We start from the raw sequence: 130,462 nt of genomic DNA on the forward strand, positions 1-130,462 counted from the left end.
CCATGTCAAAAGTTCTCTGCTTGGGCTTCCCTGGTGGCGCAGTGGTTGAGAGTCTGCCTGCCGATGCGGGGGACGCAGGTTCGTGCCCCGGTCCGGGAAGATCCCACGTGCCGCGGAGCGGCTGGGCCCGTGAGCCATGGCCACTGAGCCTGCGCGTCTGGAGCCTGTGCTCCGCAACGGGAGGGGCCACAGGAGTGAGAGGCCTGCGTACCGCCAAAAAAAAAAATTTTTTTTTAAAGTTCTCTTCTTTGACCCAGAGAGCCCCAACCGATAGCTTACTTTCAATTCTTAACATTATAATTGATGGAAGAAAATTAAGTAGTTTCATTGTTCCCCGCCCCCCCCCCCCCCGCAGGCTCAGCAGCCACGGCTCACGGGCCCAGCCGCTCCGCGGCACGTGGGATCTTCCCGGACCGCGGCACGAGCCCGCGTCCCCTGCATCGGCAGGCGGACTCTCAACCACCGCACCACCAGGGAATCCAGTAGTTTCAGATATTATGAAGCAAAGCTTTCTAAAAGCGTGACACTCAGCAGGGTGTCACGCTTTTAGAAAATGGCTCCCGTCACTGTCCAAGTCGGCCTGGTCACTGGCCACACCTGCCTTCCATGCTTTGGGGCTCATGACCTCCTCACCTGGTGTTACCTAGTGTTTAGCCTCACTCAGCACAGGCCGGGTGGTGCCGTGGTGCAAAGGCAAACAAGCCCCGAGTCTCAGGGGCTCCGTGTGACTAGTGTCCATTGTGGGTCATCTATGGCCCTGCCCCCAGTGATGACAGAGGCAGAGGTTGGAGTGACGTAGCCACAAGTCCAGGAACACTGGGGGCTACTAGAAGCCGGACAGGGCAAGGGCAAATTCTCCCCTAGAGGCTTGGGACAGAGCACAGTCCTATGACACCATGATTTCTGACCTTTGCCCTCCAGAGCTCTGAGAGAATCCTTTTCTGTTGTTTCAAGTTCGTGGTACTTTGTTACAGCAACCCTAAGAAACTGATACAAGTTATATCTTCACTCCCGGACCCAGGCTGACCCAGCAGCTCCTACCCAGACCACTGGAGGTTTTCCTGGAAGCAAAAGAAAGCAAGGCACAAAGTATGAGCTCGTTCTCAAAGCTTCCGCACAAAGGTGACCCAGTCACTCTGCTGACATTTCATTGGTTGGAGCGGATCACCTGGACACCCCTGAGTTCAAAAAGCAGGGGGATCTGATCCTCCGTCGCAGAGGTTGGCAAACTGCTTCTGTAAAGGGCCCCGTAGTAAATATTTTAGACTGTGGGCTGCATGATCTCTGTTACGGCCCCTAAGAGAGCCTTGAAATGTGTCCCTTATAGTTGAGAGATGCAAAGGACAGACACCCAGCCCAGCGTGAAGAAGCTTGCGTGAATAGGGACGGGGTCTGCACCCCCAGAGACAACACAGCAGGGAAATGGGCTTCGGCTGTGCAGATGGCAGGGCCAGGAGAGGGCTTAGGAGATGAAAGGACAGCCCACGGGCCCAGTTTTTCAGTGCGAGCAAGGAGGTGAGATGTTCTTTGTGGACCAGAGAGAGAATCAGCCAGGGGCCACGCGGGGACCTGTCCAACGGGGCCGTCTGATGGAATTAGGGGCGGTGCCCAGCAGGGTGCTGCAGGGACTCCTGGTGGCTGTGCAGGCGGAGGAAGGAGTCTCGTGGGGCCATTCAGAATTTGACGAGCACACCTGGGGTCACAGGTACCCCCAAAGACAGGCAGGGAACGTTTAAGGAATCCACAGAAGCCAGGAGAGGAAACTTTTCTTCACAGCCAGGTCCTGGAGTGTTATTATAAACTGGCAAAGCTCACTTACCATCCTGCCTGCCTGCAGGAGCCTCCGTGAACCCCGCAAGGCGGCCAACGGTTTGAGGCGACTGGATTTCTGCTTTTGAGCTGCATTTGTTCTGCACACACCCTCCCTCAAAGAGATGGGAACCCGGTTAAGGCAATATGAAGTGGGAATATTGGAGTCAAACTCAAGATAGTGCGAGAGCAGGAGAAAAATAAAACCCCATTGTCTTTGAAATTTCAGGAGGGCTTTAGGTTAATTGCGGTGCCAGGGGATCTGCAAAGCACGCTCCTCCACCGTGGCCAGGGCAACTTCCCCAACACTCCTTAATTAATAGATGTCCTTTTCTGCTGTGGTTTCTGGGTCTCTCATCAGCCAATTGAACTCTTCTCCTGAAAACAAAGACCCATTTGGAGGTGCTGGACTTCCGGTAATTTCTTTCTTCCATCTCTTTGTCTGGAGAAGAGTGCACTGAATGGCCGGTCCGATTAATTCGATTTCTCGGTGACAAAAGCCCGGTGGGGGGGGCGGTTGCTATAGTGACTGGGGGTGGGCCACTCTATGAATTTGCAGAGGAACTGTGAGGAAGTCGCTGACCCTCAGCAGCAAGTCTGAGCTTGAGATGACCATTGTCTCCTGAGTTCCTCTCCATCATCTCCAGGTGCGGGAGAAATGGAGCCACAGAGTTAGCGTGAGCCCAGGATAAGAAAATTGCCGGAGACCTCTGGGGGCCCTGGATGGTGATGTTTCTGCTCCCACTTCTTTCCTAATATGTTTACATGATGCATCCCTGTCCAGCCCTCCTGGGAGGTGGTGCACAAGTGTAGGCTGTGCATTTGAACAAATAAACATCCACCACCCCAAAGAACAAATTGGGAGAAACAGCTTCTCAAGGCAAGGGCTGGGAGGAGCGTGGGAGGGGAGGGATTTCCTGGTATCGTGAGCTGGTTTCACAGTCAGGCAGAACTTGTGCTGAGTTTCCTTTTATCTGAGGATGAGGCAAAGCAAAAAGGGAAACTGCTGAGGAAGGCTGGGAAGGACGCCACCTCTTCTGGTCCTGATGCAGGGCTGTGGTCATCGTACCCAGATGGCCTTCACCTCTCCAGCCCTCCCCGTCCTAGGTCCTGGAGCTCGGGGCTCAGCCTTCCTGCAGGACTGGGGGTGCACGGGCATGCCCTCCACCCACAGAGCCCCCAAAATTTGGAAGGCAGCTCACCACTATCCCAGCAACACTGCGCTCAACGTTTGAATCAGATTTCACTCCCAATTCAGGAAAGGCCTGCGAGCCAGTCACAGGGTGTCCTCAGCAGAATAATGGCTCACAGAGTCGTCCGTATCCTAATCCAGGGAGCCTGTGAATATATTACCTTACATGGTGTGGAATAATAACATATGTATTTCGTTTTGTCCCAGGTCCTAGGCACAGAGCTCCTAAGACCCTTGGAATTTCCTGAGTGTCAGGAGTGCCCTCTGTCATTCATAAGGAGCCCTCCCTTGTGTAAAACTGAAATACAGCTGATTTACAATGTTTCAGGTGTACAGCAGATTCAGATATATATATATATATATATATATATATATATATTCTTTTTCAGATTCTTTTCCATTATAGGTTATTACAAGATCTTGAATATAGTTCCCTGTGCTATACAGTAGGTCCTTGCTGTTCATCTACTTTCTGTTTAGTAGTATGGATCTGTTAACCCCAAATTCCTCATTTATCCCTCCCCCCCCATAAGAAGCACTTTTTGATCTCACCTGAGCTTATGCTGATGAGATGACTTAGGGTGCCCCGTCCAAGATGGCCTCTGGATGGGGCTGGTCTCCAGAAAGACCAAGTGATTGGAGAGTTGGAACTTTTAGCCCTACCCGCTGGCGTCCAGGGAAGGAGAGCGCCTGGAGATTCCGCTCAGTGAAAACTCTTGAAGAAGATTTGTTGAGCTTCCGGTTGGTGAGGTTGGTTCATCCCACAGGGACAGAAGCTCCTGCTCTCAGGTCACTTCTGGACCTGGCCCTGTGGGGACTTCCTCATCTGGCCGTTCATCTGTATCCTTTATAATCAACTGGTAAACGTCAATAAATGTTTCCCTGAGCTTTGTGAGCCATTCTAGCAAATGATCAAACCTGAGGAGGTGGTGGTGAGAGTCCTGACTTATAACCAGTAGGTCAGAAGTACCGGTGACAATCTGAGTGGTGTGGGGAGTCCGGTGGGACTGAGCCCTTAACCCGTGGGGTCGGAGGCTATAGGTCCAGATAGATAGCGTCAGACCTGAGTTGAGTCATAGGACAGCCAGCTGGTGTCTGCTGAGAACTGGAGGATTTCTTGATGTGGAAAACACCTCCCCGCTCCACACACACACACATCTGGTATCAGAAGCATTGAGAGAGAAGAGAAAAAAAAGTTTTCCCTTCACATGACAAAAAAGACTTTGCAGATGTGATTGAAGGCCTTGAGATGGGGAGATTATTGTGGATTATGCAGGTGGGCCTAACCTAATCGCCGGGCTCTTTTCTTTCTTTCTTTTTTTTTTTTTTTAATTTATTTATTTTATTTATTTATTTTTGGCTGTGTGAGGTCTTCGTTGCTGCGCGCGGGCTTTCTCTAGTTACGGAGAGCAGGGGCTACTCTTCGTTGCAGTGCGCAGGCTTCTCATTGCGGTGGCTTCTCTTGTTGCAGAGCACGGGCTCTAGGCGTGCGGGCTTCAGTAGTTGTGGCTCGCAGGCTCAGTAGTTGTGGCTCACGGGCTCTAGAGAGCAGGCTCAGTAGTTGTGGCGCACGGGCTTAGTTGCTCCGCGGCACGTGGGATCTTCCCAGAGCAGGGCTCGAACCCGTGTCCCCTGCACTGGCAGGCGGATTCTTAACCACTGAGCCACCAGGGAAGTCCCACACAGGGCTCTTAAAATGAGGAAGAGGGAGGCTGAAATTGGAAGCAGAGAGAAAGACTTGACTGGCCATCGCTGGCTTTGGCGGTGGAGGAGGGGGTGCCGCGAGCCAAGGGATGCGAGTGGCCTCTAGAAGCTGGAAAAGGGAAAGACACAGACTGCCCCCCACCCCAGAGCCTCCAGAAGGAACTCCGCCCCGCTGACACCTGATCGAGTCCAGTAGACCCATGTTGGACTTCTAACCCATAGAACCGTCAGAGTATAAACACCGGCTGTGTTAACCCACTCAGTCTGTGGTCATTTATTACAGTGACAGCAGGAAACTCAGACACAGGGCACACTTCTGGAGGCTCTTGAGGATCTCAGCTAAAGCTCCAGTCCCTTCAGAGAAAGAGAAGTAAGACAAGGAAAGAACCGAGCCACAGTTTGCAGGAGAGCAGATGGGCACCTGATCTCCGAGTTCCAGCCTCCAGAACCATGAGAAATGCATGTCTGTTGTTGATAATCCCCTCAGTCTATGGGAATTGGTTACAGCAGCCTGAGCTAAGAGACAGCATCAGCCCACAGGAGTGGGAGGGGGGCCACTCTCAGGGTGAAGGCGGATGAAAGGAAAGAAGGTTCCCGGGAGGAGGGTTTGCCCTCCATCCTGTGCAAAGAACCCCAGACACGCAGAGGCTGCCCGAGAGCACACAGCAGGTGGGACTCCCTCTGAGCGGACTGTCTGGGTCCCCAAAACGCGTGTCACACGGTGTACACGGGTGTGTGTTCCCGGTGAGCAGGGAATGTGTTCACACACGTAGGCCGGGGTGGGTGCAGGGGCTGGAGCAAACACCCACCCGTATCCACTGGGCAGAAGCCAGCCCGAGCTGGGAGAGAAGTCACTGCTCAGAGGGCAGCCGGGGAAGCCAGACCCCCTTCAGAGGGTGATTCTCTACCTGGGTCGGGGAGGGAACAGCCCTTCTGCATGTAAACTTGGACGTGTGCTCACAGCCAAGCGGTCGGAAAAGGTTTTTCTCTTGAACAGCTCATGTTAAAGAAGCACCAGGCAGGCTTTCGTAAACAGCCAAGACCTTCCGGAGGAGGCAGGGAAGGAGGGCCCGTCCTGCAGTGACCGGGTAACTAAGGGAGAGTCAGAGCCCTCAGGGGCAGTAGTACCTTGGGTCCCAGACGGGCAGGACTGATTTGTTCCCTGCTGGGGCGGCTGTAAAGAGAAGGCAAGTCCATCTCGGGAAGGCAGAGAACAGGCAGGAAAAATAAACTAAAGAACTTCTATATTTTCTGAGCCAAAAATTATGCCTGGATTCCCCCCCTTCACCTCGAGAACGCATTTCAATAAAAAAGATGACGACGGGGCTTCCCTGGTGGCGCAGTGGTTGAGAGTCCGCCTGCCGATGCAGGGGACGCGGGTTCGTGCCCCGGTCCGGGAAGATCCCACGTGCCGCGGAGCGGCTGGGCCCGTGAGCCGTGGCCGCTGAACCTGCGCGTCCGGAGTCTGTGCTCCGCAACGGGAGAGGCCACAACAGTGAGGCCCGCATACCACCAAAAAAAAAAAAAAAAAAGATGACGACGGCCAGTTTTATTCCCTGTGGGCAGCCCTCGTCCGGCCCTCCCCAGCCCGGAGCTTCAGCTATTCCTGGCTCCCATGCATGTCATTCCTTCCAATAACCCCGTGACTCCAGTTAACCACAGTGCGTCTGGAGCACCGGCAGAACAGCCATAAACGTTAAGTCACGTTCTGTTATACATTGAACAGCTCTCTTTTATGGAAAACAATAAAATCTCGTGAGCAGAAATAGAAAATCCTGCAAAAATATGTAGCCGTTAATATAGTGAAATTGCAAGGGTTTTTGGAAACCGGGGAAGAATGACGTCTGTCATCTTGGGGGCCCTGCCCCAGGGTGCTGTCTCACGGGTAAGATGCAAACATCTTCTGCCGTCACCCCCACTCACCACAAATCATCTTGGGAGTCCAGCTCCACTTCACCAGGCCGGTAGGTGGGGTTCCTGAAACCTGGGAGTGAGTCAGGATTTCGTGAGTTGAATTCTATTTCCAGTGCTCCAGGTGTGCTTGGGAAACTTTGAAAGGGAAAGTTTAGGCACAGTAAAAAAAAAAAAAAAATTATTGTAAGGCACATCAGTCCTATCTATTCTATCCTTTCTTGGTAAAACTGATTTTTGACTTCCGTGTTTAGATCTGCGAAGAGTGTCTGTGAGGGAAAGGACTGGGGTGGCTACAGGAGCTTCTCTGTAATGGTCCAGCTGAATATTCTAGGGCAACAGGCGGTTCTCAGGGCATGGACGTAGTGAGAACTTGGCTCTTATAGCACTTCCGCGAAGAAGGAGCTGCAAGGACTTTGAGCCCTAAAGCCACAGGTCAAGGGAACCAGTTGGCTACTCTGTGGAAGTGGCCTTTTGCCTGTGACCCCAGGTGACGACCCCATGTGATGGTTTAGCAGAGCCCTGGCACTCCCTTGGTCATTCCCTCATCTCTATTCTCAGTGTCAGGGCTATTACAGATGAAGCTGCCGTGACTATTTCTGTGCAAGTCTTTCTTGAGTAAACACATTTTCATTGGGGAATTGAGTGACGGGTCACATGGTAGGAGTACATGTCATTTTTTAAGAAACGAATCAGGTGTTTTCCGAAGTGTTTGTCCCATTTTTCATCCCCACCAGCAGCATCTGAGCGTTCTGGTTCCTTCACATCCTCTCCAACAGTTATTTTGAAAGGCAGGCGGTGCTATCTCACGATGGTTTTAATTTACTTGCATTTCCCTGGTGGCTAATGACGGTGAGCGTCTCTTCATGTGCTTCTTTGCCGTCTGCGTATCTTCTTCAGTGACGCGTGTGTTCAAATCTTTTGTCCATTAAAAAAAATTGGGTTCTTCGCCTTATTATCTCATGGCAACAGTGCTTTATACATTTTGTCTTGGGAGTGGGTGGGACACGGTGGCTGGCTCTTCATCTTTTCACACCAATCCATCAACTTTGTGTCCTAAGTCCTTCAAAGCTGACTTTGGAAATTCAAAATCCCAGGTCCTTTCCAATCAGAAGCAGACTCACCTCTGCTTTTCTGCTCTATCCTGCTGCCTTCCCTCCATCTCGATGGCCTGGTGAGGGTGGCAGTGCCTCTTCCCAGGGTCAGCTGGACGGCTCATTTCCAAGCAATTTTGTCTTTGCCCCACCCAGGGTCTGTGCCTGCTTCCCGAGAGCCGCTAACTACCCCACGACGTGCTCTATGAGCAGGACCTCCCCGCGTGTCCAGTTGATAACAGGAGAGGTTTCAACACCGGAAACCTTTAATGTTCAAGCTTAGGAAATCTGGGCTGTGAAATTTGGGGCTGGGGTGGGGTGGGGGACCTGCTGACCCACTCTTGGACCCTATGATTCATCTGGAATCCTGTAATTCTTGCCTTTGCACAAAACAAGCACCTTTCTGGGTCCCATGTCAGCCCAGAAGTGGGCAAGTAGGACCCTGTTTATGGGCACCTGGATACCCCCTTCCAAGATGGAGCTGCATTGTTACTTCAGAGCAAACCCGTGCTTCTCCCAATTGCCAGTACACAGAGCTACTGTTTCTTTTTTCCATAACATCTGCCAGCACTATTTATTATGCATGTGCTGTGTCTATGGGAGCCTGTCTGGTTCCCCCACGAGGATGTCAGCGCCTCCAGGGCGGGGATCCTTGTCATACCTGTCCATTCCCACATCTCCAGAAGAGGGCCTGGCGAAGAGAAGCTGCAGAGTGACTGTGGGTTGAGTGAGGATGATCCCAGGAGGCTGAACTCCTTGGGGTCGGCCTCGGGGCCTCTCCCTCCTGGTGCCCAGCCTCCCCGACAGGGAGGGGTCTCTAAGGGGTGGGAGGCTGCTGTACCTCCCCATCCTGAACAGGGTGAGAGGCTGAAATTACACCAAGCTGCCTCCCCGCCCCCCATCACTGCCTCTCTGCCTAGCACGACCCCCCAGTTCCCTTACTTTGCCAGCAAATGGTACACGATGCCCTCCAGTACTTCCCTAGTCAGCCCGGGAGACACTGGTGTGGTCTAAAGCTGTTTCTATGGCAACAGGATCAGAGATTTGATGCTGCAGGACTTGGTACAAGGGGGCTGCCCCCTGCCCTCCTGGTGAGGGAATGTATGAATTGGGGGTGGGTGGCGCCCTTGGGGTGGGACCACATCGTGAGGTAGAAATCACTGAGGCATCGATGCACCTAGATTCTTCTTCCAAATGTGTCGCCTGCTTAACTTCCCCGACCCTCGGTGCCCCAACCCTAGAACTGCCACTGGGTCAGCAGATGTGAGGTGCCCAGCATGGGCCTTGCACGTAGCAGGAGTCAGTAGATGTCACCAAGAGCCCTGGCAGGGCATCAGGGAGGGCATGTCTGGGCAGGCCGTGGGTGGCACCACTCAGGGTCAGGGGCTCAGAACCAGGGCAAAGGACGCTGGTTATGGACAGTTCACCCGGACTCTTTCCGTATCCCGTCCCAATCCCCCAGCTTGTAGGGCCCTCACTCAACGACCTTTCTTGTCCCAATCTCACCCTTGGCAGCCCCATCCCCCAGAGATATCTTATGCTCTTTATACGCCCATCATGACAAAACTGCCCGGGGCTGCGTTCCTCTAGGGCCTGCTTTCAGCTGGAGAAAATGCACACGGGGATTAGTCAAGGCACCCAGGTCCTTGCCAGGGTGTTGCGTAGATGACCTCTTGCCTTTCCCAGGGGACAGCAGGCTGGAATCTGTGTAGCATGTGTTTTCACCCCAGCTCTGAGGAATGGCTCTAAGGTCAGGGAGTCCAGGCTCGCAAAGGGCCAAGGGGCAGACTCTGCACAAGGTGGGGACAGAGCCTGGGAGTAAGTCAGCCAGGACATTATTATAAATGCGAATGCCACTAGTCTCGTAGGGCTATCTTTTAATCCCTCCCAAGTGGCATGATTCGCCATAGAAAACATTAGTACCCAGAAAGGCCCGAAGAAACCGCCAGATCTGAGTTCACAGACTCATACAGCTACAGAGCCAGTCAGGCGACGGAAATGGTCAGGGAACACCGTAGGGCATGGTGCGACCTGTGGAAAACTGGAGAGCACGTGACTCCTCTAGAGGGAGGCCGCCGCCCAGTTCACGAGGGGTGTCACCACATGGGTGCCTCCTAGCTGGGTGACCTCAGGCAAGATACTTAACCTCTCTGAACCACTGTGTCTGCGTCTGTAAAATGGGGCAGATGAGAGAAGCTGCTGTGTCTCAGAGGATCCCGTGAGGCAACGGGTACAAATGGACTGTCCCGCGTCGATACATGGCAGCTGTTTCTGTGACCGCCCCTGCTGGCCTGTCCAATCCTCACTCCTCCCTCTGGGCCTCTTCTGTGTTTTGCTTGCTTGATAAGTATTCATTGAGCACCTGTGTGGTGGGTGCCGGAGCTGCCCCGATCCCTGCTCCGCGAGGAAGGACTGGGGGCCTGAGTCACCGACACTCAGCCCTCGGCCAGCAGCTCCTTTGGGGGACTGCCTCGGCCGAAGACAGCAGCCTTGCTTGGATGACACCCCCTTCTCAGGGTGACCCGTGTCAAAGGACTAATCAACGCAGGGGTTTAAAGTCCGGGCCTCTCCTCCCACCTTGGGATGGCTCTGGGGGTCACCCATCTTCGCAGATCCCTGTGGGGTCAGCCGGGGCTTCTCTTGAGACTACATCACATCCCAGCTTTCCCCCCGGCCCCATCTGCTTCCTTCCCTTCCCTTCCGCAGGCGTGATTCCAAGAGCATCCGGATCAACCTTGTGATGCTAACCTCTGACTCAAGGTCTGCCGCCTGGAGAATCCAGCCTGGGGTGTCAGAAGGGTCCCAAACACCCACGTGGAGCTGGATTTTGGAGCTGGGTCACCTACCGTCTGGTTGGCAACGAGGACCCCGGCAGTGGTCAGGGGAGCATAGATCTTCACACAGGTAGCAAACATTGTGAAAGGTTTCCCCATGGTGACCTGGCATTTTGGGGGAGGAGAAGGCACCAGCTGGCGTGGTATATCTGGCATTCGATAAATACGGAGGAAACACTTATCAAATGAGGACCGCGATGCTTTGGGAAAAGATAATGTAAAGCTGAGAGTGATTAATGGGCAATTAAAGGTCAAGTGTGAAAGATGGAGGGCCTTCCTGGGAAAAACGTAAGAGGCTCTCATGTCTTGGGGTGAGACCCCAGTTTGGGCCCCAGACCTGACCCCAAGAGAAGCAGAACGCCATAGAAGGCTAAACGCCTCATCCAGGAAGATCTGCCACGCCAAGGTCAGAGTCCTGGTTGGGAAGAAGGGGACCCTGATACGCGGGATAGGAACTTATGGGTTGACAGTCCCCAGATCTTGAATCTCAAACATTGCTCCGGCTCTCAACTTTCCATTATCTGCAGAGAGGCCCATGAGTACATGTAGCGCCCTCCTGCCTGATGGCCACCTGGAGGTCTCTCCCTTGCAAAACAACGCGCATCCTTTTCAGAAACGGCTCCCTTCTCCCCCGCTGGCGGCCAGGGCAAGTTGGCAACATAGCTCAGCTGGGGACACTCTGGGCCTGATGGAAGAGGCAGAAGGCCACACCGCAGAGGAGCTTGGGAAGCAGCCGGCTGGTTCCTGCAGAAGGCAGACGAGTCCGCACGGAACCGGTGTCAGACGTGCTTGACCAAGTAGGTGGCTGCCCCGGGGCCGGCCGGGGGAGCGCTCTTCTGGTCCGGGACCCCCGGAGGTGATGCGAACACCCTGTTAGACAGCCCCCAGCAGCATAGGAAGGTGACGGCCCACACCAAGAGAGGTAGGTGTAGAAATGCCTGAATTCCATGGCGTCCAAAGGCCAGAGAAGTGGGTGGGTTCAAGGAGAGCTACCAGATGAGCAGGCACCACGGGAAGTCCCAGAGGACACACCATTTACCAAAGCGTGTGGAATGTGCCGGGGAGAGGGCGCCAGCATCGCCGGAAGGTGCACCGGTGCCTCCCCTGTAAGCCCAGGCTGATGGTGGGAGGTACGGTTGCCCACAGGGCAGAGCGGAGAGCAGTGGGAGGAAGAGGACCCCACCCCACTCTCTACCTCCTCCCCTCCCCGAACAACAGAGGCCACGTGTCAACGCCTAACCATCAGCATCCCAAGGGATGCAGTTATCACGATGAACAGCAGGATTGGAAGCCGCCATATTGGTACCACCCCATGGGGCCTCCATGGCCATATCCATGGAATTACAAATGCATATACCCTTGGACCCAAAAGTCTACTGGGAATGTATCCCACAGCTGTCCCATGTTAAGAAAACTAATCCTAAACTGGTGGCTGCTTGTCCTTTCAGTGTCCTGTGAGGGGATCGTCTACCAGAGCCACACGACGATCATCAAATTTTATAGACATTTGCACCTTGGTTTGCCCTACTTTTTGCTATGGGTTAAGGTATTTTACAATATGCTGAAGGGCAGATGTCAGCTTGTAGAAAACTGTTAGCTATGCAACTGGTGCTTGTCCAATAACAATTCCAATGAATTTTGTCTGGAAGAGATGCAAATAATTTCTATCCTGTAGAAGTACTAATCCCAAAGGTTGCAGTTTTACTGCTCTGGAGTTTATACATTAACCAGTTTTCTATGTAACACAGCTGTCTTATTCCAGATTTCTTTCAGTGCCTATATGTATCCAGCCTCTTGAATTCTCTTTGCACCAATTTTGCCATCCTGCTGGTTCCTCCCTTAATGAGTTCAAGGTCTTTGACACACAGTCGCTTTAGAGTGGTGCAAGAATCATGCTTTTCACTTCTTGGAAATAAAACTTTGACCCCTAGCACATATACAAATAAAAGCATTTGTGGCATTGTTTCTTGGAAGAGAAAAGTATTGGAAACTAATGTCAATCAGTAAGGAACAGGTTAAATTAATTATGGTGCATAGACACAAAGGCATATTGTACAGCTCGTACAAAGGATGAGGCAACTGTGGATGTATTTGTATGGAAGAATCTCTGAGGTTTAACGTTAAATTTAAAAATAGCAAGGTAGGGGCTTCCCTGGTGGCGCAGTGGTTAAGAATCCTCCTGCCAGTGCAGGGGACACGGGTTCGAGCCCTGGTCCGGGAAGATCCCACATGCCGCGGAACAACTAAGCCCGTGCGCCACAACTACTGAGCCTGCGCTCTAGAACCTGCGAGCCACAAGTACTGAGCCCGTGCACCACAGCTACTGAAACCTGTGTGCCCAGAGCCTGTGCTCCACAAAGAGAAGCCACCACAATGAGAAGCCCGCGCACTGCAATGAAGAGTAGCCCAACGCAGGCAGAGGACACGGGAAGGGGGGTTCTGTCCTGCGAAGGCCTCGTAAGGTCCTGCTTGGTTACTCTAGGAGTGGGATGCTGGGTTTGCTTAACTTTGTAAGGAACTGCCAGATATTTTCCAGCGCTGCTGTCCCATTCTGCATCCTAACAACAGTGAACAAAAGTTCCTGTTGCCCTGTATCCTCGCCCAAACTGGGTATTGTCAGGTTTTTTTCCCCCCTAAGCTTTAGCCATTCTAATAGGTGTGTAATGGTATCTAGTTGTGGCTTTAATTTGAATTTCTGTGAAGACTTATGATGTTGAACATCTTTTCATGTACTTATTGGCCATCTGCCTCTCTTCTTCGGTGAAGTGTCTGTTCAGATGTTTTGCCCGTTTTTTATTGGCCAATTGTGTTTTCATATTGTTATGAGAGTTCTTCACATATATTCTGGATACAAGTTCTTTATCAGCTATGTGCTTCACAAATGTTTTCTCCAAGTCTGTGTCATGACTTTTTTTTTTTTTTTTTTTTTTTTTTTTGCGGTATGCGGGCCTCTCACTGTTGTGGCCTCTCTCGTCACGGAGCACAGGCTCCAGACACGCAGGCCCAGCGGCCATGGCTCACGGACCCAGCCGCTCTGCGGCATGTGGGATCTTCCCGGACTGGGGAACGAACCCGTGTCTCCTGCATCGGCAGGCGGACTCTCAACCACTGCGCCACCAGGGAAGCCCTGTGTCATGACTTTTTAAAAACCTTATTGGCTTCCTGCTGTAAGCATGAGGATTTAGCTCACTTCTTTCTCTTCCCCTCTCTGCCTCTCAAAGGTTGAAAGTTGTTGTTGTTATTTTGTTCTCTTCAGTACCTTTTAACTCTAACATATGAACCTCTATTTCATGTTGCCATCAACTTTTGACAGTATCTCCTGACTCCGACTTTGTAACAAGGATATATGCACGCCCATCCTTTTCCCTAACAGTCTTTTTCACTCCTTCTGACAACTACGTTTGAATCTTTGCGTCGTCAAAGTTCTTAACATCTATAATCTGTCTCTGAACTACAACCAAGTCTTGTCGCCTTTATCCATAGTTTGACTTTAATCATATGTCTATCATACTGTAAATTCTATGGATACCCCTTCCCCCAGCAAACCTTGCTCTTAGAATCTTTATTCCTCTTGCTCCACTCTTGACTGGTTAGTCTCGAGGCCTGGGGTGAATAACCATCCTGGTTTCCCAACACATAAATAAGCCTATTAGTGCTAAAAAAGAAAACATCCTGGCAACCCGGAATGAGTTGGTCACTCGATCCTGAAACTTCCGTTGACTCCTAGGTTGAATCCAGCTCTCTGGATACTATGTCATCCTCTTTCTTTGTTTATTTCCTGACTTCTCTGATATCCTCCAGCAATTTTTAGAGAAAGGGTGTGTTAAAGATAAACTGTGTCCTTCCATGTCTGAAATGTCTTTAATTCTTCCCTGAGGTTTATTGATGGATAGTTTAGCTAGATATAGAATTCTAGGTTGGAAACAATTTTTCCTTGTAACTTGGAAGGAATGTTTCATTTTCTTCAAGCATCCAGTTTTACTGATAGGTAGTGTGGCGCTAGCCTGACTCTCCTTTCTTTATTGAGCCTGCTTCTCTTTTCTCCTATATTTCCCATCTCTGTTTCCTTTAGTTCACTTGTTTTTTTGGTGTGTCTATTGGACTTTTAATCTTGGCAAGCATGTTTTTAAAATTAAGAGCTCTTTAGTTGTTCTGATTTTATTCCCCCGACCAAACTGAGTTCTTGTTTTATAGCTGGAACATCATCTCTTATCTCTGAATATATCCAGCAGAGGTTTTTTAAATTTATTTTTTAAATTTTTATCAGAGTATAGTTGATTTACAATGTTGTGTTAGTTTTTGCTGTACAGAAAAGTGAATCGGTTATACATATACATATATCCACTCTTTTTTAGATTCTTTCCCCATATAGGTCATTACAGAGTATTGAGTAGAGTTCCCTGTGCTCAGCAGAGGTTTTAAATGCTATCTTCTGTTCATGACTCATCTCTGCTTCCTCAGGGCCAGTGTTTCTGTTGTTTTCCTGAATCTTCTCCTTCACACTAGTGACCTTCCTCAAATGCCTGGTGACCCTTTGTGGCTCATTCACGTATAAGAGACAAGGACTGGGTGACAGGCTGGTGTTTCCTCTGCCATTGTGTCACTAGGCCTCTCCATCCTCTCTGGAGTGAGAATTCTATATAAGCCTGGTAAGGGCAGGCCTTATTTCAGAGAGAGCTACCCCAGTTCCCCAACCACCTTCCATTGCCGGTGAGGTAGGGCTTTACAGTATCCTCCTGGGTACCACAATCCTACTTGGTGGCCTTGCAGCTCAGTGGCCTTAGCTTTCCCTAACAGTTGTTTCAACCTCTTTGGCAAGGGAACCTGCTGGAGTTTGGTTGGGTGAGAAGCATAGGGACTGGGAGGGGTGAGCTGCCCCTGGTGCCGTTGTCTTATAAACGGACCCCCAATCCCTCCCCTGTCCTCAGCAACCCCTCTTTGTGCTTGGGTTCTGCAGTGTCTCTTGACCTGAGTGCAGAGCCTCAGGACTGGATCAGTCCTCCCTCACCTGCATGGCCTTGCCCTCTCTCTGCAGCTCTGTCACAGCCTATTCTGGGCTGAAGCATGCTCCCCCTATGTAGCCCCACAATACCCTCTTACCACTGTCTCTTCCAGGGGTCAGTGAGCCCCCCACCCAGGGCTATCTTTGCTGTTGTGGCCGTTCCTTTCCTGCTTGTGCACTTGCCTTTCATCGGGGACTTGGAAGATGCTCATGTGCACAGAGCTCAAAATGGAAGCCTCACCCCAAGATTGAAGTGGGGCTCAGTAGGAAATAGAAGTTCTCACAACACAAATGAAATTGGACATTGATCCGCACTTGTAACACACCAGGCACAGCGCTTCACGTGCTTCTCTCATTTATTTCTTGTTATTATTCTTTCCCCGTTTTACAGTTTAAAACCGAGACAGAGGGCTTCCCTGGTGGCACAGTGGTTGAGAGTCCGCCTGCCAATGCAGGAGACACGGGTTCGTGCCCTGGTCCGGGAAGATCCCACATGCCGCGGAGCGGCTGGGCCCGTGAGCCGTGGCCGCTGAGCCTGCGCGTCCGGAGCCTGTGCTCAGCAACGGGAGAGGCCACAACAGTGAGAGGCCCGCGAACCTCAAAAAAAACAAAAACAAAAAACCGAGACAGAGAAATTAACTCACTCCAAATTGGAAGGAACCAGAATTCCAGCCCCAGCGCATTTGCCACGAAGGTCCAGATGGCTCTGCAGCCTCCCTGTGGCCTCACTGGACCATCGTCCATGGGCAAGACAGCTCCAGCCTTCAGGAATCAGCAAAGTCCACGCCAAGCACTGGGGGAGACGTTCCCGCACACCCAGGCCCTCGCATCCGGTATCCTCACCCACACTTGTGTCCCAGGAACACTGCCAACACCAGCTTTCTGCAGGGCCCTTGCTGCCCCTTGCGGCTTCTTTCTCTCTTCCAGGTTATTAATGCACCTCGATTAGAGCCCCAGCTGGGGCCACCTCCTGTTCTGACGGCAGCCATACGAGGAAGGAGATGAGATGCCTGATAGGGCGGGGATACCTGAGCCTAAGGCAGAGCTGTTCCCCATCATCCCCCACCTGGTCTGCAGGTAACACCACCTGAGGAGTTTCAGAGTAATAGCTACCGTCTACTGAAGGCCTCCCACAGTCACCTGCATTAGGTACATTACCTCTAATTTTCCACTAACCCTTTCAGGCAGGGATGACCACCCCATTCTTCTGATGAGGAAGCTGAGGCTCAGAGGTTAAGAAACTTGGCGAAGGGCAGCAGCTGGTAAGTGGCCTAGACGTTAACCTACGTCTGAAAGTTACTCACGGCCGTGTGCCCCGTACACGGTGACAGGATTCCCACCTCTGCCACAGCCTGGAGTGGCCCAAAGGAGCAGCCAAGCCCCAAAGGCTGTGACCCCAAGCGGCCCCTGGCCTGGGTGTTCCCAAGGCCGCTGGGTTGGGAATTTTGGAGGCTGAATCCTGGGCGCGCCCCTCCCCATGGTCCTGGAGAAACAGCCACTTTGCCGTGGGTCAAGATTCTGGATCAGGCCTCCCTCACCTGCGTGGCCTTGCTGGCCACCCGACCCCGCTCCGCTTGCTGCCCGCAACCTTCAAGCTTTGCAGAACTTGATTCTGCCTTTCCGCGCCTGTGCAGAGCAGGAGGTGGCAGCCCTTTACAGAAGGTGGAAAAAACCCAAGGAAGCGGCGGTGAAGGGGGTGTGATGGGAAGGAAAGGAAAGGAGAATCGGAAGTGAAACCTAACTTTTAAAGGGGAACTGTCCCCCAAATTGGTAGCTGGAGAGAAAGCTTTTGAGAGGCATCTGGTTCAGTCCCCGCCCCCTCCACTTTCCCAGCAGTAGGTACCAGGGCCCGCGGTGGGGGGCTGGTGTCTTGGCTCAGAGTAGGCACCGGAGGGGCTGGCGGGAATGGAGGGGGCCTGGGGGCAGCAGCCTTCTGGGCGGGGCGGGCTCACACTGAGCCCCCTGGCAGGTGGGGTAGCAGGACAGAAAGGAGCTCCTACTTCGTGCCTGGCGCCCGCATGCTGAGTTCTTTAAATTACACCCCACCCCACCCCCCGCCCCGCCAGCCTCAGGACAAGGTCTCACAGATGAGGAGGGAGAGGCCCTCGCCCTGACCCCTCTCCTCCTTCCCCATCCGGGAGGCAGAGAAGGAAAGGGTGAGGGAGCTGCCGGCCGCTGGGGTCCCCGGCGTCCCCAGGCATAGCCCATTAACCCCAAAGGTGTGTGAGACAGGATACACGGTAAGAGGTTTGGGGTGTTTGCCCGTGTCAGGGTCTTTTTCGGCATAAATGAATCACTACACACAGTGCCCAGTATATAGTAAGTGCTATACAAGTTTTTGTAAAAAATAGTGTGGAAATATTGATGCATAAGTGAAGGCCAACCAAATGAGAATAGGCAAAGACCATTTATTCAAGCTTGCGTAGCCCCCATCACTTTTCTTTCAGCAGAAACTCAAAGGCAGGCAAGGGAGTGGGAAGGCTTTCTAGGGGTGCAAAGAGGAGACCTCAGGTGTGCGCCGATTGGTGGCTGCAGCCTGGGCAAGCTGGTGGGGGTCTGCTAGCAGCAGGGCATCCCATTGGTTAGGGCTGCGTATTTGGCACTCGCCGGTTGGCCCTACGTTGGAAGTGGGGACAAAAATTAGGGATGCCGCTAGTTATGAATCAAGTCCTAGCTGTTTGGGGCCAGTTGTTACAGGGCTAGCTGTTAGGCTTCCAGGCTGTCTGCTAGAGATAGTGGTCTGAATTCCTCCAAGTCTGACTTACAGCCAGCAGGCCGGCTTCCTGGACTGGTTACTGTAGATAATGGGTTTGTTTCCTGGGCTGGTTGCTGCAGGTTGTGGGTCAGCGTTCTATTTTTATATACAGTCTGGCTGTTACCCATTTGTATATTGAGTCTCTCAATAACCCCAGTGCCTGACACCTTGGACCCGCCATCACTGGCAATTACCATCAGCTGATAACTCACTGATTACACAACATAGCCAGTTCTGACTGGTTTCAGCAGAATCAGGAGTTTATTGCCTCGTCCTGAGCTCAGAACATACAGGGAGAGCCAGGCCAGGGAGGACAGGAACCAGAGCGGCTCCAGCCCCATGCCTGATGCAACCCGTCTCTGCCCTGCGTCACTCTTGGAGATGAGGTCCTGGGGGAGGATGGGGTCCTGTTGATCTGCCTTGGGGCATGTGCCACCAAGGGAGAGAGGTGACTATTCCCTCAAGGAAAACCAGGGTGCTGATGCCATAAAAACGAGGCTTGGGGGACTTCCCTTGTGGCGCAGCGGTTAAGAATCCGCCTGCCAGTTCAGGGGATGTGAGTTCGAGCCCTGGTCCGGGAAGATCCCACATGCCGTGGAGCAACTAAGCCCGTGCGCCACAACTACTGAGCCTGCGCTCTAGAGCCCGCGAGCCACGTCTACCGAAGCCCGCGCGCCTACAGCCCGCGCTCCTCAACAAGAGAAGCCACCGCAATGAGAAGCCCGCGCACCGCCACGAAGAGTAGCCCCCGCTCGCCACAACTAGAGAAAGTCCACGTGCAGCAATGAAGACCCAACGCAGCCAAAAATTACTTAATTAATTAATTTAAAAAACAAAACAAGGCTTGGTTACCGGATCACCAGAAAAACACCAGCATCCAATCAACGACCCCAGGACATGGGTGCCATGGAAACATCCACGTTTCCAGCTGGGGACACTGAGGCACACAGAAGGTCAGTCTTTTGTGGGATTCAAACTCAGGGTGTGCTCTCTTCAAGGCCCAGGCCCTTCCCTCTGTGTCCCTTTGCCTTGGTGTGTGGTGAGCTTGGTGTCCCCTGACCCTCAGGTCCACCTGAGCTCCCACCTGCCCTGCCCAGCACCGTGCACGGATCCCTCTCCCTCCTCTGAACTTGGGTCCTTCTCTGCATCAACACCCTTTGGTCCGTTCACATCACTAATTGCTGTGTGTGTGGCCTCCTTCCCCAGCGGGGGACAAGATCCTGGAGGTCACCTGTCTGTAAACACAGAAAAGACTTTAAAAGGAGATCTTGAAATCCAAGGGTCTCTGCGAGAGGAACCATCAGAGCAAAGGAGACTGAGCCAGCTATCTGGAGTTGTTCATTTCCGTACTGTTGAGTTTTAAGGATTTTTTTTTTTTTTTTTTTTTTTTTTTGCGGTACGCGGGCCTCTCACTGTCGTGGCCTCTCCCGTTGCAGAGCACAGGCCCCGGACGCGCAGGCTCAGCGGCCACGGCTCACGGGCCCAGCCGCTCCGCGGCACGTGGGATCCTCCCGGACCGGGGCACGAACCCGCGTCCCCTGCATCGGCAGGCGGACTCTCCACCACTGCGCCACCAGGGAAGCCCCTTAAGGATTTTTTGGTATATTTTGGATAACAGTCCTTTATCAGATGTGTCTTTCGCAAATATTTTCTCCCAGTCTGTGGCTAGTCTTCTCATTCTCTTGAGAAAGATAACACTTGGCTAACTCCAGTTAAATCTTACTCCAAATCCTGCTACTGAGAGAGGCAAGAAGTTTGGAGTCAGTCATGTTTTCTGCCCCCACCCCAACCCTCTCAAAGGTCATACAAGAATGGGGGAGCCCCCATCTTTATCCCTGCATGGTCCCCGTGGAGATGCTCCCCGTCCAAGATGCTGGCGGTCCGTTCAAAGGTGGGCAGCTCCACCCCTGGGGCAAACTTGGGTTTGGGGACTCCTTTGCCAGGGCTCCTGAGGCCAGAGCTCTTGGGATCTGTCTACATCTGTGCACCATCCCTCCTGAAGACCTATCTCCTGATCAGGAGCCTCACGGGCGTGGGACACAGGTTTCCCCACCCTCAGAATCATCCACCCTCAAAGCTCTGACCTTCTTCCTTCCTGGGGAGGCCCCCTCCCAGCCAGTGCCCCCATTCTGAAAGCCCCGGAACTGTCTGCCCCCAGTAATTCAGTCATCTGGACTCAAAGCCCACCCTATCTTGTTCTTCTGGGGTGGACAAGAAAAAAGAGCTCTCTGAAGTCGGAGTCTTTTACAGGAAGGACAAATTAGACATGCCACATGGGAAATTATCCTGCCTCAAGTGGTCACCGGGAGCCCAGAATGGTGCCTTTGTTCAAAGGGGGGGTTTTCTGAGTTCTGGAATTCTGCCAGGAGTTACTGCCTCCGGGAAGCCTTTCCTTTCCCCACCTCCCAGCCACCCCTTGCCGGCTGAGCCACACCCACCCCCCTCCCCCCCTGCCTCCTGTGTTGCCATAACACCGTGGCTGCGACTCTGATCCCGCAGTGGTGGGATGGGGAAATCACCGGTCCGCCTTCCTGATGGGCTGTGAGGTCCCTGAGGGCAGAGCTGTCTTATTTGTCTCCGCAGCATCTGGCACCGACGGAGCCAACACATTCCCCATACCCGCCCCCAAATGAAGGTGCAAACTCCAAGTCTTGGGTCGGTGCAGGAGGCCCCCCACCCTCGGGAAGCTCCTAGGCTGATGGGGTTGGGGATACGTTCTTTCCCCAGGAGAAGGGGAAGGACACGATCATCATCCAGAGTCAGCGGTGACTCATGGCCTCCTGGAGAGGGTTTTCCCAAGGGGGTCTCAACAGGAAAAGAATAAGGCTGATGGGGCCAGGGAAGCCAAGAGAGGACCCGGCTGGAGCGAGATGGAAAGCTGAGTGGGAGGCAATCCCCAGAGGAAGATACCTCCCAGGTTCCACCCATCCTTGTTCAAGGCTGGGATGCCTGGGCTCTTAGGGTGGGGTCCCCCACCTGGCTCATCATCACAAGCCCTGGCAAGTTAGGGTTCTATTGCTATATTTTTCACTGCCATCTAAATATCTCTCCATTTGGGGGTTCAACCACAGTACCTTGAGGGTCTAGCCCAGGGCCAGGCACAGAACTGGAGTTTAGGACTCTCTGTAAAGAGCAAGGAGTCTGATCACCACTCTCCCCGTCCCTGTCTTTGCTCCACCCACACTAGCCTCTTTTTTCCACCTTGCACCTGCCTCAGGGCCTTTGCACAGGCTGTTCCCTCTGCCTGGGATGCTCTTCCTTTTGACTCACTTCCTCCAGCTTCCTGGCCAAATGCCATCTCAGCAAGTGTCTTCTTAAAACCAATAGCCACCTTCCCATCTTCCATACTCCCTCTCCTTCTTGCTGTAATTTTCTCATTTTTGTTTATTGTCTATCTTCCACCAGCTGCCATATATGCTCGATAAGAACAGGCGTCTTTTGTGCACAGATCTCCTGAACAGTACTTAACACATAGTAGGTTCTCAATAAACACTGGCTGACTGAATGAGTGAATCACAGTTGCTGGCTAGGGAAGGAGCACAGGGTGTTGGGTCTAAAAAGAGAAAGTCTTAACTTTGGGCTCAGCTGGCACAGAGGCCATGTGGTCCAGGCTTGGCACACAGGCTGTGTCTTGCCCTTTCGTGGAGGGCGGCCACCTGCTTCTAGGCCATCTGCTTCCCTCCCCACTGGTGGCCACAGCTGCACCAGCCCTCATAGAATTGAGGGCACACCCTGATCTTTGGGGCCCCACTCCCCAGGGCCCTTCCCATGCTTTCTGGCTGCACCTTTATCCCCACAACCAGGCCCCTCACTCCCGCCTTCTCGGGCCCCATCTGCAAAGTTGGGATCACAGAGAGGTGTGGTGGCACTCGTGCTGGGCAACAGAGCCAAGCTTTCCGCTGCAAATCAAAGTTTAAAAGATGCCACTTTTAATTATGTTTGAGTTCAACGTACCCTGAGGCTTTTGCGGTAAACGGCTCTCAATAAACAGTTTCTTTGTTCATTATTTTCTTGAGCAGTGGCAAGGGGGAGGCGGGACCCTGCTCAGCCCACAGCCACATGTCAGCCGTCAAACCCTCGGATGAGTGGGGCTCTGAGCAGCTGCCCTGTCGGCTCCATCAGGCTCGCCTGGGCCCAGGATGGGCAAGGGAGCAGCCTGAATAGCGCCAGAGCCGGAGCTGGGAACTGCAAACTTTGGGAGGAAAGAAGGCAGGGGAGAGGGAGAGGGCTGTACTGGCAAAATCACCCCTTCCACCCGGGGGGGGCCTCGCCTCTGGAGATCCCCTCCACGGGGTAGTGAGGACTTCTGTCTTCAGCAGAGCAGGAAAGAGAAGAGAATCACCACTTACTGAACAATGATGGAGGCACCTTACACGTGGGATAAACCTACTTTCTGAAAACAGAATGCACGCAAGACCTTCAAAGCCCTGGTCTGTAGCACATGCCAATTTCCGAGGTGTAAACACTCCCACCACAGCCAGTTTCAAGATACCAATAAGTTAACAGTTGGCTTGTACAATTCCTGAAAATTTAACAACCATTTCTGCACATTAGTGGGAGCCACAGCCCCAGCACCACAGTGTGTGTGATGCTATTCAAACCTTCCCTGCAAGAAGGTGGCATGGTTAGTTAACTTCATGTGTCAGCTTGATTAGGCCATGTGTACCCAGATATTTGGTCAAACATTAACCTGGGTGTGTCTTTGAGGGTGTTTTGATTGAGATTAACTTTTTTTATTTTTTAAGAGCATTTTTTATTTTTTTGCTGTACGCAGGCCTCTCACTGCTGTGGCCCCTCCCATCGCGGAGCACAGGCTCCGGACGTGCAGGCTCAGCGGCCACGGCTCACAGTCCCAGCCGCTCCGTGGCATGTGGGATCCTCCCGGACCGGGGCACGAACCCGTGTCCCCTGCATTGGCAGGCAGACTCGCAACCACTGCACCAGCAGGGAAGCCCGAGATTAACTTTTGAGTGAGTAGACTGAATAAAACAGATTGCTCTCCCCAGTGTGGATGGGCCTTGTCTGATCAGTTGAGGACCAGAATAGGACAAAAAGACTGATGCTTCCCTGAGTCAGGCCTGACTGTCTTGAGCTGGGAAATTGATTTTTTTTTCCTGCCTTTGGACTCAAACTGAAACACTGGTTCTTCTGGGTCTTCAGCCTCTGGTTTTTGGACTGGAACATACTCTATTGGCTCACCAGATTCTTAGGCTTTGGACTCAGACTAGAATTACACTATTAGCCCTCCTGGGTCTTCAGCTAGCCAGATGAAGATGGTGAGAGCTGCCAGCCTCCATTTTACAGATAGATAGATGATGATAGATAGATAGATAGATAGATAGATAGATAGATAGATAGATAGATAATCTCCTGTTGGTTCTGTTTCTCTGGAGAACCCTAATACAGGGGTAGTTGCTGTAGTCACCAGAATAATGCCCCCCACCTACCCAAAGATGTCCATGTTCTAATCCCCAGAACCTGTGAATATGTTATGTTACATCATGTGTTGATTAGTTCTATGTGTCAACTTCACGGGGACACAGTGCCCAGATGCGGTCAAACATTGTTTTTGGATGAGCTTACCATTTAAATAGGTGGGCTTTGAGTAAAGCAGATTGCCCTCCCTAACGTGGGTGGGCCTTATCCAATCAGTCGAAGGCCTGAATGGAACAAAAGACCGAGCTCCCCTAAGAGAAAATTCTGCCTTCAGACCTGAACTGCAGCATCAGCTCTTCCCTGGGTCTCCAGCCAGATGGTCCACTCTTCAGCTTTTGTACTATCCCAGCTCCATAATCACATGAGCCAATTTCTTAAAATAAATCTCTTCCTATATATGTACATATCCTGTCTATACACATACATACACATCTGTTTCTCTGGAGAACCCTGACTAATACACATGGCAAGGGAGAGAACAGGGGAGAATTAAGGTTGCAGATGGAATTAAGGTTGTTAATCAGCTGCCTTTGAAATAGGGAGATTGTCCTGGATAATCCACAAGGGCACTGTGGGATCACGAGAGAGGGCGGGAGGGTCAGTGTCCAAGTGATGAGACGTGACAGACCTGGCCAGCCATGTAACGGGGCCACAAAGCAAGGAACGTGGGCAGCCTCTAGAAGGAGGAAAAGGCAAGGACACAGATTCTTCCCCAGAGCCTCTAGAAGGAACACCGCTTTGCTGACACCTTGATTTTAGCTATGAGACCCATCTCGGACTTTGACCTCCAGAACTGTAAACTAATAAACTTGTATTGTTTTATGCCACTAAGTCTGTGGTCATCTGTTACAGCAGCCATAGGAAACTAATACCAATACGTATTGTCCGCAGTTAACTAGATGAGCCTAAAACTCAGAGAAGCAGGCGGCCCAGGTTGCCATAGTGATGAGCGTCAATGGGGTTTGAGCCTGGGGCTGCCTGATTCCAAGGGCCAAGTTCTTTGTTCTGTCTCAGGAGAAAAGGCACTCTTTAAATGTAAACGCCCTCAGGAAGGCTACCAATTTAGTCCTGTTTCAGCCTAGGTGACTGGAAAGTTTTCTTTACCAAACACCAGAAAATAAGCCACCTCAAAGAGCAACGTCCAGGTGAAGGCACAGCTGAGCTTGCTGGAGGAGGGAACCCGCCCCCTCCGCGGGGTAGGTGTGGCCCAAACGAAGCTGGAGTTGAAAACTACCAGGTGATCAGTGTATGAGCCTGGCCTTTAAGCCTATGAGGCTGAGAGGCGTTTCCAAACCCTGCACCAAGGGGCTTGGATGTCAACCTCTTCCTGGAGGCGGGAGACGGGGCCCGGGGCCCGGGGATTGAGGTGGAGGAAAGCAACCTCTTAAGGACCACAGCTTCAGTGAAAGGGTTGAGCAGAAAATACCTGTCCCAGTGCAGGGAGATGAGGAGGCTGTTCTTTTTTCGCGGAAGAGGCGAAATATGAGGAGATGCTGGCTGAGCACATTCCAGAATGGATGAAAACCAGGCATCATCAGATTCAGGAAGGCCGGTGAGTCCCATTACCCCAGGCCCTAGATGCCGGTGCCCAAAACACAGGCACTAGACAGGAGACTTTGTATCCTCTGGGTCAAACGCTGCAACAAGCACTCGTGCTGGGCCAATGTTTGCTGGGTGAACGAGTGATGGGAAAGGAGGATGCCAGCTTTAGACAAGGCTGAGAATTCACAATCTCTACCCACCCCTCCATCCCCACCTTCTTAGGACCCCAGGATGGGGTGGACAGAGAGGGGTTCTGGGGGACCGAGGGGGGGGGCTAGGGAAAGGGTATCAAGCATCCAGGGGTATCTCACATGGGTCCAAGGCACCCTCACATGACCTAGCCCCCAGCCTGAAACTCCAAAAGCCAAATGCCCAACCCTACCCAAGCCCTGGGGATCCCCGCTGGAGAAGACGCCCCCGAAAGGGTCTTGATAGGAAGAGGTGGCCGATGGTCAAGCCTGGGAAGCCAGGGACAGAGGAGGAGGCTGAGAGTTGAATTGGAAGAACAAAGAGTCTCTATTCCATTCGTTTCACACCCAACTCAGGGGACTCAGCTGCACCGTTTCTCCAGAATCACAAGTCTCTTGAGCCCAGTATTCAAATATATGCAGAAGTCGAGGCTGGGCTATATTTAGCAGAGTCAGGGGGAGATGATCTAAGGCTGCATTGAGCAGAGCCAACCTGGGAATTCAGGCTGGAGGGACCGCCCCCCTCCCGCTGGAAGTGCCCGGATGCTGCTCCCAGGTGCCCGTATTTGGGGGTTTTGGCGGGGAGGAGGGCGGGCGTGATCCACAGCCTGCCTATATCCCTGGGCACGAGCGTTGTTTTTCGTCTGGGGGCTTTTATTGAGCCAGCACCACGCTTTTATGAGAAAAGGTGGACTGGGCTGTGTGCTGGGGCCGGCAGCCTGGCCAGGGGGCCATTGGGCTCGTGACTGAGGACGTTCAGTGTGGTTACCTCTCTCCTGCTACTATCTTTAAAAGCAGCAGAAATCTGACCCCGTCTGTATTCGTTTCCTATGGCTGCTGTAATCAGTTATCACAAACCGCATGGCTTTAACAACAGAAATGTATTCTTTCATAGCTCTGGAGGTTAGAAGTCTGAGATCAAGGTGTTGGCAGGGCTGCATTCGCTCTGAAGCCTCGAGGGAAGAATCTTCCCTCGCCTCTGTCAGCTTCTGGTGTTGCAGGCAGTCCTTGGCGTTCCTTGGTTTGTAGCTACGTCGCTCTAATCTCTGCTCCGTCTCCAAATCGCCTTCTCCCCTGTGTATGTATGTGTCCAAATTTCCCTCTGTTTTAAGGACTCAGGGCCCATCCTAATCCAGTTCGACCTCGTCTTAACTACGCCTATGAAGACTCTTTCCAAATAAGTCACATGCACAGGCACTGGGGTTGGGACTTCAACACAGCTTGGTGGGGGGGGGGGGGAAGCGGTGCTCAATTCAATCACGACACCTTCCATCTCGTTCTACCCAAGGACAGCCATCCCCCACCCCCAGCAGCTGTGGCTGGAAGAAGGCCCTCCAGGTTGGGGGTTCAGAATATCCGGTGCAGCAGCAGGCTGGGAGCAGCATTTCCCGCAAGCCTCACTGGTCTCACCTGCCAGGAAGGGGCAGTCAGCCCCTCTTACCTGGAAGCACCTGGAGGCGGCCCTGAGCCCTCACAGCCCACTTACTCAGCGCCCGCCCCACCCCGCACATCGCAACCCGGCTTGTGCCTGCCTGACCTCTGACCTCGTTTCATCGTCACCCCCATTGTGTGCTGGGATCATTTTCCTCGTTTCACACAGGAGGGAAAAAAGGGCAAAATAAGGTGAGCCCCACGGCGGCAGGTCGGGTGCCCGGATGCCAGCCCGGGCCTGACTCAGCTCTTGTAAGAGCTGGAACAGGCGCTTCCGCACCTGTCTTCCCTTCCGAGCTGGGGGCAGGGCTGCACAAGCAGAGGCCGTGGGGAGTAGGGGGAGCCTCTCCCTAGCACCATCCTGAAAAGATCCCCCCCCCCCCAGTAAAGGAAATGTTGCGACCACTTTAAAGGTGACTAGGATAAGCTACGGGAGGAAGCAGCGTGACCCCCGTGGGCCACCGGGACTTCCCAGTGGTTAAGACTGTGCTCCCAATGCAGGGGGCGCGGGTGGCCCTTTTCTCTTGAAACCTCACCCCTGCCCTGCGCTCACTCCCCCAGACATGGCAGGAGGAACGCATGGGGTTTCGGGGGACTTCGAGTCAGCTAAAGGGAGGGGCTGCAGCTGCGGTGCCAGGACATGGAGGAGGCAGATCTGCCAGGCCCAGGCCCCAGTGAAGAGGGTCCTTGGTGACCGGGAGAAGAAACTGGAGCTGGGAATGCCTTTCCGCGCTCTGCAGAGACTAGAGGAGACCCTGCCCCCTCGGCAGGCCTCCCCCGTCCCTGGCTCTGGGCAGGCAAGCTGCTCAACAGCCTCCCTGCACCCTCTCTTCTGCCCTTTATCTCAGGATTCTGTCTTGGAACCTGTGTGTGCCCTGGGCTCCAGGCCCAGGCCGGACCCAGCCCCTTCCCTCTTCGTTCCCAGGCTTGGCGGCCTCGCGAGCCCTGGCCTGTAGGGAGGAGCTGCTTTGGGCCTGAGGGCTGCAGGTGGGGACCGGGGGCGGCTAAGCCTTCAAAGGAGGCCTCCTCCGGCGCCCTCGACCGGATCACAGTCTATGAGACCAAAGCTGGGCGGTGAGGGAGCAGGGAGGAGCCACCCAGGCACGACGGGAAACGCTGGTTCACGCTCGACGCACAGTAGAAACACTGGAGTGGTTTTTTTTTTTTTTTTTTTTTAATTCTGATGCCTGGACCCGGCCCAGAGATTTCAGTTTAATTAGCCTGGGTGCAGCCTTGGACTTGGGGATGGTTAACGCTCCCCAGGTGTGGCGAGCATTGCCCTCTGAGGAAGGCGCCACTAAGACCCTCATAAGCCTCAGGGCCCGATTATACTCTCCTTGGTCTGCATCCTGGACTTCATGGTATGAACGTACAAAAGGAGATGGCCTTTGGCCAAATCGCTCCAGGGACCTGCTCAGTTACTGGGAGTCCCTGGTTGTTCCCTAAAGCTAGGAAAAGCAACCCTGGAGGGGAAATTGGTGCCTTTGAGAGAGAAGCCGAGAAGCCAGTCAACCAGCTGATGCCGATAAGGCGTGACTAAGCAAATTCCCTGCTTTAGGGGTATATAGATGGCTATGCTTTGTTATTAAACTTGCCTTGCAACCATCAGTTGCTTGTGCCCTTCTGATCCCATACCTTGGTGCGTTCAGTTCCCTACCCCCTCTCGTCGATCGTTGCTACACTTTGAGGACCCGCCGCGGCTGGCGACACCCAGGTAACTGCAAAGGCTAGGGCGGGGCCTCATCACACCTGCTTCCTCACCTGCAAGTGGAGAGAATGGGGGCGCCTCGCAAGGTGGTGATGAGGCCGGTCCATACCTATTTCAGCAGTGGTAGGGGGTGAAGCAGGGGGTGGCCAGCTTCGGTTTTAGGGAGGAAGGGCCTCCTGGCACCAGCATCTGGTCTTGTATCCGGGCTGCAGTTTCTTCCCAGGGCCTGACTTCTTTCTCTTGCCTGCCCCTCCAGCTTCACCTTCCTCCCCACCCCACCCCACCCCACCCCACCCATCCACCGCATTAACGTTTTAAGAGAATTCAAATGTAGTCTCCTATACAAAGCCTCAAAACTCAACAATAAGAAAGTAAACAACTCGATTAAAAATGGGCAAAAGACCTGAACACACACCTCACAAAGAAGATATACAGCTGTCCAGTGAGCATATGAAAAGAGGCTCCACATCCTATGTCATCAGGGAATTGCAAACTAAAATTCTATTAAAAATAAGTAAAATAGCTACTGGTACCCACTTGATCTAGACCAGTGGTGCGCAACATGCGGGCCTTGGGCCTGCAGCAGCAGCGCTGCCTTGGTAAGAACTCCAATTCCCAGCGCCACCCCTGAATCAGTGGTGGCCGACTGACTGACTCAGAAACTCTGGGGGTGAGAGCAGCAGCCTGGATTTTAATAAGCTCAGACTCAGGTGATTCTGATGCCCGCCAAAGTTTGAGAAACGCTGGCCTAGAACAGGGTTTCTCCCCCTCGGCACTGCCGATGCTTTGGGCGGGATCGTGCGTGTTGGTGCCCGCCGGCCTGTGCGCTGCGGGAGGCTGACCCACATCCCTGGCCGCTCCCCTGCCCCTACCAGGACAGTCAAACATCTCCAGATAGCGCCAGTTGTCCTCTGGGGAGCTAAGTGCCCCCGTTGAGAACCCCTGGCTAGGGGAGCATCTCAAACACAGGATTATGTAAAACCATGAACATATCCTGTGGCTTGGGCACCATGCTGGGCTGTCCCTCTGTTGGGTCATTTGATCCTCACTTTATAGCAAATCCCATCTCACTGCTTATAAGCTGCGTGACCTTGGGCAAGTTACTTAAACTTTGTGCCTCAGTTTTCTCAACTGTAAAATGGGGATAGAATAGTACCTACCTGGTAGGATGGCTAAGTACATAAAATGACAAATCGTGGTGTATCAGACTCTCAGCATGGTGTCTGAAGTAGAGTAAATGCTTAGGAAATACGTCTTTTTTAAAAATTGAAGTATAGTTGATTTACAATATTGTATTAGTTTCGGGTGTGCAGAAAAGTGATTCAGTTATATATACGTATACATATTTTTCAGATTCTTTTCCATTATAGGTTACTACAGATATTAAATATAATTCTCTGTGCTACACAGTAAATCCTTATTGCTTATCTATTTTATGTGTAGTAGTATGTATCTGTTAATCCCATACTCCTAATTTTCCCTCCTCCACCTTTCCCCTTGGTAACCGTAAGTTCGTTTTCTACATCTGTGAGTCTGTTTCTGTTTTGTAAATAAATTCATTTGTTATTTTTTAGATTCCACATATAAGTGATATAATATTTGTCTTTCTTTGTCTGACTTACTTCACTTAGTATGATAATTTCTACGTCCATCCATGTTGCTCCAAATGGCAAGGTATTATTCCAATATACATCTTCTTAAGCCAATTGTCTGTTGACGGGTACTTGGGTTGTTTCCATGTCTTGGCTATTGTAAATAATGCTGCTATGAACATTGTGGTGCGGGTATCATTTCGAATTAGAGTTTTCATCTTTTCTGGATGTATGCCCAGAGGGGGATTGCTGGATCATACGGAAACTCTATTTTTACTTTTTTAAAGGAATCTCCGTACTGCTTTCCACAGTGGCTGCACCAATTTACATTCTCACCAGCAGTGTAGGAGGGTTCCCTTTTCTCCACACCCTCTCCAGCATTTATTATTTGTAGACTTTTTGATAATGGCCATTCTGACTGGTATGAGCTGGTACCTCATTGTAGTTTTAATTTACATTTCTCTAATAATTGGTAATGTTGAGCATCTTTTCATGTGCCTGTTGGCCATCTGTATGTCTTCTTTGCAGAAATGTCTATGTAGGTCTACTACCCATTTTTTGACTGGGTTGTTTCTTTGATATAGAGTTGTATGAGCTGTTTGTATACTTTGGAAATTAACCCCCTGTCGGATGCACTGTTTGCAAATTTTTTCTCCCAGTCCATAGGTTTTTTTCATTTTGTTTATGGTCTCCTTTGCTGTGCAAAATCTTTTAAGTTTGATTAGGTCCCATTTGTTTATTTTTGCTTTTATTTATTTTGCCTTGGGAAACTGATCTAAGAAATATTGCTACGATTTATGTCAGAACGTTTTGCTATGTTCTCTTCTAGGACTTTTATGGTATCATGTATTATATTTAGGTCAAACCATGAGGGAGTCTTCTAACTTCATTGATTTACGTGAGGTTGTCAGCTTTCCCAACACCATTTGCCGAAGAGACTGTCTTTTCTCCATTGTATAGTTTTTCCTCCTTTGTAGAAGATTAATTGACTGTAGGTGTGTGAGTATTTCTGTTCCATTGATCCGTATGTCTGTTTTTATGCCAATACCATGCTGTTTGATTACTGTAGCTTTGTAGTATTGTCTGAAATCCAGGAGGGTTATGTCTCCAGCTTTGTTCTTCTTCCTCAGGATTGCTCTGACAGTTTTGGGTCCTTTGTGGTTCTGTACAAATTTTAGGATTATTTGTTCTAGTTCTTTGAAAAATGTCATGAGTGATTTGATAGGGATCGCATTAAATCTGTAGATTGCTTTGGGTAGTAAGGCCATTTTAACAATATTAATGCTTCCAATCCAAGAGCATGGGATGACATTCCATTTCTTTGAATCATCTTCAATTTCCTTTATCAATGTTTTATAGTTCTCAGCATATAGATCTTTCACCTCCTTGGTTAGGTTTATTCCTCGGTACTTTTTTTTTGGTATGTGATTTTATTTTATTTATTTATTATTATTTTTTTGTGTGTGTGGTACACGGGCCTCTCACTGCTATGGCCTCTCCCGCTGCGGAGCACAGGCTCCAGACGCCCAGGCCCAGCGGCCATGGCCCATGGGCCCAGCCACTCAGCGGCACATGAGATCCTCCCAGACCGGGGCACGAACCCACGTCTCCTGCATCGGCAGGCGGACTCTCAACTACTGCGCCACCAGGGAAGCCCTGTATGTGATTTTAAATGGGATTTTTTTTTTTTTTTAAGTTTCTCATATTTCATTTTTAGTGTAAAGAAATGCAACTGGGACTTCCCTGGTGGTCCAGTGGTAAAGAATCCGCCTTCCAATGCAGGGGATGTGGGTTCAATCCCTAGTCAGGAAACTAAGATCCCACATGCTGCGGGGCAACTAAGGCTGCAGGCCACAACTACTGGGCTCATGTGCCTCAACTAGAGAGCCCACATGCTGCAAACTACAGAGCCCATGCGCTCTGGAGCCAGCACGCCACGACTACAGAGCCCATGTGCCCTGGAGCCTGCATGCCACAACTAGAGAGAAGCCCACACGCCACAACTAGAGAGAAGCCCACATGTCGCAGTGATGAGCCCACGCACTGCAACGAAAGATCCTGCATGCCACAACGAAGATCCCTCGTGCTGCAACTAACAGTGCAGCCAAAATATAAAATAAATAAATTAATTTTTAAAAATAGTCTGCCTTCCAATGCAGTGGATGTGGATTCGATCCCTGGTCAGGGAACTAATATCCCACATGCCACAGGGCAACTAATCCCATGTGCCACAACTACTGAGCTCGCACGCCTCAACTAGAGAGCCCACGTGCCACAAACTACAGAGCCTATGTGCTCTGGAGCCTGCACCACGACTAGAGAAGAGAAAACCTGCACATCACAACTAGAGAGAAGCCTGTGCGCCACAGCAAAGAGTCTGTGTGCTGCAATGAGTGCCGCAATGAAGGTCCCACATGCCGCAACAAAGACCCAATGCAGCCAAATAAATAAATAAATGTTTAAGAAAAAAGAAATGCAACAGATTTCTACATATTAATCTTGTATCCTGCTACCTTGCTGAATTCATTTATTAGGTCTAATAGTTTTTGTGTAGAGTCTTTAGGGTTTTCGATATAGAGTATATCATACCATCTGCATATAATGACAATTTTACCTCTTCCCTTCCAATATGGATATGTTTTATTTCTTTTTCTTGTCTGACTGCTGTGGCTAGGACTTTGGATATTATGTTGAATAAAAGTGGTGAGTGTGGGCATCCTTGTCTTGTTCCAGAATTTAGTGGGAAGGCTTTCAGCTTTTCACTGTTGAGTATTATGTTGGCTGTGGGTTTGTCATTAATGGCTTTTATTATGTTGAGATATGTTCCCTCTATACCCACTTTGATAAGAGTTTTTATCATGAATGGATGTTGAATTTTATCAAATGCTTCTTCTGTCTCTATTGAGATAATGTGGTTTGTGTATTTTGTTGATGTGGCATATCACATTGATTTGCATATGTTGAATCATGCTGGTAACTCTGGAATGAATCCAACTTGATCATGGTGTATGATCCTTTTTATATACTGTTGGATTGGTTTGCTAATATTTTGCTGAGTTTTGTTTGCATCTATATTCATCGAAGGTATTGGCCTATAATCATAGTGCTGTGGTTAGAAAAGATGCTTGAAATAATTTCTATCCTCTTAAATTTGTTGAGGCTTTTTTTTTTTTCGTGGTACTCGGGCCTCTCACTGTTGTGGCCTCTCCCGTTGCGGAGCACAGGTTCTGAACGCGCAGGCTCAGTGGCCGTGGCTCACGGGCCCAGCCGCTCCGTGGCATGTGGGATCTTCCCGGACCGGGGCACAAACCTGTGCCCCCCGCATCGGCAGGTGGACTCTCAACCACTGCGCCACCAGGGAAGCCTGAGGCTTATTTTTTATCCTACTTTGTGGTCTGTCCTAGAGAATGTTCCATGTGCACTTGAAAAAAATGTGTATTTTTAAAAATATATAGTGTCCTGTAGATATCAGTTAAGTCTAACTGTTGTATTGTGTCATTTAGGACCTCTGTTGCCTTACTGATTCTCTGTCTGGAAAATCTGTCCATTAATGTCAGTGGGGTATTAAGGTCTCCTAATATTGTTGTATTCCTGTAAATTTCTCCCTTTATGTCTGTTAGTATTTGTTTCATATATTTAGGTGCTCCTATATTGGGTGACTATGTTAACAAGTGCAATATCCTCTTCTTGTATTGATCCCTTTATCGTTAAATACTGTCCTTCTTTGTCTTTCTTTATGGACTTTGTTTTAAATTCTATTTTATCTGATATGATTATCGTTATCCCTGTTTTCTTGTCATTTCCATTTGCATGAAATATCTTTCCATCCCCTCACTTTCTACGTGTGTCTTTCACCCTAAAGTGAATCTCTTGTAGGCAGCATATTGTAGGTTCTTGGTTTTTTATTCAATCTGCCACTCCATATCTTTTGATCAGAGCATTTAGTCCATTGATATTTAAAGTAATTATTGATAAGTATGTATTTGTTGCCATTTTAAACCTTGTTTTCCAGTTGATTTTGCAGTTCTTGTTTTCTTCTTTTGTTTTTCCTTTAGTGTTCTGATGGTTTTCTTTTGTATTGTGCTTGAGTTCCTGTCTTTCTGGTTTTTTGTCATTCTATTATATGCTTTTGATCTGTGGTTACCCTGGTTTTCAAGTATGTTAACCCATAACTATATATGCTTGCTGTAGACTTATAGTCGTATAAGTTCAAATACATTCTACAAGATCTACATTTTTTACTCCTCTCCCCCACATTTTGTGATTTTGATGTCCTATTTTACATCCACATGTTTATCCTTTGCTGTTAATTATAGTTATAATCACTTTTACAAAAATATTTTTTTTTCTTTCTTTTTTTTTTTTTTCATGGTACGCAGGCCTCTCACTGCCGTGGCCTCTCCCGCTGCGGAGCACAGGCTCCGGACGCGCAGGCTCAGCGGCCATGGCTCATGGGCCCAGCCGCTCCGCGGCATGTGGGATCTTCCCGGACCGGGGCACGAACCCGTGTCCCCTGCATCGGCAGGCGGACTCTCAACCACTGCGCCACCAGGGAAGCCCTTGATTATTTTTTAATCTATGTACTGGCTTATTTAAGTGATCTTCAGTCCTTTGATGTATTTGCCTCTCCTATTGTGTTTTTCCCTTTCCTATTGATTCTTCTTTTCTATTTAGAGAAGGTCTTTCAATATTTCTTTTAGGTTAGGTTTAGTATTGCTGTATTCTTTTAGTTTTTGCTTGTCTGAGAAATTCTTAGTGTTTCCTTCTATTCTAAATGATAATCTTGCTGGGTAGAGTATCCTACGTTGCAGGTTTTTCCTTGTCAGTACTTTGAATATATTATCCCTGCTGGCCTGCAAAGTTTCTGTAGAGACATCAGCTGATAGCCTTATGAGGGTTCGTTTGTAACTGACACTTTTTCTCTTGCTGCCTTTAGAATCCTATCTTTAACTTTTACCATTTTAATTACGACATGTCTTGGTGTGGGTCTGTTTGGGCTCATCTGTTTGGGACCCTCTGTGCTTCCTGTACCTGGATAACTGTTTCCTTCTCTAGGTTTGGGAAGTTTTCAGCCATAAGTTCTTCAAATACATTTTAAATCCCCTTTTCGGGCTTCCCTGGTGGCGCAGTGGTTGAGAGTCCGCCTGCCGATGCAGGGGACGCGGGTTCGTGCCCCGGTCCGGGAGGATCCCACATGCCGCGGAGCGGCTGGGCCCGTGAGCCATGGCCGCTGAGGCTGCACATCCAGAGCCTGTGCTCCGCAACGGGAGAGGCCACAGCAGTGAGAGGCCCGCGTACCGCAAAAAAAAAATAAATAAATAAATCCCCTTTTCTTCTCCTTCTGGAGCCCCTATTATGTGTAGGTTGGCACATTTTATATTATTCCGTAGATCTCGTATATTGCCTTCATTTTTTAAAAATTTGTCTTTCCGTCTGCTGTTCTGCTTGGGTGATTTCCATTATTCTATCTTCCAGATCACTTATTTGTTCTTCTGCATTATTTAGTCTGCTATTCATTGCCTTTAGCTCAGTTTTTATCTCGGCAATTGAGTTGTCTAATTTTGACTGGTTCCTCCTTATAGTTTCTAGTCCCTGGTTACAGTGATCTATATTTCTATCAATAATCTTTCTTCATTCCTTTAACATTTTTATTACCTCCTTTTTGAATTTGGGGTCTGGTCAACTGAAGAGGTCTGTTTCATGGTTTGTTTTGTCAGGGGATTGATTTCTCTCGTTCTTTTCATTGGGAGTAGCTCCTCCACTTTTTCATTGTACTTAAATTCTCTGTCTCTGACTTTAGGAGAAACAGTTTTCTACTGTGGTCTCGAAGGGCTGCTTTTCCGTGGGAGTGACCCAGTGTAGACTGTGTGAGTCCAGTGTTTGTGGTGTGAGGGCCGTTTCTGGTCCGGATGTCTACCTCATCTTTCCTCAGGGTGTGCTGGATGTTGTCCCTTTGATAGGGGGTGTGTTTGGTGTTGTGGTGACCAGACACTGCCCTGGGTGTTGGGTGGGTCCTCCTCTTTGCTCTGTGGTTGTCACAGCTATGTTGGGGGCAGGGTCTGCTCCCCAGCTGTTGGAGTAGAAGCTCCCAGATCCGGCTCTAAGCTGCAGTGTGAGGTTAGGTGGGACTGGAGCACTCCCACTGGGAAAAGAACCCTTGGGTATTCCTCCCCAGGGGTTGCCCGCGGGGGGACACATGCAATTCTGTGATGCTGCCCGCCACCTAGTGTGCCTACCAACAAAGTCGGCTGCTGCTGGACCTGCCCCTGCTGAGGGAGTGCTGATCATAGGCTCAGACGTCAGCCCTGCCCCCGCAGCGTATGCACTCAACAGAGCCCATGGCCACCGTAGCCACCACGCCTCACCTGAGCACGCTGACAGCAGGGATCTTACATGGCAGAGTCGCGCCCCATCTTGCACGTGTTAACAATGGTGCCCAGACCATATTCCAGGCCCTTTGGGCAGTTTCCACACAGCTAAATCAAGTCTGCTCCCTGGGTCTGTCCCCTGAAGCCCCAGCCACTATGCATACTGGCAGGAGCATGTTTGGGGCTGAGAAGTGTGGGGACGTGGCAGCTGTCGGTGCTGGTCTCTCTCTACCCTGCCTGGCAGCAAGTCAGCACCCACACACACCTCCCGAGCAAAGTCCAGGCCACTCCAGCTCCCTGTCTGCCCCAGCGGGCCTCCCAAATGGCGAAGGGGGATCCCAAGACGAGGGAACCTTTCCTCTTTCAGAGCTCCCTCCCAGGGGCCCAGTTTCCATCCTGCTTTTTTTTCTTCTATCCTACCTGGTTACAAAGAGATCTTTCTTACAGCTTTGGTTGTGAAAGATCTTCTGCCAGTTTTCAGTTGGCTTTCTGGGAGAACTGTTCCACTTATAGATGAATTTTTGATGTTTGTGGGGGGGGAGGTGAGCTCTGTGTCCTTCTACTCCATCTTTTTTTTAAAAAATTTTGGCTGCATTGGGTCTTTCTCTCATTGTGGTGAGCGGGGGCTACTCTTCGTTGTGGCGTGCAGGCTTTTCATTGCAGTGACTTCTCTTGCGGAGCACGGGCTCTAGGCGCACGGGCTTCAGCGGTTGTGGCACGCAGGCTCAGTAGTCGTGGCTCGCGGGCTCTAGAGCACAAGCTCAGTAGTTGTGGCTCACGGGCTTAGTTGCTCTGCGGCATGTGGGAACTTCCCGGACCAGGGCTCGAACCCGTGTCCCCTGCATTAGCAGGTGGATTCTTAACCACTGCGCCACCGGGGAAGTCCCTCCTCTGCGATCTTGATCTCCCTCCCCTAGTTAGTCTTCTCATCACCACCTGGCTCAGGCTCTCATCAAATGCATTTATGTTCTCTGACCTCACGGCAACCACAGCCAGCAGAGGCCCCAGGTGAACAGAACTGGATCCAGCCCTGCTGGTCAAGCAGGGTCCCTGGACTCACAGTGCCGGAGTGGCGGGAGGGGCCGTGGACTTCTGGGGCCCGCAGGGACTTCCTTTAGGCAGCCTGACACAGCACCAACGTCCTAGATGGAGTGACAATGTGGAGGAGGGGCCCGGGGGCCCCAGATATTCACCCCCCGACCCACAGGGTGTTCACACCCCCTCACTCCTCCAGGCCTGGGCATCCCAGGAAAAGACGAGAAATGGCACAGCTCCTCCTCTGCACCTCACATCCCAATAAAATATTTATTATTTCAAGAAATCTTTTAAAAAAAAAAAAGAGAGAGAGAGAGAAAAGAGTATCTCTATTGCTTTCCCCCGACAGGTCAGGTCCCTGGTGACTGTTGAGTTTCTGTGGCCACAGGAGCTGCCCAGGCCGAGAGGGCTCTCTGATGGGAGGTATCCACCTTCAGGCCCCGCCCTCTAGACTCAGGGCCCTGCGGCTGCCTCCCTGGAAGGGAGGAGGGGCAGGCCTAGGTGGGTGGGGCGGCTTGCCTGGAAGGGAGTGGGATTAAAAACGGGGGTGGGGTGGCAGTGTTTCTGACAGCCTGATCTGTTTCCTCAGGCAGCACTCAGGGCGAAGGGGAAGGCATGCCACACGGATGGACGGCTGGATCCAGAGGCGGTTTGAGGCTGGAGGAAGCTGGAGGTTAGGGACACGGACGCAGCATTGATGGGGCAGGGGTGGCTACGTGGGGGGAGCAGGCCTGGGCATCCAGGAACTGGGCCACGTGTGCCATGGGGCTGAAGCTTCATCCCAAGCCTACAAAAGAGGCTTAGGAGGTGGGGGGGCAGGGTAGATTCTAGAGCCTGTTCTCAGAGGCTGGGGTGGGGACTGAGGCTTTGGAAACAAATCCACGGTCTGGAATCGCAGTCATGCTGGGATAGGTTTCAGGAAGTGCCCAAGGTGAAGAAAGTTGGAATAAGCAAGAGGGAAACAATTCAACGCAGGGTCTACGTGGTCCCTGCGACACTAACTGTGGCGCCCAAGTGCGGAAAGGAGGGGGAATTGGGGAAAACAGGAGGGGTGGGGCTAAGGAGGAGGCCTGAACAGGGTCCCCGAGCCTGGCCTTTCCCCAGTCCCCGGCCCTTTCTGTCCACACCCCAAACAATTCCACAGGGACAAGGCTGACCCCTCACGCTCCACTCCCCACGCTGTGGGCCCTCCAGTGGGCCACTGGGCAAGCGTCACCTGCTTCCTCTCTCGTACGCCCAGAGGCCCCATCCTTGGGCCCAAGAGGGACAAAGGCCCTTACTCCATCTGGTCCAGGTCTGGGCTTGCCCAAAGCAAGGGGCCTCCGCCCACCTGCTCCTGGGCCAGTGGGACCCTCTAACCAACCCCCAGCTGCTTGGCCACAACGCGTGAGAGCAAGGAGCCTGCCTAGGGCGGGCGCCAGGCACTCGGCAGACTTGCCTCCCTCCCCAGACCTGCACGCCTATCGGCTCGGCCAAGAGAGGAGGCTCCAGCCTGGGGGTGTAGGGGGGGCGGGGGTAGGGCGGGTCGCTGGAGCTCAGAATCTGCTGCTGCTTTCTCCTGCGGCGGGGAGGGCCGGCGGGGTGGGCGCCCTCACAGACAGTCCTGGCACAAGGCCACCTGGCCCTTGCGGAAGTCTCGGCAGGGGCAGAGCCGGCGGTACTTGGTGCTGGAGCCGGCGCAGCTGAAGAGCAGAGGCTCCTTCTGCAGGAAGCACTCCTGGCCCGGCTGGGCAAAGGCCGGGTACAGGTGGTTCATCTCCGACTCGGTGCCATCACAGGGCACCCGCAGCCTGGGTGGGCACCAACGGAGGTGTTCACTCAGCGTGCGGGCCGGGGGCTGCCCCAGCCTGGCACTGCCCCCTCCGTCTCCCCGGCCCGTCCCATTCCAGACCCAGGGAGGTGTCTCTGGGAGGCGCCAGGACAAACGCTGGGCTGCAGCTCCTTCTCCCCGCCGCTGAGAGAGGAGAGTGGGCAGGGGGGCGGGGGCCCCAGGCTCACCCATCAGGAGGGACCCGGGGCAGCGTCTGTGGCCTGGCCCTAGAAGATGCCCAGACAGGCTGGGCAGGGGGCTGAGGGAGGGATGAGGAGGTCAGGGACTGGGCAGCGAGCTTCCCCTGGTGGTTTGGGGCAGAGGCTTTGCCAAGAGTGGGCAGCTGTGCTGTGGATACCTGCCCGGAAGGTCCCTTTCTGGATCCTTCCTGAGTCACTGGAAAGCACTGCACGCCCCCACTGCTGGCAGGGCCGGGGGCAAGGCGGCCACGGGAGCCAAGGAGCTACAGCTGAGGTCAGCCGGGCCGGGGCTCACTCACGTCTGGAAGGCGTCCTGGCTGTTGAGGAAGGGGAAGAAGGAGGGCTCGCAGATCAGCCCGTGGTCCAGGCAGGCGTCCGTGCAGGCCCTCCCAGCGGCGGCCAGCCAGGCCCGGAGGGAGTGCGCTGGGGGCCAGGCCCCGGGGGCCAAGCTGGCGTTGCGGGCCCACTTGAGGTGAGTGGCGTTGGGGGCCAGGAAGAAGGGGCTCTCCGGGGCTCGGGCCCCTGGGGGGGCAGGGCCTGGGGCCGCGCAGAAGTCCTGCCCAGAGGAAAGCAGTGTCAAGAGGGAAAACGGGATACCTCCCTCCCAACTCATCCCGTGGGTAGGGGTTGCAAGGGGAGGGTCTTCCGTATTCCCCACTCACTCGTTACTAAACTTCTAAACAACTGTGTAATAAAAATGAAAAATGAATCTTTGCATTTCTGTGCTGTGATATGGGGGTTGGGACTCGAGCTGGGGGCCCAGAGCAGGGGCGCCCCAGGCCTGGGCTCTGAGCAGTACTGCTTGGCCCCGCCCATCTCCAACCCCGCAGGAAAGGAAACAGACTGGAGAAGGGCCTGGAGGTTAAAGCACGCTGCACGCTGGGCAGTGGTGGGTCCTCAGACACGAGCCAGCTCGGCCCCTGGAGACAGAGAGTGGGGGGGACCCCCCTACCTGGTGCTGGATGTAGGCATGGACCCGCTCCAGCATCCCCTCACACGTGTACTCGTAGGGCAGGTAGGGGTCCACCTGTGCGAGAGACAGGCAGGCACATGGGGCGGGAGAAGCCCTGGGCCTCCCCAGACCTGGCCGCTCGGCCCTGGGAACAGAGATCTGGGGGCTCTCACGGCCTGCACCCAGGGAGCCGACCACCCTATCCACGCAGATGCCCCGCTCCCCGGTGCACCCTTCAGGGGCCCTCGGGGGGGGGGGGGGGCTCACGATAGCTCATCATCCCTCCCTGGCCCCCGTCCCAGTTCCACTGAGCTTCTCCTCTTTCCGTAAAGCTCAGCATTCCATCCCCTCCTCAGCTGTGATGGCTGCTCTTCCCCAGCCAACCACCGGATGCACCCTCCCCTCTTAGATGTCACCTCCTCCAGGAAGCAGACCCAGAGCTCCACTCCCCCCCCCACCCCGTCCTGTTAAAGGACCACTTTCCTTTGCACACACCCCAGACTTCCCCAGTCAAGAATTAGTGCCTGTGTCATAATTTCTGCTTTATCCCTTGTCTCCCTCAGGTCATAAGCCCCAAGGGCTGTGGGACCACGACTTGTTCACCATTGAAACCCTGGTGCCTGGCACAGTGCCTGGTACACAGGAGTCACTGAGGAACTAGTCATGGAATGAAAAAGCATCCCCAGCTCGTTCGGCCCGAGATGTGGAAGTTTCACGCAAAGCAACACAGGGCATCTCCCAGCCTGATGGAATGAGATGACGTTTGTAAAGCTTCCTGCCCAGACCAGGCACCCGGGAGCTACATGAACTAGGTGCCCCCAAAGGGACACCATCAGTCTAAATATCAGAGTTATCGAGCAGCGCACGCTGGGGCCGACGGGACCAGATGCATCTGGTAGCTGGGGCGCAGGGAGCAAGGGGGACGGAAGAGGTGATGAGGAGGCCGCCTCCCCAGCGCGGGTACCCCCACCTCCTCTCCACTCTTCTTACCTGGTCGCCCCCTCCCTGTTTACGGCAGCCCTCGGTGGCCCAGCACACGGCCTCCTTGGAGGAAACTGTCGGCCAGGTGGGCGGGAGGCGAGATCGCAGTGACGTGGGAGATGGTCCATCTCAGACTCAGAGGAAGGTCTGTTTTAGCCTTTGACCCCACCCCCCATTCCCCAACACGTGTGTTGGCACCGTACCCAGCCCAGCCGCCTCCCGTTAGGGCGGTTTCCCTGCCAGCAGCTCCAGAAATCAGGCAGTTTCAGCCCAGGTAGTGAAATCTTGCTGGTCTGCCCAAGTCCTTTCTCCTCATCAGAGACGGGTGTGTCAGAACCCAATCAGGCTGCGCGGGGTCCTGCCTCCCGTAGACCCCACCTCGAAGGGCTGGAGGCCCATGCCGGGCCCTCTGGCCCAGGGGACATCCCCGACTTCAAGCTGAGGAGGGTCTCGGGGAAGCAGCAGCTGCCACCAGGACTGATTCTCGGGACAAGGCCCCACCCATCTGACCTTGCCCCGGTTCTGACTTCACCTGCGCTGTGAGCAGGTGTCCTTAATCCTTGGGGCACTTCCGGGGTCCCATAGAATCCCCAGGTCCACATCCAGCCACCACTTCACAGCCCATCAACCAGCACAGCCTTTCCAGCCCTGAGCTCCACACAGCCAATCCCAACCCCAGCTCATGGCCACCGAGGCCCCGGCTGCCAGCTGCTGCCCCAGGGGGTCCCCAGTCGCCTCGGGTCCAAGACTTCCAGTCCTGGTTATAAATAAACCCCCCAGAGAAGAGATTTCCCCCGCAAATATCACTCTGCCTGCTCCTGGCGGCAACCACCGAGTTATCTATCCCCCGCGTGGTTTGAAGCCCCTCACGTGGTGATTCTAAGCCCCCCTCCACCCGTGCGAGGGAGGGGACCCTTCGCAGCAGCCACGCCCCACCTGCCGTGAATCTCCCACCGGAGGAGCCAGCCTGCCTGGAAATTACCCCCGTTAGGTCTAATTACAGGTGTGCACGATGATCCGTCTGCACAGAACGGCAGGTGCTGGTCCTGCGGGGATTGCTGGCCTGTGATAACGAGTGGGGGAGGCGGCGGGGGCAGGTGCTGGCATCCCTCCCCAACCTCCTTCCTCTCACCTCGAACGGCCTCACCCGAGACGGAGGGCAAGCCCACCCCCGCCTGGAGCCTCCTCGCTGCTTGTTGGGTGGGGGACAGCTGGGCTGGTGCCTCAGGTCTCTCTCACCCGCTCCTCCTCCCTCACCCCACAAGAGGCCCCGTGACCTGCAGAAGCTGTGTCCCCTGATGCTGGCCTCATTCGCTCTCTCAGCTCCTGACAGCTGCCCCTAAGTCAGTGAGTTACCCACCACGGTGCCTGTTTAAAACGCGAACTCCAGCGCCGCACCGGTCCTTTTAAATCAGAAGCTGGGGATAGGCGCACGAAGCTGCATTTTAAACACCTCCCAGGCAATTCTTGGGTAAAGGGTTGACTGCCCAAGAGTCAGGGTGGGGGTGGGATGGCTAAAGGCGGGGGGGTGGGGCACGGGCTGCTTTGGGGTCCAGTTGCAAGTCAGCCTGACGAATTTGCAGTACCTTGGTTCCTGGACCCTTCTGTTACTGATTTTTAATTAACTAACAATTAAGCAGGTGTTCATGTTATACAAAATCAAGAGAAAACAAGGCAAAGCAAGTTCTCCTCCGACCCCAGACGCCCAGCCCCCTCCCCAGGGCAGGCACTGTTATCAATTTCTTGTGTGTCCAACCAGAAATAACACGTGGCTAGAGGAACACGCTCACACGCACAGACGCCCCCCAACGTACACCCCTGTCTAGGTCTGCGGCTGGGAACATGGCCGGAGAGCTATGTCCACAGGGCTGGGGTCCTGCTCACTGTCACAAGGGAGCCAGACCTGAGGCCTGGGGGTGGACCAAAGCCTCCCTGGTCCCCTTCTCACCCCGCCCCTGCACCCCTGGGCTGGAAGTCCCAGGGGGTTGATACCGTCTGTCAGGGGCTGGGGGGCTTGCACAGCCCAGTGTTGAGAGCTGACACCCGCCCCCCAACCCGGTTCAGCCTCAGCCAGCGACGGATGGAGTTGTGGGAAAAGCAGCCCGGTTCCCTCATTTCTCAGGATGATCCGGGATGCGAGTACCCCACCTCTCGGAGGTCCCCGCCGGCACCGAGCACCGGGCGCCTGGAGGCAGCGGTAACCTTCCTGATAACACACCCTGACTCACTGGCACCCCACGACCCTCCTTCCTGGGATCACCCCCCAAATAAACTACTTGTGCTCAAACCCCTGCCTGGGGTCAGCTCCGGGAAGAACCCAATCTCAGTCCCGGACCTGGAGGAACTTCCAGCAGAGGAGGATTTGTTTAAGCTGACGCTTAAGAGGGGGCGGAGGGCCCTCCCTGCACCACTGGTGGAGGTCCAGGGGTTCAGCCACTTCGCGGGTCAACCTGGCCACATCTGCCACAACCAGAGATGCACCTAGGCTGTGACACAGCAGTTTCCTTGGTACTTTCACCAGAGAAACACTCACACCCAGACAGGAGGGAAGGACGAGGGTGGGGTGGGTAGAGGAAGGGAGCGGGCAGGGATTTTCTGGGGTCATTTGCTGAGGGGGTGGGCTAAGGCTGGGAGTGCTGAATGGGAGGGACTGATCCATGGGATGCAGGAGGGTGTTAAAAAGAAAAAAAAATGCAGGGACTTCCCTGGTGGCACAGCAGTTAAGACTCTGAGCTCCCAGTGCAGGGGGCCCGGGCTCAGTCTCTGGTCAGGGAACTAGATCCCACGTGCCGCAACTAAGAGTTCGCATGCCACAACTAAGGAGTCGGTGAGCCGCAACTAAGGACCCCGCCTGCCGCAACTAAGACCTGGTGCAACCAAATAAATAAATAAGTAAAATTAGAAACAAAAAACTGGCAGTCCAGTGGTTAGGACTTGGCAGTCTCACTGCCGGGGCCTGGATTCAATCCCTGATCAGGAAACTAAAATACTGCAAGTTGCATTGCACGGCCAAAAAACAATTTAAAAACCTATGCAACCCCGCCTCACGGTCAGGACAACCAGGCAGGGCTCTGGACCCAAAGCTAAGCCCTTAAGACCGTATGGGGCATCAATGCACGCTGGCCTCTGCCCCGAGCCCGGCAGTGTCCCCAGCTCCCCAGACAGCTGTGTGCCCTCCTGGGCAGGGCTCTCCCTTGTGGTGGGCCCTGCCCCAGCAGCCTAATGCTCTGATTCCGCCACCAGTCCGCCCAGAGCAGCAAAACCACCCCCAGCCCCCCGCCGGGGAGGGCACACTCGGTGACCTCGGTGATGGGCAGAGAAGGGGAGCTGACAGGAGTGGGGTTTTTGCTCAGCCTGGCGTCCAAACTACAGCAAGAAATGGGTCCAGGGGGATCACGGAGAGCAGAGCCGCCCCTCCGCGTGCTCACACAGCCTGACCGCTTCTCAGCACGGAGGGACCGCGAGCGCGCACACGCACAGGGGGTCCAGGGTGGGGGTCAGAAGCCCCAGAGGTGCCCATCGAGGAGGGGGGCTGCACAAGCCCCTCCTTGCCCTCCGCCCACACCCACAGACACTGACACACTTGCTGGAGGAAACGCAGAACGCTCTACCCACTTGCTACGCAAAGATGGCACCACCCAGACCTGGTTTGAAATGCAGGGCTTCGGCCCCACCCAACTTGCTGACTCTAAACCTGCGCTTTAACAAGACCCCCAGGTGATCTGTATGCACGTCGTAGTCTGAGGTGGGCCGCTAACAGACCACAGGGACGACAGAGTTCAAAGAACCTTCACGCATTCATCCTGAAAACATTTACTCAGCGCTTAACCTGTGCTAGGAGCGCTCGCAGGACCCAGCCCCCAGAGACACGCGATAAATGATTCTGGATCCAGGGCTGCCGTGTACGGCTGCGCACGTTGCTCACAGCACAGAGGCAGGCTTTTCCCCCACTCCCTCAACACACACACACGCATCCAAGTTGCCAACCCAGGCCTGCAAGTCTGAATTCACCAAGAGGAGCAGCTTTTTCTAATTATAGCAGAGACCCAAAGTTTAAGATAGTGGTGGTCCTGACCGGACCCGAGTCTCACCTGGGTCCTCATGATGGCCTTGATGGCTGCTTCAAGCTCTTCTGAGTTGTTGTAGTCGACGGTCCACACGTGGGGCTTGCCAATGAAGTTCTCCGCATAGGGGTGCTGGGAGAACACCTAGCCAGGGCACAGAGACGGGAGGCTTCTCTCTCTGCTGGGCTGCGTGAAGAGCAGGAGCCCCCCCACCCATCCGTCCCATCTCTCCCTTCACCCCATGTCTCAGTCTCCCCCCACTTCCAGGAACTGCACGGGTCCCGTCTCAGACCCTCCCGATGTGGGACCAGGCCCTGCCCACTCACCTCTCTGGAGGTGGGTTTGCCCCGGAAGAACTCATGGTTGAGCGAGCTGTGGGGCGGGCTGAAGCGGGACTGCAGGAAGACACAGCCATTGGCGATGGCCTCCAGCGGGGCGGGGCCCTCGTAGGGGAAGCCAAACCCTATGAAGAGCTGCAGAACCGAGGTGGCGCGATGGTCAGGGAAGGTTGGGTATCACAGCCCAGGAGCCCCAGGAAGCTGGGAGCGAGGCTGGGGTTGGGACATTCGCAGGAGGCAGCAGAGAGCCCAGAGCAGCTGTGTGCCTCAGCCATTGTGAAATCAGGACGTCTAGTTAGGTCCTATCAATGGCCTCCTCCTGCTCTAAAGGCTATGATTCTGGAGGGGAAAAGAACAAGGGTTCCCAAGCTTAGAAGGCTTCAAGCCACTCCTACAGCTGACCTCAAAGGACCTTTACTCATTCACCCAAGAAACATTCATTCAGTACCTGACTTGTACTAGGAGTGCTCATAGGGTTGGCCCCTGAAAGGTGCTCAATAAATGATTCTGAATCTGGGGTTGCCATGTAGGGTTGTTCAGGTTGCTCACTGCACAAAGATACCCTCTCTCCACTTCGACACACACACACACACACACACACACACACACACACACACACACACACACACACACACACACACACACACACACACACACACACACACACACACACACACACACACACACACACACACACACACACACACACACACACACACACACACACACACACCCCCCCCAAGAGGCCTGAAGAAATAAGTTACGGTGAGAACAGGAAAGGACCTGGCAGCTGGCTAGAGACCCTCCAGCCTTAGCTGACACTTCAGGGCCCAACAGCAGGATCACGCTCCAGGGACACAGCTCAGGGAGTTCCAGAAGCAGTTCGTCAGAACTAATGGCCCGATGGAACTCCAGCCAGGCTGCTTCCAGTCCCTTTGCCACCAGCCTGCCCTTCCACCCTCTCAGTGGCTCTGAAAGCCAGGTCCAGGAGTCAGCTGGGCTGGACTGGTGTTAAGGGGGGCGGGGCAGGTGGGCAGCCCAACTCCTCTTCACCATCACTGAGCCCCACTCAGGTCCCTTCCACTGTGGGGCCTCCCCCGCCTGACGGGCACCCCCATCTCTGCCCCCAGCTCTGACCAGCCGCTAAGAGGCCCAGACACGAGGCTCAGGGCAGTAGAGTGTGCTGGGCATGTCCACACGTAGAGGGGGCCACAAGTGATGGTGGCAGGCATGGCAGGCACGTATGGGCACCTCCTGGACATCTATGGCCGGACTGGGGTGAGGATGGAGGACGGGGTGGGGCTCACTTTGGCCTTGCGCAGCAGCTGCTGGAACTCAGGCTGCGGCAAGAGGCCGTGGTTCTTCACGAAGGCCGGGACTTCGGGGGGCCGCTGGCTCTCGTAGTACACGGTGCCGTGGATCTCCATGTACTTGTTCAGGATGCTCAGGAACTTCTCCTTCCCCTGGAAGAGGAGGAGGGGATGGGAGCCTTGCTCCAACCTCAGACGGCAGAGCCAGCTGAAGAGACACCCCTGGTCAGGAATTCGGAAAACATGGGGCCAGTTTCAGGTCGGCCCCTAACCAGCTGTGTGACCCTGAGGAGGCCCCTGCCCTCTCTGGTCCTCAATTTCTTTATCTATGAGTTACAGAGGTTGGATTAGACCAGAGGCCTCCGGACTATTTTTAGCCATGGACCTGTTTTCTTTCCAAAGGTCTCCTATAGAGACCAACATTTAATTGTATCCAGCTGGAGCTACTTGGCCTCCCCTGAATCCCTGATGACCTCCAAGAACCTCTGAGGAGGCATAGAGCACAGGTGAATAGATAACACCTCAGCGTCTGGGCACCCATCTGACCCTACGGCCAGGGCCCTGAGCTGGGAGCCGCGGTCAGTGTAGGACCTTGACAGGAATAAGCATGGGATCGGCTGCTGGGTTCTATTTTTTAGAGCTTTTCTGAGGCTTGCAGAAGAGAGGGAGGGGAAAGTAGCTTCGAGATCACGGAGAAGGGTGGGGCGTGGGGCTCTCTTCAGGGAGGATTAGTTGCCAGCAGGCCAATGGGTCAGAGGAAAAGAACTCATGGTCCCCCACGTCCCGCCAGCCAGCATGAGATCAGACCACCAGGAGCTCCGGCCCAGGTTTACTTTATAAACCACAGCTCCTGAAGAATATTATCAATGGACATCAGAGTAATTGTTAACAATTCACATTTTGAAACTCAAACTATACATTTTTCACAAGGAGGCCTTCCACTTTGGGTAATGCAGATCAGCCCTGCCTCTGAGAATGACCAGGAAAAACGGGAAAATGTAAAAAACATCTATGAAGGCGCTGAAAAATCTAACAAAGAATGAAGAATTACAAGGCCAAGACCCGGGAGAAGGAGGAAAAGAGATTGCTGAGGCCAGTGTTGGGGTTGGTTTTCCTCCTGGGGGCACCTGCTGATTCCAGGGGTAGCATCTAGGCAGTTAAGCAGACCTGGGAGACAAAAGTCAGAGTTCGGGGCCTGCCAAAGATGGGGAGCCCTGATGGAAATCCACACTTTGGGTCGGAACTCTGAGGAGTTACATCCTGGAAGAAAGGGTGGACCAGAACTAGAGCAGCTCTTGCAGGGGCTGAATCCTTTTAAAATTGTCTCAATCACTATCATTGGTTGAGGTGATCTGGGATTGCTAGGGCCCCAGCTGTAATCCAAGAATGAAAGCAAATCCTCTCTGGAAGAAGAGAGCATCATCCTTGACCTCAAATTATTTCTACAGTTTTTCATATTCACTTTCCAGAACTACCTAGAGGTAGTTTTTCTCAAAAAGAAATAGAAAAGAAAAGAAAAAAAGGAACCAATAAAATCCCAATCAAAATCCCAGCAGGCTTTTTAAAATAGGAATTGACAAGCTATTTCTAAAACTCATTTGGAAATGCAAGGACCTAGAAGAGACAAAATAACTTTGAAAAAGAAGAAGAAATTGGGCAGACTTATATTACCTGATTTCAAGACTTATTGTAAAGCTACAGTAATCAAGACAGTGTGATACTGGCATCGAGAGAGACAGATCAACAGAACAGAAGAGTCCAGAAATAGACCTACACATGTAGGGTCAATTGAATTCTGACAAAGATGCAAAGACACTTCAGTAGAGGAAGGATAATCTTTTCAACAAACAGTCATGAATCACTCTATATGCAAAAAAAAAAAAAAAAAAAGGAAAGGGAAGGGAAAAAAGAAAGGACTTCAACCCATACTTCATATCATATATAAAAGTTAATTCAAAATGGATCACAGACTTAAATGTGAACCTAAAACTATAAAACTCATAGGAGAAAAATCTTTGTGACCTGGGGTTAGACAAAGATTTCTTGGATACACCAAAAGCACGATCCATACAAGAAAACACTGGACTTCATTAAAATTAAAAACTTTTGCTCGTTGAAAGATGCTGTTAAGAGAAAGACAAGCCACAGCCTGGGAGAAAATTTTTGCAAAGCATCTATTTGTTAAAGAACCTATATCCAGACTATGTAAAGAACTCTAACCACTCGATAATAAGGAAATAAACAACCCAATCTTTTAAATGGGCAACATTTTTGTAGGTATTTCACCAAAAAGATAAACGGAAGACAAATAAACATACAAAAACATCTTCAACATCCTTAGTCATTAGAGAATTACAAATTAAACCCACAATAAGATAATACTGCACACCTGTTAAACGGCTAAAATTAGAAAGACTGACCATGCAAAGTATTGATGAATTTGTAAAGGAACTGGAACTCTCACACATTGCTGGCAGGATTGTAAAACGGCAAAACCACTTTTCTTAAAACGTTAAACATAGTTCCACAATATGACCCGGCCATTCCACTCCTAGGTATTTACCCACAGGAATGAAAGCACACGTGTGTACAAAGATTTGTACGTGAATGTTCACAACAGCTTTCTTTGTAATAGCCAAATACTGGAAACAACCCAAATGTCCACTCACAGGTGAATGGATAAATAAAGTGTAGTCCATCCAAGCAATGGAATACTACTCAGCAATAAAAAGGAATGAACTATCGTTACAGGCAATAGGGTGAAGGAATCTCAAAATAATTATACTCAGTGAGAAAATCCAGACAAAACTGAGTATATACCATATGATTCCGTTTATATAAAATTATATTAATAGAAAATGAAAACTAATCCATAGTGACAGAAAGCAGGTCACTGGTTGCCTGGAGATGAGGAGGAGAGGAGAGATGGGAGGAAGAGATGCCAGAGGGAAGAAGGAAATTTCAGGGGTGGTGGATCTATTCTCTCTCATGATTGTGGTGAGGGTTTCACCTAAGTCGAAAGCCATAAAATTATACACTTTAAACAAGTTTAGTGTATTGCATGTCAGTTTTCCCCAATAAAGCATTAAAATAGATTTTTAAATTAAAAAATTTAAATACCTTGATTTTTTAAAAAAAATCACGTACATAAAGAGACAAGACTATATGATCAACATCCAAGAGACACGACAATAAAAACAGATTCATAGGAGATCTATATGCTGGAGTTACCAGGCACAGACTTTAAGATAAATATGCTGAATATAGTCTAGGAAATAGAAGATAAAATTTGAAACCAAATGGAAAAAAAAAACAAAACACAGTGGCAGAAACTAAAGACTAAATGGATGGATTTAACAGCAGATTAAACACAGCTGAAGAGAAACTTCACTTACTGAAAGAACAAAAGAAAACATCCAGAATGAAGCATAGAGAAACTAAAGGATAGAAACTGCAGAAAAGAATGTTGGAGACAAGGGGATACAATGAAGATTTAATTAGTCTGTGTAAATGGAGTCCCAGAAGTACAGGAGAGAGACTGGGGCAGAAGCAACATTTAAAGAGAGAGTAGCTGAGAATTTTCTAAAATTAGTAAAAGATCAAATCACGGATCCAAAGAGATCTACAAACTCCATGTAGGATAAAAACAAAACAAAACAAACAAACCAGCAAAAGATCACACTGAGGCTTATCATAGTAAAACTTCTGAAAACCAAACGGAAGCCTTAAAAGTAGGCAAAGGGGGCTTCCCTGGCGGCGCAGTGGTCGAGAGTCCGCCTGCCGATGCAGGGGACGCCGGTTCGTGCCCCGGTCCGGGAAGATCCCACGTGCCGCGGAGAGGCTGGGCCCGTGAGCCGTGGCCACTGCGCCTGCGCGTCCGGAGCCTGTGCTCCGCAACGGGAGAGGCCACGGCAGTGAGAGGCCTGCGTACCGCCAAAAAAAAAAAAAAAGTAGGCAAAGGAAAACACAAAAAAGAAATTACCTTTAAAGGAACAATCAGACCTACACTGAGTTCTCAACAGAAATGACAGAAGGCAGAGGACAAGCTAGAATTTGTACATAATGAATATATCCTCTGAGACATTTTTAGAAAATCACAAACAGCAGTCCCAGACTAAGTTGGTTTCTTCTGGAGACAGACAATGATTCCAAATGGAATCTCAGAGAGGTAAGAAGGAACACAGAACAATACAAAGGGTAAATGTGGGTAAATGTAAATGAATATTGACTTTGCAAAACAACAGTAGCAACAATAACAACAACAATAATAATAATATATCGTGGCGTATAAAATATTTGGAGAGTATTAAAATACCATAAAACATATAAGTTGGGGTCGGATAGAAGTAAAACATTTTAAAGTTCTTTTATAACCCCATGAAACGTAAAAGTATTGGCTTAGACTTTGATAAGTCAAAGATGGGTGTTATAACCTTTAGGGTAGCCTAGAGTATAAAAATATTAAGAAGATCAGAACCAAAAGAATATGAGAGTACAATTAGCTAAAGGAAGGTGGATTTTTAAAAATATATCAATGTAAAAAGATAAGAAATGAGCAGAAAAGCAACATAGAACAGGTTAAAAAAAAAAAAAAGAAACCAACTAATAAAATGGTAGATTCAAAGCCAAATAATATCAGTAATCACACCAAAATTTTAAAAGGACTACTTATTATAAAACTGCATTATGGCCCTAGAAAAAAATCAAATCAAGGACGTAAAGTGTTTAGAAAATGTCTCCAAAGCCCCCATTCAACTTCCCGATCCCATTACCAGAGCAGCTATTATTAACAGTTTCTTGCGTGCCTTCCTCAGATCTTTTATGCATTATAAGATGTACATTTTCTTTAAAACACACACATACATGCACAAATGGGTTCACGTTACCTGCACTGTTGAGCAACTTTTTTTTCACCTAATCATACACGTGTGTGTATTTATGTATGAAAACTTAAAAGTTTTACAAAACAATAATTACTCTTAATACATATAAAGTCCTCTGATATCCTTTTATTCTATTGTTTCTATGTTATTCTGCTTCATTTAAAAGGCTAATCAAGACTCTCTGAGTTAAAAAAAAGACAAGTACTGCATGATCTCACTAATATGCAGAATTGAAGAGAGTCAAACTCATAGAAACGGTAGAATGGTGTGTGTCAAGGGCTGGGCAGGGGGGATGGGGACATATGGGTCAAAGGGGACAAACTTTCAGTTTTAAGATAAATAAATTCAGGGATTTAATGTCCAGCAAGGTGATTATAGTTAATAAACTTATATTGTATACTTGAAATTTGCTAAGAGAGTCAATCTTAAATGTTCTCACCACACACACATGATAACGGAGGTGGTGGATGTGTTAATTAGCTTGATTGTGGCACTCGTTTCACAATATGAATGTTTATCAAGCCATCATGTTGTACACCTTAAATGCATACAATTTCTCTTTGTCAATTACACCTCAGTAAACCTGAGGAGAAAACAAAAACAAAACCAAAAACAACCAGAGCCAAGTTGCAGTTTGAAAAGTCCACCTTAGCTCCCCCAGAAGCACTTCTGATGTCTGGAATGTTTCCTCCAACAGCAAGGCTGGGTTTGCCCCGCGTCCGGACAAGCAGCCTCTCTCCCGTCCCTCACTCCTGCTCCCTGGGACAGGCTCTCCTAAAACAGCAGCATCTAAGCCTTAGCCTCCAGCTCCGGGGACCCAGGAGAAGACAAGCCTCCTCACCACAACATTCACAAAAACCCTCTTCCTGATCCCGGCTGCCGCTCCCCTAAGGATGTGACATATGGGACATCTCACGGTCTGTGCCACAACAAGCCTATGAGGCTCATACCCTCCTCCCTCCTCCGCTTCTCGCCACCTGGTCCCCTGAACTCTAGATGGCATTTGTCCTAGGATGCTGCTGTCATTCCTTTCTTCATCCGGCCACCTCTGCCTTCCCTGGGTCGCAGAGACCAGAGCAAAGATGTCCTTTTTTGGAAGCAGCTGCTTTGAGGTCTCTTGCTGTACAGCGTTGCTCCTGGCTATCCCGGAAGCTCCTGAGCTAGAGATACAACTGTTCTCTCCCCAGTCCTCATAACCTCTCGTTCTCTTGGGGCAGTTTCTTAACAGTATTTTCTGGTACAAGCAGACACCGTCTGTGCTCGCTTCTTTGCCCAGCACCCCGGGCATCCTGGCAGCCAGCTCGTTTGGCATCAAATGAGGACGACTCCTCGCCCCTCTCCCCACACCTGGCAGCGGGCACAGATGTCTCAGCCAGGGCTTGGACCCGTAGCCCAGCTTAATCCAGAGCTTCTCTCTGCCTCTATCCAAGGCGTCATAACAGGGGAGGCTATGTAGAGTCGGAGTTAAGTGTTCTGGCTCTTAGAGTTAGATGTGGGTTCAAATCCCAGCCCCACCACTTAACTAGCTTGTCACTCTAACCTCCTAGTTGATGGTCAAGTGAGAAGATATATGCGAGCACCTGGCAAGGTTGGCCCAATATTAGCCATGGCTATGACCTCATAGGGTTCTTGTGGCACGGACCATGAGATGTCCCACAATATCGCCTTCCTCCCCCTTCCTCAGTCACAGAACTCCAGGGATGAGCTGGGCACCCGGTTGCCAGGGGCACAGCCACTTCCAGCATCCCCTGAGACTGGGCGTGGCCATGGGACCGAGGCCTAACCACAGGGCCACATGGGGAAGAGACGCGCGTTAACGGTCGGGAGACACCCCTAAACCTGACCTGCCCCTGCCCCTTCTCCCTCCTCCTCCTCCTCCCCCACCCCCTCCCAGCTGGAGGGCAGAGGTCATGACTGTGCACTGTCTGTGGTCGTCTCAAACAATGAGACAAGACCAGGGTGGGAACTAAACAGGGCGGGTCAACCAGGGGAGAAGAGCCCCAGGTGTCAGGCCGGGACTGACACCTGCAGAGTTTGTCAACAGAAGAGAAGACATACGTCCATCCTGCCTCAAGCACTATTATTCGGGGCTTTTCCGTGACAGCTGGACTTAATCCTAATCAACACAGCATGAGAGTCATTAACTAAGATGGTCATGTGACACGACTGACGTGAGGTGCGGGGGCTGCTCAATATTCCCCACGATAGGCATCTTTATTTTTAACCTTTAGCCTCATGCCGCCTGCCTCCGGTCAACAGCCCATCCTAGGGGCTGCCCGGCGCCACGCGGAGCTGGGCCCTGACCTCCAGGGCCTGCCTCCCCTCAGAGGCCCCGGGAGGAGCCTGAGACCCCGCTGTCCCCGTCACCCTCCTCCCACCTTGGTCTGGTCCACCCACAGGAGCCACAAACCCCGGAAAGCCCGCCTCGGGAGCACCCCCCGGGGAGACCCTATAGAGAGTAGAGGGGGGCAGGAGGCGAAGGGAACACGTGGCATACCTGGAGCTGCCTCGTCGCCAGGGGGGCAGAGAGAAAAGAGGAGAGAGAACAAGTCAGTGGCCGGGTGAGTGGGTACCCTCCCAGGCTGGTGGCACTTCTCGTGGGACCCCGCCCCGAAGATGGGGTTCCAGTTCCTAGTCCTCTCCTGCTTCTCCACTGCCTCCCATCCCACAGAATCCCCAAGTCTAGCCTAAACCCCCTTTGCGGGCTTAGAGCATCTGTTGATCCATCCGAGGGAGGGTGGAAGGCTAAGCCATTTGAATTTATTGCAAAGCGTGGGAACAGGGAGATGGGTGAGGCAGGAGCCCCCGGGCTGGTACTTCCAAAGGCAGTTAGACGCCTCTTTTCTGACCCATTAGTGGGGGCTGTTTTCCACCGTCATCCAGTGCAGGGCGCAGTGGATGGGAGCCGAATCCTGGGGCCGGAAGCCCCTGGGGGCCGAGCGCTGGGGCTCGCGGTCAGCGGGGCTCACCTTCCAGATACTCGCCTCCTTGCCGTACACCACGGCCATGTTGCTGGCCTTGCCGCCTTTGATGAGCTGCTTCTCCGTCTCGTTGAGCTCCTCGGACACGAAGCCCATGAAGGAGTTGTCCGGGGTGTGAGCTGCAGCCGGACCACGAGGTCAGGAAGAGGGTTACCAGACAGCCAAGGGCACACCCTGGGTCTACCTGGCCCAGCCCCATCAGAGGGCTCCCAGTTTGGCAAGGATGGGGACGGGGGCTGGGAGGTAAGGGGTCCGGTTTGGGGCGGGGAGAGCATCAGTGCCCTGGCCCCCTTCCACGGCCTCTCTTACCACCTACCCAGCCCTCTCTCCACGCAGCCCTTTGCTCACAAGGCCCTGCGGAGAGGTCTTTCCTGACCACAATCCCACTCTGTCTCCTTTCCCTGCTTTACTTTTTGTCCCAGCACTCACTGACCAGATGCGATAGTATATATTGATTTGGTTGTGTATTATCACCAGAATCTAAGCCCCATGAGAGCAAAAGCTCTGTGTCCCCGGCACCCGGGAGCACCCGGCCGGCTGGCTCACAAATGCACGGAACATCTTCCCTTTCACACCTGCCAGCTTCTGCCCTCTGCCTGGAGCGCCCACCACCTTTTTCTAGGATGAGAAAGTCCTATTGCGCTTCAGGGCCCCACTCACACGTCACCTCCTCTCCTCCCAGACGCCTTCTCTGGGGTCCACGTGCCCTCCCTTGTGGCCCCATCCACCGTGATTAGGTCTCCGGCAAAGCGCGGATCGCACCCTGCCTCACCTCCCAGAACCGAGCACACCATGGGCAAGGAATGCGTTTCAGCTAGGATTCCTCGGCCACGCTGCAGGAATGTCACTGATTAGCTCTGTCTGCTGTGGCAGGGTAGAGGTGTAGACACAAGTGCCATCCATTTGCAAATCACATGATCCCTCCCTTCCACGTAGAGGACCTTGAATAGAATGCCTATGGAACCCAATTAAACCTACTCTACCTTCCCAGGTGGGAGAGGCTGCGGGGAGTGGTTTGGTAACAGCCATACACCCTTGATTTCCCAGAACAGCCCTGATGCCAAATACCCTATTTCTTCATTTCAGATGCACCTTTTTTTACATTTTAGCATTTCTGAAATCGGGATGCATACTTTAATCAAATGTGTAGATTTAACACAATATGTCTACCCATCCCTCTCAATACCCACAAAATTTATCATCAATATCTGGTGCACCGTGGAAGAGGTGGTGGTTTTCTGTCCAAGTGCCCCAGAAAGCTCAAGGATTCTTGAGTCTGAAAATCCGACCACTGTAAGGACAGGCTGCAGAACAAAATGATCTCTCCTCCAGGGCTTCAGAGGCATAAGGGGGGCCCTGGAGGCCTGGAGTTGTTTCTGTGATGGTCAGAGCTCAGGCAGCTCTCCTGTCTCAGGAGGCTCTGCCAGGCCAGGGAGAGGACCCGGAGGGCAGACCAGACCCTCCCTGACCCAGTTTGCCTGCCCAGCCCCACACTGGCCTCTGTCCCTACCCTCTGGCTCTAGCTGGGGCTGCACCCAGGTCTCTCTCCCGTTTGCCATTTCCTCCCTGTTCTCAGAGATGAAGAAAATCTCATTCTACCAACTCCACCAGAAGGGGCAGGTTTAGAACAATTAGCTAAACTAGTGGGCGTGGGACAGGGAAGTATTGCAACCAACTAAAATAACAGGGACCATTAAGCAAAGAGCTCCTGGGGGCAGGGCAAGGCAGGGAGAGGCAGCCAGCCTCCCAGTTAGCTCTTTGAGGAAATCAACCAGCTATCAATAGATGGGGAAAGAGGGCTGCTCATGAATTCCTTCCTGGACTTGGTATATCATTAAGACAGGCAAGTCTGTTTTTTGTTCTCTCTTTCTTTAATTGATTCTGTCAATTAACATTTTTCTGAGGACCTCGATATAGGCTCCAGGGAAATAAAGACAAATCAGTCAGTGGCTCCTTTTTGAGTGATTCATACATAATCTATCAGTGGAAATAAGTGTATAAGCAAATAACTCTATTTCAATATATGCTTTAACGGAATTAAAGAGTTATAAAAACATTCTGCCTGGAATAGATAAGGTGATCAGTGAAAGTGAAAAGAAGAGACATTTGACATGGGGTTTTGGAGGATGAGTAGGAGTTTGCCAGGTTTGGAACTCTAGATCCAGTGGGTTTTACCCCAGGGCAAGTCCTCATTTTCTCAGTGTACATTATTGCAGAGGGCTCTTAACCCATCTCCTGCTTTCCCGCCCTCTACCACTGTCCCTTTGGCCATCAGCAGTCTGTCAGAATAACGTATCTCAAAAAACTGGGGGGGGGGGGGGCGCTGCGGAATTCCCTGGAGGTCCAGTGGTTAGGACTCTGTGCTTTCACTGCTGAGGGCCTGGGTTCAATCTCTGGTCAGGGAACTAAGATCCCACAAGCCGCCCGGCGTGACCAAAAAAAAAAAAAAAAAAAATTTCTCCATGATATTCCCTAGCTCAAGAACCTACAGTGAACCTCGAATTACCATATCCAATGTAAACTCAGGAATCTTTGCTAAAAGACCCCACCCCTCTGCTCCCAGATCCTTAATGGTATTTTTTCTGCTCTGCTATCACATATGCTGTTTCCACAGCCTACAGCATCACCACCACTACCCACCCCCACTTCCTTTCCCTCCAGAAATCCCCTCAGGACCCATCCCACTCCAATCACTCTGCTGGGAGCACTATGCCAGCAGATGACCTGTTAGGACAGTCACTCTTCTCTTGGAGAAGCCTCATCCAACCTTGCAACGGGCTATGGGGAGGGAGTCTGTTCCCCACAGAGCCATGTGACCTCAGATAGGGCATTCCACCTTTCTGGGCCTCAGTTTCCTCATCTGGGCTCCAAGGAAACTTCCCACCTTCCCAAACTTCTGGGATCCAATCAAGCCATTACTCGTGTATTATTCAGAAATCTTGTCTGCCTCTAATACAGCCTAGAACCTGAGAGTAATACAAAAGCAGTCCCTAAGCACCCAAAAGGGATGCATTCATTTGACAGGCTCAGCAGAGATCAGCTACTTTACTTACGAGCAAATTCCTCGGGACCCTGCTTGGAACCAAGCTCACTCTTAATTTAGAGACAATCCTAACGAGGGCGCTTATCCGGCTTTCTGACCCACAGCCTTCAAAGAGCCACCAATTAGACATCCAAATGCTGCTGGATGCAGATAGCTTGACGACGATTAAAAGTGACAGCTGACAGGGCTTCCCTGGTGGCGCAGTGGTTGAGAGTCCGCCTGCCGATGCAGGGGACGCAGGTTCGTGACCCGGTCCGGGAGGATCCCACATGCCACGGAGCGGCTGGACCCGTGAGCCGTGGCCGCTGTGCCTGAGCGTCCGGAGCCTGTGCTCCGCCACGGGAGAGGCCACAGCAGTGAGAGGCCCGCACACCGCAAAAAAATTTAAAAAATAAAAATAAATAAATAAAAGTGACAGCTGACAGTCTCCCAAGGAGGAGAAAAGGTGCCACACCCAACAGCGACAGGAGAAGGGGCCACTCAGCAGAGGACGTGGTTCCGCACACCTCTGCCGGCCCCGCAGGGCAGGCCCCACACCAGAGAGAGAGAGCACTGACCCTGAGCTGTCAAGAAAAGGTTAAATTATTTTCAGCGCGCTGCATGTAAGAGGGGAGGTCAGTGTGTATATAAAGTCTCATTAAAAATCATGAAAGCGGGCTTCCCTGGTGGCCCAGTGGTTGAGAATCCGCCTGCCAATGCAGGGCACATGGGTTCGAGCCCTGGTCCAGGAAGATCCCACATGCCGCAGAGCAACTAAGCCCGTGTGCCACAACTACTGAGCCTGTGCTCTAGAGCCCGCGAGCCACAACTACTGAAGCCCGCGCGCCTAGAGCCCGTGCTCCTCAACAAGAGAAGCCACCGCAATGAGAAGCCCGCACACGAGAGTAGCCCCTGCTCACCGCAACTAGAGAAAAGCCCGCGCACAGCAACTTAGACCCAAAGCAGCCAAACATAAATAAATAAAATAAATAATTTTTTTTTTAAATCCCGAAAGCTCAGCTCAAATGGCATCCCTTGCCTGAAGCCTGTCACCCACAGGGGCCTCAGCCACCCCATCCCCCAGCCTTACTTCCCATTATCCCCAACGTTGGAGCCTCCCGGAGCATTTGCATTTCTAGAACCTTCCATTCTTTCCATATCCATCTTCAGTTCTTTCCATAGCCATCTTCACTATGTCTGTTCCCTCTGCTTAGAAAGCCTCCCTATGCTGCCCCCTAGCCACTCACTTAGGTCTCCCTCCACGTTGGAATGTCTCTCTTTCTCAAAGGTCATGGAACCCTCTTTGTTCTGGAACCCTGTGCTGAGCCGCCCTCGAGAGCAAGAGAGCAACGTGTGCTCCAGGAGGACAAAGCCTGTGTCCTCCAGGTGTTGGAAAGGTCACCATGCTTCCCCCCGCACCCAGGCTGCCCCCTCCCAACACACCACCAGAGGCTTCCTCTGTGGCTCACACATTTGCAGAGAGGGGAACGACGCTTTCCCGTCCAAGGGGACACGCCAAGGGGGTGTGTTCCCCTCCCCGCACAGGCCCCAAAAGGAAGGAGAGGAAGGAATGGGACCTGCCTCCTCCGGGCCACCTCGGAGAGGCCCCCACCGCCTCCCAGCGGCCGGACACTCACGGAACATGGTCATGAACTGCTTAGGGTTGAGGTTCCAGTAGCCCCAGTTTGTCCGGTAGCCGTGCAGCGTGGCGTACTCCTCGTGGTTGTACGCAGGTTCTGTCCCGAAGGTGTCGATGACCCGGATGCGGCACCTGTCCGCCCCCCCCCAGGATCAGGAACCAGGGTCACCAACCTCCCTGTGTCTCCCTGGGCTAGGACTGTGCCAGCCATGGGCTCTGTAACCGGAAGGTGGCTGGTCAGGATAGCGTGATGTGTGGTCAGGGCTTGGGCTCAGACACTAGCTGGCTGTGTGACCACGGGCCAGTGCCTTAACCTCTCTGGGTCAGCTTCCCCATCGGTGAAATGGGGATAACTGTCTCAGGGTCTTAGTGATACACCTGAACCAGGGACCACTAACTCAGAAACTGTTCGTTTTTACAGCTGCCCCGAGGGAGCCTAGAAGGGGAGGCCCAGCCTGGAATGGGATCCCTCCCCACCGCCCCAGGGGTCACTTGTACGGTTTCTACTTTCCTGGGCGGGGAGTCCACAGTCCCTCTGCTCAGGAGCCTTACACCCGCAGGATGTGCCTGGGTTAACGGGCCCATCGTGTCTCAAAGTCTCCTGCAAGCGTGGCCACTTCAGGTGGGCCTCCCGGCCGGCGGAGGCTCTGTCCCACCCTTTGGCCCACTGAGGCTGCGCTGTCAATGGGCCAAAGCCCAGAACCTCTCCCTCCATCTGGGTCACCCCGGAGTGGACACCTGAAGAAAACCGCTGAGACCCAGACGCGCCTACAAGGAGTTCCCTCGCCCAGAGTCCTTGCCGGTGACCCAGAATTGTCCAGACTGCTGAGGTCGGCACTCCTCCCCCGGAAGAGGCGGGGATGGCAGGAAGAGGCCCCCAGTGCATGGAGAACATGGATTAATGATAAAAGCAATAACGCTGCCTGTCACTTTTCTTTTCCCTAATAAAATCATGTGGGATAGTCAATGAGACGAGAGCAAACGTAATAAATAGCAGGGCTCTCTGTGCTAAATTAAACCCCGGACCCGGCTGGCTGCAGAGAGACAGAGCTATGGCACTGGCCTTCCTCCTGCCCTGGAGGGGGTGGGGTGGAGGAGGGAGTGGGGAGGGGGCTGCTGGCTCCCCACACACAGATGTCACGCCTCATTACCTGTCTCCTTCCCCTCCACCACTCCCTGCAATTCCTCTGCCCCCTCCATCTGGGTCAGCTCTGACCCTGCCCCCCAGCCTGCCCAGCAGCAGAGGGGCCTGGATCGCCTGGCTGTGGTTTATTAATTGTCATCTGAGTCAGCCTGAGTCAGGAGGCAGAGCTGTCAGAGAAGGAAGGCAGTGGGGGAGGGGGAGCCTTCTCTCCACCGCGGAACCTGGGAAAGTGCAGTCGCCCACCTTGGGGACCAGCCGGCAGCCAGGCCCCGGGGGCTGCCATGGGCCATCACCACCATCCCGCTACCCTCTCACCGGTACTTCTTGAAGGAGAGTCCCATGTGCTGCTTCATCTGCTGCAGGCCGTGGTAGTCGGTGTAGATGAGGTCGAAAGGCAGGGGCATGGTGAGCGGGCAGTTCCCCCGGCCTGGCGGCACCCCTAAGTTACTGAGAGAAGAACCCTTCAGAGTCTGAGCCCCGAGAGGGACCCACAGACAGCAAAAACCCCTCTTCCCAAACAGGCTTGCGTTGGGGGCACCTGGAGCCCACCCTGGTTCCCATAGCCCAGAATAAGTGGCGGGGAGAACACTGTAAAGGAAAGTGAGGTCAGTGCGTGAATCCTGGCGAACTCTTGGAGAGGAAGCAAACGGGGCAGCCATGTACGGTTGTATAGGTTTTTCACTGCACAAGAGACTCCAACGAGGGGCAAATGGGACTGAGATCCAGCCCCGGCTAGCTTGCCAAGACTGTACCTGGCCTGGGCTACCTGCCAGAAGGAAGGGGCACCTTCTGTTAATTTGCACAAACGTGATCCCTGCAGGGCTGTGTCCACCCAGAGGGGGCACCTTTACCCAATGTTCACAAAGTGCCATAAACACCCGCCGAGGTCCTCAGCACAGCTTCAGCATTTGTTAGGAGCTGAAGGGTCCCCAAACCTGTGCCCCAGACGATATAATCCCACTCTGCTGACTGGCTCCCGGCCCACGGAGATGCCTAGCCTTGCCCCACAGGCCGACCCTGCCTGCTGGGCCACTTACTCGCAGGCTTTCATATGGGAACAGGGCTGCCACTGGTGACCCAGGGTGGAGACTTTGGATCATCTCACTCGAGCCTGAAGGACACAGTCTCCCATCTGCCCAGTCCACCTCCCTGGAGACAGGCTCAAAGCCCCCCCCGCCCCCCCCGCCGGCCCTCACAGCGCGCGCGCGCGCGCGCGCACACACACCCCCTGCGGAGATGATGAGGCTTTTAGATCAATGACTCAGTAAGTCTGTACTGAGCGGCTGAGCCAGGCACGGAGTAGTGTCGGCCCCCAGGGAAGCCCCCCCACCCCGCAGCTGCCCACCTCCCCCATTCCCACCGCCCTTGGATTCGTGGTCCAGATGCTGGAAGGCAACCATGAGACCTCCCAGTGAGCCCCTTCAGGGATCCACATGGCAAAAGGCCAGTTATCATCAGTTCCCTGGGTCGCATCTCCGGCTCCTTGAGACAATTCAAGCCCTGTGGAAAAGGAGCACCTGGACGCCTCTGCACTATCTTGCTCACATTCAGCAAGACACCCACAGAGGCTCGGTAAACACTGTCCCCTGAGCAAACTGCCATGACGCGGCCTTTTCGGTGACGTTTATGATAACCTGATGACAAGGCCATGATGGAAAGATGTCAAGGGGAGCTTCGGGCGACGGGGAGCAAGGCATCAGGGGCTGGTCTGTGTCCGGCAGAGAAGGGCATGCCCTCCCCCAGCCAGTGCACCCAGCCTCACTCAGCTTCCCCACGCCGGCTCCCCCAGGGGTAGAACCTTTGCTGCTAAGTGGGGAGAGAGGAGTGCAAAAATCTTGTAACCATTTTCTCCCCATTTCTTACCTATAAACTTAAAAATGGCCAAGCACCCCCTCACCCCTGTCTCCACCCGTCCAACCCCCCAATGAGTCCCTCTTTCCAACCAGACGGTCACCCAGGATTCTCAAACCCAGGACTTCTAAGGCAGGGCGTGTTTCTTCAGCTTTTTTGCTGAAATACTCAGAAAGCAAAGGAGAATAAGTGCAGGACCCCAGGGGTCTGGAGCCATCACAGGAAACAGTTCCCACAACCTGGAGACCTCATGAAATATTTGGTGGTATTGTTAAGTGTCGAGCAGGTTTTCCATTTGCCTCTGTAGGATCCCTGTTTTCTTTGCAGTGGGGCTGTCTCTCACACCCCAAAGTCCTCCAGTCAGACGCAGCATCGTTTTTGTCCTGGGCTATAGAAGCTCCGGGTTTAGGACAGACCCTGGTCCCCCTCCCCACTTCCTCCACTCAATTGAGAACCACAAATAGAAAGACAAAGTGATGATTCCTCTTGCAGAAGTGAGGAAGGGGGTGGCTTCTCCTCCCTCATGGAATCTGGGTCTGGGAAAATTAAGACGATTCTGAAAATATAAACCGTAGGTGGGTCTAGTTGCTGCTACCTGCACCAGTCACATGCTTGATTTTCCCACACTGCCTTTCCAGCTTGTTGCCAAGCAACAATGTTGTCCCTCTGGGGCCATGGGTGGCGCCAACAAAGTCACGGGGGCTTCCTTTGGTTGCCTCAACCCTGACCACACCCCTGGCCCCAGCCCCAGACACCAGGGCCACTGAGAGGCCAGATGAGCAAGTCGCAGCCCTCTCCTGGGAAAATGACCCCACACTGACTTCCTAGAGCCTGTGTCGTCTCCCTCACCTTCGTGGCTGCCGTTTTGAACACGGGCACCATTCTACGTGCTCTCAACTCATCAATTCTTCAATTCCTTTCATCTGGGCAACTACCCTATGAGATCAGACCCATTCCCATCCTGCTCCCCTCTTTACAGATTAGGAAACAGAGAGGTTTAGTCATTTACCCAGGATCATACAGCCAGGAAGGTGTGGAGCTGGGATTGGAACCCAGGCAGTGGGCTCCAGCGCCCACACTCCCACCCACTGAGCTTTCCTCACCCTCCCCCCACCACCCCCCGCCAGAGCCACCAGGCATCAGACAGCACAACGGTGGGTCACTGGACCACAGTGACATCCTGAAATTGGAGCCCCGAGTTGCCAGCAGAGATTAGGCCCCAGTCCCAGTTTTGTTGCTAACTTTGGAGGGGCCATAAGCCTCTAGGGATTTCATAGTTCTCATCAGGAAAAGACAAATAAAAATGCCTACCTCACGGGGTTCCTGGTAGGCTCAAGGGGGGCAAGGAGAGTGAAAGTTCCCTTGAGTATTATTACTTTAGCCATCAGGTTCACCTTCTGAATTTCCGAGTCTGGCAACTCCTTACCCCATCCCCACCCCCAACACACACACCCCTCACTGAAGGTCCCGGTCATTTCTCAGCTAGAATCTTGAGATAATTTCCTCCCCATTCTGCCTCCCTCCTGTCTTGCCTTACTCTTTTCTAGAGAGATCTTTCCACGATGTCAACCTGGTCAGTCATCCCCTGGCCCCATCGGATCCTTTCCAGAGACTTCTCACCTCCTGCTCCTGGACTCAAACCTTGCCTCCTCCTCCAGGAAGCCCTCCTTGGGCCTCTGGTCACAGTGAGACGCCCTTCTCCCTCGATTCCCCTGCCCCAGCATCCCACTCCCCTCCCTACCATCCCTCTGCACTTCCCTGAGTCACCTCCTCACAACCGGGGCCCCTCCAGGGCAGGGCCAGGTTATCTTTGAAAGCCCAGAGCTGGGACAGGATCTGACCCAATAAGTATTGTTGTGTTCATGAACGAATTAACAAGGTAATGAACCAGGGGAACCCGCCCTCCCCCCACCCCTGGAAGAACTGGTTTAAAGGTTGAAAATATGGTCAAGAAAAGCATGTTAGGAGAGAGGGGGTGGGTGAGTGAGAGGGGCCCAGGGCGGACAGGCGGCCTCGCTGAGGGTTATTAGCTGAGTGGCGTCCTGGTCTGGACTGGACACAAGTGGCCCCACGGGTCCCAAAAGGACATCACAGTAGGAAGAAGAGGAGGAGAGACAAATTGGTCCAGAGACGGCAGGTCCCCTTCCCGGGAGGAGTTAACGAGGAGACCCACAGTCCCCCCAGCCCTAGAAAACAAAGATTTTCAATTTACGGTGACTTCACTGGAAATGTGTCTGAAGCTTCCTCATTACTCTTGTCACAAGGAATCTGAGCTTGTCCCGAGGAGAGCACAGAGGGTCAGCCGAAAGGACTAGGGGCTGTGGTTTTATCTTGTAATTTAAATTCACTTTTATGGGCAATTTTACTCTAAGTGGTTGGTTGGAGCAGTGACATGAATTGAAAAACGCTGTCTCCCAACAACCTTCAGACAAATGTGCCCGGGGAGGCTCAGCTGTACAATTCCAACCTTCCCTGCTGACTCCTCAAAAGGCCCCTGTCCGGACATTTTCCTAATTCCAACAAGTCAAGTTCACTTCTCTTCCGACTCTTAGCCCAGGGCTGTGTCGGGAGGGGCTCACAGAGCCTCCCCACCCCCATGGCCCTGGTGAGAGGGGGACAAGCAGCCTCTCAGCATGAAGGGACGTCAGATGCACCCACTTAGCCTCCCCTGCCCACCCACTACCACCCACAGCGCTTGGGAAGTTTCCACGGAATTGCCAAATTGGGTGGTTGGAATGAATTTCCAGATGTCCCCAGGCCACCTGAGTGGGAGTCTAAATACAGATGAAGGGGGTGGGGGCACGGAGTGATCTAGGGAAAAAGAGCCTTTCTACAGGCCACCTGGTCATCTGGTGCCGGTACCCACCCCAGATTAATCCACCCTTGAAAGCCAAGCTGTCAGGGGCAGTGGGGGATGGGGACTTAGGGTTTAACGGGGACCGGTTCCGTTTGGGGAGAGGAAGAGGCTCTGGAGGCGGATGGTGGGGATGGTTGCACCACTATGTGAACGCGCCTAACGCCACCGAACTGCACACGGTTAATTAAGATGGTGAATTTTACGTTGTATGTACTTCACTACAATTTTTTTTAAAGAGCCAAAACCAAACTGTCCACACTCACGGTGTCCGTGCCCAGACGCACAAGTGGACGCCCAGCACTCTGTCTCCCAAAGGCACCCGTGTCCCCATCTTCTCCAGGGCCCCCCACAATGTAGGGGCTCAGCAAATAGCCAGAGCAGAATGGCTGTTACTCTTTGCTAAAAGATCAAAAGGTGAATGGATAAATGGGACAAGGCAGAGGAAAAAATGTAATCTACGCCCCAAAGAAAAAAAAAACAAACAAAACCTCAGCTAGGAATCAATCTGCTGAGTTCTCCTCGGTGAAGAACATCCCTGGGCGTAAGCTCCAGCACGAACTTGCTGGGTGACCTTGCACAGACAGAATCGCTCTGGTGTCCACCTGCACTCCCACTCCATGATGCATGGACAAATCTCCAGCGTTCCTTCTAGGCTAAAAATTCTCCGGTTTTATTTCTCCCTGTGCCTTTGGTCTGTGGCTAGAAATAAACTCCCCAGGTAGCGCTCACATTCTGGAACAAACTATTCTCTCTCCCTCTCTGTCTTCTCTGTGTGGGATGGACCTAATTAAAAAAGAATCCTTACAAAGCGCTCAAAGATCTTTGCCTCCAGGCGCTAAGTGCCCGCGGGGAACTTCAGCTTCCCTGGATCCATCTCATTACTGGGAGCACCCCGCCTGCGCCTGCGCAGCCCAGGACCTTTGTCTCCTCTGGGGCCTGCTAGCCCTCTGACCCCGTCCGGTGCCCACCCCCTGGGCACTAAGGCATTGACCCCGTGTCTCTCTCTCACGGCCATCGTTAGTGCGGCTGCCGCCCCTTCCCCAGGGCGTGAGGACCACGGAGAAATAAATCCAGAAAGTTAACTGGGCTTCTAACGAGCTGCTTCAGCAGGTAGGTTCGGATCACTAACAAGGAAGGAATTAAATTCTCCTACAGGTTTTCCAACACTTTCTTCCCCAGCGTTCCCTCCTAGTAAGCAAGCTCAGGGATAAACATATGGCTGCTGCTCCCAGGAGAGCTGGATGAAACGAGACTCATTCTTCCAGCTCCCTGGGGGCCGCCGGGGAGGGGGGGGGGCCGGGAACACATCCCTCTAGGTGTGTCCCCGGCCTCCGTCCCCCATTTACATAACAATGCACGTGAATGCCGAGGGGGAATCAAAGCTTCTCTCATCCAAGCCAGGATTTCAGTGAAGGTGGCTCTCAGGCCCAGGCGCAGGTTAGGGTCACCGAAGCCCACGTTGGCTCTTGATGGCCAGGTGGGTCCCAGAGGTGCCACCTCTTCGCTCTGGGGTGGGGCCTGCCACTGGGATGTTGGTTTGCAGTTTTTCCGGGGATTCTCAGGTCCTAGAGGCTCTCGCTGTTCTATCCAGTTCCACAGACCTTTGTGCGGAACCAACCCATGGAGAAAACAAAGATGGGTGAGACTCTGCTCTCAATCCCACTGGCACAAGCCCTGTGGGGGACTTGGGTTAAAGGAAAGACACAGCCCTGGAGTGCCGCCACGAACCGTAGGGCAATCAGGCTCCGTTCCAGAACAGCCGAGGAAAGAACAGTCTGGCTCCCAAGATAAATCCTCTCTTGACCAGAGCCCTTTTACGATTTCAGGGAAGTCAGAAGGAGTGCTAGGGGTCATTTGTACCATGCTATGCTTCTGCCAGCTTCACTAGGAATAAAGGGAGTCAATCCCAGGCCGGCCCTGCCCCTGCTCTGAGCTCAGAGCAGTGGAGTTTTATCCCCCCTGTGGGGGGCACTTCAGTTCCTCCTCTCCAGCCACCATGGGACAAGACCTCCTCTTGCTCAGGACCCCACCTCTGTTTACAAGAACCCATGGCTCCTCAGATTTCAAGACGTACTGCTGCGTCCCTCCTGCCGCCCCCCGGAAGGAATCCCACCTCCTCACCCTTCCTTCAAAAGCCTTCAGAAGCCAGCCCTCCTCTTCATTCCTTCTCTGACTACCCCCAAGTTCTCCCCACCCGACTTGGGTTGCACGGACCTTTCCCGAGGGCCTGTGATTTCTTTTAAATCGCTCTTCCTTTGCAACCTCCCGGCGCCAATGTGGACCAGGCTGGAGCTGGAAAAGGCGCCTGGGCCACTATATCCGTGACGTCACACTTACGGGCCAAGGTCAAGGCTTAGGGGCCTTGACTTGCAAGAGACAGACTCCCACTCTTTGTGGCTCAGAGCAGCATGGCATGGGAGGTGCAGGGAGTCGTCCCTCCTGGATCCCAGGGCAGGGACCAGCGAGCCTCTGGGCCCCCAGCAGCAGAGGCCCTCATCTTCCTCGGTGTTTGGCTCCACCAAACATGATCCCGCTACGCGGATTTGAACGCTTCCTTGGAACCCAAGGAGGAAGAAGGCAAAAGAAGGGAGAGGCGGGAATTCCCTGGCGGTCCAGTGGTTAGGACTTCACGCTTCCATTGCAGGAGGCACAGGTTCGATCCCTGGTTGGGGAACTAAGATACTGCAAGCCACGTGGCACAGCCAAAAAAAAAAAACCAAATAAACAAACAAACCAGAAGGGAGAGGGGGATGCAGTGTTTTAGTGTAAATTAGTCATTTGCCTCTCATGCCTCCTCTGGGAATAGGTGGGGGAGAAAGAGTCACTGTGTACAGGGTCTGCTAAGTGCCAAGCAGATGCTGGAGGCAGCTCCTCCTCCCCTGTTCGAATTGAACAGTAAGATATTTCGAGCATCCAGAAAGTTACAGAAAATAATACAATGATATAATGAATAGCCGTGGGCCCACTTCCCAGCCCTGTCAAGTCCTAAGATTTTGCCATATTTGGTTCAAATCTCTTTGTTAAGGGCGGACACATCACAAATCCAGGGTGGCCTTCAGGGTGTTCTGGTCTCGTCCACTCTCCCCACACCTCCCGCCCCCTCCACCTCACTCCCAGCAGATGTTCATCCGTCCTACATCAAAGATAAAATCAAAAGCATCGGTGGGCATGCTCCAGTCCCTGCCTCCATCCCTGTAGCCCCATCGGTACCCCCACCACATCCTGCCCTCTTCTCCTTCCTCCCTGCAGCCATCCTCTTGGGCCGCCATGCACGATACTATCTTCCCTCCTGGGGCTTCAACTCCTCCTTCTTCTGGTTCCTTCACACCAGCATTTAAACATGCTTACAACTCTCCCATCTTGAAAAATCAACGTGCAAACCTCTGTTATGGGTTGAATTGTATTCTCCCTGGCCAAAGACGTTGAAGTCCTAACCCCAGTATGTGGGATGTGACTCATTTGGAAATGGTCTTTGCAGATGGTCAAGTTAAGGTGGGGTCATTGGTGCCTTCCCAAGAAGGGGAAATTGGACACAGAGACAGACACAAGAGAAGGAAGATGGTGTGAAGACACTGGGAGAAGACAGACATCTACAAGCCGAGGAAAGCCTGAGGCTCCCAGCATCTAGAAGAGGCATGGAACAGGCTTCCACCAGCCTCAGCGGGAACCAACCCCGCCGACACTTTGATTTCGGACTTCTGGCCTCCAGAACTGGAAGACAACAGTCCCCCAGTTTGTGGTACTTTGCTTCAGCAGCCCCAAGAACCGCACACACCATCGACGACTCCACTGTCCCCCCACTCCTCTTTCTCTCTCCTCCCGCTCACAGCTGAACTCCTTGGAGAAGAACCTCACTCGCTGCTGGTTTCCTCAGCAGCCCCCTCATTCCACAACCCACACATTTCTGGCTTCTGTCCCCACAACTCAACCAAAATGGCTCTTTCTAGGGTCAACAATGACGCCCATGTGACCAAATGCTTCGGACATTTTTCAGTCTCCTCCTTAGTTTTTGTGAGCATGTCACATCGTTGGCCACACCCTCCTTCTAGAAGCATCTTCTCCGTGGGTGCCCACTCCTTCTCAGTTCCTCTGCCAGCACCTCTCTCCCCAAGAAGCCTTTCAGAGTTGCTGTGTCTTAAGGCTTTGCTCTCAGGCCTTTTCCCCTACCATTTGGCAATTTTATTCACGCTTGTGTTCAGTTACCAGCAGCCGCCGAGATGCTGTCTCCATTCTGAGCCCCTGCGGCCCATCACTCAGCTGCCTCCACGTGGGCACCTCTAATTCAACATGTCTAAACCCCCATGTGCCCCCCCAAAACCAGCACTTTCCTCTTCTCTCCCCTCCCCCCAGTGGCTGCCTTAAGCTGGCTAGTTCAGGTCAGTTTGAGCCAGTCACAGACAGATCTGAATGGGTTCGAGCCCTGAGGCCTTCCCGGACTGGCTCCCCAGAGGGTTTACCGGCTGCAGCTTGGTCAAGCTGGGCTGAGCACAAGGGACAGGATGCGGTCCTTGCCTTCGTCATTCTCCGGGGACCCTCCCCAGTATTTCCCTTGAACACACACTGAACAAGCAAAAATGCCAGGAGACCAATTTCCACAGGGGCCGGGGCTACACAGCCGAGCTTCCCGTCCTCGTCCTCCTTGTTTAAACATTCTCCTCTGAAACTTTCATGATTTTCCAGTTAAGTCAACTAATTTTCTACTAAACCCAGTTTCAGTCATGGAAGGAGGGAGAGCTTGGTAATTTTTCCTCATGCCAATGTACGATTAACGATGCTTGAAATTATGCAAATAAAATGGATGAGCACAGCCGATTCTGGGCAGGCAGGAAGGGAAAGGCTTCACTTTAAAATGCCCACCGTGGATCCGCGCATCCATGAGGATGTCTCAGATGCAGCTGACGGGAGCTCTGGCTTCATCTCTCCTCCCGTCTCACGCGCAAGGCACGGGCGGGACGGTCTGACATGCCCAAGCTGCCGTCTGATCAGGGCCCATTGTCCCTGCACGCACCGCTCTCACCCCGGAAACAACTTGCAGCAGCAAAGCCAGATGCAGACTCTGCATTGCCCCAAACATCACTCCAGTGAGTCGGTTAATTAAAACACCAAAACACGAGGAGCAGAGAAAAGCGGCTCATCCGTCCAGCCTTGTTGTTGCGTCAGTGGCCAAGACATCTGCCGTGAACATCTGTGAATAAACTACAACAAATGTACAGGCGGTGTCTCTGTCCTGCTGTCTTCCCCACGCGGGGCATTTTGTCAGCCCAGGGAGAGGTTCTATGGCAGGAGCCAAGCTGCGACTCTCAGAATTTGGATTATCTTCACATCCCGTTGACCTGTTTTCACATTACCCTGGTGCCACCTGCACGGAACAGCTCCACAAGGCTGGGAGATGCGGCCCCCGGATGATCCGACCTCCCGCAGAACCCATGGCAGTGCCATGCCTGTATTCAACGGTATCTCTGCCCACAGCCCCTCTGTAGGTTCAGATGGCCACCATCTTGTTATGGGTTGCATTGTGCACCCCCCGCCAATCGTATTTTGGAGTCCTGACCCCCAAAACCTCAGAATGTGACCTTATTTGGAGGTAGAGCTTTTACAAAGGTGACCAAGTTGAAATAAGGTCATTAGTGTAGGTCCTGATCCGATATGACTGGTGTCCTTATAAGAAGGGGAAAATTGGACTCAGACACATACACAGAGAGAATGCCATGTACGGATAAAGGCGAAGACGGAGGTGATGCTTCCACAAGCCAACCAACGCCAAAGATCACCAACAACCGCCAGAAGTAATGGGAGAGGCCTGAGACAGATCCTCCTTCACACCCTCAGGGCCAACCAACCCTGCCAACACCTTGACCTCGGACTTCCGGCCTCCAGAACTAGGAGACAATACACTTCTGTTGTTTAACACCCCCCCTCCCAGTCTGTGGTACTTTTGTTATGGCAACTTTAGCAAACTAAACCACATCTGTATTTTAATCTCCACTCGAGGAAAGGCCTGCATTCATGCAGTGTCCGGGTGGTCCCAGCAAAGCATCAGTTTGAGGAGCTCACAGCCCCAGCCGACAGCTGTCGCCAGGAAAAGGTACATCCAGGAAAGCACGTGGCATGAAGCACATTCCAGGGCAGAGGTCCCCACGGACGTCCTGCGTGGGCCGCGAGAGGCCCCGCTACCTGGGCCACCTCCAAGGAGTACCTGCCTGGCCTGCCCCCCCACTTGACCCCGACCCTGCAACCAGGGGTAACGTTGGTGCTTTTGAGTGTGCAGAATCCACACATCTTTAAGGCGCTGAGCCCTTACCCCAGGCCCTAATCCTGCTCCTCGGGACCGTGTACACATTCTACAATGTCCTAACCCCACAGCTATCCTGCTACCCAGACTGGGCAGGGGGGCGTTGAAAAGCCACAGCCTCAACTCTTCTACTTCCCAACCGTCACTGCTCGTGTTAGATCATAGATTGCCTGGGGGAGCTTTGAAGACTCGTACCCGGCGCCAGCCCAGATCAATTAAATCAGACACATCAAGAGTGGGCCCAAAGGTCAGTCTATTTCTAAGGCAGTTTGGCTACAGCCAGGGTTAAGAATTCCCACCTGAAACAAATTCCAACACAGCGGGCGCTGTTAATGTTACAGATATAAGTGTGCTATGTCTCCTGGGGAAGGTGGTTCTCTTCTTTTAAATTTTTATGCGTTTAGTTGTTTTAAATTGTACCTGCTAACAGATTTAGACAGAGCCTTCCTGAGACTGTTTCCTGAGGTGACGGAGCTGTTTACACAGTTCTGCCCTGTCTGAGCAAGAGTCTTTGGTTGCACCGACACCCCACAGGGAGCCAAGGGCAGAGCTGTCCGGGCACAGCCTTGGGCCTGCCCCTTTAACGCACTGCAAGGCGGAGGTGGGGCGACCTCTCCCTAGAGCCCCTGCTTCTGGGAATTTCAGATCTGTACAGGCTTGGCAGGAAGTGACACACTGGTGGAAAGATATGGATTCTCTGTGGGGTGTGCGCGTGTGTGCATTGGGGGTATGCCTGTGTGCATGTGTGTGCCATCGGCTGCCTGTCACGCACAGGGTATGTGCATGTCCATGTGCAAGGGTGTGTGCGTGTGTGTGGAGGCATGCACCCGTGTGCAGGGGTGTGCATGCGTGGGGTGTGCACATACACGGGTGGGCATGTGTGGGGTGAAGGAAATGGCAGCGGGGGCATATTTCAGATTCTGGCACTTTTCACCAGGGCCTCACTTTCAGGGCCTCCCAAGTGCAGTGACCCCCGTCTTCACTGCTCTGTCCCTGTGATGGGCAAAAGCAACCTCACTGACCACAGGCTCAGCTCCAGCCGGGCCCAGAGTGGTCAGAGGAAGAGGACGTACTCTGGGCAGGTGAGGACTCGGGGTCCAGGTTGGAAGAGGAGACACCCCAGCATGGGCCAAGAAGCAGAACAACTGAGTTAAATTCCTGCCTCTTAGGGAGACTTGTCCTAACCTGCTCTCTCACGGAAGGACGGTTCTCTAAGTGTGATGTTGGGCTGTCACAAATGCATGGGAGCCTTCCCATTCCCCGAGGGAGCAGTAAAGGAAGGAAGTTCTCACCTCTCTGGCCCCAGAAGATGCACGGTCAGAAGGGAGGAATCGGGCTACCTTGGTGGCGCAGTGGTTGAGAGTCCGCCTGCCGATGCAGGGGACGCGGGTTCGCGCCCCGGTCCGGGAAGATCCCACATGCCGCGGAGCAACTAAGCCCGTGAGCCATGGCCGCTAGGCTTGCGCGTCCGGAGCCTGTGCTCCGCAACGGGAGAGGCCACAACAGTGAGAGGCCCGCGTACCGCAAAAAAAAAAAAAAAAAAAAAAAAGGAAGGGAGGAATCCAGCACAGCGCTGTTTGATAAACGTGAATTCATCTAACCCTTGAGGTGGAGCTGGGTCCGTGGTGTTGATAGAAGGATGCTTCACACTGACACAGGACATGCACGTGGCAGAGGCTGGGATGAGGGCTCTGGACAGTCCCCACACCCAGCATTCTTGCCACTGCATCTTGGGGTCTCTGGTGACCCATAGGACAAGGGTCCCCCGACCCTTACCTGCTGTTCTGCCTGAGGCAGGTCTGGCTTCCCACAGCACAGGCTGTGCCATCCTAAGTTGCCTAAGACCTCTTTGGCTTCCCACACCTCGGGTCCCTTTTCTCCGCCCTCCTCCTCCCCCCACCCCACCCCATCTGAGTTTCCCGTAGGAAGCTTTGAGGCCAGGGAGAGAGGCCTCCCTGCATTATTTGCAAGTGTTAGCTGCCTCTGCAGTGTTCTGCTCCACACACAGCGTAGACACATCTCCTGAGCTCTCTGTTCAGAGGGGGCAGGGGCGGGCACCGCTCAGTGAGCAGCAGTGCAGTGTGGTGCGCAGCGAGAGGGCACGGCGCTCTGAAATGGCGCACGATGGGAACAGCTGGTCCGACGACAAAATGCCACCGGGTGAGAGGCGGCGCCAGGGACGCGCCGGTTCCCTCTCCCAGCACCCGGGAGCTAGTTTGCCGGTTCAGCACCGGCACACGGGGACAGCTCCCAGCCTAGTTCCTTCCCACTCTGGTGACATTCAAGCAGACGGGGCAGAGGTGCGATTTCAAGGTGGCACCTCCTCCCCCAGAACCCGCTGCCCCCCAACCTGGGATGGGCTTCGCAACGCTGCCACAGCCATGCGGCCCCTTCGTCAGTCCCCGTCGCCTTCGCCCCCTTCAACGCGGACCCGCTTACACGTTCCGTTCCCCTCTGAAGACACTTTCCATCTTTTTACTAGGCCTGCCGGAGGAGACAAGCGCATCAACTTAAAAGGATGACTCCAGAGGGGTGAATTTCAAGCCATGGGGATGTAAACCTTCAAAGCACACCCCGGACTCAGCCTCCTTCTCCCCCTACTGTCTCTCCGACTGAGGTCACAAGAAGTTCTACCTGAGTCACTGGCAGACTTTAAGCCGCAGGGGAAAACTGCAGAGGCTGATTAGCTCCCGAGACCAATGCTCCCTGGGCCCTGCTGACCTAGGACTGTCGATGGCTCTGTCCCCATCAGCATCCTCCCCTCTCCAACACTTCCACGCTACAGAGCATCAGCACTCGTGGTCGGGACAAAATGCCAATCAGAAAAAGAGAAAGACTTGTAGAACAAACAGACCATCTGGCTGGTGGGAGGGCTCTGGAGAGGAATCACATTCTAGCTTGAAAACCACCTGAGAGTGAGTTAACAGGCTGATGGAGAAAAGTTCATTAGCAGGCAAACAACTCAGAGGCCTTCCTTAGTTATGTCCTGGCACAAAGTTAAGACAATCTTATCCCAATGCCAGTGAAAAGGAACAGAAATTCACCAAGCACAAAAATCCCAAGCCGTAAAGAAAATATTTGATAACTTTGATTACCTTAAAATTAAGACCTTCTGTTCCTTAAAACAAAAGACCATAAAGAAATTACAAAGACAAGCCACAAATTAGCCTTAGAAGATTTTAAAACACATATAATAGAAACAGGATTTATACCCATAATATATAAAGAACTCCTCCAACTCAATATGGAAAAGATAAACAACATGGCAGAAAAGTGAGCAAATGACCTGAAGTGGCGTTTCATCAAGAGGAAAGAAGGAGGACCAAAAATATAACAAACTGCCCAGCCTCATCAGCTGTCAGGGAATACAAGTTAAGACCATAACAAGATATTACAATACCACGCCACACCCCTAACGAGAAAGTCCGATAACACTAAATGCGGGTAAGCATGTATCCCACTGGGAACCTACACACGGTAGGACTGGACTGGTACAGTCACTTAGGAAAACAGTTGGCATTTTCTTGTCAAGCTGAATTTTCAGACACCCTAACTAAGTCCCAGCAACTGCGCACCAAAGTCTATACCAAAGAAGAAACTCAGTCTATACCCAAGAGAAACTCTGACCCAGGGACACCTGGTGACACTTACAAAATGTCCACCACAGCATCATTCAAAAGAACTTGTAAAGGACTCCCCTGGTGGTGCAGTGGTTAAGAATCCGCCTGCCAATGCAGGGAACATGGGTTCGATCCCTGGTCTGGGAAGATCCCACATGAAGCAGAGCAACTAAGCCCGTGCACCACAACTACTGAGCCTGCGCTCTAGAGCCCACATGTTGCAACTACTGAGCCCGTGTGCTGCAGCTACTGAAGCCCACATGCCTAGAGCCTGTGCTCCGCAACAAGAGAAGCCACCGTAGTGAGAAGCCCGCGCACCACAATGAAGAGTAGCCCCCGCTCGCCACAACTAGAGAAAGACCACACAACAGAAGACCCAGTGCAGCCGAAACAATAAATAAAATTTTTAAAAATAATAACTTGTAAAAACAGGGGGAAATGGCCACAGATAGGAAAAAGTGATAAATAATTACGGTACATTCGCACAATGGAATATCACACAGCACTGAACATGAATGAAACAGAGCTGCAGGCAGCAATGTGGAGAAATCTTTAAAACCTAATAACGGGTGGAGAAAACAAATCTTGGAGGCTACAGACAGCAGATGTCACTTTTACAGAGCTCAAACCAAACGAAAATAAAACTAAACAATATATTATTTGATACATGAATTTGTTAAAAAAAAAAAAAACATTTTTTTTTAAAAAAGCAAAAGAGGGACTTCCCTGGCAGTCCGGTGGTTAGGGCTCCACGCTTCCACTGCAAGGGGCAGGGGTTTGATCCCTGGTCAGGGAACTAAGATCCCACATGCCACACGGCCAGCCAAAATAAATAAATAATAAAAAGCAAAAGAATGATAAACACAAAATCCAAGTTCCAGGGCCGGGGCGGGGGGGTGGGGGGTGGCGGGCAGGACTGAGGGATGGACAAGAGGGGTCCCAGGCGAACATGAGAGCCCTGGTAATATTCTCATTGTAAAGGTGGGTAGCAGAATCATGGGCGTTCACTCCATTCTTGTACTTCATGACATATGGTACATATATTGTTGTATGTATCAAATATCATATAATAAATATTAATAAATAAAAGAAGAAAAATCTTACATATTTCTACATCCCACAGATACCGTGGTTAAAATAAACCTCATCATAGACACACACACACACACACACACACACACACACACACACACAGAATCCTACCCACTCTAATCACCAGTCTCCCACCTCCAACAATATCAGAGGGACCCTGGAAAGGCAAGCCCTGGAAGGGGTAGGCATCGCTGGCCCACCTCACCACGCTCCAGGCCTTCCTGACCTCCAACCCCCAGAACAGGCCCAGGAAGGAGCCCCGTTCCAGAAGAGGACCCCTGAGGCTGCACCAAGTCCACCAGGACAGCAGGCAGAGGGGACCCCATCTGTAGGTCACGGCTCAACTCCACAAGCCAGTATTGGTCAGTCCCTGGGCACAAACGCTAGGACCCCTGTCAGCCCCGAGATGGAGAACGGGACCCTGTTTGAACAGCACGACGCAAATACACTCCCGTGGTGCGTCCCCCGCGATGACTAGGCATCAGCGTTGAGGACGGAAGGGCAGGAGGCAGCCTGAGCAGCTGGAGGAGGGGATTAGGAACGTCACCATCCGACGGCAGCAGGAGAGGAGCGCAGAGCTCCTGGGTGACGACGGACTCCCCTTCCTCCCCTCCCCTCCCCCGGCACTCACCTCTGCAGCTCCTTCAGGGACACTGTGATCCGCAGACCGTGGCCCAGGACGTAGAGAGCAGCCAGGATGTCTGCCCACTGCACCATCTCCCCCAGAGGCCCGCCCTTCAGCACCCGCGGGCTGAACACGTCGCCAGACTCCTCCGTCAGGAAGCCGATGTGGACAAGGATCTGGTGGCGGAGCGGGGGACACAGAGGATCGGCACAGAGCAGCAGCGCTCAGCCCTGCCACCCCCAGGGAGACCCGGCCAGCAGAAGACACTGTCTTCAGGCTGTGCCTGGAAGGGCGCTTTCTGGCACCAGAGCACAGTGGAGGGACCAAGAGGCAGAGTGACCTCGCTGGAGACACAGGTGAACAAGACGGTCACATCCTGCCCTCTAGGCGCTTATGTTCCAGATGGAAGAGGTAGACAACAGTAAACACAGACAAGAGATAATTTCATGAAATGATAAGGACTCTGAAAGAAATAAACAGGGTGATGAGAGAGGCAGGTAAATATTTATGGCATGGACGGATGGACGGACAGACAGATGGACGAACCAATGAACCAAGGAACTTCCCCCAAACAGGCTACGTTATTCCCAGCATTCCAGGCAAATGCCAGGACTCTTCTGCCTGACCAGAACAAGACGTCTACAGCCGCAGGACTCCTACGGCGGAGGGCGGGGGGTCAGTCTGCCCCAAACATGAAAAGGGCCAGGGCTACCACATGCATCTATCCAGACTCTGCCTCCCCCTGCTCGCGGCTCACATTCAAAGAAATGCAATAAAACTTTTGTAAGGGTAGACCCCGTGTCTACTTGGCAGCCTGAGGCCCTGAGCTCCCTTCCTAAGCTCTCTGAGCTCAGCTCCTTCAATGCACATAGAGGATAAGGTACCTGCTTCTGGTCCCTCCGGGCGCTGCCCAGCTTCTGCGCCAGGCGCTGGGCAGCCAGTGCCCACTGGGCCGTGAGCCGCTTGGTACGTTTCTTCATGAAGATTAGAGACTCCTTCCTGCTGTCCATCAGCTCCAGGAGGCGGGACAGATTGCTCCGGAAGACTGCCTGGAGGAGGGTCCAGACCTCCGTTCTCCTCCTCCACCCAGCGGCCACGACACCGCCATCACCCACTGCCCCGGGCACGGGGGCTGGCACCTTCCCTGGGAGGCTGGGCCTGTTCTCACTTCTCCAGCTTTTTCTGTTTTCTTGTTCTTTGTTTTTATTTTTTGGCCGCGACCGCCCGGCATGTGGGATCTTAGTTCCCCGACCAGGGATCGAACCGTCACCCCCTGCACTGGAAGCGCGGAGTCTTAACCAGTGGACCGCCAGGGAAGCCCCTCCCACTTTTTCTAAGAGGCCCACCAGTCCCCACAGTCAGGGAGCCCAGCTGTCCTCCACCTAACCCTCACTCCCAAGCCACATCGGTCTGTCCCAGCCCAGCTCCAATCAGCCACCTGTCCCAAGCCCTTCGTGAGGGGGTCAGCTATGACAGTTGCCAGGCTCCCAGCTGCGACAAGGAAGCAGTAGGTAGTGGTTGGAGCCGGGGCTCCAAGGGCAGGGAAGCCAGGCCGCCTTTCAGTGGAGCCAGAGTAACTATATGCCTTGAAGAAGTTAACTCAGCTCTCCAGACCTCAGATCTATCATCTATTAAATGCGATTGCGTACGGACTGCTGGGACATTTAAGTACAAATAAAGTGGCACACAGGAAGCCCTCAATGAGTGACAGCTATGACTATATATATTATTATATGTTATATTATGTATATTATATATATATTATATATTATATTATCACATAATAATGACAGCCATTATTCCAGTCCATTAAGGGGGCACCTCCAGGGCCCCAGCCTGCCCCTTAAGCAGCCTCAGCTTTGCAGCATCCTGCAGAAGTTGGGACGGACACCCGCAGGCTGGCGGGCTGGGAGCAGCCCACCCACCCGGCAGGGCTGGCTGGCAGCCCCGTGCCGGCCCACTCACCTCCCACACCTACCTGGACCTTGGGGAGGGGCTTGCGGGCTCTCTGGGTGGCCGTCCGGTTCCTCCAGGGCAGCGGGGGGCAGAACCACTCGACCTCACTGAGGTAGACGAGGAAGGAGCACTCGGTGCCGTCCACCCCGAAGAAGGCGTAGCAGGGGTCCGAGGTCCAGCGGGCGCGCATCCACTGTGGGGAGGGCCAGCCTGGGCCAGGGAGCCAGCGCCAGCCCCACGTGCACCCTCGGCGGGCCCCTGCATGCGTGTCCCTGGGGACCCCGAGGTCCTCCGGGACAGGGTCTCTGGGGCCCACCCTAAAGATGCAGCGAGGCTAGAGGCAGAGAAGAGAGACTGGACCAGGGCCCTAGGACCCAGCCCTGTGTCCTTGCTGCTGAGAGCCTCAGGGAAGGCCAGACAGGACCACCATCCCCCAGGCCCGGAAAGAGAAGGCCCCTGGGGCAATGAGGCCAGTCCAGGACACAGGCGGCCAGGGTTCCAGGGGCAACAGTGGAGGTGCAGCAGCTCAGGGCCTGGCTGGTCCCTCTTCCTTTGTTCTCCACCCGTAACCAAGAGCAGAGTCCAGCTGAAGCCAAGGTCAGGGAGCAGCCTCTGAGGGGGGCCAGGGCTGCGGCCAGGGCAGGACTCATCCACAGTGACCCCCACCTGGTCCCCAAGGAAGGGGCCTGCAGTGCCAACACCCCACGCTCTGAGGGATTTCAGCACCAGTGAGGGGGCTGGCTCTTATGCCTGTGGACTGGCTCCCCGGATGGACAGACTTCATGCAGCCAGAGGTGGGACCCTGCAGGTGGGGACAGGGAGGGCTCTCTCCATCCAGTTGGTCAGCTGGGCCGGGAAGGAGGGGGAGAGAGAATGAGGTCCACACCTTGTCTGAATTTGTTGGGAATCAGGCTACTAGTGGTGCCATACGTATACTTAATAGTTCGTCTGCTGTAAGAAAGTACTGGAAACCCTGCAACATGACCCATCCTGGGACATTTGGGTTGGTGCCCCAGGCAGATGGCCCAAGCAGAGAAGTGGTTTCCCTGAGGCGGGCCTCTGCCAGCTAGTGCCAGGTTCTGGGTCCAGGGGTCAGGCAGAGAGGCCCTTGATGGTGGATATTCCTGCCAGGAGCAGAATCGCAGAGCTAATCTGGGGTGCGGCCCCCGTGGAGGAGGGGCCGCTGGTCATCGCCACCCTGAGGCCCAGGCCTCACCTCTACCTTCCCTGAGCAGTCCGGGAACTTGGGGTCGCTGGGTGCCTCACACTGGTCCCGCCGGCCTTCAGACACTGCAGGAAGAGAAGGTCACCTTGCTGAGGACCCGGGTCCAAGGAAGAGCGCAGCAGAGAAAGCGTGAGGCAGGTGGGCCGGTCTGGGCTGGGGCAGTGCAGGGGCACACTCTGCCCTTGGCCTGAGTTTTCTCCCCTGAAAGGCCACCGCCAGGGGGTCCCTGTGCCTGGGGCGCCCCTTCTTCCAACACTTCCACCCTCCTTAGGGGGTTCAGAACCAGTGCGGAGCTGGTCTGAACGGCTGTGAACCAGCTTTCTGGACGGGCAGACCTCGGGTATCCACCCAAATGCACTCCTGGCTTTTTGACGGAGGCAGAGGTAGGGCCTCCCAGACTGATGCCCCCATGTCAAGAGGAATGGAAGGGGCCGCCCAGGGATGGTGGGGGGAACCCTGAGGTACCCCGCTGAGAGCCCGACACAGGGCGCCCGGGAGCCAGGGCAGCTGCCGTGGGGAGAAATCAGGGCCCCACCCCGGACGTCCCACCCTGGACTCTGGCCTCCTGGGAGTAGAGGGGTGCCCCCGGCCCCCACCCTTGCTGTGCAGGAGCAGGCTGTGGCGCAGGATCTGGTCCACCTTCACGGCGATGTCCGAGACGTTCTGGGCTATGGCCTGGATCCGCTCCATGAGGCCGGCCCCGGGGGGTAGCCTAAGTGGGAGAAGCCAGGGTGAGCCTGCCGCGGCCTCCTTCCCGGGCAGGGCAGGCCTCAGCCTGCCGGCAAAGGCAGCGGGACTGCAGGGCCCCCGGCACCCAGACACCGCCCTGCACCAAACGGAAAGGTAGCGAAGGGTAAAGTCAGGCCAGGAAATGGAGCCGCTGCTGCCCCAGCCCGGGCTGGAGGGGCTCGCTAACCATCAACAGACCCACGTGGCATGCACATGGGAAAGCCCACATCTGCAGGTGCCAGGCGTGTCTGCACACGCGTGAAGGGCAGTGCCTGAGGCTGACATGGGCAGAGGAATTCCATTCGAGAGCCTGGACGAGATCTGTCTAGGGATCTCCAGGTGATGGAGGCCCTTTTCCTGAGCACAGCCGGCTGCCCTGAGTCTGCTTCTCTATTTTCTCCCGGAGGAGTTGTATCTTGCCAAAGTAAATTCTACCCAGAGCAGCCTGGGGACGTGCCAACTATGAAACCTCTAGTAAATTATTGTTGGGTTCCCAAGAATGAATTCTTCCCAGGATCTTTTTTTTTTTTTTTTTTTCTTTTTTGCGGTACGCGGGCCTCTCACTGTTGTGGCCTCTCCCGTTGCGGAGCACAGGCTCCGGACGTGCAGGCTCAGCGGCCATGGCTCACGGGCCCAGCGGCTCCACGGCATGTGGGATCCTCCCGGACCGGGGCACGAACCCGCGTCCCCTGCATCGGCAGGCGGACTCGCAACCGCTGCGCCACCAGGGAAGCCTTCTTCCCAGGATCTTAAATGAGTTTAGTGCCACCAACATCACAGCCCTCCACCTCATCATCAATACGCGTGCTGCCTTTATTTTTGGAGAATTTATTTCCTGGTGTTGATTACTACTCCCCTCTCAGAGAAGTTTATCAGACATCAGATGCAGTATTTATCTCATTGCAAAAACTTCTGTTGAGACAGATCCCACTCGGCTGGCACGTGGGTCTCAGAGCAAGGAAGGCTCTGGAGGCCCTTCTCCAGGAAGCTGCTTACTTTTTCTGAAGACAATAATTCCAGTTCCTTTGATTTTCACCACCTCCTCTGGCTTCGCAGGCCCTGTTTAAGCTCCATTTATCCCTTTACAAGGACTTTATTGTAAGGTCTTTATTGCCGCACATAATGAGAATTATACGAAGGAGGATTTTTCCAACCTGGGCTCCTCTGGGGTCTGTAAACCCCACCTCTCACCAGAGGAGGCACAGTGGTGCCCCTCCTTGGCCACCTGGCCCCTCGGGCCGCCCCCCGCCCCCCCTACCTCTAACTTCTGTAAGGAGAGGAAGGGCATGGCCCCATGCACAGAGAAAGGCAACTGGTATGGGAGACATGGAGGTGGGGGTGGGGACAGGAGGCAGAGGTGACAGGAAGGGGGTGACAGACGAGCCCTCCGCACACATATACACATGTGCACACACATATACACACATGTGCACACACGGTCCAGTCCACCCTCTCCAAACTCTAATGGAAAATGGCATTGCCTTTTATTCACTTCCTGCTGTAACAAATGACCACATACTGGGGGAGCTTAAAGCAACACAAACCTCTTCTCTCACACTTCTGGATGCCAGAAGTCTGAAATCAAGGTGTCGACAGGGTTGGTGCCTCCTGGAGGCTCTGAGGGAGCATCTGTCCCAGCTTCTGGCTGGGACCAGCGGGCCTCCGCGTTCCTGGGCTAGTAGATGCATTACTCCAGTCTCCGCCTCTGTCTTCACTGTCTTCACTTGGCCTTCTTCTGTGTGCATCCGAATTTCCTCTTCTTATAGGGACACCAGTCATTGGATCAGGGCCTACCCTGATCCAGTATGACCTCCTCTTAATTTGATTACATCTGCCAAGTCCCTATTTCCAAATAAGATCATATTCATAGGTACCGGGGGTTAGAAGGTCAACACATCCCTTTGGAAGACACAATTCAACCTTCAACAACCTTCTATGAAATTACAAATAAGAATGAGCAAAGACATAGAAGATGATGTTTCTTTTGCTCAAAAAAGTCCTCAGGCAGGAAGTAGCAATATTTCTCCTTGGTCTTCAGATTGTCAAGGAATGCTGTAGGGAAGAGAACAGTCAGCTCATCTCCAATTTACAGTAACACACAAGGAGATAAGCTGAAGCTCTGCCTCTTATGAGCTGTGTGACCCTGGGCAAGTCACTTAGCCTCTCTGTGCCTCCGGCTCTCATCTTTTAAAATGGAGGTGAAAGGAACGTCCCTGGTGGTCCAGTGGTTAGGACTCCGCACTTTCACTGCAGGGGGCCCGGGCTCGATCTCTGGTCAGGGAACTAAGATCCTGCAAGCCGTGCACACGGCCAAAATTTAAAATAAATAAAAATTTTAAAATAAATAAAAAATCAAATAAAATGGAGGAGATAGTGGCACCTCCCTCACAGCACTGTGGGGACTCGGTGAGGAAACGTGTAAGGCGCACAGAACAGCAGTGCCTGCGTGAAAGCAGCCCTGTCTGTGTTAGCGATCATTATTGTGGAGGTGGGGTTGGAGATGCAGCCCAAGGGATTTGGGCTGGACCATTGTTTCTCAACCTTTTCTCATTATCACGCCCTTAAGGAGCCTTTTGAGACATTGTTTCCCCTTCTCACCCTCCCCCCTTGAAATGTCAACTCCACCGATATTCTGCAGATCTGTTTACACACTATAGCCTGTGGAGGGCCACAAACCATTGTAGTAGCTAAAATTACAAGAGCCAATTTTCACCCTTTAGGGGGTGATGCGTGCGCCCATTGACAATGCCTGGGCTCCAGCAGAGAAGGAACGTGAGTGATGACCTTGATGTCCACTGGGCTCTGAAATAAATTCTGAATGAGGGTCATGGAATGCTTTCCCCACTGACCTCCAGGTGCAGGATGGACACTGCAGTGCCTGGAAGGGGCATTTTGGTGATGGAGGGAGGCGGCTGCAGGGCAGAAGGCCAGATCTGACAGCTGCTGGGTCAGGGCTGGCCCAGAGCGCAGGCGGCTGAGGCCCAACGGGAGGGGCTCCCAGGTGGAGAAGGACTGGGTGCCCTCCAGCTTCTAACCAGAGACCTTAGGGCACAAGTAACCCCTGTGTGGGACCAGTGGGGGTCCTGCCAGGTCGCTGGAAACTTTGGAAGGGACCCCACCTCACTTCAAGCCTTCCTAAAGGCACCTCCCCATCCAGGCTCTGCTCCATCCGCCTCTCTAAGCAACCCCGTGCCTGGGGGTGGTTATGAGTGGCTGGTTTAAAACCCCCGAAGGAGTCCTGCGCCTTCAAGAACAGGGATTTGCTTTCACAAGTGGGGCCTGGTACTGCCCCACACGGGCCACAGGCCCGGAGCTCCATCACTGTGCTGGGTTGAAGAGTGTCCCCCCCAAATTCACATCTACCTGGAACCTCAGGATGTGACCTTATTTGGAAACAGGGTCACTGCAGAGGTAATTAGTAAGATGAGGTCACACTGGAGGAGGGTGGCCCTAAGTTCAGTTCCTGGTGCCCTTATAAGAAGGCCGTGTGGAGACACCCAGGGAGAAGGAGGCCATGTGACGATGGAAGCGGAGACTGGAGTGACGTGTCTACAAGCCAGGGACACGTGAGGCTACCAGCAGCTGGAAGAGACAAGGAAGGATCCTCCCCCGGAGACTTCAGACGGAGTGAGGCCCTACTGATATCTAGATTGTGGACTTCCAGCCTCCAGAATGGAGAGAAGATAAGTCTCTGTTGTTTTAAGACGCCTGGTCTGTGGTCAGTTTTTACGGCAGCCCTCAATTCGCCATCTGCAGAATTGAGGGAAAAGGGTTTTTAATCCATTACAGAAAAAGAGCCCAGGTTCTCCTGCCACCCTGCTGTCAGGAACGTCTTATCTCCCACCCATCCTCCTCTTGCAGAAGTCCAGCCTCCATCCTGCTGCTCCTTTCGTGGGAGATGAAGAGCCACGGGGGGCGGGGGAGCCCTTGACTCCTCACACTTCTAGGTCCATGACTCTCCACATTATTCAGAGACTTATTGGACCAAGAAAGGGCCCCAGAGTCTGAGGTCCTGGATTCAAATCCTGGTTCCACTGGAGAGCTGTGTGACCTTGGGTAAGTTACCTAACCTCTCTGAACCCCTTTGATTTATAACCCTTTCTATGAGGGTTAGCTCATATAAAATCTGAACAATCTCAACTACCCCACAGAGTGGTTAATTGCAAGGATTAAACATGAGGCTGACTGTCAAGTGCTCAGCATACAGTAAGTGCTCAATAAATGCTTGAGATGCTTTCACTCCCTACGTATAGTGGTCACCCCATCCCTGAGAGGAAGTCTCATAAGTCTAACTACAGGAGCAAAGCAATTTACTTTGGGGGAGGTTCAGCAACTTTCATCTGATAAGCATTTTTTTTTGCATAAAACACATCACCAGCCCCGGCTTTAAAACAGTGCAGATGGCATCTGTCTGATTTAACAAGTTCAACTTTTTCAAAACAGAATTACTTGGCGTCACTATTATTATACTGGACTTAGCATTTGCACAGCACTTTCTATTTTCAAATAGTATAGGATTAGGCTTCTCTCCCTGGGAAGCTTTTCTTAAAATGACAATCAAAGTAGATGTCATGACCTCAAACCGCAGCACATCTATGACTTGGGAAATGCTTCCGTGGAAAAGAAAAAGGGGGGATGGACTGGGGAGACGGTGTGCAGCTGTCTGCAGCTAACGGGTCAGGGTGGCGGCAGGGCTGGCTTCCCCATCAGGCCCAGGCAGTTCAGTACCAGGGCCCACAGTGCTTTTAGGGGTCCACGGAAGTGTTTCCATTTCTTTAAACATCGGGAAACGATTGCAGGTCGAAGAAAAGGTTTCAATATGTAATGTTACGATATGCATCTTTCTGCCGATGCAGTCATAAAATATTATTTTGCTATTGGTTAAACTGTGTCCCCCCCGGTCCCACCCAAGTTTGCCCAGGGGATCAGCCTTGCGCTGTCCCCCTCCAGGCCCGGGACTCTGTAGGTGCCTGGGCTCCAGGCTGAGGCAGGCTTGGCCCAGGCCTTGCACTTCCTCCAGTGGCAAAAGGTTCTTCCTGAGCCAGTGTGGGAGGGGCCCCACGAGCACCCCAGCAAGAAGAGTGAGGCTCTCTGGCCCCAACCTGTAATCTGTGGGTGCCAGGCAGGGGCAGAAAAGCTGGGGAGATTCTGCACCATCACGCCAGCCCTAAGGCTCCAGCCACCCTCTCAGCCAGGAGAAGACTCCACCCCGCACCCCTCCCCCACCAATGAGATAGTCCCGTGGTTGCCTGGCTCTCAGCACCATGGGGCAGTGCGGCGGACAAGGCAGGCAGGCTCAGTCCCCTCCAGCCCTAAGACCTGCGCCAGTCCTTTTCCCGTCTGAGCCCAGTTCCCTCAGATCTCTCAAATGCGGACCTGAATAGGATCTTCCTGATTGGGCCGCTGGCCAAGGTCAAAGTTCATAATATGTACCCAGTAGGGGGTAGCTGCTTTTATTATTCTCACCATTAATCATGATTACTGCTGCTTCAGTTAGCTCTGAAACTGGCCCAGAGAAGGTAAAATGATTTCCCAAGGTTGCACTGCAGGCTGGGGACGGGGCAGAGACTCAGACACTGGCGCTCTGTGCCAGCCCCGTTCCCTCCCACCGTATTTGCAAAATAACTAAACATGCTCAGACTCTGAGCCCTGGGCCTCTGTGCACACATACTAAGTACCAGGCATTCCACCAAAATGATCAATTCTTACTTGGAGAGTAAAAGAAGGCCAAGACAGGCCCCTGGTCACCCACCCACCCCACTCCTCAACCCCAGGGAGCCCCCCTGGGGTATCCGAAGCATTCATGGTTCTCTAAATCCTCAAACACCTATCTGAGCATCCCTCAGTCACACTGACAGACTGGCCACCAGCCCTTCCTGCTCAGGCGGGCGTTAAGTGGCTTCCTGGAGCCAGCCGGCCTCCAAGGTGCAGCCAGCCTCTGAGCACTGGCCCAGGGTCCCCTGAAGAAGCAACCAACACCACAGGCCACCCACTGGCCTCAGGACACTCTGCTCCCTCCATAACCCAGGGCCAGGGGCCAGGGGCCACAGCCAAGCTGGGAACTCTGGCTCCAGCTGTTAGCCACTGGCCACCTCCCCGCAGGACACCAGCTCCAGGCATCACCTCCCATCAGGCCAGGCCCCCAAAAGGCCCCCTTGAGGTTCGCCCCCCCCCACCCTCGCAGCCCCACGAGTCCATCTCTGATTCCAGCCCTCAGTCCCCTGGCCCTGAGCGCGAACTCCCCAGGAAGCCGCAGGAAGGAGGTTTAATTTCGAGTTCCTCCCGTGATTTATGAGGGTTGCATTCAATTAACGAGATATTGATTTCTGCGCACCCAGCCAGTTGTTATTTTACTGTGAAACTGATCGCCTTCCTTTTAAAACACAGAGATTCGCGCTCACAGGTGCCCGCAGACAGAGGTACCAAGACGTGTTGTAGACAAAAACACTACAGCCAGAAACACGAGCACCACAGATGGGAGATGTGTACTTTCTCAGTTTGTCTGTCTATCTGTCTACCTCTCACGCACACCACAGGAAACCCCCAGCCTGCTGTCCAGCCTTCCCTGCATTTTTACTGCTCTCCTGCTCTGCTTCAGCCCCTCCCTCATTCCCAACAGAGGTCCTGATGCTGTGAATGCTCCCAAGTGATGAGTAAGGACCTGCCTGCCCCTCCTCAAGTAAGAGCAGAGAGGACTCCTTCTCTCCCGCACCAAGAAATATATATACACGTACGCGTACACATATATATTTATATTAGATAGATAGATGTCTTCCCACTATTGATATGAAGAGAGCTGGAATTGGACTGCGTGTGGTTTCATCACTTCCGGAAGGGAATGGTACCCCATGGGCGGGGCAAAGCCGGACTACAGGGGACAGAGGCCCCACTCACATCCGGGGGGCCCAGACTTCCCCTGGAGGATTTTCCTTTTTTATTTATTTTATCTTTGCGGTATGCGGGCCTCTCACTGTTGTGGCCTCTCCCGTTGCGGAGCACAGGCTCCGGACACGCAGGCCTAGCGGCCATGGCTCACGGGCTTAGTTGCTCCGCGGCATGTGGGATCTTCCCGGACCAGGGCACGAACCCGTGTCTCCTGCATCGGCAGGCGGATTCTCAACCACTGCGCCACCAGGGAAGCCCGGATTTTCCTTTTTAACATCTCATATGTTTATTCTATTTAGGACACATTGAGATCCTGATACATACGCCTTGTATCTTTGCCTCTTTTACTTAGACTGTACGAATAAATACATTGCCAGTCAGTAAATCTCTTTTAAAACATATATATATATATATATATATATATATATATATATATATATATATATATATATATTTTTTTTTTTTTTTTTTTTTTTTTTTTTTGCAGTACACGGGCCTCTCACTGTTGTGAGCTCTCCCGCTGCGGAGCACAGGCTCCGGACGCGCAGGCTCAGCGGCCATGGCTCACGGGCCCAGCCGCTCCGTGGCATGTGGGATCTTCCCGGACCGGGGCACGAACCCGTGTCCCCTGCATCGGCAGGCGGACTCTCAACCACTGCGCCACCAGGGAAGCCCTAAAACATATTTTTTAGTGGTTACATTTTATTCCATCACAGATATCCCTACTGTACTGGCCCTTTTCCTATTGTCTTCTTAATAGTAGTGCTTTTAAGATCTTCAAAGTACATGTGTCTCTTTGGCTGTATCCTCAAGGATAAAAGTCTTATAATTAAAACATAGTTGTCAGTTTGATAAGTTAAACCATTTCTTAAGGGTGGGATTTTTATTATCAGTGAGGTTGAATTCTTTGTCCTTTTGAATGTTCTTCTGCCTCAAATTCTGCTTTGTTTGCTATGAACACTGCCATCTAAACTTTCTTTCCGTTTGTGTGTCCTGGATACCTTTCCTTCTATTCTTAATTTCTGAGTCGTTTGTTTTTAGGCCTGTTTTACAAATGGCATATAATTGGATGTTGAGAACCTCTGTCTTTGTTAGGGATGTTTAACCCTTCACACTTCTGTCACATTTGATAGGTGCCTGCCCTGGAGTGACCTTCCACACAGCTGCCAACTACCCCCCACCCCCACCAGTCTGGCCTCTCCCCAGCCCAGGAGCCAGACACGCCCCCAGATCTGTCCTGTTAGGAAAGGGCAAATCCAAGAGGCCGGGCCCAGCACAGGGCCTGAGAGAAGTGAGGCATGTCTTTTGAAATTGAGCCCAAAGTCACCTTAACCGGTAGCGTCTCCCCACCCTCACACATAGAACCCCAGGGAAGCTACATTCCCCGGCACCACCAGCACAGAGATGGCCAGGAATGTCTAGAAGCGTTTTTGAGTTTTTAAATAAAGCTTAAAAAAAATTGGGAAAGGGGCTTCCCTGGTGGCGCAGTGGTTGAGAGTCCGCCTGCCGATGCAGGGGACACAGGTTCGTGCCCCGGTCCGGGAATATCCCACATGCCGTGGAGCAGCTGGGCCCGTGAGCCATGGCCGCTGAGCCTGCGCGTCCGGAGCCTGTGCTCCGCAAGGGGATAGGCCACAACAGTGAGAGGCCCACGTACCGCAAAAAAAAAAAAAAGAAAAAAACCCTCAACTCCTTACCCACAGACAAGAATTTTGATGTATCTTCCTGCCATCTCCTCTGCACAGGGACAGGATGCTGGCTCCCTCTCCCTAAGAGGCTCGGACACTCTTTGAGGACAGAGCTCTCTGACTTCTGTCTCCTGGCTCTTCTCCACTCATCCCTGACGCTGCAGCCCAGACCCCACACACGGTAGGCACTCAACAAATACGGACCGGCTTGAACGCAGACGGCCTCAAATCCCCGCCGTGTCTGCCCCTGCAGAGAAGCCTTATGGAAAATTCAGAGATCACTACTGTTTGGTTTTAGGATACATAATATGACGCCATTTGCAACAAATCTGCAAATAATCCCAAATTTTGTTCTCCTAGGCTAAAGAAGGCAAATTTGTTTTCCCTGAGGATAAACCAGCCATGAGTGGGAGGCACAGCCCAGAAGCTTCCACAGGGCAGAAGGAGGGCAGTGGAGGTTGTTCTTTTTTAAGCCACAGAGAATTGGAAAGTGAGAAATCCAAGTGCAGGTCACTGAAGAGTTTGCTGGAAACACAGCAGGGTGCGTGTCTGCAGGATTCCCGTGCCCACCGGCTCCATGTCCACAGCCCGGAGGGGGATAAGGTGGGGAGGGGGCTGCGGTGTTTGTGCACGTGGGGAGTGACAGCAAAAGCAGCCTCAGCCTGCCCTGGACACACCCACTGCTTCTCGCCCTGAAACCAGAGGCAACAGTGTCCCTGAAATGTATGGCTCTGCCCTTGGGGTTTGATGGGCTCTGCTGGTCATGGTAGATTGTTGCTATTTCCTGGGATGGAGCTGGAGGGGGTGGAGATGAAGGGCAAAGCATGGGAGGGAGGGAAGGCCAGGACTGGAAGAAACCAGAGACGCTGAATGCGCTGGCAGGAGCACTCCCAGCCCAAGGAGGCAGGCCCGCACCCTCTGCCCTCAGCCTGATGAACAGACCTGTGGACAGAGGCTGGATCCGCAGCCCAGACAGCTGGGAGCACAGCTGGGAGCTGCCGGGAGAGTGGAAAGGATGAGAGGGGGGCGAGGGGCTGAATCAGAGGGGACACAGCAGCATGGGAGAGAATCGCCCTGTGCACATGGAGAAGAAGCAGTCTCATGCCTCCGGGGTCGGAGGCGGTCCAGGGGAGCCCAGCAGCTTTGCCTCCGTCTCCTGTCTCTGCCACTGGCCCCTCTGCCTCCCCTCTTCCCACCCCACTGATCCAGAGACTCCCCGCAGCTCTAAGAATAGTGTCCCAATGCTACTTAGCACAGCTGACCCTGCCCGGACCCCACCACGCTCCACCAGGTGGGCCTTCACACTGGTTGCTTTCCTCCAACACACCAAGCTTGTTCCTACCCCAGGGCCTTTGCACTTGCTGCCGTCTCTACCTCAAATTTTCTGCCCCACAGCTCCTCACGTGGCTGGCTCCTTCCCGTCATGCAGAATTGAGCTCAAATATCACCAACTCCCAAGGGCCTTGCCAGACCGCTCTGTTTGAATAGCCCCTTTCCCAGTCACCCACTGCCTCATCCTTAGAACATGGCTCTGTATCCGACTTTAACTCATTTCTTTCTTTTTCTCAGTCACCGTCTGTCTTCCCCGCAGGAATGAGGACAAGGCTCATCACTGTGTCCCCAGCACCGGGAGCAGTGCCTGGTGCTTAGTAGGTGCCAGGACGTATTTCATGAGCAGACAGATCCCTTTAGTTTCTTCTGTCAGATGCTCAGTCCCTGGAGGGTGAGAGCATTTAACCGGGGACCCAGCACACAGCTGCGCAGCCCACCCAGGGGCCCCGACTTCCCACGGGTGGAGAGCTCCCACCCGGAGCCAGGCACTGAGGTGGGCTCCTCATACCCACAGCTGCATTTAACCCCAGGCTCCAGGACTGTAATTTTAGTGCCTGCATTTTCCAAAACAAAAAAATCAGAGCAAAGGTCTAACAAAGGATTTGTTTGCCCTCAGCTGTGAATTAATTGATATGAAAAGTCTTGCAAAGGGATAAAAATGAACCCCTACGTAGCCGCATATTTAATGAACGGCCATCAAGAGCACACTGGTTAGAAAGGTGGGGCTCTGGGGCCATCTGATCTGGGCCCCAGGCTCCTCAGCAGCTGTGCAACTTTGAGCAGGTTCATGAACATCTCTGTGCCTCAGTTTCCTCCTCTATGCAACGGGGATTAAAGCCCCCCATAAGGTGGCTGTGGGATTGACAGGATCATGGAGGTAACTCAATAAGGTGAGCTTTCAGTAAATGGTGCCCATCATGAGGACAGGGATGCTGACATCGGCTGACCTAACTGGGCATCCAGAACATTCAATCAGCAAGGCGTGTTTGAGCTGGGACCCAGGGCCAGTAGTCCAGCCCAGGTAGCCTATGGGGCAAAGGATCCCCCACTAAACCAAAGAGGTGGGCTGTGCTGCAGGCTCCACCCAGCCAGGGCCCCTCAATGACCAGGACTCACCACCACCACTTTCTTTGATTTTGCCCAACACCGAACTTCAGAAATGCCTGGAACTTTGGCTTTTACATCACACACATTGGCTGAGGTATAGCTTTCCCACAAATTGTCTAAAAGTGTGGATTTCAAACATATTTTTCAGCAGTATAACACTTTTAGCAAATGACACTGGCCGAGGTATAGCTTTTCCCAAATTGTGTAAAAGTGTGGGTTTCCAACAAATTTTTCAGCAGTTAGAACACACTGAGCAATTCCATCTCATCAAGAACCTCAACATCTAAAAGGTCAGGTGCAGAGTGCCTCCCTGGGATGGGTGGGGTCCAAGCCTCCTCCCTCCACATCCAAGTCTGGGGGCCAGGACTCCCAGCTGGGACGGCCCTGACTTCACGCCCCCTCATTCTCTGGGATTCAGGAGAACCCGACACTTAAGATGCACCGTCGGGGTTCCTGGGGCTACCTAGAGGCACGTGGGGCTGCAGCACAAAAGCTTGGGGAACTTTGCACATTCTGGCCTCAGTGGGGGAATATTTAGAATGAATAAACCAGGAAATTCTTCTTGCAAAGATGGCCCATGTCGCGGCTTCCCGGGTGGCGCAGCGGTTAAGAATCTGCCTGCCAATGCAGGGGACATGGGTTCGAGCCCTGGTCGGGGAAGATCCCACGTGCCGCGGAGCAACTAAGTCCGTGTGCCACAACTACTGAGCCCACGTGCCTAGAGCCCGTGCTCCACAAGAGAAGCCACTGCAATGAGAAGCCCGCGCACCATGACAAAGAGCAGCCCCTGCTCGCTACAACTAGAGCAAAAGCCTGCGCGCAGCAACAAAGACCCAACGCAGCCAAAAATAAATAAATAAATAAATAAAAAGACGGCCCGTGTCCACGGGAGGGGGACAGATGATCACTATGGCCATCACGACCAAGTGCATATCCACACATGCCCATCGACATGGACAGAGCTCAAAATCACCGTGAAAAAAGCAGGGGCAACATATGTACAATGGGAAGCCACTTAGGGAAGATTTATAAAAACCACACACTATGCATTTTGTGTGTGTGTGTGTGTGTGTGTGTATAAAATGCATTTTGAGGCCGAATCCCCAGCCCAGCACACAGTGGGGTGCCCCTCTCCCTCCCGGGGGCCCCCTCACCTGTCCACAGGGAAGGGCCTATCGCCGGCAGCCCGGTGCAGCTCACTGCTGTTCTCCAGTCTGGCCAGCGTGTCCACGCGCTTCACCATCAGCTCCAACAGGTCACTCATCTTGCGGAGGACACCGCGGGACTCCGGCCCACCCATCACTGCAGGAAGAGTGTGGGTGCAGTCAGGCACGGCCCAAGCAGCCCAGAGGCCAGCTGAGACCACCTGAGACCACCTAGTGTCTGGCGGGGGGGGCGGGGGGGAAGGGGCTCAGACCCCAGCCCCACCCCCATCTTCTCGGGAAGGGGAGGGGTCAGGAGAATGAGCCCGCCCCACCCCCCACCCCTGCAGGACAGGAATCCAGAGAGGCCTGGGCCCACCCTGCTCCCTACCAGCTGTGTGACATTGGGATGACCTTTTAACCTCTCTGGGCCTCAGTTTTTGTCACCAGCAAAATCTGGCTTTAGACATAATCTCAGGGCTGTGAGAAGACAGGGAAGGCCCAGTAGTGGGACAGGAACCCCCAAACCCCCTAACAGCAAGTTCCAGACAGAACCTATAAATCAGGGTTTCTAAAAGTGGGGTCAACCATCCACCCACACCTGAATCTCCTGACCAGGCTGTTAAAGTCCAGGTTCCTGGGCCCTCACTGTCTAGATCTGCCAATTCAGATCTCTAGGGCATGGGGCCCAGGACCCTGCATTCTGCTTGCTCTTCACGTGGCTCGGATGCACAAGCTGTGAGCCCGTGTTCAAGGGGTTCGGGGCCCCAGCCACCTCCCATCCCCACCCACTCCCCCAGACACCACCCTAGAAAAACCACTCTGAATTTGTCCTGACTCTCAACCCGGTCTTTGGGTTCCCAGAGATCAACTCCAGGGTTGAGGGGCTGGGAGACCCTGTGAAGAATAAAATTAAATGAAAATGAGGTGCTTCAACCAAGATCCCATTAACCAGCCCGAGACTTTCCACAATTTCCTTTCTAAGCACTCCCGATCATTAGCACCGCACGTGCCGGTGTGGGAGAGCAGCCCTTGCCTTCCTTTTTAATTAAATTTTGTGAAGGTTTTAAGCAGCCCCTCCAAAGCATCCATAGGTGCTCAGTTCCAGACACTGCAATCCCCAACCAGGCTGCCTGCAAACCTCAGGGGCCAAGCTCTGAGTCACCCTTAATAAATGAGCTGGATCCATGGGGACACAGGTGCTCCCAGGCACTCCCCAGGCTGCTGGAGGGGCGGGGGTGTCAGGGGGTGCCTTGGGTGGGGCTCCCCAGAATCAGACCCTGAGACAAGGGTTTGAGGGCAAGTCGTTATTTGGGAGGTGAAGGGAAGTGGGGAGGTGACCCAGGGACGGGGAGGCAGCCCAGAGAGGGCATGTCATCAGCCTGGGGAAACCAGCAGGTGTAGAACCGGCCTCAGAGTTCTCCCCCGGGGGGCGAGGGGGCCAGGCACGTGCACCCCACCTCCCGCCAGTCACTGCTTAAGGGCTGCTCCCAAGGACGGCCATGCTCTGGTACTTTCCACCTGCCGTGGGGTGGCAGAGCCGTGTCCAGCATGTTGACAGGAATCGTGAGGGCTGAGGACGTGAGTACCAACAGCATCTGCTTCTCAGGAAAGAAAGGGTCAGGGCCCAGCGGCCTCACAGGGGCTACAGTGGACACCTGGCCTCTCACCTGCCTCCGCCAGCACCCCCTGCATGGCCATATGGCCAAGGGAGTCGTCATACTACCCTCAGCCTCAGTGTCCCAAACCCAAGGCAATAACACCAGGCCCTGTCCGCAACCCAATGTCAAGGTGCCAGGAGCGGGTCAGGAGAAACCACGGCTGGCCACTGAGAGCCAGAGACAGAGATGGGGGGAGAAGTGGGGAGGGGGGAAGCAGGGGGCCGGTCTCCTCTGCTCCATGCTTGGGACTGAGCCAAGGAGGGGGGCCTAGAGAGGCTGCACGTCACCAGGGCTGCTTGTGACATTTCTGCTTTGCTTGTCCCCCATATCCCCTGGCACCAGGCCCGTTCCAGTGACTGCCACCGCTTTCTCACACCAAGTCACCTCCTGGCTGGGTTCCCCTGCCAGCTGAGCCCACCTGAGGTCAGATGGGAGTCCATGGGGAGCTCGGGGGCGGGGGTACCCAGCCAAGCATCAGATCCAAAGCAGGGAGGAGCTGCAGGTTCCTCAAAGAGCCTGGATCCCTGGCTCCGAAGAAAAGAATGGGCATGAATGGGGGGTGGGGGTCAAGGTTGGGGAGAGCAGAGGAAGCGAAGGGGAGACACAGGGCGGAGTTGGGTACTGGAGAGACTGGGCGTCAGAAGGAAGGAAGGAAAGAAAGTGTCTCCAACCCCTCCCACCCGAGTAGCTGAAAGAGCTAACGGCCTTGCCACTTTCCCCTCAGAAAACTGGATGGATTTTTCAGCTGGGACCAGGAAATTTCACCATAGTGTTAAATGAAGCAAAACTGAGGTCTCTCCCACCACTCGGCCCCTCCCGACTCACTCACGGCCTCAATCGGTTAGTCAATCAAAAAGCAAGATATAAATAGCTCCTTCTCTCTTTCAACTCCACAGAGCTGGGGACAACAGTTGACTCTTTCAAATCGCTCTCATCCTGAGGACCCCCCCACCAAAGCCCGTCATTCAAACGCAATACCTTGCTTTCAACCAGTGCTCAGAGCACAGGGTAAAACAAGAGGGGAGTTCCCTTCATTTCAGCTAGAAAAATAGGAGCCCATCAGACGATCTGGCCGGGCAGCACTTTGCACAGCCCCAGGGGAGCCGCTCATGTTGTGGGCCACCTGATGGATGTCCTGGAGTTGTGCAGTGCACAGCCTGGCCGGCCTCACTGGGCTGCCCTGATCGCTCATAGCTCAGGCTGGGGTGGCCCCTTCCCCAAAGGAGTGGGATGTAAAAAGGAGAGTGAGGCCATGGCTGGGAACATTCTCAGGCCAGAGCCCGAGAGGCCCCCCAGCCATGCACTCAGGCCCAGCTGGACCACAGAGCCTGGGCGGCAGCTGGAACTTGAGACACAGCACTCCAGCAGCGCTGAGCCACATCACTGCTCCTGGGCTGGCGCTGCGTTCCCACAATGCCTCAGGCCTGGCACCTGCCCTGTCGCACTGCTGCCCTCTCTCTCCGGGCTCATCCCAAGCTTCCTTTTCCCCTCTGAGCTCACTGTCCGTGCCCCTCCCAAGATCTCACTGACAACCATACCCCACCCCCACTCCCACCCCCATCCCATTTCAAAAACTTCCAAATAGCTGATGGAGCCAGTAACTGCAAGATCTGGCCTAGAGCTACAGCGGCCCCCGGGAGCCAGACAGAGCCTGGGGGCAGCACTGTGGCCCAGGAGAGGCCGGAGTGGGAGTCAGGAAGCCTCGACTCCAGACCTGCTCTGCCCCAACTAGATGGGGGGAGGGGCATGTCACTTTCCTTCTCTGGGCCTCAGCGTCCAGTCCCCTCTGGTAAGATGCCAGGGTTTGACTTACTGAGCCCCAAGGCTCTACAGCTGGACACTCGGGTTTCTGTTCTTCCCCTAATTGCCCCCAGAGATCAGGGTAATAGAAAAGGAAAGAAGTGTTCGTATAAAAGCCGTCAGAATCTCCTTAGGGAGAGAGCTCTGTTTTGTTTTGCTAAACCCCTGGGTGGGCCAGAGCAGCATTTAGATGCCCGGAGCAATGAGACAGAGAGAAACCTAAATGATGCTGCATATTCAGCTAGGAAGACTGGAGTTTCCCAGCCCAGCCTAGGAGACCAGGAGGGAGGACGAGGCCTGAGGACATGGGCAGGGGCCAGGACAACGACCCAGAGGGGCTAAGCAGGATGGGGAAAGCTCCGCTCCGCTGCCATAGGGATGACCCGTGGGGAAGCGTGGGGGTGGGGGTGAGGGGAGGACTGCGAAAGGCAGGGGTAAAAGAGAGAATTGTCATCTGTTGGCTGTGCTGAGCAGAGGTCCGAGCCCCCACCCCAAATGCCCCCACCCCTGTGGAGGGTTTAGGGAGGAGGGGATGATGTCCTTCCCACTAGGTCAGTGTAGGGGACACAGAGGAGGCAGGAGGGGAGACATCCAGTAGGATGGTTAGGACTCCACGCTTCCACTTGCAGGGGACACGGGTTTGATCTCTGGTCGGGAAATTAATTAAGATCCCGCGTGCCACATGGTGCGGCCAAAAAGAAAAAAAAAGTCAGCAGAACGAGGGACCCCAGAAGACCAGAGGGGTTATAGACTGGGGCTAAGGAGACAGATCTCAGATGGGTCTGTAAGGCCACCTCCGTCAGACTGGACGGAGACCACAAGATACCCTCCCTGCACCTGGGGTTCGGGGGCCACTCCCATTGTCTGCAGATGGTGCAGGACTCCAGGAGCTCCTGAGACCTCAGGAGACAGCCCCCCACCAACCCACCCCCACCCCCATCACTTCCTGAGGAGCTCCAGGACACTAGGCACGTTTTCTGCCCTGGAGGAGGCAGGGGGTGGGTCCCGGGAGGGAAGCAGGCCACACACACAGCCAGTCCAGCTGCTCAGCTGCATGATGTGCCCCCTAGATGCCACCGCCGTCCAGGACTACCAGTAGAGCAGCCTCGTGACGTGGCTTTGCCCTGAGTCACCTCACCGCTCTCAGCGGCGGCTAAACTGAAATGTCTTTAATGTGAGGCCCCGGTGACACAGCTCAGAAGTCACACAGGTTCCCTCCATATTTCCATATAAATAAGGAAAGCTGGGATGCTGAGAGATACAAATAGTCCTTACATATATCGACAGGGGCGCTTTATCACCCACCGAGGCCCCGTCCCCTCCCCAGACGTGCTCTCTGTTTCTCTCTCCTCTCTGCCCTTGTCCCCTTTCTTGTCCCCACCCGCCACCCGTTCCCACTGGTTCCTGGAAACTGAAGGAGCCCCCCGCCTTGCCAGACAGAAGAGACCTCCCGGGCACTCGAGAGGGGGCTGTGACTTGGGTGTTTGCACAGCTGGAGGAAGGTGCACACTTGTCTCTGCACGCGGCCAACGCGGAAACCAGCTGAGGCCACGGGAGCTCTGGGCAGCGCGGGAGACAAGGGCAGGCCCTGGCTCACCCATCCACTGCCGGCCTCTGAGAAGAAAAGCCCCCCTAGCACCGAGATCCAGGGCCGGAGCCAGCCAAAGAGCAAGGAATTACGTCTCTGATATTCCCCAGGTTTCAAGGCTGGCAAGGGTCCGGGAAGCCTGGCAGGGCCAGTCCACAGCGGAACCTCAGGGCGGACACAAGCAGCTGAAGCCAGGACCTGTGGCCTGCAGCCCTCTCCCCTGAGACTGCCTCTGACCCCTACTTCAAGACCAGACAGAGAGCCAGGAACAGCCACACAGGCTCTGGGGGATCTGCTGCGACCCCAGGAGGGAGGCCTCAGGGATAAGTTCAAGTCCCCTCTCATTAGGAGCGAAGCAAGTTCCTCTTAGGACAAGAGCAGGAAAGCAGAGGCAGGAGGCAAGGAGGAGGGAGTGGGGTGCGGCGGGAGAACTGCAGAGGGAGCATATGAAAAAAAACCACCCTCCCCCGAGGCCCAAGCTGGGTCCAACTGCAGCAAGAGGGAATTAGGTTAGGCCTCCTCCCAGCTATGATTCTCTGCTCAGCCTCCTGCCTCCCTGAATCTTAAGATGAGTGTGCAGAATACAGAATGAGATGTCTGTCACATTTTTATCCCCAAACTGGAGAACTTTATCACAAAATAGGAACTGGCCCACAGGGGAAACCAGAGCCTCCCCAGGGAGACCACAGTCCGTAAGAAGCTGTGGAAGGGACGCTTTTTAGAGAAAACCCTTCACCCTGCCCCTCCCGCCCCCCGCCATGTCCTCCACGTCCTCACAGGCTTGACGGGCAAGGAGAGGAGAGGTTATTTCCCTATTTGTGCTCAGACTGTTTTATTGACCAATGGAGGATTTTTCTTTCTAAATCTTTTTTCTAACCCTTAGTGGGTTTCCTTCTCCTGGTTCTGCCCTGGGGCTTCACAGGCGCCCAGAATAAACATTATCCAACATCCAACCCCCACTGTGACCTCCAGGATCGCTCCCCAGACCCCTTCACAACCGCCCCCCACTTCCAACCCCATCCTTCCCTGGGCGGCTCCTAGGTAGAAATGCTGGCACCTCCTAGGCTGTCTGCAGGGCCACCCCAGGTCCGGGGTGGGGTTCTCATTTGAGGGGTCATCTCTTACAGGATCAGGATTCTAAACCCACAAAGTCAACTAAGGGCTTTTCCAAGTCTCTGCTTTGGGTCTGTCCAAGCAAATCAACTGAATCCAAGGGCATGAAAAAAATTGAGGGGACGATGGGACCTGGAAAGTGGACCGAATTGGGGTCAGTTCCCAGGGGTTCGCAGAGGGCTCCCTCCTTGCCTAGCTCCTCCTCCTGGCCTTTACTCCCATATTCCAGGCACGAAGCTTCCGGCACAGGGGCCTGGGAGGCGTGAAAACAGTTGGTCTGAGAACTAAGGTCACAACACACAGGAGACCTGGCCACTCCACCCCCAGGTGCACCCAACACAAATGCCCATGTGTGTCCACCACAGACATGCGCTGGAATGTTCACAGCAGCACCATTCACAAACGCCCCAAATTGGAAATAGCCCAATGTCCGCCCCGGGGTAGAGTAGATAAATATATATTGTGACGTATCTACACAATGGATGCTGTGCAGCAGTGAAAACAAACGTCTGCAACCACACACCACGAGACGGATGAATCTCACAAATGTACTATCGAGAGAAAGGGGGGCACGCAATGGAACGCCTGCCGTATGATTCCATTCTCATAAAGTCAGACAACCAGGCCACATTCCTCTGCGCTATTAGAAGTCAGGGTCCTGGAGTCCTTGGGGAAGTACTGAGGGGAAGAAGGCCTGAGGGCACTTCTGGGGATGGATCACGCTCTGTTTCTGGATCCAGGTTGCTGGTGCACGGATGGGTTCAGTTTCTGGATACTATACTCTGATAGGAAGCTTAACCATGTGTATGCGCGCGCGCGCACACACACACACACGCCTCTAGTCTAACCGCATGACCCTGGGCAAGTCCTCTGCCCTCTGGGGCTCTGCCCACCCCTTAGACACAACAGCTAGATTGGAGTTGGCCCCTTTCCCCCTCTGCCAGGCAAAACTGCACAGTGCAGAGCATGGCAGGACACCCACAAGCCACCGGTCCTCTGGGCACTGGGCCCACCCCCTGCCAGGATGGGGCCCCCAGCCCCTACCAGGCAGATGAGCAGAAAAACCAGAGCTCAGCCATGCACCCCCCCCAACCCAGTCCCTGATTCCCACCTCCTGGGGCCCTGACTTTGCAGAAGGTCAGCCTGCCCAAGCCCCCTGCAGCAGCCCACCCAGACAGACACGCCCCCTTGCCAGGGATGGCGCCCAGGTAGCTTCAGCAACGCTCCCTGTACCCCCTCCCCCACTCTCCACCTCCCTCCACACCTCCCCGAGCTACCCCTCAAGTGCATCTCCACAGCCCCCCCCCATCCTCAGGAGTCTCCCACGTAGAGACCCCGGTACCTCCTTGGTCTTCTTTTCCCTAAACATTCTTTCCCGCAATGCCCCCGTCTCAGACACACCACATCCAGTAAACGCTTACAGAGCTCACAGAGCTGCCAGAAGCTGCTCGAGACCCTTCATATACGTTATCTTCACACCCCCTCGTGACAATCCTGGGGAAGAGGGTACGGTCAGCCCCGTTTACCAGAGGAGAAAACGGAGGCTCCGAGAGACCGAGGGATCTCTGTGAGTCAGAGAGGGGATAGATTCGTTTACATTCAGGCTAGAATGTCTAATAAATGTGAAATTCCTGCTGGGAGCTGTTGCAAATTTACAGAAGTGCGTGCTAAACCAAAGGCATGAATCTAAGGAGACACCAGATGGCAGAGTAAGTGCCCCTCGGAGCACCGACCCTAGATGACAACCCATCCTACTGGAGGGTTTATCGGCTGCTGGGCAGAGGGGAGCCGGGTGAGGCCTGGGGGGTTGAGAAGGTGAATTTCAGACAGAGACCTCCCCAGAGGGGCAGGGGAAAGCCCACAAAGAAACCCCCCGAACAGTTCCAGAAACCCCCTTTGCCCCAGTTTCCCCACTATGTGTCTCCTTCCCACGGTTACTGGGAGAGCCCCCATGACACACTGAGCAGTTCTGAACTGTTCTCCATTCTTCCTTGAGTAGGATGAGGGGGGAGCGGGACCCACCTTCAGGAGAAGGTCTCCCAGGCCACCACCCCGTCACACCCTCATGCCACGTGAGCCCATTTAATCCAACCGCTGAAAACAGTCATTGCTTTCCTTCTCTGAAGGTGAGTTAAGTGATGTGGTCAATGGCAGACAACTAGTAAATGACGAACCAGGGTACAAACCAGGTCCATCCGGGCCCCACAGCCCATGCTCTGAACCTCCGTTCCACTGCCTTGCGAGTATCACATGGGCAAGAATGAAGGACCAGAGAGCTTGGAGACAAGACACGTGAGCCCACGGCAGGCCTGCCCTCTCCCCAATGCCTGGGCCGAAGGTATAGAATATGTGTATCTCAGAGAGACAGGTGTCATATCCAGAAACTTCAAACCACGCCACTAGAGAAGCAACACAGGCAGCCTCTTCTGACGCCTGGGAGACCCCGCCTCAAAGGCCCCTCCCGGCCTGAGAGGCTAGACCAGAGGAAACCTGATCACCGCAGCCAGGACAAAAACCAAAGCAGTGTGCAAGGCCCCCACTGTTCACACATCCACCAACGAGGTGGCCAGATGCCCAAGACAGAGCCCCAGCAAGCCTCTTGCAGGGTTAGGTTCAAAGGCTTCCCTCTCCTCTGACCCCCAAACCCCTGCACCCCTTTCTGACTCCCCTTTCCCCACCAACATACCTTCTGTGCGGACAGTGAAGGGGGTGTCCCCTGGGCGCCGGGCTGAGAACTGGCCTCCCAGAGACGTCATCAGGAAGCAGAGTGAGAAGAAGCCAATGCCCAGGACAAAAAGCCTGCGGAGAGCAATAGGGCAGGTCAGGGTTAGGTCAGCACATGCACCCCTATCCTGTAAGGGCTCCCTACAAAATGAATGAGTGAGGAAGGGGTGGATGGATGGAGGAATAAAAGACCAGGGGGTTGAGCTCGCAGACCAGTAGGTCCCCCATCACACAGGATAAAGAGGGCTGGACTACAAGGAAGTGGCCACATGCAAAACCGTGCAGGGCAGTGAGGCATCCTTAAGGTACAAGGTTGGGCAAGTTCTAGCCTCCAGATGGAAGCTGGCTCATGGACAGCAGAGGCCCTCAACGTGTGGTCCCCAGATCGGCGCCACCAGCATCACCTTGGACATATCAGAAATGCTCATTCTTGGGCCCTAGCCCCAGGCTTACGGAATCACACACTCTGGGGGTGGGATGAGCAATGCATTTTAACAAGCTCTCCAGGTAACCCTGATACACGCTCAAGTTTGAGAACAATTGGTAGAGATGGAAACCGCAGGACCTGACGCCAGCCAGAGGGCAAATAACTGGTCCAGACAAAACCCACCTGGAGTCCATCAATCACCTGGGCCCTGATCAGCCCTTGTTGTGTACAGTCCTCACTGCAGCAACCAGCTTGAACACATCCTTGTCATGTTCAGGGCAGGGGGTGGGGAAGGGCTCCCATCACTACCAGATGGTAAGATCTGGAAGGGCAGGGTCCTGTGGCTGCCTTCTGTGTCCAGACTCCCCCTATCCACATCTTCACCAGGCAGGCACACGGCAGATTACACCACGGCTCACAGTGAGCCGTGTGCACGGGTGTTGCTCAGGTGTGCAACACCTGTGCACGGGGTGTCATACAAGTGTGTGCCATCACAGTGGTCAGGGGAGTTGGCCAAAACACGACTGTTTATACTTCAACACATAGTTTTTGATTACATCCCAAGTGCCAAGAACTAAGGTATCCCCAGGGGGACAGCAGGGAACCCACCCTCAAGTCTGGCCCCAGGCTCCTGCTGCTTCTATACTAGATTCTGGGCCAGCACAGCCTCAGGGAAGCAGAGGTGGAGGCTGTTCTGGGATTTTGAATCTACCCGAGGACTTGATGAACTGGCAGAGCTGAAAGGGAAGCCCCCTCCGCCCAGGTCGGGGTGAGGAACCCCATCTCCGGTGGAGCCAGGCTCACCATGGGGGCCCCCAAATCATGCCAGAGACCCCCAGCCTTCCCACCTCCACCTCCATTCTCAAACCCCACATTTGTTTGTATCTCTATGCAAGACTTGTTTATGAATTTTAATCTTCATTATTTGAAACTGGCAGAGCAGTATTTAATTAAAATTTGATTCATTAAAGAAAACACATAATTGTAGAAGAAAATAAAAGCACAACAAAATTCCCAACCCATATTTAAAGGAAGCTGTTAGAGATTAAATCAGAGAGGGGGCCAGAACCCAAAAGCAGAGATGGCACAAGGAACACAGCTCCCTCACCTCCCAGGGACCCCTCACTGAATTCCACCAAGCCTGGGGGTGGGACTCTAGCCCTGGGATCCCCAAGATGAAGTCAGGCTGGTCTCAGGCTAGCAGCCAGAAGGACAGTGTAGCGGGAGGGTGGTCACACATCCAGGAAGATCCTGGGGGGAAATCAGCAGTTTGTCCCCTCAGCCTGAGGATAGGGATGGGTCTCTCCAAGTTTCTCGTCCCCCACTCCCTCTCCCCTTCCACAGCTATGGGGTATTTGTATTTAAAGCTGGGGACCTGAGCTGCCAGGGCCCAAAAACCTGCTATGAGAAAGGTTATCTAGGCCTTTAGCCCAGAACCTGAAGCCCCAGAACACCTCATCTGCATCTCTCTCTGCCAGACCCAATCCTGGGGCCATTTACAGTAGATTCAAGTTAAAATGGTTTCGTCCACCCATGTATCCACTCAAGCAACATTCCAGAAGGAATTATGGAATAAGGACCCTGCCAGAGGCTCTGGGAAAACCATTGGGAATAGGGCTCCCAGCTGCCCTTGAGAATTAACAAGTAGGGCTGATATGGTTGGAGGTCGTAAACCCCCGCCCCCCAGCGCATCTGAAGGGGACTTGAAGACTTCACTGGTGGCTGTGGGTCTCTGGGAAGCCTAGGTAACCCTGAGAGGAAGTTACATAACCTGGGGGTGGGGAGGGGAACCTATACAACCCCACCTCTGCATCCTGCTTTCAGAAAAGAGCCTGAAAGAGCCACAGGGGCAGGACCCAAAGGGAAGGAGCGCTAGGGAGCTGGCGCTGTCCATGGTGCTGGCACCAGCCGCTACCTCCCTCCAATTGTGCCGGGAAATGTCCAGCCAAGCTGGGGTCAGAGGCTGGGCTTCCCACGGCCTGGAGGGAGAGGCCCACACTGGGTGGGAGAGACAGGGCCGAGGACGGTCTGGGGTGGCTAGGGATTTGAGGATTTCCCCGGAGGAACAAGGCCCTTTCCAGAGATGCTAGCTTCCCACCTGCTTCCCATGGGAACTTTAGGGCGTGGGGGCTCCTGACACCCCCAATCACCTGCCCAAGGCTCCATTCTGGGGACCCCCAGCTCTACGGTCGTCCCGAATCCTCTGGACATTGGTGGTCCAGCTTGACCCCTGCCGTCCTAGAGGTTGTCTCCTCAACTCTGCACCCTACGCCGGAGGATCCAATAGCTGGAGGCAATGGCGGGGCGGGAGCCACGTGAGCCACTGTCTTTCCATTAGAAGAAAAACCAGCGGGGGGCATGGGAGGGGCCGGGTCTCCGCCTCAGGTCCGAGGGGAGGGCCTCAGATTTGGCCCCTCCCGCTCCGCAAACTTCGGGCAGGTCTGCCTGTACAGCTCCTGCCTTCGCGGGTTCCCTCACGCGCCCGGACCCCACCTGTGGCCGCGTCCCGAGTGCGGCCCACCCCCGCCCCCCCGGCGCCGTCCGCCGCTCAGCCCCTGGGCGAGGTGGCATCCTGACTGCGCTGGGCACCCATCGCTTAGCGCCCCCTCCCCAACGCCGGCTGCAGGCCCGGCTCCGATGGCGCTTGGGAGGGGCGGGAGCTGCCCCGGAACCGCCGGGCTCTGGGGGCCCCTGGGGTGGGACTAGCAGAGGCCAGGCAGACCCCGATGGCCGTAGCCCTGCCTGGCCTTGACCGCCGAGGTTGGGGTGGGGGGTGTCGGTCTCTGCTTCCATCCCGCCTCCACTCTCTCGTCGCCCTTGCGCCCCCCAGCGCCGCCCCTGCCCCAGCCTCTCCAAGGCCCGCGATCGGGGATCGAATTCCCATCAGAGGGGTCCTTGCCGCAATCTCGGGGACCCTCCCGTTGGACAGAGGCCCGCACCCCGCGGAGAGGAGTGCGCGCGGAAGGCGGGGCCAGAGGGAGTGGGACAGGCAGAGGGGGTGGGCGGGCCGACTCAGGGCTCCACTGGCCCGCCAGGTGGGGGTACCGCCCCGCACAGAGCGCTAACTTTGCCGCGGGGCTGGGCCGGCCGCGAGGTGGGGAAGTACCGGAGGGGCAGGGAAGGGGCACCCTGGCTGGGGCGACTTCCAGGGCCCAGGACCACAACATCGGTGACTCCTGCTCCCATTCCCACCTTCACACCCCGAGTCCTCTCCAACCTCGACCAAACTCGGTACCCGTCCCAGAGTTACACACCTCCCCACCCGAACCGGAACCCCAGCTCCATCCCTTTCCCAGCCCCACTAGCCACCACCAAGGGCTGAAGCACAAACCGCCCCCTCTGCTAACGGGACAGGCAGCCTCGGGACAGACACTCTCACAGGGACTGACCTCGCCCACCCCAACCCACGCCCCCTTGGAGAAAAAGACCTCCCCACGCCAACCGGGAAACAACTTTACCGAAAGGGTCTCAGGGTGACCAGGCATCTTCTGACCATTATCTTCCCATCGGGGTTGACTGTGATCATTGTTCAAACTTGTCTGGGCGAGGAGCCGCGGGCGAGGCCGGACTCACCGTCCCGGGCCCTGCTCCTGCCACGTCCGGGCCACGAACCCGCTGCGGGCCGAAGCCGGGTCCGAGCGACGCTGGGGACGCGGGGGCTCGGCGGCTTCGCTGTCCGGGCCGCGGCCCGCGGGGTCGGCGCGGCCTCGGCGGGCAGGGGAAGGGGAGAGCGGCGCGGCTGCCGGAGGGCGGCGAGGGCGCCCGGCCGGGCCGTCTCTGCGTCTCCGCCCTCCCCGCTTCACATTCTGGGGGCCGGGAGGCGGCGCGCCCCCAGACCGCCGGCCGCGCGTCTGCCTGCTCGGGCTCGCTCTCTGGGCGGGACGGCGCCGCGGCGCGCAGACGGGCTCCCCGCCGCGGTCGCCCTCATCCCCGGGCCCGCGCCCTCGGTGCCGGCTAGAGGCGGCCCCGGGCCCGCGTCCCGGCCCCTCGCGCCTCCGGGCCGCGCCGCTCCCGGGCCCCGCGCCGCGCCGCGCCCATGGCTCCGGGCAAGGGCGCCCCGCGCCCGCCCTGCTTCCCGCTCGCTCGTCTGCCCGCGCTCGGCTGTCTGGCGTCCGGCCCCGCGCCGCGTTACGCCCAGAGGCGCCGCATTGTTTCCTCGGAGGAGGCGGCCGAGCAGCGGCTGGGGCGGCCCAGGAGAGGCCGCCGCGCTTCCTCGGCGCGCAGGCGCCACCTCGTGGCTGCGGCCCAGCAGCGTGCTCTCCCGGCCCGGGGCGGGGCGCGGGGCGCGGGGCGCGGGGGGCGGTGGGCGGGCGTCGGGCTGGAGTCCTTGAGCCTCCCTGCAGCTGTGCAACTTCCCCGGGCTGGATTTCGGAAGCAAACCGGGTGCCACCAGCACTGAGGGCCGAGAACTGCTTCGGCTCCTGCAGAGGACAGAGGAGGTCGGCGCTGGGAGGCGATCCCCCCTTCCGCCCGGTGCCAGGGCCCTCCCTCCGGTCGCCGGCGCTGCCTCTGCCGCCGCAGTGGGCTTCTGCAATAGCCCCTTCACACCCACAGTGATTTCGCTTTGCAACCTTCGCCCATCCTCTGGCCCCCTCTGAACAGAAACTGCAGCAGCTCCCCCCTTTGCTTTCTGATTTCAAACTCAGCCTGTGACACTGAGGCTCTTCCCCTGATCCCAGAAGCAGTGGCGTGCTCTGTGGGTCTGGGTTCTAGTTTCAGACCCTCCATTGACCAGTGGGTGATGCCTGAGAGTCAGGGGGACTCCCGGGCCTTGGTCTCTCTGCTATGAAATGAGAGTGACCCGAGGTTCACTAATGCTCCTTGCAACTCTATAAAGCATGCACGTCCCCCCTTCACCCCCACCCCACCCTCCCTCCACTTCTTGACTCTGGCGAGGTGTTTGCAACTGCAGAGAGGGCTCAGCGGAGCACCGGAGGCAGGGCAGCTCCCAGAGCCAGGCCTGGATCTGAGGGTGCTGCTCAGTCAGGAAGAGCACTTGCCAGGCCAGCTTGGCCAGGCACAGACGGAAGGCCCGGGCTGGGAGGAGCCCAAGGCCTCAAGCCACGTGTAAAATGACATGGATGACCCTGAGGGTCTTTCCACAAGACAAAACCTTTATTCTGGTCCATCCAGTCCTTGCCTGGTCCAACTAGGCCCCCGGCCTCCAGCCCCTTTGCTGCCCACCTAGCCCACCTCCCAGCCCCTTCCGAGCCATTTCTCACCAGCTGTGACTCTTGTTCGGCTTTTCCTGCTCGTTCCTCATCAAAATTCACCTGTCCCATGTTCCATTACCTCATCGCCTTGCTCTCCGCTGATATGAAAACCGATGATGAATGGGTATTGGCGGATTAATATGTTAACTCCAGCTAGGTAGCCAATCTACACGGAACAGGGACACGCTGACCAGGCCTTCATGCCGAAGAGTGACAAATGGTGACGGGAAATTTGGGCATCACGGCAGGCTGGCCAAGATCTCTGAGGGTGCGGGCGGTCTCTGCTGGGGTCCCACTTGTCCCTGGGCACCTACATCTGCTACACACTCAGGCAATAGCTGAAGCCTTGGATGTCAGGGCAAAAGCCACATCTACACTCGGGCATGAAATGCCCCATCCCATTGTGTGCACCTCTCCCGTAAGTTCAGGGGGTCACATTCGCTTCTGGTTGGCATTTAGGCCAAAAGGGAGGGGAGAAGACGGGGGTCTCCCCAAAGGCACAGCCATGTCTGGTGTGGCTCATCTGGGGAGGTGGCCTTCTCTCAGCCGGAAGCCAGATTTCAGAAGGTGGGAGAGGGTGCCCCATTGCAGGCTCGAGCCAGGCAGGGAGGCTTGGGGCAGACAGTGAAAGATACTGAACCAGACCACCCTGCTGCCTCTTCCTTTCAGAGTCCATTTCCCCTTTGTCAGCCTCTTGTCTGTGGCGAAATTCAGTGTATGTGGCCCTGCTTGCCCTCCGCTGTGCTGCAGACATTAGGAGCAAACTTGTGAATTGTCAGTCATGAATTGCCTGGCACCTTGGAGCCCTCCCAGCAGGTGGTTATGATTTTTCTTGTTATTGTCCACCTGTAGCCGCCGCTGCTGGTGCCTCGTCCTAATCCCCGGGCATTCACCTCTACATGCCAGAAGGCAGGCCCCGGAGAATACATGCAACGCTGCCTGAGGCTTTTTTCCTGGCTGTGAGAATATGCTCGAACACGCAGGGGCAAGATGGAAGTATCAGGGAATTCATGCCCTGCAAGCAGCCTTCAAGGGCTCCCTCTCCCTCAGGTGGGAGACTCGGTTCCCAGAGTTCCCCGAGCACCCTCTGCCTACAGTAGTAACCGGCCCTGTCATGTACCCCATGTTGGCTTCCTTCCTTCCCTACCTCATCCCCCGCTCCTCCATCCATGTTCCTGAGGCCGCCTCCCACATAAACTACTGGCACTTGAACCCTTGTCTCAGAATCTATTTCTGGGGAACCCAAACTAAGACCCTGGCTTATAGGCCAGGGGTTCTCAGCCCTGACTCACAGCAGAATCACCTGCAGAATGCAGTCCTTATTTGGATTCGGTACCTAAGATGGGCCCTGGGCATTTTTATTTGGCCATGTTGTGCGGCTTATAGAATCTTAGTTCCCCGACCAGGGATTGAACCCGGACCCTCGGCAGTGAAAGCACAGAGTCCTAACCACTGGACCTCCAGGGAATTCCCGGCACGTTTGGAGGGTTTTGGGGGTTTTTTGTTTTGTTTTGTTTCGTTTTGTTTTTTTAACATCTTTATTGGAGTATAATTGCTTTACAATGTCATATTTGTTTTTTAATGCTACAGGCTATGCCCACATAGGTGGCCAGGGTGGAGAACCATTGGAGAAACTCCCATGTTCTAGATACATACCCACCGCCTTCAGATAAGAAGCAGAGTGACCCTAAACAAATGAGAGGAGAATAGGGGACACTTCTGCTGGGGGGACACATCCAAGGACCCAGGATGCCGGGTCACACCAGATTCCAAAACCCTCCCCTTTCTACTGTTTTACTCTTTTGAGGCTATAAACAGAACCACAAGCTAGCCCAGCGTGGGGGTCAGGTGCAGACCCTGCATCAGCCTGGGCGCTCTAAATGTGGCACTTCCTGGCTCTCTCCCACCAGCCTCTGCGTGACCTGATGGTCTGGCTACAGGGGTCAGGAGAAGCTCAGCACCAGCAGGGGGCCCTGGCCAGGCAGTGGCGGGGGGGGGGGGGGCTCTGTCCAAAAGGGGAGCAGGGGGCTTCCCTGGTGGCACAGTGGTTGAGAGTCCACCTGCCGATGTAGGGGACGCGGGCTCGTGCCCCGGTCCGGGAGGATCCCACGTGCCGCGGAGCGGCTGGGCCCGTGAGCCATGGCCGCTGAGCCTGCGCGTCCGGAGCCTGTGCTCCGCAGCGGGAGAGGCCACAACAGTGAGAGGCCCACATACCGCAAAAAAAAAATTAAAAAAATTTTAAAAAAAGAAAGGGGAGCAGGACTCCAGGGAAGAAATTTGGGGAAAGTGGGTGATGTACTACTGTTCAGGGGTGTCGTACTCAAAATACCTAGATGGTGGGCCATGCAAAGAAGGGAGGGGAGCTAGAGTAGTCTCCTAGGTGCGCTGTAACAAGCGGCCACAGACTGGGGGGCTTCCAACCATAGAAGTGTATTATCGGGACTTCCCTGGCGGTCCAGTGTTTAGGACTCGGCGCTTCCACTGCGGGGGGCCCGGGATCGACCACTGACTGGGGGGCTAAGATCCGGTATGCTGTGCAGTATGGCAAAAAAAGACAAAGAAATTTATTCTCTCACAGTTCTGGAAGCCAGAAGTCCTAAATCAAGGTGCTGGTAGAGTCAGTTCCTTCTAGAAGCCCTGAGGGAGACTGTCACGTGCTCCTCTGCTGGCTTCGGGCGGGGCCCAGCACTCCTCGGCATCCCCGGCCTGTAATTGCATCTCTCCAGTCTCGGCCCCTGTCTCCGTGTGACCCTCTCTGTGTGTGTCTCTCTGTGTCCTCTCCTCTTCTTATAAGGACCCCAGTCATTGGATTCGGGTTCACACTAATCCCGAATGACCTGATCTTAACTAATTACACCCGCAAAGATTGTTTCCAAATAAGGTTATGTTCTCAGGTTCCAGAGGGACATGAATTGTGGGGGGCGGGCACTGTTCAACCTACTTCAGGGACCTGGTAGAAAGGGGCTGGAGTGATCAGAGAACACCAAAGACTGGAGGTCCCTGAGGGGACGTGCCGCCATTGCTTTGTGACTCTGGGCCCAGTTATTTCAAGGGAGTCAGAAACCTGGGCTTCTCACGTGTGGCCGCACAATTTTAAAATGCAGACTCAATATCTTTAGAACATTGTGCAAGACCGATAAAATCCTTTGGAGGTCTGCCATCTGGGTCCTCCTGCAGATGTCACCCAAGGGCAGAGCAGAGAGCCCACCAGCCCTGCCCGCCCAGCAAGTGCAGCTTCCCTGAGGCCAGGTCCGCCTCCCCCCAGCAAAGACACAGGGCTGCCCTCCGGAAGTTCAAGACTCCTAGTGGTTCTAGGGGCTCCCTGGGGAACTCCCTGTCCCCTTGAGGGCCCCCCTGGAGCCTCCTGGGGCATCCCAGCTTTGACTACACACCCACCTGCCCAAGGCTTCAAGGTTGCTTCTGGAGCTCACAGCGGCCTGGGGTGGGAAGAGGAGAGAAAGAAACAAGTGGTTTACGGTGTTTGAAATCCCCATTTAATGTGCTCCGACTGCCGCAGCAGACAGCACAGTAAGAGGCAAGAGGCCGTTGTCCTTTGCCGGAGAGCGGAGCATTAATTATGTCATAACAGCGTTTACTGACACCGCACAAATCAGCAGCAGCCTCGCTGGGCGGGAACAAGCAGCCGCACGCAGCCTCGAGCCGGGCAGGGCAGCCGAGAAGTGGGGAGAGCTACTGCTCCAATTCATCTTTCATGCTTTTCTGTTTCACATTTAGGCTAATCCTCTGACTGAAAAGCAGCGTCTGGGCTTTATTTTTATTTATGACAGAAGGCCATTCTGCTGCACAGCTTGTGAGAGCAGGGAACACAGCCATCGTACTTCCCTGTTCCACAGGGACGTTAGCTGCTATGTCTGTGTCTGTGTCTGTGTGTGTGTGTGGACGGGCAGGGAACCCCAGGACAGACTCGACAGGGGACCCTCCCAAGTGGACCCCATCCCAGCGCTGGAGACAAAGGCAAGCTCTTCATTTAACATGACCATGAGACTCCATTTATAGAGCACCTACCAGGTGCCCAGAAATGACTCAGGGATTCTAAATATGTCACCACAGCTATATGGCTATTTTATTTAAATTTTCTTTAGCAGGGCAACTTGAAAAAAATGACTCCCAGGACTCCCCTGGTGGTCCAGTGATTAAGACTCCATGCTCCCAAGGCAGGCGGCGTGGGTTTGATCCCTGGTCGGGGAACTAAGATCCTGCATGCCACGTGGCATGGCCAAAAAATTATAATAACAAAAAGTTTTTTAAAAAGACCCCCTTTCTTTCTGGAGAGTTTCCCCAGTTGCATCACAGGTCACTGCAGGAGTACGGGAGCAGCCATCTGGGGTGAGCAGAATCGTGGTCTCCCAAAGATGACCATGTCCCAATCCCCATAATCTGTGAATATGTTATGTAACATTGCAAAAGGAGAGTAAGGCAGCAAGTGGAATTAAGGTTGTAAATCGGCTGACCTTAAAATAGGGAGATCATGCTGGATTATCTGGGTTGCCCTAATGTAATCACCAGGGTCCTTAAATACGGAAGAGAGAAGCAGCGTGAAAAAGACTCGAGCGGCCACCTCTGACTTTGAAGATGGAGAAAGAGGCCACAAGCCAAAGAATGCAGGTGGCCTCCGGAAGCTGATTCTCCCCAGAGCCTCCAGAAAGAAAACAGCCCTGCTGTCACCTTGACTTTAGCCCCATGAGATGCATTTTGGACTCCTGATCTCCAGAACAGCAAAATGATTGATACATTTGTGTGGTTTTAAGTCACTACGTGTGTGGTTATTCGTTATAGCAGCAATAGAAAACTGACATACGTCTTTTAGAGCCACCACTGCCAGGCACTGCAAAGGCTGATGCTCCCCGCACACAAGCTCATATCTCTGCTTCACAGATGAGGAAACAGAGGTTCAGAGAGGTGAAGTATCTTGCTCAAGGGATCACTGCAGATCCAGCCTCCAATCTCAAGCCCAGCAGACCTCAGAACCTATGTCACTCACTGTGTTCAGAACCCTGGTCCAGGGGTCCTGGGGGGCAGGCATGAGCAGGCGTCCTCCAAAGAGTTCAGCCCCCAGGAAGAAAGCTCCCTCCCTCCAAGAGCTGCTGGTGGACATGGGAAGCCACCCAGCTGCCTCGGTTTCCCCCTTCTTCTCGCCGAATACCCCTGGATCATCTCAAAAGAGCAACTGCCCAAAGGCTCCCCTCTCTGGTTTCCATTCAGGCAAGGGTGATGCAGGATTTCAAGTTTCGCTGGGCTGTGTCTCAGACCACCTTGGAATCTGTCCCTTTTTAGCAAGATCTCCTGGCATCCAACCCCATGTGGAACCGTCCCCTACTGAGAGGCAAGGACCTCCCAACACCCGGCAGGTGTGGAAAGTGGTCCCTCCCCCCCTTCATCAATCCCACTCTGCCTCCGCCTCCCACGCCCCAGCTTGTTGTGGGAGAGCCGTGATCCCTTCTAGGTCCCTTGAGAGGTTTGAGGAGGAGACAGATGAGGGAGGGTGAAGATGCACTCCCCCAGCTGGGAGAAGGATTTTTGTCTCTTGTTTACCGATGTGCCCCAAATGTCCTGGACAGTATCTGACACAAGCTACATCCAGTAGAGAAGTTTGGGCAGGGAAAAGTAGAAGGGCTGGTTCTAAGGACCCCAATCTGTAAGCCCAGCCCGACATGTTGTCAGCTGGGGCCATTTCTCACTTTGCCTTCTCCATGAAGTATCCACTCCCACGCCATCCAAAGAGTTCCTGCCCCAAACCTTCCCTACTTTCCACTGTCACCAAATCTGGTTCCTTTGTGCAAATCCCCATTCACTCTGAGTACCACCCCCAAGGTCAGCCTCCCTGTACTATTCCTGGCTTTTGGGGGTGTATATACACATAGCCCCCGGGGCATGGCCTGGCCCCTGCCCTGCATACTCACCTGTGCACCTGAAGGGCAGCAGTGTTTGCAGGATGTTGGGGGGGGTCTTCTCAGCCCCAGATTGAAGCTGCCTCATTCTGGGAATTCCCTGGTGGTTCAGTGGTTAGGACTCAGCTCCTTCCCTGCTGTGGCTCGGGTTCAATCCCTGGTTGGGGAACTAAGATCCTACAAGCCACTGCCTCACTCACTGCAGGAGTCTGGAGTTAGAGGGGCCTGTGCTCCAATCCTGCCACCCCATCCCTGCCTTGATCGGGCAAATTATTCTCAGAGCCTCAGTTTCCTCACCTCTAAAATAAGGATTGCATCTACTGTATAGCACAGGGAAATATACTGAGTATCTTGTAATAACCTATAACGGAAAAGAATCTGAAAAAGAATATATATATATATGATCCTACTGAAAACCCGAATGAACTTTTGGCCAACCCAGTATGTGTGTATGTATAACTGAATCACTTTGCTATAACCTTGAAATTAACACAACACTGTAAGTTATCTATACTTCAATTTTTTTAATGGTTAAATAAATAAATAAAGAGTGAGGATGGCACCTAAGAACGTCTCACGGGGCCTGATGCATAGTAAGTGCTGATTTTTGTCTGTCTTATTTTCCTACTAAATTATAAGCTCCTCAAGGACTAGATTCAGGCACAGAGAAAGATAAAATCATTGTTATTCTTAGCTTCCATTTCTTGAGCACCCACCTTGCACCAGATCTACACTAAGCCTGCAAAGTAACAGCTACTATTTCACGAAAAAAACACTGAGGCTCAGAGGATGAAGTAATTTCATTCCTAGGTCTGTTCCCAAGAGAAACAAGAGCACACAGCCACACACAGGCCAGTACACCAATGTTCATAGCAGCGTGATTCAGAATAGCCAAGGAGTGTAAAAAACCCGAGTTGCTCATTGATGGATGAGTGCATAAACTGTGGTGTGTCCTTAGGATGGAATGATAGTTATTCAGCCTTAAGAAGGAATGATCCACAAAAAATTAAAATAGAATCACCATATGATCCAGCAATTCCACCTCTGGGTATATACCCCAAAGAATTGAAAGCAGGGTCTCAAGAGCAGTGTTATTCACAACTGCCAAAAGGTGGAAGCATCCCAAATGTCCACTAACAGAAGAAGGAAAAAATAAAATGTGGTCCATCCATGCAATGGAACGTTATTCAGCCTTGAAAAGGAAGGAAGTTCTTTTTTTTTTTTTTTTTTTCCTTTAATGGGATCTTCCCAGACCGGGGCACGAACCTGCGCCTCCCGCATCGGCAGGCGGACTCTCAACCACTGCACCACCAGGGAAGCCCAGGAAGGAAGTTCTGACACAGGCTACAACACGGATGGGCCTTGAGAACATTATGCTCAGTAAAATAAGCCAGTCACATATTGCATCACCGCATTGATCAGAAAAGTACAGAGCAGGCAAATCTATAGAGACGCAAAGTAGATTAATGATTACTATGGGCTTGGGGGAGGGGAATGGGAGTGGCTGCTTATGGGTAGGGGGTTTCTTTCTGGGGTGATGAAAATATGTAAGGCTGGATAGTGGTGCTATTTGCACAGTCTTATGAATATACTAAACCACTGAATTGTACACTCAAAAGGGGTGGATTTTATGTGAATTATATCTCAAATTTTAATAAATGAAATAACTTGCCCACAAGTACACAGTTAGTAAGGGGGAGAACCGAGATTTGAACCCAGATTCCGTCTCCAAGCCCGAGCTCCCTGGTTGCTCTGTGCTCTTGTGTATCTGCAGACCCAGCACAGAGGGTGCTGTGGACCAGACACCAAATAAATGCTGCCCTGACGGGCAAATGCCTAAGAAGTGAAGGACGGCGGCCAGGTTCCAGGGTTCCCAGTGTGAAGATAGCCCTTGTTCCCGGCCTGTGACCCGCCAAGCCCCCCCACCGAGGGTCTCCAGCATGTTATTGCAACTACTTAAAACCTTCCTCCTAGCATATGGGTCACAAGTTCTGTCTCCCCGCCATCTTCTCTTCTCCAACTGATGAGAAAGAATCTTAATTAAGTGCCCCTTGGCTGCTGGTTTAATTCCATAAATACAAAATTGAAGCAAGCTAATAAAGCCATCAGTCATCCCAAATCTCAGCAGTTCTCTGAGCTGAGGGCTTTTTTTTTTTTTTTTAATACATCCATTTTTAAGATGATGATGAATTGAGTCTTGTTTGGAGTATCTGAGAAAGCTGTGGTCCAGTGAGGTGACACTGGGGGAAAAAGGGACTTGTCGCCCCTGCATGAGATCTCCCACTGGACCCCAGAGGACACACACCTCCTCCCACCCGCTGTGAGGCCAGGCCTGCACCTCTCCACGGGGCCCCATCCCCCCTCAGCCTGCTCCTTCTTGCTTCTGCCCAGGGCGGCTGGGGGGCCGGGGTGGGCTGGGGTGTAGAGGGTGAGGGTGGAGGGGTGTGGGGAGATGGGGGGCTAGAAGTGCGCCCCCTTCTGGTCCCACTCTCTCACTTCATGGAAGTCAGAGGTATTTTGCGTGACTTTCCAGGAACATGTTGAGATGTCTCAGAGAGTCCTGCCCCGCTCCTGAGCTGTACTCAGTCCCACCTGTTGGCACCTGTCCCACAGGTGTGGTCCGCCCAATCTTAGACTTGCCCTCAGGTGGAAAGGGGGGAGCTCAACGAACTCAGATGGTGACATTTTTCAGTTTTGTCCCTCAAGACAGCTCTTGACTTGAAGAAAGAATGGAGCCAACAGACACAGGGGAGCTGACCCCGAACCCCCATTCTGAGCTACCCAGGCCTCTGACAGCCTCTGACATCTGCCTCCCCAAGACCCCTTGCTGGCCCAGAACAGTTCTCTTGCAAAAGGCCTTCACTGGCTTTTTTTTTTCTTTTCTTTTTTTTTTTTTTTTTTTTGCGGTATGTGGGCCTCTCACTGTTGTGGCCTCTCCCGTTGCGGAGCACAGGCTCCGGACGCGCAGGCTCAACGGCCACGGCTCACGGACCCAGCCACTCCGCGGCATGTGGGATCCTCCCGGACCGGGGCACGAACCCGCGTCCCCTGCATCGGCAGGCGGACTCTCGACCACTGCGCCACCAGGGAAGCCCTTCACTGGCTTTTTGATGATTCACCTGGATGTTTGAAATGTACAGAAATTCTACCTGCACGTCGCTGGGGGAGGGGTCACCATCCTCACGCTGACCTAACCCTGAACTCCCAGCATCATGTCGTTTGTAAAGCCGAGATTCTGAGTCAACAAACCCTGGGTCCAGATCCTGGCGCTGCCCCTTGCTGGCTGTGAGGACCAGAGCACGTCCCCCCGCCCAGCTGAGCTCTGGTCCCCTCCACCACGTGAGAGGGTGTCCTGAGAGGCTGGCGCGGGGGGGTTGGGGGAGAGGGGGCGAGAGTCGATGAGGGTGAGGGGCTCAGTGCGGGGCCTGGCACCTCCGGTCAGCCCTCAGGGAATGAGTGTTATCATCTCACAGGGAGGCCCCAAGGCCCTGGTGCCATCTCTCCCCAAACAGCTAGGACCCAAACCCTGATGATGGCAGGAAACCTTACCCCAGCTGGCAGGCTCTGTCCCCGGGTGCTGCTACCCCTGTCCTAATATGGCTGGTTTCTCAGCCAGGCCCGGTGTGGTCCTCCAGCCTCACGGATGCAGAGGAACATGATCTTTCTTCCTGTCTCCTAAGAACGCAGGCGCGGAGCCAGGGGCTCGTGGTAGACTGGACTCACCACAGACTCCTCCGTTAGCACTTTCCATCTGCCAGCTGCCCAGCCTGGAGACGCTTCAGGCCTAGGGTTAACAGCAGATTTTGTCATTTCCTTGTGCATTTTGAAAACACAGCTATTTGCAGGGTACTGGTCGGAATTTGCCCCCTAAGTGCCATCTTTGTTGATTGCTAGCTGGGTCTGTATGTGGTGCGTCACTGCACTTAACCTGCACCGTGGAGATGTACTGTTCACGTACTCCCACTTCACCTGTGGAACCCGGGAAAGCCAGATGCAGAACAGGCAATGAGAGGCACGGGACACAGCGTGCACTCAGCCGGGCCCCAGGACCCCGTCCCTCCAGAACCCACAGTATATGGACAGAGCCCTTCCTGCTGAGCAGAATCTTTCTGGCATATATTCTATTTTTTTTTAATCAAAGTGAAATTCACACAATATAAAATTAACCATTTTCAAATATACTATTTCAGTGGCATTTCGTACATTCAGTTCACTGTGCAGTCACCATCTCTGTCTTGTTCCCAAACATTTTATCTCCCCCAGAGAAACCCCACACCCACTAAGCCTTATCCCCTATTCTTCCCTCCTTCCCATCCTTGGGAATCACTGATCTGCTTTCTGTCTTTACGGATTTGCCTTGTCTGGGTATTTTATACAAGTGGAATCTTACAATAACTGTGTGGTCTTTCGTGTCTGGCTTCTTTCACTTAGTATAACATTTTCAAGGTTCATCCATATTGTAGCATATAGTATCAGAATTTCCTTCCTTTTTATGTCTGAATAATATTCCACTGTTTGGAGGGACCACTCTGTGTTTATCTATTCACCTGTTGATGGACATTTGGGTTGTGTCCACCTTTCAGCTCTTGTGAATAGTGCTGCTGTGGGCTTTTCTCCTCCTCCTTCTCCTCCTCCTCCTCCTCCTCCTCCTCCTCCTCCTCTTTTTCGTTGCAGTACAATTTTGCTTGAAAAAGTAATCCTTGCATGCGGTACAAAATTGTCAAGAATCTCCAAGGATATAAAGTGCCTTGTCTCCTTTCCCCCCTTCCCCCCACCCCAGCTACCGTGTCCACTCCAGTGGAGACAATCTAGGGCACCAATTTCTTGCACCTCCTTCCATTTTGTGCACTGCTTGTAACACACAGTCATAGATAACTACTCAGGCACTTCCGGCTCTGTCCACTGACGGTCTGTGGAAAGCATCTGGAAGAGGTATTCAGCCAGAAGGAGGTCATTCTCTCACAGGCTAGAACCTCCCTCAAGGAAGAGGCCAAACCATCAAAGTGGAGACCCCCTCAGGGAGGTATGAGTTAGAAAAATCTATCCAGTGTGGTAGAAACGGTGTGAATATGGCTCTAAGTTAACAGTCGGCAGTGAAGATGGAAGAATAACTAGTGTGTACTGGGTTGGGGGGGGTGCTTTTCAAAGCAGAAGCTGCAATGCCCATTCAACATCTGATGTACAATGGAGGTTCCACGGCAGGGAGCCAGGAAACTGGGGTCACAGCTGATGACAGAGGAGAAGAGCTGAGAGTACAGCCATTCCGAGGTACACTTGTTTGTTTATAGGGAGAAGTTAGCCACCCGAGAGGGCCTGACTAGGTCCTGGCCACTGTCTCTAGAACAGCTTGCTTGCAAAGTGGGTTCTGATACATGCACCCCACTGTTCACAGTGGCACTATTTACAACAGCCAAGACATGGAAGCAACCTAAGTGTCCATCAACAGATGAATGGATAAAGAAGATGTGGTATATATATACAATGGAATATTACTCAGCCATAAAAAGGAACGAAATAATGCCATTTGCAGCAACTAGGTGGACATAGAGATTATCATACTAAGTGAAGGAAGTCAGAGAAAAATGAATATCATATGACATCACATATATGTAGAATCTAAAAAAAATGATACAAATGAACTTACATAAAAAATAGAAATAGATCCAGACATAGTAAACAAACTTATGGTTACCAAAGGGGAATTGGTGCTGGTGCAGGGGGTGGGGGGTGGGGATAAATTAGGAGCTTAGGAAGATATACACACTACTATATACAAAATAGACAACTGGCGACTTCCCTGGAAGTCCAGTGGTTAAGACTCCAAGCCTTCAATGCAGGGGGCATGCGGTCAATCCCTGGTAGGGGTACTAAGATCCCACATGTGGGGGACTTCCCTGGTGGTGCAGTGGTTAAGAATCTGCCTGCCAAAAAAAAAAAAAAAAAAAGAATCTGCCTGCCAGTGCAGGGGACACGGGTTCGATCCCTGGTCTCAAAGATTCCACATGCCGTGGAGCAACTAAGCCCGTGAGCCACAACTACTGAGCCGGCGCTCTGGAGCCCACGAACCACAACTACTGAAGCCCATGCGCTTAGAGCCCATGCTCTGCAACAGGAGAAGCCACCTCAGTGAGAAGCCCGTGCACTGCAACGAAGAATAGCCCCCGCTTGTCGCAACTAGAAAAAGCCCACAGGCAGCAACGAAGACCCAACACAGCCAAAAATATATAAATTAATTAATTTTAAAATTTAAAAGAAAGATCCCACATGTGGTGTGGTGCAGCCAAAAAATACAATAAATAAATAAATAAAATTTAAAACTAGATAGAGGAGGAACCAAGATGGCGGAGTAGAAGGACGTGCTCTCACTCCCTCTTGCGAGAACACAAGAATCACAGCTAGCTGCTGGACAATCGTCGACAGGAAGACACTGGAACTCACCAAAAACGATACCCCCCATCCAAAGACAAAGGAGAAGCCACATGAGACGGTAGGAGGGGCGCAATCACAGTAAAATCAAATCCCATAATTGGTGAGTGGGTGACTCACAGACTGGAGAACACTTATACCACAGAAGTCCACCCACTGGAGTGAAGGTTCTGAGCCCCACGTCAGGCTTCCCAACCTGGGGGTCCGGCAATGGGAGGAGGAGTTCCTAGAGAATCAGACTTTGAAGCCTAGTGGGAATTCATTGCAGGACTTCTACAGGACTGGGGAAAACAGCGACTCCACTCTTGGAGGGCACACACAAAGTAGTGTGTGCATCGGGACCCAGGGGAAGGAGCAGTGACCCCGGGGGAGACTGAACCAGACCTACCTGCTAGTGTTGGAAGGTCTCCTGCAGAGGCGGGGCAGGGGGGTGGCTCTGTTTCATGGTGGCGACAAGGACACTGGCAGAAGCTCTGGGAAGTACTCCTTGGTGTGAGCCCTCCCAGAGTCTGTCATTAGCCCCAGCAAAGAGCCCAGGTCGGCTCCAGTGTTGGGTGGCCTCAGGCCAAACAACCAACAGGGAGAGAACCCAGCCCCACCCATCAACAGTCAAGTGGATTAAAGTGTTACTGAGCTCTGCCCACCAGAGCAACAGTCAGCTCTACCCACCACCAGTCCCTCCCAGCAAGCCTCTTAGATAGCCTCATCCACCAGAGGGCAGACAGCAGAAGCAAAAAGAACTACAATCCTGCAGCCTGTGGAACAAAAACCACATTCACAGAAAGATAGACAAGATGAAAAGGCAGAGGGCTATATACCAGATGAAGGAACAAGATAAAACCCCAGAAAAACAACTAAATGAAGTGGAGATAGGCAACCTTCCAGAAAAAGAATTCAGAATAATGATAGTGAAGATGATCCCGGACCTCGGAAAAAGAATGGAGACAAAGATCGAGAAGATGCAAGAAATGTTTAACAAAGACCTAGAAGAATTAAAGAACAAACAAACAGAGATGAACAATGTAATAACTGAAATGAAAACTACAGTAGAAGGAATCAACAGCAGAATAACTGAGGCAGAAGAACAGATAAGTGACCTGAAAGAAAGAATGGAGGAATTCACTGCTGCAGAACAAACTAAAGATAAACGAATGAAAAGAGGGCTTCCCTGGTGGCGCAGTGGTTGAGAGTCGGCCTGCCGATGCAGGGGACACGGGTTCGTGCCCCGGTCTGGGAAGATCCCACATGCGGCGAAGCGGCTGGGCCCGTGAGCCATGGCCGCTGAGCCTGCGTGTCCGGAGCCTGTGCTCCACAGCGGGAGAGGCTCGCGTACCGCAAAAAAAAAAAAAAAAAAAAAGGCAAGAGATAGTGCTGGTGAGGATGTGGAGAAAGAGAGCTTTTGTGCACTGTTGGTGGGAATGTAAGCAGGTGCAGCCACTGTGGGAAACAGTAAGGAGGTTCCTTAAAAAATTAAAAGTTTCCATGTGATTATCATATGATTCAGCAATCCCATTTTTGGGAAACGAAATCACTATCTTGAGGAATTATCTGTACTTCCATGTCCCTTGAAGCCTTATTTGCAATAGCCAAGGTATGGAAACAACCTAAGTGTCTATCGACAGATGAAGAATAAAGAAAAATTACATGGGGATTTCCCTGGTGGCGCAGTGGTTAAGAATCCGCCTGCCAATGCAGGGGACACGGGTTCAAGCCCTGGTCCGGGAAGATCCCACATGCCGCGGAGCAACTAAGCCCGTGTGCCACAACTACTGAGCCTGCGCTCTAGAGCCCACGAGCCACAACCACTGAGTCCACGCGCCACAACTACTGAAGCCTGCACGCCTAGAGCCCGTGCTCCACAAGAGAAGCCACTGCAATGAGAAGCCTGCACACGTCAACAAAAAGTAGCCCCCCACTTGCCGCAACTAGAGAAAGCCCTCGCACCACAATGAAGACCCAACGCAGCCAAAAATAAATTTTTAAAAAATAAACAAATTTATTTTTTAAAAAAAGTCTGGGGACAAAGGAAATATTCCAAAATATTGAATGGCAGACTTATGATGTGTTAAATTTTTTTTATCTTCCAGTTTCTTTTTTCAGTTAGTATGTATGAACTATTGTTTTTAATGAAGTATTTTTTTCCAATCCTAATTCAGCCACTTTACTGTGAAACCTTGGGTAAATAACTTGCCAGAGGCTTAACTTCTCCATCTGTGAAATGGGGATAATACTGCTTCCCTTAAGAGTGGTTGGAGAATTAAATGATGTTACTTACGTCAGTGGTTCCCAATTTTTTTGTCCCAGAATTCCTTTACCCTCTTAAAAATTACTGAAGATCCCAGAGAACTTTCGTTTACATGCATGGCTGATCAATATTTATAATATTAGAAGGTAAAACTGAGAAATCTCAATTTTAATCTATTAACTCACTTAAAAAATAGCAATAGGGTGGGGACTTTCCTGGCAGTCCAGTGGTTAAGACTCCATGCTTCCAGGAGCTTCCCTGGTGTCCCAGTGGTTAAGAATCTACCTGCAATGCACGGCACACGGGTTCCAGCCCTGGTCCAGGAAGATCTCACATGCTGCAGAGTAACTAAGCCCGTGCGCCACAACTACTGAGCCTGTGCTCTAGAGCCCGCGAGCTGCAACTACTGAGCCCACACGCCACAACTACTGAAGCCCGCACGCCTAGAGCCCGTGCTCCGCAACAAGAGAAGCCACCGCAATGAGAAGCCCGCACACTGCAACAAAGAGTAGCCCCCGCTCACCTTAGTTAGAGAAAGCCCACGCACAGCAACAAAGACCCAACACAGCCAAAAAATAAAATAAATAAAATAAATAAATTTATTTTAAAAAAAAACAATGACTCCGTGTTTCCAATGCAGAGGCTGCAAGTTTGATCCCTGGTTAGGGAACTCAGATCCCCGCATGTGGGGAGGGGCAACCAAAAAAAAAAAAAAAAGGCAATAATAGGGAATTCCCGGCGGTCCAGTGGTTGGGACTCTGCTTTCACTTCAGGGGACCCCCGTTCAATCCCTGGTCAGGGAACTAGGATCCTGCAAACCGTGCAGTGTGGCCAGGAAAAAAAAAGCAATGACATGTTAGCATAAATAACATTTTTTAATGAAAGAAACTCCAGTTTCCAAAACAACACAATTTCTGTGCAAAGAAAGGCATCGTTTTACAATAGTGCAGATCTCTTTAAGGTCTGGCTTAACCGAAGCCAGCTGGATTCTCATGTCTGTTTCTGCATTTGGTCAGCTTGTGTAAAGAAAAATTCCTGGAGCTTCGTGAGGACCCCACTTTGAGAACGGGTGACTTAAATGAAGCCCCTGGTCCCTAATCTCCGGTACAAACAGGAGCTCGATAAACGTGCACCCCCTTCCCTGGGCACAGGGCTGGGCAGTGCCCCTGGGTTTTCCAGCGACACTGTCAGGCTTGTGCCATTGATCCCGTAGTTAATTCAGCAGCACGGGTGTGGCCTCCTACCAAGTCCTAGAGGCAATGGGAAGTGACAAGATTCGATACCACAGGTTGGAAGGTGGTGATGAGACAGGATAGAATTGACCCAGAAAGGCGAACTTTGATGCGCTAAAAATATCCATCAGTTAGGCAACCCCCCCCCCGGCCCCGCCGCCCCACTGTCTCTCCGATTCAAATCCAGGAAATGCCAAATGCAAGACGCCAAGCCAGGATTGAGATCAAGCAATTAGACCATTTAAGACAAACTTTCAAAGCTCAGACCCGCGGACGTTTAAATCTCACAAAGAAAATGTGCCTTCCGTGGACACAATGAGAGCAAATCAGTTTCCCTTTTTTGTTCCCTTCTCCGCCCCTGCTCAGAGGCAAGCGGTAGAAGAAAATAAGCATAATTGGGCACAGACAAGGCAAAAATAAATTTAGCAACAAAGGGAACATCTCTGGGGGAGGTGCAGAGCTGATGTGGCCGTGGGGAGGTGGGGAGCGCTGTCCCCCGGGGCTCAGCAGGCTGAGGTCCTGAATGACAGGGGCTGGAAAGAGAGACCACTCTCTGGGGGTCCCTGCTGAAGCCACAGGGATCGGGGATGAGGGCAGCCCCCCCCAGGCTGGGGAGGACTTCTCTTCGATCCAAGATGGGTGCCTGTCCTCCCTGACTGAGCCCCCAAGAGGCTCTCAAGTTCTCTGCAGGAACAGAACTTGCCATTGGAAGAACATAATCCAATCGCTGCCCAAAGACTCCTATTTAGCCTCGCCCTGGCTCAGAATTGACCTTTGTGCCTTTCTCTCAATCAGGGGAGGCCACCAAATGTCAGGGGCTACGACCCAATCAGATACTGTCCTTCACCCCTGACCTCTGCTGAATGACAAGCAACCTCTTGCTGAGAAGGATGCCTTCTCATCCATCCAAGGGTCCCAGCCTCCAACAGATGACATCCTGTAACTACAGTGAGCTGCCACCGGGCAAGGCAGAAGCTTCCAGAGGGGCAGTTTGGAAGGCTCTCTCTTCAGCTGCCATAACAAAATGCCATAGACTCGGGGGCTTAAACCACAGAAATTTATATTCTCACAGACCTGGAGGCTGGAAGTCCAAGGTCAGGGTGCCAGCATGGTCAGGGTCTGGTGAGAGCTCCCTTCCTGGCTTGTAGACAGCCGCCTTCTTGCTGCGTCTTCCCATGGTGGAGAGAGCGAGCGAGCTCTGATGTCTCTGCCTGTAAGAACACCAATCCCATCATGAGGACTCCATCTACGTGACTTCATCTAAACCTAATTACCTCCCAAAGGCCCCCTCTCCCATTACCATCACACTGGGGGCTGCGGCTTCAACCTGTGAGTTCGGGGACAGGGATGTTCAGTCCGTAACACTCTGTAAGGCTCCTTTGCCACTGTCCCCCCACGAGGGACCAGGGAGGCTGTGTGGGGCCGCCACCAGGGAGGGGGGTCCATCAATGCCCTACATCCCTAGCATCGTCTCTTACGGGGAGACACTCCTGGAATGAAACGTGAATCAGAGCAGCACTCTGTCCTTTCCATCCCTGTGAGCCACCCTCCCAGCCTCGCCAACACATACTCATTCTTCCACGCCCCACCCTTGCCGCACGAAAGGAATGCCCCTCCACAGCAAGCCCACGTAAACAGTCAGCATTGCATATCAGAAGAAAAGCTCTGGTTTTCTTGTTTTGCCGTGGGGGATGGGAGGAGAGAGGAGGAGCCCAATACTTCACGTGACTGTGATATGTCTGTAATTCTGCCAACCTCTTGCATAGGTGATTTAATCCTCATACCACCTTACGAAGTAGGTGGTATTATCCCCACTTTATAGACGTGAAAACTGAGGTCTGACAGCTGGGAAGTCGTGAGGCCAGGATCCTGAAGGGTCTGTCCTGTCCCACATCCATGCACTTTCTAATACATCACACGCCCGGAAGAGCCGGGCGGAGTGGGGCTCCCCACAGAGGGCAGTAGATCATGGGGGGAGGAAAAGATAAAGAAGCAGAAGTAGGACCTGGCCGAAGGTCCCGATCACAATTCGTCATTCCAGGGCCCCCTTTAGTTGAATGGAATGGGACCACATGCGCTGTAATTTCCTAGGATTCTAAGCTGCTTTAAAATATGTCCTTGGGGCTTCCCTGGTGGCGCAGTGGCTGAGAGTCCGCCTACCGATGCGGGGGACGCGGGTTCGTGCCCCGGTCCGGGAGGATCCCACATGCCGCGGAGCAGCTGGGCCCGTGAGCCGTGGCCGCTGCGCCTGCGCGTCCGGAGCCTGTGCTCCGCAACGGGAGAGGCCACAGCAGCGAGAGGCCCGCATACCGAAAAATAAATAAATAAATAAAAAATAAGAGGTAGCCATCACACACCCTTGTTGAAAGGGTCAGCGTTTGGAGAGGACGTGTATTAATCTCCTGGGGCTGCCATAACGAGTTACCCTAAACCATGGAGTTTAAAACGACAGAAATTTCTTCTCTCCCAGTTCTGGAGGCTGGAAGTCTGAAATCAAGGTATTGGCAGAGTTGGTTCCATTGGAGCCTCTGAGGGAGGAGCTCTCCCAGGCCTGTCTCCCAGTTTCTGGGAGTTTCTTGCACTCCTTGGTGTCCTTGGTTTGCAGCTGTATCACTCCTTTCTCTTATCAGGACACCAGGCATAGGATTCAGGGCCCATCCCAAATCCAGGAAGATCTCGAGATCCTCACCTTAATCACATCTGCAAAGACTCTATTTCCAAGTAAGGTCACATTCACAGCCCCCAGGGGTTAGGATATGGACAGGCATATCTTTCAGTGGGGACGCTATTTAACCCACTACAGAAGGGTAACTAGCTCATCCTGAAAAAGAAACAGGGAAATTCATCTAAGTCCCGGTAAGGGCAGCGGATGTTAGACAGTAACTGTGTGTTTCTGACAGCAGGTGTGGAGGGATGCTATGACAGGTGTCCCCTGGATGTGGGAGGGAGGGATAAATGACCCCTGGGGCCAGCCTAAGAGTTCCATACTGTGCTCACGGAGGAAGGCACAGGGGACCACAGAGAGCACAGAGGGCTGGGAAAACGGCACTGCATCCGCCCTCCTCTCCCACACAGCTGTAACTGCTCCGCAGCAAGGAAGTCCCGTGAGAACGGGTTAGGGCCCCTCCTCTGTGCCACCATTCGGCCCCTACCCTCCTCATGGCAACCTGCAGCGGTATTAAATGGCTCTAAGGCTATACATATATATATATATGTATATATTCTACTGTACTTTTTTTTTTTTTTTTTGGCCATGTCACATGGCATGTGGAATCTTAGTTCCCCCACCAGGGATCGAACCCATGCCTCCTGCAGTGGAAGTGCAGAGTCTGAACCACTGGACCACGAGGGAAGTCCCTCTACTGTACTTTCTAGGAATTCTAGAGCTTGGTTAGAAATGAATTTATACATTGGTTTTAACTGTTACTTCACAGTTTTCCTGTTTGTGTTTTCTTCTTAGGTCAAGGGCAACAGGAACCAAATGTATCACTCCTCCTGGACCTTGTATGCTATGTTTTTAGGCAAAACCACTTTCAAAAGAGTAATATCTGTAAAGTGGTTTTGCCTAAAAACATAACATACAGGGTCCAGGAGGAGTGGACCTCATTTTCCGCAAACTGAGTCCTCAGTGCCTTTCAAAGAGGAAATGAAAGATAGGGACAAATTATGAACTCGGGGGTTTAAATAGGAACATAAGAATGTAGGCCACGGGACAAGGAAAGATGTCTCCACATCAGCCAGAGGAGAAAGGCACAGGTGTGGAAGTCAGAACAGTGCAGCAGAAGCCGAGTCCAAGTTTAAATTGCATCGGAAGTTACTATGTCAGTTCCATTCCTCTTCCCTCCCAGCCCTGGGCCTCAGCCACACAAAAAGGAGGCAGCTACCTACAGGATGCATGCAGGCCAAGTGCAAGAGCAGGACGCCCTCTGCAGGGCACACGAGGACAGAGCCCGATTTCCTGGACGTTTCTTTCCTGCAAGACTCCAAAACCAGCACAGTAATTCCTACTCACCCCCTGGCTAGAAAGGGATGCATTCCACCCGGAACTTGTTGATCTGGCAAGCAGTGCAGGACTAGAGGGCCACAGGGCCATGGCTGAAACTTCTGCCCAAGCACCTGGAACTCATCTGAAGCTCTAGCTAAGGATTGGTGGTATTTGACTGACCAGGACATGGAGACAAACAGAGGTGGACCTGGTCTAGCAGGACCCCCATCACGTGAGAATCAGTCTGTCCTGGCTGATAGAAATCCCAGAGCCCGTCACGTCCAAACCTTTCTTTTCAGATGAGCAAACTCAATTTGAGAGAGCCCATGGCCAACCTAAAGACCCGCAGCAGGGACCAGAACCTGGGTTTCTCATTTGTCAACTTCCTCACCCACCCATAGGAGTGAGCAAAAATCCCAGGAGGACAGAAGGAGGTTTGGGAGGGGTCATTTACCCCGGGGTCTGGCATCTGAAGTTTTGCCTGGACTGGCTTGTTGTAGGGCCCACTAGGACCTACAAGCCAACTCCATCCTTTCCTAAGAAAGTTCTGTTGTATTATCTGGGCAAATCCTGTCTTATTCCTCATCTGTAGTTAACAGATTTGCCAAGCTCCCTAAACAACCTGTGTAGGCTGGGAACTCTAGGAGGACCAAGCTCTGTGGCTTTCGCTCCCTAATGTATGGTAGCGGGTGCTTGGTATTTGCTGAATGTAGCTCAGTAAGTGAGCATGACTTAAACATTTTCCATGCAGTTGGGGGAATTTTACACTGACCTGGCTGCACTCTCTCACCTGCTCTTCCTCGTAACAAACAATATACGTTTAATAGGTAACTGGCCAAAGTTATAAGTGCCGGGTGAAGCTACAAGGGAAGTACACCCAGTATCTACTGAGCAAGCTGACCCTGACACGCAAAGTATTTCCCATGGTCTGCAATCTGCATTACGAGGAAAACCGCAAAACTGCTCTGTGTGTTACTATAGTAGTGGACACACGCCACTGTACATTTGTCCAAATCCATGGACGGTACACCACCAAGGGTGAACCCTGATGTAAGCCGTGGACTTCGGGGGATAATGATGTGTCAGCGTCGGTTCATTAATTGTAACAAATGTCCCGCTCTGGTGGGGATGCTGATAGTGAGGAAGGTTGTACGTGTGAAGAGGCAGAGGGTATATGGGAAATCGCTGTACTTTCCACTCAATTTTGCTGTCAACTAAAACTGCTCTACAAAATTAGGCTCTGTTAAAAAATCTTTTAAAAAAATTTCTCTGCGCGTCCGGAGCCTGTGCTCCGCGATGGGAGAGGCCACAGCAGTGAGAGGCCCGCGTACCGCAAAAAAAAAAAAAAAAATTTCTAAGTGAAACAATGAATTTATGAAATCAGTCAGTTTTTGCACAACCCGACTCCCACAGTAGATGGGAAAAAGACCCCCAAATTTGCACTGTTCAACCTGCATTTCACAGACACCCCCCGGGTGCCAACTCTCAAGAAGAAAAGTCCGCGGGGCTCCCAGTGGGACGCTGGCTGATGGATGTGCGTGACTGAGGTGCCACGGAGAGATGAGGTTTCAAGAGGGACTTCCCGGGTCCAGGCCGGGTCTACACTGCTTCCCAGCTTGACTTCCAGCAGGCAATCATCCCGGCTGATGGGTTAGAGGTTGCCTCAATGCCCAGACCATCAGCTCCCGTGAGCCCCTGCAGGAAAGAGGAGGACTTAACCTCATCTCAAAGTGTATGGAAGGTACTGCTTCCAACTTCCCCTCGCCAGCAAACAGCTCTGTGCTGTGGGAGTGCAGGAACCTAGGTGCTGCTCCCCGTCTCTGGAGCCTTGTCTAGCTGAGGAAAAACAAGCAATGCCCGCTGCGTTCATTTCTTAGTCCCTTCAAACACCATACCTTTATTATTTTACAGCTCTGGAGGTCAGAAGTCCGAAACGGGTCTCACTGCGTGTCAACAGGGCTGAGACAGGCTGGGACCCGAGACCCTTGGCTGCATTGCTTACACCTGAACAAACGTCTCCACAACAACAGAATACAAAGAAACTACGAGGGGCTAAAAACAACTGCAGTGCATGTGCAGTTGGGGCAATTAGGAACAATAAGATACAAAGGGGTTGGGACTTCCCTGGTGGCGCAGTGGTTGGGAGTCCGCCTGCCAATGCAGGGGACGAGGGTTTGGGCCCTGGTCCGGGAAGATCCCACATGCCGCGGAGCGGCTGGGCCCGTGAGCCACAACTACTGAGCCTGCGCTCTCAGCCCGTGTGCCACGGCTGCTGAGGCCCAAGCACCTAGAGCCCGTGCTCCATAACAGGAGAAGCCACCACAATGCAAAGCCTGCACACCACAATAAAGAGTAGCCCCCGCTCGCCGCAACTAGAGAAAGCCCGCGTGCAGCAACGGAGACACATCGCAGCCAAAAATATAAATAAATTAATTTTTTTTAAAAAAGATACAAAAAGCCCACAAACCCATGGCCATTTCTGAGGTGCCGGGTGCAAAAGCAGGGTCCTGTGCGTGATCCCTGCACATGGCACCACCAAGGGGGTGGACAGGCCACCTAAGCCCCCCCTCCAGCCTGACCCACTGATCCACCCCTGCCCTCCCCCCCGTTTAAGGGAGCAGCTCACCCCCCACCCGCAGGAGCACAAGGGCACCTGTTACTTGTTTTCACTCCCTCCTGCTGCAGCACAAGTCCCAGAAAAGCTTTGCCTGAATTCCTTGTCAGGTTTCTTATCAATTTCTATTGATTAAAGAGTCCAAGGACCCGAGTCAGTAACAGGGCTGCGTTCCTTCTGGAGGCTCTGGGGAGAGTCC

General features: G+C 53.2%; 1 protein-coding gene across 1 annotated transcript; it reads right to left on the reverse strand.

Annotated features, from left to right (window-relative positions):
• Positions 1–37,843: 37,843 nt before the first annotated feature.
• Positions 37,844–106,608, reverse strand: MGAT5B (alpha-1,6-mannosylglycoprotein 6-beta-N-acetylglucosaminyltransferase B). Its single transcript, XM_059048821.2, has 17 exons — positions 106,098–106,608; positions 102,175–102,287; positions 93,339–93,486; positions 81,040–81,155; positions 80,435–80,508; positions 79,241–79,411; positions 78,147–78,311; positions 77,269–77,438; positions 61,241–61,372; positions 59,780–59,913; positions 55,109–55,239; positions 47,254–47,409; positions 45,935–46,081; positions 45,636–45,752; positions 40,564–40,638; positions 39,911–40,167; positions 37,844–39,391 (listed from the first exon to the last, which is right to left on the reverse strand). The coding sequence occupies exons 1-17, from the start codon at positions 106,163–106,165 to the stop codon at positions 39,193–39,195; spliced, it is 2,373 nt and encodes a 790-aa protein (XP_058904804.1). The 5' UTR covers positions 106,166–106,608; the 3' UTR covers positions 37,844–39,192.
• Between the last annotated feature and the right edge of the window lie 23,854 nt (positions 106,609–130,462).

The sequence above is a fragment of the Kogia breviceps genome, chromosome 19 (genome assembly GCF_026419965.1).
Source record: "Kogia breviceps isolate mKogBre1 chromosome 19, mKogBre1 haplotype 1, whole genome shotgun sequence".
NCBI lineage: Eukaryota > Metazoa > Chordata > Mammalia > Artiodactyla > Physeteridae > Kogia > Kogia breviceps.

Bases quoted from the DNA above. Each gene is read 5' to 3' on its own strand.
- MGAT5B (XM_059048821.2), bottom strand. From the start codon at position 106,165: ATGATCACAGTCAACCCCGATGGGAAGATAATGGTCAGAAGATGCCTG. The intron at 55,240-59,779 runs GTGAGTGTCCGG...GTCCGGCTGCAG, and splicing joins GCAGTTCATGACCATGTTCC to CTCACACCCCGGACAACTCC. The intron at 39,392-39,910 runs GTGAGTGAGCCC...GTGCCCACCCAG, and splicing joins AGCCAGGACGCCTTCCAGAC to GCTGCGGGTGCCCTGTGATG.